The sequence below is a fragment of the Mesoplodon mirus genome (genome assembly GCF_964341445.2).
Source record: "Mesoplodon mirus genome assembly, chromosome: 15".
Taxonomy (NCBI): domain Eukaryota; kingdom Metazoa; phylum Chordata; class Mammalia; order Artiodactyla; family Ziphiidae; genus Mesoplodon; species Mesoplodon mirus.
Window position 1 is genome coordinate 5,762,436 of NC_138991.1, and position 142,282 is coordinate 5,904,717.

A 142,282-nucleotide genomic window follows, 5' to 3' on the forward strand; every position below is an offset into this window, starting at 1 on the left:
ACTCTGGGCAGATCCCTGAATAGCTTCATGATGGGGACTGGTCACCGGAAAGACTGGATCTTGATGAGAAGCTTGGGACTTTCAGCCCTACCCCCGCTCCCCATCTCAGGGGAAGGCTGAGGGGCTGGAGATTGAGTTAATAGTTGATCATGCTTATGTGATGAAACTTCCATAAAAAACCCTGAATGATGATATTCAGGGAGCTTCTGTGTTAGCGAACACATCCACACGCTGGGAGGATGGAGCAGTCCAACTCCACAGGGACAGAAGCTCCTTTATCATAAACCAGCAAATGTAAGTAGTCCTTGAGTTCTGTGAACAGTTGTAGCAAATTACTGAACCTGAGGAGAGGGGTCATGGGAACCCCCAGCTTATAGCTGGCTGGTCAGAAGTGCAGGAGGTCCAGGACTTGTGTTTGATATCTAATGTGAGGTTAGTCTTTGGGGACTGAGCCCTTAACCTGTGGGGTCTCACTCCAGGTCGTTAGTGTCAGAATTGACTTGAATTGTAGGGTACGCAATTGGTATCCAGAGAGTTGGAGAGTTGGTTGGTGCAGGAAAAGACCCCCCACACACATTTGGTGTCAGGCGTGTTGGGAGTAGAAACAGAGCATATAGTTGGTGTCAGAAGTGGGATTTGTTAGAACAGCCCTGGCTCATGGAAACATGTGGCTTGAGAAGAGAGAGGATGAAAGGGTGGGGGATGAGGAACTTTTGCTTCCTGGGTGGCCACATGGTCCCCCATGGTGTGGAACAGCAGGAATGCTACAGTCAGTTACTAAAGATAAAAGTTGCTCATGGAACAGAGTTGGATCCAACTCCAAGGGAGTTGGTTCACTGGATGCATCAGGAAATGTAAACTAATAAGAAAAAAAGCAAAATATGTTCAATATAATGCTTTGGTTATTGTTGTCTGTAAGAGCTAAAATGAAATTAAAAGAAAATGCTCGGTTGGACCTTGATGCAAGACAAAGCTCAGATTTCAGTCAGTCTGCGCTTGGCTACCACCCTCAAAGCCACCCATAAAAGGAAAAGTTATGTGGGGACCACAGAGAGTACCCCCAAGGCCTCTAGTCACCAAGAAAGTAGTCTATGTGAGAGGAGGGAAGAGTCAAGAAACTTTTGAAACCAAGGGGGATAGTGTGAAGGAGTTGCCTCATTTTGTGGATCAGTGTCATCAGATTCCTGAAGAACCTTAACTAAAATGAATTTTGAAAGTGATTAACTCAGGGGCAGTACCCTTAGTTTGTAACACTGCAGGTAGAAGAGGCTCTTCTGATGGGTGGTCTGGGTGCTGGTATTGGAGGAGGCCAGGGTGGCTGGGACATCTGGAATGGAGCAAGAGCAGTAAGGGCAGCCAGAAAGGCAGAGCAGCTATGAACTGTGGCCTGGGCTTCTGGAGGAGGCCAGGGCCACCATCCAGGCAGAGGTGACGGTGGCCTGGGTCTGGGTGCAGGCGTGAGAAGTGGGTGGAGTCGGAATATACCTTGAAGCTAGAGGGGGCAGCACCTGCTGATAGACTAGGTGTGTGAGAGAGAAAGAGAAAGCTGTTGTTTTTGTTATTCCAAGTCCACAGCTAATAGCTTGCAGAGAGAGGACTAGAGGTCCAGGCTCTTGATATTGGTCCAATGTTGTCCACCGTTCATTCATTTCACAAGCATTGATGGAGTGCTTGCTGTGTGCCTGTGCCTGGCGCCGAGGCAGACCTGCTCTGCTCACATACAGCTTACATTCTCGAGGGGAAGGCAGACTCCAAGTCCCAAGTGTCTAATGGCTACTATAATCACGTGGATGTAGAGAGGTGGGGGGTGCCCCAGGAATACAGGGGGGACCTCATTACCCCAGGCTTCCCTGGACCTGCAGAAGGACAAAGCTGGACCAGAAAGATAGCCAGCGTCTCCTGACCTCTTCCGAGGGGCTGGGGAGTATGCAGGGCAGCCTGCATCCGGGATCTCATTTTAATCTTGGTAAGAACCCTAGGAGAAAGGAATTATTTTTATGCCCCTTTTATGAGAAAACCCAGGGTTCAGGGGAGCAGGGGCAGGTAGCTCAAGGTCACACAGCTGGCCGGGCCGAGACTCAAATCTCGAGATTTGGATCCTAAGTTTCACCGTCTTCTCTGTTCAGCGTTCTCTGATATCAGCCCCTTCCCATGACTTCTTGGAGCAAAAGGGAAGTGATTAATAAATCAATATGTCACATAATAAGCATGGTTTACCTCCAGACAGTCCCCTGTGATAGAAGCAGGTGTGTTTTTTTGGGAGGGGGTGAGCGTGAGGGAAACTTGATGAAAGTCCAGAATTTTCCCCACAAAGTCCACATGACCTTTAATTACTTACAGATTTAATAGAATATCATTCCACATGATTTATTCCACTGGAAGATTGATTAGTAATATAACTTGAATTGTATTCCATTTCCCCATGCAATTTAAGATGATTTAGTGCCAAATAAAGACTAACCTCAAAGCCCTTGCTTCAAAGAGCAGCAGTCCCCTTTCCTGTTCGAATGCATCTGGGAGGGAGAAATTGTGCCTCCCCACCGCCCCAGTCAGAAAGCAATTCCATCTCTCCTAACCTTTAACTAAGTGACGATCCGGGTCCTTGCAATCTTGGCCGTGGGTCTGGGTCACTGTCTCTCAGCCCAGGGTTTCTCAGCCTCGGTACTGTGGACATTTGGGTCCGTTCCTTCTCTGCTGTGGGCCTGTCCTGTACACTGTAGGCCGGTGAGCAGCATCCCTGGCCTCTACCCACCAGATGCCAGGAGCACCCCCTGCAGTTGTGAATAACTAAAAATGTCCCCAGACATTGACACCTGTCCCCTGGGGGCAGAATCTTCACCCCTGGCTGAGAACGACTGATCCAGACTTCACTGATGTGGGGAGAGCCCAAGTATGTTCTTTAGAAAAGAACAAATGAGCACAATTAAATCTCACTTGCACATGTATAATTAAAAGAGGGGAAACTTTCTCAGAGGGATAAATCACACCTTTTGTTTCTTGTCTCTCTGGTCCCTGTTGTTACCTAGACACAGCATCCTTCAGGTCCACCTGGGAGACCCTCAGAGGACACTCAGGTGGACCTCAGGTTTTAACAGGGGTGTTGAGCAGGCAGCACGTTGTGACCTGTGAGTGGCTGGTACATTTCAGTCTGTTTCTTCCCCTCTATGTCAGATCCTGCAGGAACCAAAGGGACCCCGAGGCCTCCACATGAAAGCACAGTGGTCAGAACGTGGCTCCCCCAATGCAGGCTGAGTTCTCGGGCCAGGGAAACACATGTTGCACTTAGTACGTTGACTCTACCAGCTCCTGGGTTTTCAGCTTTTGGGAACCCCTGTCCCTCTGGGATGATATCTGATGTTACTGTGTGTATGTGTGTGTGTGCGTGTGCACGCATGTTTGAGTCTCTAACACACTGCAGACACTAATTATGGAAATTTGTGGGACAGTCCGCCTCACACCAGCCCCCTTCCCTTTTCCATTTTAGACAACAAATAAAACAGCCCTGTTCTCCTTTGCGGCAGGACCACCAAGGCTGAGCAAAGGGCCGCCAGCCCCTCCCAACGGTTCCCTGGTACTCTGCCGCACTTGGCTCTTTCAAGGACGGCTCAATGAGTGGCCTTGTTGAGACTTCCACTAAGGCCCGGCCTAGAAGGGACCATTAAAAACAGTTTAATCAGAACAAAAGAAGTTCTGTTCTTATTGTCCCCCTGGTTGCAGTTTGGATGCAGCAGCTGAAAATCTATCTGCACTAAAGCCACAAATCCGGATCCAGCCATGCCTCCTAGTTCGCCCTCCACAGAGATTTCTGGATGGATCTTTGGAGCAGATAATTTACAACGAAAGCAAAATGCAAGGAGAAGCCTTTTTATTTGGCACAACTGTTTCCTATTAAAAGCCTTCGAAAGCCCCTGGTAACTGGAGTGCTCCTTTTCCTGCCCAAGCTCAAGGTGATCATATTTATGCGTACAGGGCACCTTAAAAGAATTCCTGGCTTGGATGCCCATCCTGTCTGCGAGGAACAGTGTGGAAGCTGATGTGAAAAAGTATACAGAGGCAGAGGCATGTGAAAGGGAGTGTCTTTGGGTTGATTTTAAATGCCTGCCCTGGAAGCTTTGTGGTCAGTGATTTTCTGCTGCTGAGAAGTTCCAAACAGGTAGGGGCATTTGTGGTGAGCGTCCTGAACCGTCCGGAAACAGGGAGAATTGCCCCGAAGTGGATCTGCTTGTGTGTCGTGAGGGGATGGGAATTTTTGTGGCCGGCTTTCTGGGACACAAAAGAAGCTCAGTGCTGCCTATTCTTTGGAATAGGCCATTTAAAAGAGGTTATTTTTAAATTTTTGGTTTTCTAAAATTCGTTTTTAATTCTATTTTTTTCTCTATTGGCAAAGATGAAATTCCTAGGGAGACGAGGTTCAGAAGCTCATCTTATTTGACCTCGGGTTTCCTCGTCCAGATTTTTCCAGAATGGTCAGCTCGTGGGGTTGTGGGCTCCTTTTGCTGTGCAGGGCCTAATGCAGCTCAGAACCATTTTCATCCCAGCTCATGAGTAGCTCTGAACAAAAGGAGTCAAAGGAACAAGTCTTACTGTTTGGGCCTCAACTTGGGGGAAAATGTGTCTGTTAAGGCCCGAGGAGGACCCTCCAGTGCAGACATCAAAGAACTAGCCAGAAAGCGACACGGGAACGGCTGGGTGGAAGCATTTCTGTGTGATGTAGAATAAAAGCCCCAAAGGGAATTCAATGCCAGGTGGATGTCACTTATGTTTCTCTCCTGGTGCCCAGCAGCCCCAGAGTCCAGGCCCCTGTCGTTCTTTATCCCCCGTGGAATTCCTAAGTGCCCATCTGGGGCAGTGAGGGTTATGAGGCTGTCATGAGACCACTACTTGTGATTAGTCACCATTTCTTTTTTTTTTATATAAATTTATTCATTGCATTTATTTATTATTTTTGGCCGCATTGGGTCTTTGTTGCTGCACGCGGGGGCTACTCTTTGTTGCGGTGCGCGGGCTTCTCATTGTGGTGGCTTCTTTTGTTGTGGAGCACGGGCTCTAGGTGCGTGGGCTTCAGTAGTTGTGGCACGCAGGCTGAGTAGTTGTGGCTCGCGGGCTCTAGAGCGCAGGCTCATTAGTTGTGGCACATGGGCTTTGTTGCTCCGCGGCATGTGGGATCTTCCTGGACCAGGGCTCAAACCCCTGTCCCCTGCACTGGCAGGCGGATTCTTAACCACTGTGCCACCAGGGAAGCCCTAGTCACCATTTCTTTTTTTAAAAATTATTATTTATTTTATCTATTTATTTTTGGCTGCGTTGGGTCTTTGTTGCTGTGCATGGGCTTTCTCTAGTTGTGGCAAGCAGGGGCTACTCTTCATTGTGGTGTGCGGGCTTCTCATTGCAGTGGCTTCTCTTGTTGCGGAGCATGGGCTCTAGGCACGCGGGCTTCAGTAGTTTTGGCATGAGGGCTCAGTAGTTGTGGCTCACAGGCTCTAGAGTGCAGGCTCAGTAGTTGTGGTGCACGGGTTTATTTGCTCCGCGGCATATGGAATCTTCCCGGGCCAGGGATCGAACCTGTGTCCCCTGCATTGGCAAGCAGATTCTTAACCACTGTGCCACCAGGGAAGTCCCTTAGTCACCATTTCTTAGGTAATTAGCATATGATGGGCACTTCCCATGGATTTTCTCGCTGACTCTTCCTGGCAACATGGGGGAGATAAATGAGAGAAATAAGTCTCCCCATTTTACAGATGGGAGAATGGAGACTCGGAAAGCCTCAGTAAACTGTGCAGGCTCCCACGGTGAGCAGGTGGAAGGTTCTGATCAGCAGGCCTGGGTGGGCTTGAGGTTCTGCTCCCAGTGATGCCAGTGCTACTGGCCCACCAACCACACGTTGAGAATCAAGGATTTAATTCAGGAGCTGGTCAACGTTTTCTGTAAAGTGTGGTTTACAGATTGCAAATATTTTTGGCTCTGCAGAGCATATGGTCTCTGTCCCAGCTATTCAACTCTGCGGTGTAGCATGAAAACAGCCATAGATAATATGTAAACAACTGGCGTAACTGTGTTCCAGTACAACTTTATTAACTAAAATAGGTGACTGAATGTGGCCTGTGGGCCATAGTTTGCTGACCCCTGACCTAGTCCCTAGACTGGATGCACAGTCTGCACCTCACAGAGATGTAGGGAGGCTGAAATGAGTTAGGCCCGTGACGTTCTGAGGCAGATGCTGCTGGTTGCTGGCCCTGTATCCCTTCTCCCCTCTTTCCTTTCTACCAGAACCAACATGATGCCAGTTAAAAATACCCGCTGATTAGCCTCTGTTGCAGCTAAGGATGGCTGTGTGGCCCTGCGATGGCTGATGAGACGTGAGGATGAGATATGTTGCTATCAGGAAAGGCTGTTGTTTCCCTTTGTCCCCCTCCTTCTTCTGTTCATCCTGCCTGGAAGGCTGATGTGATGGCTGGAGCTGGGCAACCGGGAGGACACTGAAACCATGAGGAAGCAAACCACAGGCTTCGGACAGCAGGGCAGGAAGCTTAAGAAGAGGAAGGTACTTGTGGTGTTTTCTGAGAAGCTACATCCACCTTGGACTTCCTACCTGTACACTTCCAGTACGGGAAAAAACACACCCTCTTTTGGTCAAGCCATTATGGGCAGGTTTCTGTTAATACAGCCACTCACATACAATCCTACCAGTCCAGTTCTGGATGCATAGTGAGTATTTAATAAGTGATTGATATTCAGTGTTGGTAATGTCAGAAGTGAAATCTTTGACCTCTTGGGCATCTTGAATGATGGGTAGGGTGGTAAGGTGGCATGTTTTGTCATGGTATCAATTTTAATGCCTTTTTTCCCCTTTAATTCAGTGAGCAGTTAGGAGGTTGGGTAAAGAAGTGGAAAGAGCAATGCCTTTGTATTTTTCATGCTGTCATCATTGTGCCTCTTTCTCTCCTTTCCCCAAAGACACAGTTGACCTCTGTCTGAATCATCCCTGTGCCCCTGGGTACTGGTACCTGCAACTCACCCACCACATGCTTGTAGAGGCTTGGGGGTGGAGACTTCTTGCCCAATATGATGGTTAATTTTTTTTTTTTTTTTTTTTTGCAGTACGCGGGCCTCTCACTGTTGTGGCCTCTCCTGTTGTGGAGCACAGGCTCCGGATGCCCAGGCTCAGCGGCCATGGCTCACGGGCCCAGCCGCTCCGCAGCATGTGGGATCTTCCCGGACCAGGGCACGAACCCGTGTCCCCTGCATCGGCAGGCGGACTCTCAACCACTGTGCCACCAGGGAAGCCCATGATGGTTAATTTTAAGTGTCAACTTGACTGGGCTAAAAGATACCCAGACAGCTGGTTAAACATTATTTCTGGGTGTGTCTGTAAGAGTGTTTCTGGAAGAGATTAGTATTTGAGTTGGTCAGCTGAGTAGAGATGATCAGCCTCACCAGTGGGGGTGGGCATCATCCGATCCATTGAGGGTCTGAATAGAGTGAAATATGGTGGAAGTGCCAATTCAGTCTGTCTGCCTGAGCTGGGAAGTCCATCTCCTGCCCTTGGACATCCTCACTCCTGGTTCTCAGGCCTTCAGACTCGGACTGAATTACATCACCAGGGTTCCTGTTTCTTTAGCTTTCAGAGGGTAGATTGTGGGACTTTTTTTTTTTTTTTTTTTTTTTTTTTTTTGCGGTACGCAGGCCTCTCACCGTTGTGGCCTCTCCCGCTGTGGAGCACAGGCTCTGGACACGCAGGCTCAGCGGCCATGGCTCACAGGCCCAGCCGCTCCGCGGCATGTGGGATCTTCCCGGATCGGGGCACGAACCCGTGTCCCCTGCATCGGTAGGCGGACTCTCAACCACTGCACCACCGGGGAAGCCCACTGTGGGACTTTTTGACCTCCATCATTGCATGAGCCAATTCCTACAATAAATATCGATAAATATTGGTTCTGTTTCTCTGGAGAACCCTGAATAATACACTCCCATGGCATCACTGTTGTTTGTCCATCCAGCAGTCCCTCTCCACCTGCTTCTTACAACAGCAGAGGAGCTAAGCCTCGTACTTATTTTCCCAGCCTCCCTTGCAGCCAGGTGTGGACTTGTGACCTGCTCTGACCAATGGGATGAAAGGGAGGTCCACTGGGGACTTCTGGGAAAATCTTCAGTCCCAATAAAAAGAGAGAGGGGCAGAGGAGAGGTTCCCATGCCCAATCCCTTCTATCTTTGGCGCAGGTTGTGTGAGGGCATAATACCTGGATCTGTGGCAGCCATTTGTGACCTTGAGGTAACAAGTCAGAGAAAGAAAAGCCAACCCAGTGAGGAGGGCAGAGAAGGGAGATGGAGACAGCCTGAGTCCTTGGTGACTCTGTTGAATTTCTGAGCCAATTCTAAAACCATTTTCCTCCTTACCTCTTGTTCTTCGAGATTATATAGTAGCTGTATCATTTAAGACAGCAGCCAGGGTTTCCCTACAGCCAAACGCATCCCAAACACATCACCTTCTATGCAGTACCTTTTTAAGTTTAGTAAGCAGAGCTCTTCACAGGGTCCCTCACCCCCTAACCTCTTCTTCCTCCCTGTTCCCCACCTTAGTCCATGGCACCGCCCTTTACCTGGTAATTCAGGCCAAAAACCTTGACATCCTCCTTAATGTCTCTTTCCCCCATGCCCTACATCCAGTCCATCTGGAAATCCTGTTGATCTGTCTTCAAAAGGAATCCAGAATCCAATCAGTTCAACATTCTTACAGACTTAGTGACTTAAAATAACACATCTTTATTATCTTTTAGTTTCTGTGGGTCAGGAGTCTCTGTTAGCCTAGCTGGGTCCTTTGCGGGACTGCAGTAAAGGTATTGGCCAGGGCTGGGTTCTCATCTGAAGGCTCAACTGTGGAAAGACCTGCTTCCAAGTTTATGTGGTTGTTGACAGGACACAGTTCCTTGCTGACCGTTAGCCAAAGACCAACTTTGTTCCCTAATGCTCCAGCCACAGAGACCTCTGGCTGCCTTAAACACATAAGCATGTCTTTCTTCAGGGCCCTTGCACTTTCTGTTCCCTTGACCTAGAATGCTTTTCCACAGGGATGTGAGCAGCTCCCTCCCCACTGCCTTCAGCAGGCTCTGGTCAGACACATGTCCTCCAGGAGGGTTTACCCGACTACTGTAGCTAAAGTAGCACTCTTGTCTCTCTCTGAACCCACGCTCTGCCTTACTGGGTCTTCTGTCTGACAGCCCCATTAGGATAGAAGCTCAACAAATCAGGCATTGTATTTGGTCCTTGTTGTTCACCCTGTACCCACCATTCTCAGCAGAGTGCCTGCTGGGCACATAGTTAGGCTCCATAAATATTTATTGCATGCAAACAGGCTGAACCTCTAGAAGGATGAACCCTTGCTCTTGAAGAAGAGGAAGAAAAGAGTTTAAGGTGCAAGGTAGGAGCAAAGACAGGGAAAAGCTAACCAACACACAAGCAAAAACCACTGGCAAATGACATCCACCCCTAATTAGCATCTCCGACCACGTGCCAGGCACTGTCATCAGAGCTCAAGGCAGGTGGGCTCTGCCGTTTTAGTGAGGGAGGTGGACAAGAGACCAGGAGCTGCACTGAAACGAGGTGAGTTAGGCTGTGGCAGAAAAAGTGCAGGGGCTCTGCATCTCCTCTGTCAAGCAGGTATTTATTGAGTACTGACTGTGCAGGGTCCCGAGTTAGACACAGAAAGTATAAAACAACGGTATCCAGTGTGCCTCTGGGACCTCAGAAAGCAATGGGCACGAGGCGTCCGCTCCTAACGTTCGGCCAGCAGTCAAGCAGGGCTGCAATTTGGAGGATGGAGAGACCACGTGGCAGTGATAATTCTGGTTCCCCAGGGTGTCTGTCTGTCTGCAAAACCCCAGCTCAGCTGGATGCTTGACCAGAAAGGGGATTCTTTTTTTTCTTTTGCGGTACGCAGGCCTCTCGCTGTTGTGACCTCTCCCGTTGCAGAGCACAGGCTCCAGATGCGCAGGCTCAGCGGCCATGGCTCACGGGCCTAGCCACTCCGCGGCATGTGGGATCTTCCCGGACTGGGGCACGAACCCGCGTCCCCTGCGTCGGCAGGCGGACTCTCAACCACTGCACCAGAGAAGCCCAAGAAAGGGGATTCTTTGATCAAAGGTGGTGCTGGTATCTGCTGTTTCATTTTCACCCACCTGGTATCCCTTCTCCGCTTTTTCTAGTGACGGCATCCCCTTATTTTGGAGGAACTGCTCCTGCCCCACAGCAGGCATGGGTCTCTGGTGAGGCTTTCAGTGCCTTGATCCCCACCCTGACCCACGGACAGTCAGGTGACCCAAGTCAGGAAATCCAGGTGCTCCACTAACTGGTCCACGAGGTGAGCCAAGATCTGGACATCCTCTCCTGGAAGTGGATCCCCCCCCCCGCCCCCAGGGTCACCAGCTAACACTGTACGGTGGCTGAGACCCCCTGCCATGCAAAGAAAGCTTGTCTGTGGTAGGAAAAAATGAACATTCAGACAGATGCTGAATCAAAAGAGACAGAGAGAAACTAAGCCACAGAGAAGAAAGCACGGTAAGCCCCAGTACAGCCCAGACAGAGCTCCCTCTTAGCGGCACCACTTGGATTGGGCTGATACCACTGGGACTTGATAGACCCCCTGACTTACTGTAACAGCTCAGGGAAACTCTGCACTTTAAGTAAAGACCGAGGAGGCCCACAGTGAAGAAACCTGTTTATCTTTCTTGAGCTCATCATTTCTTAAACTCACTTGACCAGAAATTCCTTTTTCCACAGGACACGTGCGGACATTTTGATGACCAGGGAGAAAGAGACGGCGCATTCCAGGTGATGAGACAACAGAGGTGTGGAGGTAATATTTGCAACATACAAACTCATCTGGGCAATGGGGCTTTGAGGTAGCTTCTTGAAGCCAGAAGTAGGGAATTATCTAAATCCCCCCCAAACCTTCCTGCCTCTTGTAGGGTTCACTTCCTGAGTGAAGAGATCTGTGTCCACATGGGACCATTTTTACAAGATGACTTCTCTGAGTCACATTCCGTTGTTTTATCTATAAAAATTCTGCCTCGGAGACAGACCAGCTTTTTAAACACAGGATGGTTTTATCTCCTTGGCCTGTTTATTGCTTAATGCCAAGAAGGCTTTCTGAAGACACAGATGCCTTGAACTAACCTCCAAGCGAGGGGGACTCAGTGTGGTCACACTCAAAGGATTTATTTTTCCTCTTTCAAAAATGGAAATGAAAGAACCGAAAGTCTGTAAATTAAATTTTCTGGTTATAATGATGCTTTTGAACCACTGTAAATCATCCTTTTGTTTCTCGGGTTCCCACCTCCCAGCCCCAGCAAATTCCCACAAGGCATTTGGGAATCAAAGAATATTACCCCATAAAAACAAAATCAGGGCCATAGTGCCAGAGACATGGAGGGACATGGGAGCCACAGATTACGGTGGGGATGGGGGTGGCTGGAGGCATCAGCAGCTTCTGCCCTTCGCCGGAGTCTAAAGAAAACATGTCAGACCCAGTGTCTAAACAGCAGCTGCAGGAAAAGGTCTGGCTCTGAGGTGACTGCAATCTTTGTAACCACTTTGATGTCTGGGAACATCACGCTTCCTGGCCTTGCAACCACAGATCGCTAACTGGGAACACGGTCTTCAGACGCGGCTGGGCAGGGTCTGGCTGGTGAGGATGCTGAGCTTCAGACCAGGAGAAATGGATGAGCACCCAGCAACACCGAGTCTGAACTCTGCTTGGGGACAGAGGCCCAGGCTGGTTTGGGCTGAGTTCTCTTGGCTCTAAGAATTAGGCATCCGTTTAAGTCAACCCAGGGAATATGTTGGTATCGTAAAGACACTCGTGTCCAGGGATCTGGGCACAGGGAACCATCAGACCCCAGGAAAAACTGGAGTTAGAAGTTATTTCTGGAGTTAAGCAGCCCAGATGCTCTTGAGATTCACCTCAGGGCCTTTGCACTGGCTGTTGCCGCTACCAGGAGCAACTATTCCCTGTTTGTCACATGCCTGACTTCTTCTCAGACATCTGCTTTCCAGACAGGTCTACCCCTCTTATTTCCCTCAGCCTCTCTCTTGTCTCTGTTTTCCTTTTCGGAACTTCTCACTCACTCGTTTCTCGTCTGTCCCCCCCAACTAGAGTATAAGAAATTTTGAATGTCTTTCCACAGCTGCTACCTCAGGGCCTGTATAGAGACTGCCACATGGTAGAAACTAAATACATATATGCGAATGAATCATGAATAAATAAAATCTCAGGGCTGCCAGGTACAGTCACTCAGGGTGTACACTGCACAAGTCCAGAGGTCACCACTCTCAGACAAGGATGGGAATGGTGATCCAAGGGAATGTAGTGCACAACCTGTACCTCTGGACATGGAGGCCCTGAGCTCCTTTGCAATGCCGGCTTGCTCACAGCCCATCATGGCTTTGTTCACTTCACTTTCTACCTCCTGACCTGGACTCACTCCCATTTTCTCATGATAAGCCTCATTTTTCTGGAATTTTCTACTTGAATACTCGAGAGTGAATCTGATAAGCCTGGCTAGTGTCTTGTTCTAAGCCATGTCATTGATCACTCTGGCCAGCATGGAATGGTGGCCCTTAGGTGGCCTCCTCTAGCCTAATCATCTCTGGCTAGAGAAGGGACAGGGTTGCCTGTGGTGGGCACTCGGGGTCATGCAGGTACTTCACACAACATCCCAGCCAGGTGGTACTGTTATTAAACCTGTTTTACAGGTGAGGAAATGGGCTCAGAGCCTGATATCGGGCCACCTGAGCTCATGTTTGATTTTATTGCTTTGTGGTAGTGAAACCCTGGGAAAACTGCTTACTCTCTCTGAACCTCAGTTTCCTCATCTGTAAAAAGGCCTGATTTCAGAATACTGATTTCCAAAGTGCTATGACGATTAAATGTGGTCACGCAGATAAAGTGCCTGGAAACCTAGACTATTTAGCTATTGTTGATAAGAATGTCTGTAAGTCTGTTTTCCTTCCATCTGACACGGAAGTGCTTTACACTCTTGTCTGCAGTGCTGCTGGGGGCGGGCAGCTTGTACACACTCAGAACATTGGGTAAAAATGGGAAAAGTTGGCTTTTAGGGTTTGTGTCTCCAGGACTCAGTTGTCTGGGGGCACGAGCCCTTGGATGAGAAAAGGAAACCGCACTCGAATACTTGAACATGTGGCTTTTCTAATCTGTAGGTACTGTTGAGGTTGTTTTGTCACCTGACCTCCCCTGTGATGCTGGGCTATAAGGTGACATTAGGGATGGTGCCTTGGGGACAGGGTACCAGCGACAATCCCAGCTCCTGATTCTGAGTCAGGCAGTGTTCCTGACAGAAACCAAGAATTGCTCTCAGCAAGTACATTCATTTACTCAGCAATTATTTGTGAGTGTCAACTATATACAAGACACTCTTCTGGGCTCTAGTGGACAAATCAGACCAAAATCTGCACCCACATTCCAGTGGGGGAGAGAAACAATAAACATGTGACTATATAATATTTCTGGTGGTGGTAAGTGTTATAGAGAAAAAGCATTGAGAGGAGGAGAGGAAGGCAGGAGTGGGGAGAGGTTGATTCTGGTAGGGTGGGCGGGGAAGGCTTCAATGACATTTGAGCAGAGACTTTTTAAAAATATTTTTTCCATTTCTGTAATTTTATTTTAATTAAATTAAATTAATTAATTTATTTTTTTGTCCGCGTTGGGTCTTCGCCGCTACGTGCGGGCTTTCTCTAGTTGCGGCGAGTGGGAGCTACTCTTCGTCGCGCTGCGCGGGCTTCTCATTGCGGTGGCTTCTCTTTGTTGCGGAGCATGGGTTCTAGGCCTGCGGGCTTCAGTAGTTGCAGCACGTGGGCTCAGTAGTTGTGGTGCACTGGCTCAGCTGCTCTGTGGCATGTGGGATCCTCCCAGACCAGGGCTCGAACCTGTGTCCCCTGCATTAGCAGGCGGATTCTTAACCACTGCACCACAAGGGAAGTCCCTTGAGCAGAGACTTGAAGGAGGTGAAAGATGGAGCCGTGTGGATATTGGCAGATGAGCCTTCCAGGCAGATGGTGCAGCAAGTGCAAAGGCCCTGAGGTGGGCAATTTACTACAAGGCAGAACCTAGGACACAACTGATGCTTCTTGCTTTACCCAGAAGAGCCCCTTAGTGTAGAATTGGCAGATATAAAATACGAAATGTCCAGTTAGATTTGAATTTCAGATACACAATGACTAAGTTTTAGTATAAGTATGTCCCACACAGTTTGGGACATATTTATATTTTAAAATTAATCATGTGTATCTGAAATTCAAATCTAACTGGGTGACCTATATTTTTAGTTGCTAAATCTGGCAACCTTACTCAGCGGTCCGTCATTGTGTGAGCTATGGAAATAAAAGTTGTGGGCTGGCTCTATGGAGAGGTATGGCTGGAAGAAATAAGGGAGTCAGAATCAGGCTGCCCGGGATTTGAATGCTGGCTTTGGCCTTCACTAGCCATGTGGTCTTGGCCAAGGTCTTTGACGTCGGTGTCTCCATATCTTCATCTGTGAAATGGGAGACGCGGCATCTAATTTCAGGGCCATTCGAAGATTCAAGATAATCTGTAATAGGAATTCCCTGGCGGTCCAGTGGTTAAGACTCGGTGCTGCCACGGCAGGGGGCGCAGGTTCGTTCACTGGTCGGGGAACTAAGATCCAGCATGAAGTGCTGCGTGGCCAAAAAAAAGAGAGATAATCTGTAATGTGCTCAATTCATGTCATTAATGTAACTCTCATTAATCTTCGCATCGTGTGATAGATGAGCTGAAATCTGTTAATCTTCCCTAATTATCTTTTTACATGAGTCAGGACTAACCTGTTTAGAGTGAGGCTGTGCCTAGGGGGGGAGATAACAAAGATAAAACCCAAAGTAGAACACAGAATAATTAAAAAAAAGGGGGGGGGTCAGAAAGAGAGTGAGGGAGGGAAGAGAAGGAAGAAAAAACAGGGATGGAGAGAAGCATGGTGCAGGGCAGTGAAGAGCTCCCAGGACCCTGGAGGCCAGGAGCCCCAGTTCGAATCCCAGCTCTGCCCTGACTTGCTGTAGGGTTTTCAGCGCCACAGTTTTCTTCTGGGTCTCAATTTCTCTACCTTCAGGATGAAGGAAGTGAACCACACACTGGGAGGACTTTGGTTGTAACTTACTGGAAACTCAATATACGATGGCTTAAACTATCAAACATCTTTTTCAATAAGCAAAGAAATAAACTTCCAGCATAAGTATGTCCCGAATAACACATAGGACATACTTAAACTAAAAATTATTCCTTTTTTATCTGAAATACAAATTTAACTGGGCATCCTATATTTTTATTTGCTAAGTATAGCAACCCTAGACCCCCTTCTTGCTCTATTGAACCGGAGAAGTTCTGTTTCTGTTTTCTGTGTTGCGCATCTGTGAAAAGCTTCTTGACCAAAAGTTTCAGCTGCTGAAAAAAAGAGAAGGTCTGTAAGCTTTAGATCAGCATGATTTCCATGGCCCCTCCCAGCTCCCTGAGGCTGTATTCTGCAGGGTTCATAGCTGTGGGCAACAGAAACCATCTGGGGCTAACTGGTGCAGAAAAAGTGCTCACCAAAGGATCTTGAGAGGCTTACAGGAGGCCCAGAAAGGCCAGGGAACCAGGCTTGGGGGCTCTGCAGCTGGGAAGATGGCCCCCAAATGCTCTGCAGGATAATAGCTTCTGGGGTGGATGCCTCTGACTGGCTGAGACTTGGTCACATGCCAATGCTTTGTCTGCAAAGCAGGCTGGGACAGTGCATGTCAGGGTGTTCAGCTCCTATTTGGGGATGGGGGGCAGGGGCTGCTTCCCAAGATGGGGAATTCCCAAACATAAGAAAAGGTTCAGGGACTTCCCTGGTGGCTCAGTGGTTAAGAATCCGCCTGCCAATGCAGGGAACACAGGTCCGAGCCCTGGTCCGGGAAGATCCCACATGCCACAGAGCAACTAAGCCCGTGCGCCCCAACTACTGAGCCTGCGCTCTAGAGCCCGTGAGCCACAACTACTGAGCCCACGCACCACAACTACTGAGCCCACGCACCACAACTACTGAAGCCCATGCGCCTAGAGCCCGTGTTCCACAACAAGAGAAGCCACCGCAATGAGAAGCCCGCGCACCAAAACAAAGAGTAGCCCCCGCTCACTGCAACTAGAGAAAGCCCGTGTGCAGCAAAAAAAGACCCAACACAGACAAAAATAAATAAAAATCTTTTTTAAAAAGGGTTCAGATGTAGCTGGTAGGAGGGAGGTGCTTGGAAGCAACAATGACCAACACTCTTGCTCCTAAAGAAAGAATTCTGAGTTTTGATGTTTCTGGGTGAATTTTCTGACCTGGGCGGGAGGGTGAGTTTATCAGAAAATCAGTTAGAGCAGGAGTGCCAGCGGGAAGCGGACTCTGGAGAGGGTGAGGGTCTGACTTTGCCTGGAGGCGAGGGAGTGGCAGGTTCTGTCTTTCCCGCCTCTCACTCAGTGTTGCTGGAACAGTGAATTAAATGGAGCTGCTTAGAAATGCCCCAGCCTTGGTGGTCCTTTGGCTTGGGGCAAGGGGAAGGCTGGGTTAGTCCTTCAAATCCAGCAGAGCCCTTTATAAGGCCAGAAGCGAACTGGGTTCCTGAATCAGACTGGTAGATGGGTTTTCTTTGGTCTAACAGTTCAGAAACAAATGGAATTAGTTGCTAACAAATGCACATTGAGAGTTTTCACATATAAACCCAAACTTCCAGCTTCTCTTAAAAATTAGGACTCTCTGGTAACATTGGGATCAAATTCCTGGACGGCATCACCCGTGGTAATGTGGTTTCCAGTTCACCTGGGTCCCCACCCCTCCCCTGTTGTATCTAGGCCCCGGGTCCCTCGCCACCTGTCAGCATGTCTGTGCTCATGGTCCCCTTTAGAGGAAAGTTAGTTGTAACTTCAGACATGTACAGCCTTGCCCCTCAGTGTAGAATCCTCAGACCAGGAGCATCGGTCCACCCTGGGGACTGGGTCAAAGTGCAGAATCTCAGGCACCCCTGGGACTGGCCGTGTGGGAATCTGCATTTTGACAGCTCCCCGGGGGTGTGTGTACAGTCCGGATGGAGAAGTGTGGCTTTAGGATCAAGCAGGGGGGAAAAGATCATGAAACCACCATACGGTGAGGAGTCTGGGCTGTGTAGACGGATGTGGCTTTGGATGAGGTTTCCGTCGTAGATGAGCTGTGTGACTCTGGGCAAGGCGCTCTCGGAGTCTCGATCTCCTTCCCGCGGTCTGAGAAGCAGAATAGGCCCCTCTGTGCTGGAGGGTGACATGAGCTAAGGCAGCACTGGGCTTAGCAGGTGCCTGGCAGAAGGGAAAGCCCTGGACTTGTCAGCAGCTCTTATTCATGTCTGGGAGGGAGGAAAGGGCTCCCTCTAAAGCCGAACTGAGAATTGTTAAGTTCTCAAAACCAAATCAGATTTCCTCCAATCGAGGAAGAACTAACAGCCATGCTAGTAATAAACAAAACCGCAGCTTCGGGCTCCCCTGGTGGCGCAGTGGTTGGGAGTCCGCCTGCCGATGCAGGGGACGCGGGTTCGTGCCCCGGTCCGGGAAGATCCCACATGCCGCGGAGCGGCTGGGCCCGTGAGCCATGGCCGCTGAGCCTGCGCGTCTGGAGCCTGTGCTCCGCAACGGGAGAGGCCACAACAGTGAGAGGCCCGCGTATCGCAAAAAAAAAAAAAAAAAAAAACGCAGCTTCCCACTAGCTGTTTGGGAGACCCTGGAAAGCCCTCCTTGGGCATCAGCTTTCTCTGGAGGCGTGTGTGTGTGTGTGTGTGTGTCTTCGTTGCCTGTGTTTTCCATTTGGAGCGGTGGCTACTGCCACGTGTATTTAAGACTGATTAAAAACTGTTTAGTATCTTACTCCTCTGTTTAAAAAATTGTGCAGAGAAAGTCCCAGCATGAGCAAGCATGAGTTTATCTCCAGTGCAATGAGAGATCTGCATGGAAAGCAACATTGAATTATAGGTGTGCTAAAATCATTTCCTCTCTCGGGTAGATCTCTTTGCACACAAGGATTTTAAAGCCTGTGCATGAGAAGGCTCTCGGCCCCTATTCCCTACTGGGGTCTGAGGCCGAGGTCATCAGGCCTTGGCTAGGTGGGTGGACAGAGGGAGCAGCCCTCAGGCTCCCTTGGCTGTGTAGGGCGCCCCCAGGGAGCCCTCAGGCCTGCTACGCTTCCTCCAGGGCAGATGGTATAAGAGTTCTGCCCATGAAGATGAGGTCCCTATCTCCCGCTGAATGTGCGTGTCAGCAGAATTCTTTTCTTCTTTTTATTGCTTTGGAGACATATGCTGACTTGGTCAAAATCGCTTCAGCAAGATGTGACTGATGATGTATGAAATGAAAACTGCTTACCCAGTGCTGGGAGGCCGGCGAGTGAGGGCTGTGGACACTCGGCCAGGCCGGCCAGACACAATAACACCCCTCACATTTCCAGGCCATCTTTCATCTGGGAGAAGCTGGCCCTGGGGTGGAGCAGATTGGGGAGATCGGGTTACGGCCCAGGAGTCCAGTGCTGGGTGCCCCGGCTTGGGGAACCACAGCTGGGGTCGGGTGGCTGGGGGCTGTCTGCTGGGGAAATGAGATAGGCCCCAGGGAAGTTCCTGGGCCCCGGATGGCATGGGGCGGGGGGTGGGGGGTGGGAGCTGGGGGACAATGAGACGGATCGGAATGCGGAATGCGGGGATCCCCCTTTCATCTCTGATCCCTTCTCCCTCTCTGCCCTGCTCTCTCCTGCTCTCCCGCCCCTGCCCCTGCCCTGGATCTCTCCTAGTCAGGATACATTTGCTTTCCTCTGTCTGGCCAAAAAGCAGACCATCATGAAAAGTTGTGTTGTTATTTTTAAGCTTAGGAGGCTTTCCTGTTAACATATTTTCCTTTTCATCCAGATGGTAACTAACACCTATCAAATGCTTGCTTTCTCTGTGTCCCAGGCACCGTGCAAAGTCCTTTACATGAGTTGAATTAACTTCTGAATCCTCCCAGCAACCCTAGGAAACAGGTGCTATTTGTCCCCCCATTATACAGATGGGGGAACTGAGGCACAGAGAGGTTAAGTCCCTGGTACATGGCTGCAAGTGGCAGGGCTGAGGTGTGAACACAGGCTGCCAGCTCCCACCCAAGTCTTTCTCTAAACAATCTCGAAGCCTTTGCTGGTGGCCTCTGCTCTCAAACCAGCATCTGATGTGCTTCCAGGCAGATATTCTTGTTTGCATGAGTGCATTCATTCATTCAGCAATCAAGCAAGCATTCAGTGGGGGCCTGGTTCAGTCTGCGGGACTCCTTTAAGGGAGGAAGCAGGGAAAATAAAGAGCCCCCCTACCCCCGGCATGAATCACAGGAAAAATAAGGTTAAATAGGGCGTGGTGGGAGTTCAGAGGGAACCTGGTCTCTTCCGGGTCTCAGATATGGAAAGCATATCGTCTCCATCTCGCAGGGGGAAAGATGGCATACCAGAGCAAGGGGGGCGGGGTGAGGGCTCCACGAGATGCCTTAGCCTGGTGCCTGCACAGTCAGGCACACTCTTTAGGTATTGGCCGTGCTTACTGCTCTTCATTCAACAGGTACTTATTGAGTGCCTGCTGTGTGCCAGGCTCAGGTGAGATGCACGGAGGGTAAACCATAATCCTTGCTTCAGGGCCTTCCCTGAAGGGAAGGGCCTTCAGGGGGAACAGCGCAGACGCCGGCCAATCAGTTGTTTTCAGATGTAGACTGGTAGCACCAATACCTGTGGCCTCCACCCCCAGCCTCACTTGCTTGTTAAAATCCCCCCCCCCACCCAAGAGATTTGACAGTGGATTAAAAAGCAGAAAAGGCTGCTGCAGAGGAGTAGTCTTTCAGACTGGAAGCAAGTAACCTCCTTCATCTCAGCTGGCATTGGAGGTGGCATAGCAGTTGCAGTGGCTTTGCCCCCGGAAGGCCAGCCCCGGGGGCACAGGCAGCCCTGGGGAACAGAGCCTGGCGGCCGTTCCTCGCTCTGCAGGGCCTGTGCTGCGCTTGCTGCTCTCCCTGCCTGGGAGGCCTCTCCCTGGCAAAGCCGTGTCTTCCTCATCCTTCCAGGACTCAGGTCAATGGCATCTCCGCCAGGAGATCCCCTGCCCACCTCCCTCCACCCCTCCCTGTTCATTCACTCCTTCACTCTATCACAGGCCGACGTGATCTGGGTGGCATACGCTCTGGTGGACGCTGGACCAGCCAGTGCCCCTCTGACTGCCTCAGCAGGTCCCTGTGTTGGTTCTCACCCTCCACAGTGCCCACCCAGGGCTCTCCCCCTCGACCCTCCTGCGCGCCCCGCTTGGCCTGGCTCCAGCAGATGAGCGTACTGCATCCTGCCTGAGAGAACCGATGGCTGAGCGTGGCCTCCCCTCCCACCCCTAAACCATGTATCAGCTTCCCGCTTTGTCTCCCCTGGCCTGAAAGCCAGCTTCGTGGTGGAGGCCACTGGGTGAGCTCACTCTCTCCTGTCCCCTCCAGCCCAGCACTGTGCTGGCACTGGGATGGGCCACATAATTTGCAGGGCCCAGTGCAAAATGAAAGCGGGGACCCTTTATTCGTAGATCATGAAGAGCGGCAATGTGGCAATAGCAGAGCATTAAGCCAGGTGTGAGCGTGGGGGCCTGGGCACCTACCGGATCACATCACATGCCCGTGGAGCCCACCCTGCGTGACACCCAGGAAGTGCTCAACAAACCTTTGTTGAAGGAAGGCGTCAGTGGAAGAAGGCAGGTGGAGGGGGCTTTCACAGTGCCTTGATTGACAGGTGGGCAGAGGCCCAGCCCTGGGCCAGGGGGCCCAGGACCTGCTCCACCTCACAGCCTGGAGCCTGTGTAACAGGGCCAGGATGTGATTGAAATGGCTAGGACCCACAGCCTTGCATTTCTCTTCTCCTCACCTGGCCTCTGGCCTCTCCTGTCTCCACCCATGTGGACCCTCAGGCTGCCATCTTGTCCAGAAGCCCCCAAAAGGCTGCATGGCAGAACCACCTATGCTGCAGAAAACTCCAGAAGATCAGGTTCCTCTTTACCAGCCCTGGAGCTTCTGCCTCCCCCAAGTGAGGCTTAGCCAGACCCCTCCCCACAAAGGACACCCCTGTGCCCAAAGTCAGCCCTTCACCCTTTATCCCAAAGTCCCTCTGGTCACCCTTCATCTAGCCCATCATCTGGCAACCACTGGTTTGTGAGTTTGCCTCCTTGGGGCAGGAAAGGGAGGAGGCAAGATTGAACTTGATCATGGTCCTCACTGCCACTCTGAGTCAAGTGTTATTTTGCTCCCAGTTTTACAATGAAACGGAGGCTCTGAAGAGCAGTAGTTTACTCAAGGTCCCATAGCAGGTTCTGAGTTGTTTGGGGCGCCTGTGTGCCATGCCCAGTGTGAGCTGGGCCCCAAGTGGGCAGCTCAGTGTCATTCGTGGGATGAATGAATGAGGGGAGGGAAGAAAGGAGGCCAGGAGCATCTGGTGAGGTCTCAGGCACAGACACTCAGAGGTGAACTGGATGCAAGGCCAGCTGTGCGCTCCTCAGGTGTGGCCAGGCAGGGGCTGGTGGAGAAGGTCAGACAGTGACCGGGGGACTTCCCTGGTGGTCCAGTGGGTAAGACTCCACGCTCCCAATGCAGGGGGCCCGGGTTTGATCCCTGATCAGAGAACTAGATTCCGCATCTGCGTGCATACTGCAACTGAGAGTTCGCATGCCGCAACTAAGAAGTCTGCACACCACAACTAAAGATCCCGCGTGCTGCGACTAAGACCCAGCGCAACCAAAATAAATAGATAAATTTAAAAATAAATAAATATTTTTTAAAAAAAAGGCAGTGCCAGGCTGGGATATCTGGTCTCAGGCTGAGGAGTGGTTGGGCCCCCAAGGAAGGGAGGTAGGGAGGAATTCTCCAGCTCACACAATTTCAGTCATTCAACAAATAATGACTGTGCAGCCACAGTGGCTACCAGGCCCTGGGCTCAAGGACATCTGAGGGAGTCCCACTTCAGCCCCCAGGGAGCTCTGTTTCCAGTGGGAAGGCAAGGCAACAAAGAAGGCACGAATAACTCAGTAATTCCAGACGGTGGGAGGAGGAGTTAGGGAAAAAAGAACAGGTGTGCGCGGGTATGAGGAGGGGAAGGGACCTTATCTCCGATGGTCTGGGAGGAAGTGGCACCTGAGTGGCACCTGGTGGTGGAGGCTTGGCCAGATGGCAGGGGTGGGGAGGGAGACTGGGAGGGGAGACAGCTCCAGGCAGAAGGGCTGGCAAGTGCAGGAACAGGCTGGCCACAAGTTCGGGGAGGGATCCGCGTGTCTGGAGTAAGGGGGGGGGGGGCAAAAGGCGAGAGGGGCTCGGGTGCCACCTCCGCCAGGAAGCCTTCTCGTGTCGCCGCGCTTCCTCCACATTCCCCCAGCTTGTTCTACCGCAGCGCAAATCCCATGGGTGCCGCTCAGGCCTCCTTCCCTGTCCGGACTACGAGTGCGGAGAAAGCAGGGCCGGCTCGGATTCCTCTCTCCGCATCCCCGCGGCGCCCGGCCCGGCGCTGGGCACCCTGTGGGCACTGGGTAAATATTTGCAGAGCGCACTAGAAGGAATGAATGAACCCATTGGGCGCCGCTGGGGGGAGGGCGGGGCCGAGGGCAGGTGGGAGGCCGCCGACGCGGGAGGGGCCCTCGGAAGCCCGTCCTCCTCCTCCCCCTCCTCCTCCTCCTCCCAGGCCCCAGCGCGTACCACTCTGGGGCTCCCGAGGCGGCCTCTCGTGCGATCAAGGGCGCGCAGGGCTGGGAGAGCGACCTGGGGCCCTTCTTCTGGGCGCCGGAGTTCGGAAGAGGGTGGGTCCCCGCCGCCCCAGAGCAAGAGCGCGAGAGGAGCCGAAGGAAGGAGCGCCCGCTCTCCCGCCGCCTCGCTGCCACCCCGGCGCTCGCTCTCCCGGCTCCTAGGTTTGCTGGCTGCTCCTCCCACCCGCGCCCGCCTCTTTGCTCGCGCTCGCGCTCGCTCGAGCCGGTTTCCGAGCCCCGCGGTGCGCCCGGACGAGTGCGGGGCGAGGGGCCCCGGGGCCAGCGCCGAGCCGGGGGCGGGGGTCCGGGCAGAGCGCAGCCGGCCGGGGAGGGGCCATGTCCGGCGCGGGCGCAGAGGGGCCCGTCTACAGCAAGTGACCGAGCGGCGTGGACGGCCGCCTGCCCCGCTCCGTCACCTGGGGCGGCGCGGGCCCCGGTGCCGGGTGCCCGGAGCCCGGGTCGCGCGTAGAGCCGGCGCGATGCACGTGCGCTCGCTGCGCGCCGCGGCGCCCCACAGCTTCGTGGCGCTCTGGGCGCCCCTGTTCCTGCTGCGCTCCGCCCTGGCCGACTTCAGCCTGGACAACGAGGTGCACTCGAGCTTCATCCACCGGCGCCTCCGCAGCCAGGAGCGGCGGGAGATGCAGCGCGAGATCCTCTCCATCTTGGGCTTGCCCCATCGCCCGCGTCCCCACCTCCAGGGCAAGCACAACTCGGCGCCCATGTTCATGCTGGACCTGTACAATGCCATGGCGGTGGAGGAGGGCGGCGGGCCCGACGGCCAGGGCTTCTCCTACCCCTACAAGGCCGTCTTCAGTACCCAAGGCCCCCCTCTGGCCAGCCTGCAAGACAGCCACTTTCTCACCGACGCCGACATGGTCATGAGCTTCGTCAACCTCGGTGAGTGAAGGAGGGAGGGAGGGGTGCGCGTCTTGGCCAGGAGTCGCTTTGGGACAGGGAGGGCGCCGCTTCTTACATCCAGCCCGCCCATCTTTCCACTCCCGGTAGTTTTCAAAACGGCAGTGCCTGGCCGAGGGTCTCCCACCCGCCTGCCTTAGTGGACCCCAAGCTGCGCGCGCCCCAGGTAGGGCGAGCCGGGCTCATCTGGCCTGTGGGAGTTCGGGGGAAGTAAGGACCGGTCTGAAGCCCTCTCTGGGTTAAGTCGGCGACTGCACCTCTGGGGCGGGAGGCGCCGGGCGGGCCGCGGCTCAGTTCAAAGCGCGGGGCTCGGTCATGTGAGCTGTGCCCGTACGGCTGGGCCCGCGCTACCTGGATTTAAAGGGCCCTGCTCCGCGAAGCTGACTTCCCGCCCTTTCTGAGCCCCTCTCTGCCCTGCCTGGCCCTGGCATCGCGGGCGTTGCACTCCCTTCCCCGCCCTGGCAAGCCCTACCTGTCCCCTCGCGGTGCGCCCGCCGTAGCGTGCTGCGCGCCCCGAGCGCCTCGGGGCTCCTTTCCTGACCACTGGGCGCCCCTCTCCCTCTCAGCTCTCCTGGCTGGAGCTGGGGAAAAAACGTTGCCATTGCGACCTTTCTATTTTAAATATTTAATGATAGGTCCCGGACTGGCAGAATCCATTTTCAGCGTTTATCACGTGTGGCGCGCAAACCACGGCTTCTGGCTATTGGGTGGCGAGGGATCTCCCAGCAGACGCCGCCGGGGGAGGCTAGGGGACCCGGCTTCCGACTGGAGCCGCGACGGCCCCGGGGATCGGAGGCTGGCGCTGCGGCGGGGGTGGTGCTCTCGCTCCATCTGTGCACATTCACCAGACTTGCTCAGACTAACCCCCGACTGCGCGCTATAGGGCTCATGATCAAATATTTGGTTTCTGAGATAACACGCCCCGATAGCGCTGTTTCCCGAGCCGCTTTCATTCTACAAGTGTCACTTGCTGCGAAAATACGAACGAAGTCAAGACAGCAAACTCACGCCCACCGGCGCTGTGTCAACAGGGAAATAATGATCCTGAAGCCCCCCGCGGGGCACCTGGGGCGTGGATGGAGGGCGCCGGGAAGCGCGACTCAACCTTAATGCTTCCCGCGCTAGATAAGGTCCCTGGAGTCCCCGGGACTCCATTGTCTGTCCTTAATAATAGCCCAAAATCAAATAGTGAAACGAGCTTCAGCGAGCAAGGGGTGGGAGGTTTAGATGCCAAAATGACTTCAAGAAAGTTTAAATTATACTAGGCAGCCTGTTAGAATGAGACAGCTCCATATGTCCTGATTTAGAACAATCTCCAAGATGTATGGGGTGGAAAAAAGCAAGGTGCAGATCAGTGAGGTTACATACGTGCTTGTATATCATGCTCTCCCACTGGAGGAAGACGCCGTGGATTGGAAATAGATTTTATGGGGGAGGGCCGAACTGGGGCTGGGGCCTTAGGGATTTGGGAGCTGCGGCCTGATTTGTCATTGTCTGCAGTTTGGTGTATGATTTTTTTTTCAATGTGTATTTGTGACCTCTACTAGAAGCTAAAGAAAAACCCCAAATACGTACATACAAATAAATTAATTAAAGCAGAGCTCTGTATCCACCCTGAAGCCAGGGGTTAACCAGGGCCCTTTCTCTGGCTGGGGATTTATGGTATCTTCTGTTCTGCTGGATACCTGTGACTCCCAGTGAATGCCAGCAGGTCCCAGTGGCGGCCTTCAGAGCCTGGCTGAGGTCATTAAAGAGGTATTTGTAAGCCCTGCTTCTGTGGAGGGCTCTGCAAATGCAGTGCAGAAAGCACCCTGCTGCTTATGGACCAACCGCGTGGCCAGACACGGGCTCCTCCCATGCCAGATAAGGACCAGGTTGCCAACTGGGCACCTCTGGGAAGCTTGGGGCAGGGCTGTTTGCTGCCCCTTGGTAGAGGGGAGCAAGCTGGGACTTGTTTGGGAAGACCACAGCTGGGTGGTTTTCCTCCTCTGGCTGTACGCACACCTTTCAACCCGTTAGTCCCATTTCTTTCATCTTGAAAGGACAAAGACCGGCTTGTCTGAGCCTCTTAATCAGTCAGGCTGGCTTTGGGCTTTGTGGGACAGTCCTGACTTTCTCAGGTCTTGCTTTCTGGAGCATCACTCCAAATTAGATGGCAGAGTGGCTTTTAACAGAGTGCACTGACCTTGTTTTCTTTCTTTCTCAGTCCCTAAAACTTTCTCGGTAATTAGTTGGGTGAAGACCTGGACCGCAGTTGAGCAAGACTCTTCCTGTAGATGTTTCTAAGGTTGCCCTTTAATTTCTGCCCGGCAGCAGCATGGGAATAAACCGCCTGTCCCTTCCGTTTTGTGGGGTTCTGGGATTTTTGCCACAGGAGGGGCTGGGGGGTAACAGTGGGGTTGGAGGGGGCATGTAGGAGACCTGCTTGCAAGCTGAGAAAAAGCACACGATTTTTCCTTGGATTGCAGATCATACTGACCTGTAACATACAAAGTTTTCTAAAGATGCGTTTAGTCTCACACTTTACCAAGAGTGAGAGAAACGTCGTTTGTTCACATGCAGCGATTACTTGTTACCTTGCAGGGGACCTGGGGGAGACCTTGAAGGGAGACTGACTTTCTCCACCACCCTCTCCTCCCCTCAAAGCCCCCTCCTCCTTCCACCACCCCCTCCTCCCTCATTGCATACCGCTGCTGTCCTGCAGTGCTCTGGGGGACTTCGGCCTGAAGTCTGAAGGCTTTTGCAGAGCTGGTGCGTGCGTTTATTCTTCCGTCTGCAGCCAAACTGGTTTTTGTTCCTCTAGGTCGTTCTCCTCAGAATTCAAGCTTTTGGCCAGGCTGAGTGGGATCTAAACTAGAGAGGGAACTAGAGGAGAATTTATGACAAAACCAGGTGCTGAGAATGAGGACCTCAGACCGCACCTTGTGACAAAGACCAGCCTGTACAATAAAGCCCCTGTAATGCTAGCTGAGCTGCCGGAGGGAGACTTACATCTTCCCAGGCTGGGCCTCTTAAGTTCAATGGCGAGATTTGTAAACTGGTTTGGATTAACAAGCCCCCAACTCCTCTGTGCCGACTTAAGTTTGGAATTCAAAACAGGCTACCCTCTCTTCAACTGTCCCCAGGCAATGTGAGTTCTGCAGACTGAATCCCCAAGATAGCTGCCCTCCCCCCTTTGTTTCTTTGGAGAAATCCAGCAGCTCCTTTTGGGATCTTCTAAAGAAGCCCCTGGCACTGGGGGTGTGCGATACACATTTATCTCTGGTCCAGGTTCCGAAGGCACCAAATTTGTTTAATCTTTGAAGCTAAATTAAAAAAAGGGGAAGTGGGAAACCTATCCTTATTGGGTTCAGTGTCTAAAAGTGGCTTTTGTTAATGTAGCCGAGGAGTGGGGGAGAAAGCCGTTCAGGTTTACTTTTATTTTATACCATCTGGCGATCCTTTTTGTTGACAAGTGTTTGGCATTAAGATCTCTCCTCTTGCCCCTTCAGAACAGGCCCTACCACTGTAGAGTATTAGAAAAAGATTCTGTTACAGTTTAAAAATTTCCTTCAGGGAGTGCTTGCCGGGGGAGCACAGGCTGCAGGCGCTCGCAGCTGTAACCTGGCTTGTGTTAAAATTTGGAAGGGGCTGCCCCACATTCCAGCACTGGAGTGCCGGCCCTCACTGGTGAGCAGCCAGAGGTTAATATAGATGTCACACAGCCTTCCCTCCTTCTTTCTTTCTTTCTCTCCTTCTGCAGAGTGTCTTCGCTCTAAGAGTGCACCAACAGCTGTGTTTTAAGTAACCCTTTCAACGTCGCTTCTTTTAAACCTCATTTTCCTGCTTATATAAATCAGAGATCTTCTCCCCTCTCCCCCCAAGGATATATGTGACCCAGGTTTGAACTTTGGGGGGGTCTTTGTATTTCCCTTCTGGAATCAGAGCAGGTTAAGGCCGAAGCCTGGATGCCAGCTCGCGTGGCCAGTTTTGGTGTTTATTCCAGAGTTGTCACTTGGTTGTGGGGCGGCCCTTGAAGGGGTAAGGAGGGAGGAGGCCTAGGGAAGCGAAGTGGGGGGGCTTCTCTGAACGCACAGAGAGAGGAAACAGCTTCTGAGATGCAGCTCCTGCGAGCTTCGGGTCCGGGTCGGGGCCTTCCGTAGCGTCGTAGCCTGTCAAGCCTCTGCCGGGATAAACACAGCTGGCCCGCGAACCCTTGACCACCAGCGTGCCTGCGATGTGAGCGAATATCACATGTCCACTGAGCTCGGAGATGATGATGACTTCATTCCAGGGAGAGCCTCATCTGAGTTGATTGATCACCCCTATCACTTTAATATCTTTTTTTCCCCCTATTGGGTAAGGTCATATTTGGCCCATTGCAAGAATCAGAGTGTCCTAACACTCCCCCAGTCTCCACCCTTCCCCAGCCTGCCCATCCATTTCACCAGCTGACTGTTTTGAATGGAGAGCCCTTTGCACCAAGTGGCTGGCCACGTTCATTCTTTGGCGATCACTCTTCAGACCTAGCTGGGGGCTGTCGGCACGGCTGCTTTTTGGCCGGCCTCTGCTTTAATGCACTCTGGCAGTGTCACCGGGGTTAGGGCACAGGCAGGGATGTGTGGGACCTGTCACGTTATTGTCAGAAGGAATGCACGGATTAGCCTGTAAAACGTGGCGGTGGGAGAGCGCTGCAGCTGTGTACACTTATTATAAAAGATTTAAGTCCCACTGGTAAAATCAATACGTTGAATTGCATGACCCTCTGCTTTTAATTAGTTTAAGTCAAATGCGCCGGTGCCATTTTGCCTCCTCTCGCCTTCGTGGGGTGAGGAAACACCAATATTTACATAGAAACTGTTAATTTGTGGTAAAAATGATAACACATTTAGCTTTGCACACCCAAAGTGCTCCGACTTGATGGATCCCGGATCAATGTGGAGTCGTGGGGTGATGTCACCTGGGCGAGGGGGCAGGGTGGCCACATCAGTGATGTTTGTCGCCTGGACCCAGGATGTGGCCGCAGGTGCCTGTACCGGTGGGTGCAGTGCGTGAAGAGGCTGGTCTTTCAAGAAGCTAGCCGACTCTGTCTTTGCAAGCCAGATATGTTGCGATTCACCCCCATGATGTAAAATCTTTTAAGTGTTCTTACAGAATTGTGAAGCGAAGCGGCAGTTGCCTTTCTGGTTGTTTTGCGTCTGTTCTCCCAGCATGCTGGGTCCTTTGTACTGGGCAGCTCAAGGCACAGTACTTTATTTATTCCAGAGCTTCAGATGCTTTTCTTTCCAATTCCTGAAACAGTTTATAGAGGAAGGGGGGTGCTTTCACTGCAAATGATCCCATGTACAACCACAGCTATTATGTGAACCGTTCGGTATTAGCTGTGTGTTCAGCTGCACTTGAAATCTGGGTTTTGCAGCAAATGGCATTTGACAAATAATATTTGACAAAAAATGTGACTTGGTATTTCTTAATATGGAACAGATATTTCCCAGTTAACCTTCTGCGGGGAAAAATTGCTCTAACCCGATGTGAAATGGCCGTGCCGATGAATACCAGGGCTGCCGCTGTGTGATTCCCCCGCTCTCCGAAGTGGAGTGTTTATGATTTGGGGGCATATTAGCAGTGCATGAAGCTTGACACTTACTTATGTGAAACTCAGAGTAGCATGTGCGATGCCGTCCTTTCAAGATTTGTGTCGGGAGGCATTGCTGGGAGCCGAGAAAAGCCTTTGCTGATCCGCGTGGAGTGGATTGAATTAATGACAACTCCAAGAGCACCAGTTTTAGGGTAAATTGCTTTATTGTTTTGGAGCCAGGGTGCTTATAATCCGGTTCCTGTACAAACATGTTTAACGTGTGTTAATGCATTTGCAAACCAGGGCCTCTCAGCACAACCCTGCTTTTCATTAATTGATGTCGGTAGCATGGTACAGTATTTCAAAGAGCTGGCCAAGTATAAACTGTGTTTCCAATTTCCTTCCTTTCCTGTGTTTGGAATGCCAATGTTAATTTGTTCCCATGCAGGAGCAGGGGCTGCCAACTGCGGCTTTCTATAAAGGGCTTCACGGTGAAGGCTTCCAGCCCTCGCTGATGCTTGGGGCTGCCTGGCCAAGTTTCCTGACACTTTGCAGCTAATTCTGGGTGATATATGGAGTGGGGGGTTGGGGGGCTTCACTGCCGTGTAACGGAAGTTCTCGGTGACAGCAGAGGGTGTGACTTGGCAAGAGAGAACAGAATGGCATCCACACTGATTCTCTTTAGACACAGCTTCAGCCCATGTGTCTGTTTCCACTATGGTTGCCTATTAGCTGTGTGACCTTGAGCAAGTTACTTAACGTCTCTGAGTTTGTTTCTTCGTTTTAGAAATCTGGTTAAGTATCCCCTCCTCCACAGACCCTCACGAAGACAAAATCATATCTCTCGTGGGTAGAGTCGGGCACCAAGTAGGTGCACAATTAATGGTAAACCTTGCTTGTATTTTGATGGCCAGATCACTATTCACTTTGGTATAAGAGTCCAAATTTCCATTTTTAAGTACTTGATCTTAAAGTACCAAGATTAAGCCACCCATGTCGTTTTAGAGATGTGAAGAAAAGGGCCCCAAAGATGTATATCTTTGTATATATGTGTATCCCCCCGCACCCAACGACACATGCATTTTCCTCCTCTTCAGAGATCAGTGAAATTTGAGCACACCGAACTTGTTTGAGGATAAGTAGAGTCTAATGCTGACTTTCTCTCGATTTTAAGCATCTATGGCTATTTAAAAACTTTCCTACTAGGGAACCTAAAACTTGTATGAAGGGTGTACAGGAACTGTCTACTATCCTTACAACTTCTCTCTGAATCGAAAATTATTCCAAAATAAAAACTTTTAATTTCAAAAACTCGCATTACTGACATATCTCTTCCCACCCCTTCCTGGAAGGTGGTCAAAGTACAAATTGTCTTTTCCTTCAAGGGAGTGACAAGCCCAAGCATTCATTAACAGACCAGCACAACTTCCCCACTTTTTATGGGAGCAGGTGCAAGACTGCCCCCCCCCCCCCGCTCTCCCAGCTGGGTTTGGGATAACAAAGTCCCAAGTGGATTCAGTGCCTTTAGAAGCCTCTGGAGACCAGAGGATGGTGAAGGTCTCCGGGTCCTGAGTCTCGGGGTGGGCTTTCTCACACAAGGTTTCCCATAAATTCCCTTCAGCTCTTTCTGTACCGTTAGAAAACTCTGACTTAGCGAGTATTAAGGTTCCCACATCTTTGAGGTCACGTGTTATTCTTTCACATCTTTATCTCCCAGAGTAGCTTTCAAGTTTCACTCTTTTGTTGTCTGGCTTAATTAAATTTGGCTGTGAATAAAAACCTGCACTGTTTCCAAAATTGCGGACTTGCATGTTTTTAAACATTGGAGTTAAGCCTGTACCGTCTTGTAATGCCAGCCTCTCTCTTGCCTTCATGTAGTTTGAAGAAAAAAAAAGAATCCAAGCAGTTAGCATGACCATCCACCTAGAATGGTCCCAGTGCTCATCTGCCCGGCAATTTAACAATGCACTCACAGGCAGGCGGGTTATTCTGTGGTTTCGATGGCTTGTGTTTTGGCCTTTGATAAAGGACTTTTTCTTGACTATTTTCTCAGACATTCTCCCCGTCCCGTTCTAGCACTGCCTTGCAGAATTCTCATGGCACAGAAGGTACTCAGACATTGGCAGCTTGCGTGCGTGAAAGGGGTGAGGATGTTACACGGCATCGTCTTCAAGTGTTTTTTGTTTTGTTTTTGTTTTGTTTTGTTTTTTTATTTTGCGGTACGCGGGCCTCTCACTGTTGTGGCCTCTCCCGTTGCGGAGCACAGGCTCCGGACGCGCAGGCTCGGCGGCCATGGCTCACGGGCCCAGCCGCGTCGCGGCATGTGGGCTCTTCCCGGACCGGGGCACGAACCCGTGTCCCCTGCATTGGCAGGCAGACTCTCAACCACTGCGCCACCAGGGAAGCCCCTTCAAGTGTTTTTTGATCTTGCATCCCTGCTAGGAAATCTTTGAGTACACACCCTAAACAGAAATAGATCGTAGAACTACTCCTGTTCTAGGATGGTGTGCACTTTATAAAACAAAGACTAAAATAGAAATTTAAGTAGCAGGCACTAAAGATAAAAAAATACAAAATTCTAATGTTCATTAATACACATTTTAGCTCATGCATCATTAGTAATTAATGCAAAGATTATAAGTTTAATTCATTAGCAAGACAAATGTAATTTTGCTATCCCTAAGATTTTCAGTGTGATGGAATTTGATCTTTCACAGCTCATGGTTCAACAGTTTGGGGTCAGCGAGCTAAAGGTCTGGTCCTAAATTCTGATTATTTTGATCCTTCGTCTAGTCAGCATCAAGAGTTCACAAAGAACCCCACAATCTCGGTAGCTTGAAACCACAGAGCTTTTTTGTTGTTTTGTTATGGCTGCATCGTGGGTTGGCAGGGGGCTCTGCACATTGGCCGGGCGGGAGGGTGTTCAGATCTCCAGGCCGATGGAGCTGCCGCCCTCTTGAATGTCACCAGTTACGGTCCCAAAGGGAAAGACAGTGTGGCTTGTGCACGGGCTTTTCATCTTTCCAGCAGGAAGCTACACGGGCGCTTCTGCCTGCACTTTATTGGTCACAGCCTATCACATGGTCAGACCTGACCCAAGGTGGCAGGAGATGACAGTCCCACCCCAAGCTTGGAAAGGGGAGCACCAGAAAGAGCCTGGGAAGTGGCATTCGTGACGACCACACTGTCGTTGGCAAAGGCTCTCTCACCGGGTAAAACGATGGAAATAGAACAGGTGAATTGTTGGCTGCATTACTGAAAACAAGGTCTGTGTTTTTCAATCTCATCCATCAGTTATGCAGAGATGTTTGTTGAAGCTCAGCCAGTAAATTCCCATCTTCCCTGACGTCCATCAGGTCTTGAAATTCACTTAGTTGCGATTATAATATTTCCCGCCCCATGTCCCAGTGGATCCCTCTTGCCTCCCCTAAGTGCTTGCACCCCATTTTGGAGACCAGTGTTTCTAGAATCTTCCTGATCACTGAGGTATTCACGTGGTTCAACAAGAATAACCACTTCTCTCCATTGCCACTTGTAAAATGACTCGCCTCTTTAGGACTTGTCTTTCAGCAAAAGCACACGTCAGCTGCACTCGGGTTCACTACCCAGAGCATTAAGGAGCCTGACTCTGGTCCCAGCTCAAGAGGCTCTTGCCCTCGCCGGTGTGTTTGTCTGGGCTGTGCAGGTGACTGTCTTGTCATGAAGTCTTGATTTTTCTTCCTGGGCTTCAGAGGCACTTCCTCGTCCAGGCAGGATCTTGCAAGGCTGAACCTAGAAACTGAATTCAGAGACTCCTTCATTATCTAAATGCATCACTGAAGTAAATCACAGTGATAACGTGGGAGGGTTGTGATCTTTCTGTAGCACTAATGGATTTATAACAGCCTCCCTTATCAGGCTCCTTATTTAATTCTCTCAGGTTCTGCAAAGCAAGTCGTATCATTCCCATTTTAAAGAGGAAGGGACTGAAGGGCCCCGAACTTGCAGAGCTAGGAAGTGGTGGGGTTGGCATTTGAAACCAGGTTTGCTGAATGTAAACCCATTCACTCCTCCTCCTGGCCCCGTGGAGGTGCGTGAATGGGGGAGACGGGGCACAAGGGCAGTGGTGATGAGACCACCAGAACAGCCTCCAAGCCCTTGACCTTGACCTTGTGGTTCTGTGCTCTGAAGAGGAAGACAAAGGTAAGCCGCTCACGCCTTCCCCTTCATTATCCCTCCTGCTTGTGGAGACTCCCCTCTGCTCTGTCTCTGTGGCTTAAGAATTATCGACGGGCAAAGGGCCCCGAGTGCCCATGTACTGGGGCTCCTGCAGGCACCCCACACCCACTTGATGGGAAAATTCCAGAGGCAGCTAGGGACTGGTATTTTAATAGCGATACCTCAAGACGCTGTATCGAAAAGATCATGGAGGTGGTTTTTACCATATGTACTGGAATAAATATTGCATATTGTTTGTAATAGCATCAAGTCACCACCAGCCTAAATGTCCATGAGCAGGGGATTGGAGAAATAAATTTGTAATAAATTTATTTATAAAGGTGTAAGAAACCAGAAGGGGATGCAAGAATTTCTTTTTTATGTATCAACTTAGACTCAAACAGAATGTCAAGAGGGAGAAAGCCAGTTGTAGGAGGATGTTTAGGGTGTAAGCGTTTGTCGTTGTGTCAAAACAGACACACACAAGAGCACCAGATAATACTGTGTATCGTTTGTGGGCTCATATATGTGTGGTAACACTATAGAAACACGGCGGTAAGACTCACACCAACCGCCTTTGGGGAGGGAGGCAATGGATGGGATTGGGGAGAAATTTTAAATAAATTCCAACTGTTCTGGTCAAGTTTCCTTTATTTTAATAATAAGAAACCATTCGGAAGTGCAGTGTGATATCCTGGACTGGATCTTGGAACAGGACAAGGGCAATAGTGGAAAAACTGGTGCAATCTGAAAAAAATCAGGAGTCTGGTTAACAGTAACCCATCGATATTAAATTCTTATTTTTGACACGTGTCCCACGGTTATGGAAGATGTGAACCTTGGGGGAAGCTGGGTGAGGGTCCACGGGAACTTTATACTGTCTTTGCAACTTTTCTATAAAGTTATTCTAAAATAAAAAGTTTATGGGAAAAACAGGAAGCAACCGTGATATTAACTCCCGCAAATTCTTAGTTGTGGGTACCTGGATATTAGTTACATTTTCCTCTGCATTCTTCTTTGTAATTACATTTTTCCAAGCACCAATGAATCAGAAATCTCTCCTACTGGAGACAAGAGAGTCTTGGCCGGAAGCTCAGCCCTGAGGTGACTCTTGGTGGTGTGGCCCCAGGGAGCCCGTCTTAGAGTGTATTCAGGGTATCACGCCCCAAAGGCCAATAACTCATCAATCCACAGACCCACTAACATGACGGGGCCTCAGCCAGCAAATGAAAACGCCACGCGGCAGTGTCCCGAGACCTTTAAAACTCTCCCTGCCTCGGTTCACGAGATACCCCATGTAAGGCAGTCCTCCGTTTATAAGCAAGAAAGAGAGGGTAGGGGGTCGTTTTAGGTCTTTCTGTTTTCCTCTTGGCCCTGAACTTTGTGAAATGTCCCCCCACCCTCTTCCCCCTTCTCAGGTTCCATTTTCTGACTCACTTGACCTAACATTTGTTGAGGGAGAAGCCCTTAAAAATGGTAGTGGGGCCTCAGAACCTTCCAGGGCTAGTAAACATTTATAGGGTAGAGGCACTCGTTGGTCATTTCCTTTAGGAGGAAACAGTAAATGAAGCCACTTGCCTTATACCTGCTCAAACCCGGAGCTCCTAATTGTCTTAATATTCGGGGGTGGGGAGGGTGCGGGGGGATGGGAGAGGAGATCCAGAAACCTCTGGGTCTCATGTGCCTCAAACACCCTAGGAACTTGGAAGTGGCCTTTTCAGGTAGGTGTAGAGCAGGGTTTCCCACCTGCAGCACTGTTGACATTTTCAGCCCGACTCTTCTCTGCAGGGGGCGCATCCTGGCGCTGTAGAATGTTGAGGAGCATCCCTGAGCTCCACGCATGAGTGGCCAGGAGTGGTCTCCAGTTTGACAACCACAGTGTCTCCAGACATAGCCAGATGTGCCCTGAGGGGCAAAGGAGCCCCCGGTGGAGAACCACTGGTTTAGGGTAACTTTCCTCCAACTTGGAAATTTGACTTGGGAGCCTTTGCTTCAAACCCGTTGGCCCATGGCCATGAGCGGGGAAAGCGGCATTTTCGGATGGATGGATCTTTTTCCGGTTGAAAGGAAGACAGAGTGCAATCAAAACGTGAGCCCTCTCCTGGGGACCCAGCTCTGCCTGGATTTGAAACAGCCTGGACATGAAAAGGAGGTCAAATCTCTCAAGAGCAGGCATTGTCTCCCAGGAACCCAAATATTTTTACAGCACCTTTTGCCCGATGATACTAAAAACGTATTAAACACACACGTAGAACTGGTCTCTCTTTATTTCCCTCCGCCAGCTTCTCAGGAGGTAATAGGGCAGACCTCTCTCTTACCTTGTTCCCCTCCAGCAGGTAACTTGCCGCGGGGAGGGGCGGTGAGCAAGGAAGCTGCATTTTCCATTTCTCACAGCAGCTCAGAGCTACAATAAATAAAGCAGGGAGACCCGCTGATTTTTGTGCAGACTGTGAGCCAGAATGGCTTTTACATTTTTCAAAAAGGGTGATAAAAGAAGAATATTCCATGATGTGAAAATGAGATGAAATTCAGACTCCGGTGTCTATAAAGCTTTATCGGAACTCGTTTTGTTTGCGTCTTGTCTGTGGCTGCTTTCATGCTCCATCCACGGAGTTGAGTGGCTGCAGCAGAGACGGTGCGGTCTCCAAAGCCTAGAATATTCATTGTCTGACCTGCTATAGAAGTTTGCTGACTCCTGCTTTAGACTGCCTGTACCCTCTACCTGGGGAAGGGTAAGTAGTAAAAAAGTCTGAGTTTTATCTGACGCCTCTGTCCACTGCAGACGTCCAGTGACACATAGACAACCCTCTCTCTTCCCGGATGTCGGAGGGCCTCCCCTGAGTTTGAACAAACTCTTAGTTAAACAGATTGCACCTCTGAAGACTTCCTGGCATCTTTCCTGTGGGTCGTGCATCACAAATTCCCACCAAAGTGATCAGGTAGACTGCACAGCTTTTCCTAAATTTACTTCATCCCAGCAGCCCCGTCCCATGTTCTCTTTTTAAAAAAATTGTCCTAAAACATCTCAGGTGGTAGTTAAGACTGGCTCTGGGGTCGGACCTGAGTCTAAATCCCATCTCTGCTACTTGTTAGCTCTGTGACCTTGGGCAGGTTATGAAACTCTGGGTCCCCATTTCCTCCTCTGGGTTCGTGTTGGCGCCTGCCCCCTGGGCTGCTGTGAGGATCCGTCCCCCCCGCGGTGGCGGGAGAAGAGCTGAGCATGGTGCCCACGTGGCAGCTGGTGCCCCATATGTAACGTTAGTGGCCGGCAGCAATGCTGTCACTTGCCTGGCCCAAACTCGGACCCCTCTGGGGGTGGCCTGCCTGTGCAGGTCCTCCGTGCACTCCCCCTGGCATGTAGGGCAGTGGGATGCACCGCCTGGCACCTTCTGGGGATGGGAGCGGTGTGGGCACGTGTCCCACCAACTGAGCGCTGTGGGATTTGGGTCAGGGTGGTCCTCCCTTAGCCAGGATGCCCCGTGATGAAGCTGGAAGCTGGCCTCTGTTGACTGGGCACGAGGCAAACCAGGAAGCTGGTTTTGTTATTATGAGTCCTGTTATACTAGAAAGTTACCTCTTGCTGATTATAATCTGTGTTTATCCATGCAGAGGTTTAAGGAAACTCCAGATCCTCAGGACTAGCCCTCCGTATGTCCGCCAGCTTAGGGCACAGACAACCCCTCAGATTTAGACACTTGTCTATAGGCTGGCCTACTCTTTAAAAAAATGAATAATAAAAATTTCACAGTAAAATTGTACCCTTTTCTCTCTCTCTTTTTTTTTTTTTTTCCTGAACTCTGTTTATGTCAGACTTAGTAGCATTTCCTGTGCCCGACATGTTTTGATATGGGCAACTGACCTCCACCTGAAGTGAGGACCCATCCATGCCGGTCATTCTTCAGATAGCACGATTTCCACATTTATTCTTATGTGTGAGGAAACTGGGGCTCAGGAGTGACAAGTCATTTGCCCAGCTTTGGGGACAGCAGGTCTGTCTGGCTTTGAGTCCCAGGTCACTGGTGTGTGACCTCATGCAGGTGACTGAGGGCGTTCAAGTGCTCTGGGACCCCACTTCTGTCTCAGTCAGCTTGGGCTCCCACAACAAAACACCATTTCCTGGGTAGCTGAAACATCAGACGTTTATTTCTCATAGTTTTGGAGGCCGGAAGTCCGAGATCAGGGCGCGTGCGTGGCTGGGTTCTGTTCTCTCTGGCTTGCAGACGGCTGCCCTCTTGCTGTGTCCTCACATGATGGGGAGAGGGCTCAAGGCTCTTCCTCTTTTTATAAGGGCACTAATCCCATCCCTTCATGACCTCATCTACACCTGATCACCTCCCAAAGGCCCCACCTCCTAATACCATCCTGTTGGAGGTTAGGGTTCAACACATGAATTTGGGGGACCCAATTTAGTTCATAGCAGTTCCCCTCTCATATGGTGTGGCTTAGGGCCCAGGGCAGCTGGGATTAAATGGGATGATGGTAGCCATCTCTCAGTAAACAGGGGCTGCCCCTGGTACTGCCTCTGGAGCCCAGTCTGGCTGCAGAATCTCTTTTAGGTCCTTCTGTAAACATGGCTATGGCCTGATGTTCTGATTCGTCCTCACTGGGGGCGCCTGTAAGTTCTTCTCCAGGTCCAACTTGGGTCCTCACATTTAAGACCCTGCATTTTCCTAAGTAGCTTCACGTTTGAAAAATCGTATTTATATTATTTATTCAACTCCCATGATAGATTTTGACGAGGCCTGGACATTTTAAGAACAGTGTGATGCTGCATTTGCCCCTTTGTGGGGGCAGTGGGTCAGACAGAAATTGAGCAGAGTGAAAATTACCCTTGGAATCCCTTAGGAAGCTGCCATGTTGGAGATAGACACACTCTAAGTCCCTGCTGCTGGTTTTTCTTCCAGCATTGGGGTAGTTTGCCACTTCTTCCATGGCCCATGAGATGAAACAGTTGGCTTAAGTTTAGTGCCATATTATACCAAAATACCTTTAATATATATATATATATATATTTATTTATTTATTTATTTATTTTTTGGCTGCATTGAGTCTTGGTTGCAGCACATGGGATCTTTCGTTGGGGCTCACGGGCTTCTCTCTAGTTGTGGCTCATGGGCTTAGTTGCCCTGCGGCACGCGGGCTCTTAGTTCCCCGATCAGGGATCAAACCCGCATCCCCTGTAGTGGAAGGTGGATTCTTAACCACTGGACCGCCAGGGAAGTCCCCGAAAATACTTATTTTTAAACACTAGCACCACTCTCATGAACAGGAAGTGCTGTAAGATATATACCTCCCAAAGCCTGCTCCTTGTTTCCGTGGAGAGGAATGATGTCTCATTTAGGACTTGTTCTAAGTCACAGTATACCTGCCTAACAGTGGCTTCAGCATTAAAAACATGTCAGTATCTCCCATAACAGCAAGTCTTCTGCGAAGTGATTCCAAGTTTGGGGTAGCAGCTCAGTAATATCATCCAGGTATCCATGAGCTTTCCCCCTTGCCTTCACCATCCTCAAATGCCTTATGTCTGTTACCTCATGGTTACAGGATGGCTGCTACAGCCCCAGACATCACATCTTCATATAATCTCACGTTCAAGGCAAGAGAAAGGGAAAGGGTCCAAAGGGCTCTCCTTGCTTATCTGTCTCCTGGCTTCCTAGACATTCCCTAGAAGACTTCTCTGTAAGTCCCCTGGCCCAAACTGGTTCACAAGGCCAGATCTTGCTACAAGGAAGGATGGAAGGGAATGAAACTGGCTTCTGGCCCACACAGTAGGAGGGAAAGCGTGGGGAAGGAAAGTGCATTGGAAGTGTCCGTTATGTAGCCACATTCAAATAATCTAAGTTGTTTCTCTCTCCCTCTTTGTCGTTGTTGCCGATGCAGTGTATAGGTGGATTTACAGAAGTTATTTGCACATGTGATTTGACTCAACTCTTCACTATGCCCAGATAAATGGGGACCCTAAGCTGGTTTCCAAAGTCTCCAAATAATAGCGTGCCGCCGTGAATATATGCAGAAGTTGGGTTGCTTGTTGGCATTAATTCAACAGACCCTCTGCAGCCCATGGAGAAACTTCAGTTTCTCTTTAAACTCGAACCTGTGAGTAGGTATACCTCTCGCCCTGACTTTGAAGACTGCGTGGGATTCTGGCCAACAGCCAGTTGCCTGCTGAAAACTATCTTTATTTTATCACCATCTCCTTAGACAAGTGGCAAAACTTCTTGCAAATGATCTGAAAAGGTCAGAATCATTGTCCCATGGAAGAAAACAGAGGCCAGGTTGGGCTTGGTCTGAGTTCTGCTTGTGGGACAGGTGGCTCCTGTTTCCCTCTGGGTAGAGGATGAACAGATCAAGATACTCAAGGCATGTTAAGAATTTGTGTCTTTGTTGGTAAGCCGAGGGTGGAGAGCTACTTGGACAGAAGCCCTGCTATCCTGGTAGAACCTTGTTTGTACCCTGAAAGCCTGTAAGACCTTTTTCCAATAAGTGGGTTCTGGGCACATGGGTTACTTCTGCTTGTTTCCAAGAGAGACCGATGTGAGAGGGCCTGGGTATATCCCTAGGTCCACTGGTTGGAAGAGATGATCAGTGGAAAAGGAGGTAGAAGGTGTTTTCAGGTGTTGTTTCTGTGCAGTGTGTGTTTGGTGTGAACAAAATTATATGTAACAGAATTTTTTGGTTGCAGGCAAGAAAATATATTCAAACTAGTTTAAGGAGAATAAATAGGAAATCGATGCATCCCCAAGACCTGGGAAAGGACATAACAGCAACTAGAATGTCCTTAGAGAGTCCAGGGGTTATTCTCTCCATGTCCCTCACTGAATAGCTTCCCTCTGACCTCTCTGCCCCACTGGATTCCTCTGCTACCCTGCCTATTGGGACAAAGATGGCCACCCACAGCAACTTGTAGTCACAGCTCTCTGGCTAGCCACATACTTGCCTTACAAGCTTCCCTAGCAGGATGGAATAGACATGGGATGGTGTTCTAACCAGTGAGGCACCAGAGGAAATCTGCTGGGAGTAGAAAGGGACGGGAGATGGTTCTGAAAAATATTTTGCTTCCTGATGAGTGACAGATGAACAAACAGAACAGTCTATCCTTTTCTCCCTTTTCTTACCTTGAATGTGGTTCTGTGAAGATGTGATATTTGGAGCTGTGGCAGCCATCTTGTGACCATTAGGCAACAAGCTTAAGGACTGAACATCAATGTGCAGGCGATGGCAGAGCAAAAAGACAGAAGAAACTTGAGTTCTTGATGACTTGGTTGAGCTACTGCACCCAAATAAAATTCCTCGGGAGGGACTCTTAGCTTGAATTACATGTTCACTCATGAATCGGTTGGGTCTAGAAGGTAGATCATGCTACATAAATAAGGTTTCTGAGAGTCAGCCTTTGGCCCCTTGTGGCTGGGTTGGGGAGTTGGGGGTGTGTATACGATCTAATTATCGCTAAGTTAGCCATAAAAATAATAATAATCTTTGTAGCTAACATTTGTGAGGGGCTTCCTATGTGCTAAGTACCCTTTATCCTCTTTACCTATATTACTAATTTAATTCTCATAACAGCTGTTTCGGGTGGGAGCTATTACTATCCTCCTTATTTTATTTTATTTTGTTTTTGTGGTACGCGTGCCTCTCACTGTTGTGGCCTCTCCCGTTGTGGAGCACAGGCTCCGCGGCCATGGCTCACGGGCCCAGCTGCTCCGCGGAATGTGGGATCTTCCCGGACCGGGGCACGAACCCACGTCCCCTGCATCAGCAGGCGGACTCTCAACCACTGCGCCACCAGGGAAGCCCCTCTTCTTATTTTAGAGATGGGAAAACTGAGCACAGAGAAGTAAGTAGCTGGCCCAGAAAGTGTATTTGAATTTGGAGGTCCAGTTACTGAGCCCTCCCTCTTAAACTTGATCCCGAGCTGCTCCTCAGGCTTGAAGGATGGGTTTGGAGCAGGTGAATAAACAGCCTTGCTAACGGGAGGGTCATAGGTCAGGGCAGTAGGATGCCACATACACGTTTCCCAATTAGGTGCTTTAGGCATAATATCCCATTTCTTTGATTATTGATGCTTCTGAAACCAAGATGTCTTAAAATTGATAAAGGTGTTAGTATCTTTTCCCCAAACAGCTGGTATAAAATTGTACCTCTTACCATAGGGGGACTATGGTGACAGATACTTCTTGAGTACAACTGGAGATGGATAAAGCCAGCCAATACGTATTGTTAATAAAACTGTTTATTGAAGTTTAACTTGTGTACAGAACAGTGCACGAATCTAGAACAGTTAGGAATTTCCACAAAGTGAACACACCCAGGTACCAGTGCCCAGAACAAAAAACAGAACGTGACCAGCTACCAGAAGCCCCCTCACAGCCTCACCCAAGGACGACTGCCATCCTGTCTTCTAACGCCATAGACTAGTGTTGCCTGTTTTAAAACTTTATCCATTTAATTGTACAAGTGTTCCCTTAAATCACTACCAATCATTTCCAATTATTTGGAAAGATGACCCCATTTAGACCTGTTTCACGTAAACCAGAGGAGACTCACTTTGGAAATCTGTTTGCCGCTCTGCCGGTTACATTCAACAGAGAATCCAAACTGTAATTTCAGAACCATTGTTTGGTTTGACCTCGGATTCTCCTTCACTTACCAGAAATAGGTTCAAGGGACAAAAATGCAGTTTTAAGGGTGTTTTGATAGTTCAGCTTGGGAAGTCAAGTTCAGTTTGTTGCAATATGAGCGTGAAATGAATGAGGGTCTTGAAGTTTGCTGGTTTCCACCAAACGTCCCCCTGCAAGCCCCCGGGGCGGCTTCTGAGCATCTCCTTACAGTCCTATTTGCAGAAGTGGACGCTGATGCCTCTGTGATGAGTGTTTTGCTCCAAGTATGGGGTTTAGAGAAGACTCTTATTGTGAAAGGGAGATGGGAGTCCAGCATGAAGGAAACGCAGAACAATCTCTTCCTTAGCTGCACCTGCACTGCTCTAGCCTAATGAGTTTAGGTTGATGGAACCCAGACCTCAGGAAGGATTATAAATTCTCATTTGATTTGATTTGCTTCTAAAATACCTTAAACCAGCTGTGCCTGCCCAGCTGACCCAGGAGTCTCTGGCTGCTTTGGGGGAAGGTCTGAGCAGGCACCCTCATGTCCTGGGGAGGGGCGCGTGGGCTGCCGCACCGCCTCTCCCACCCCCCGCCGCTCCCGGGGCCTCCTCTGGCCTGGCACTTGTCCTTGTCATGTCCCATGATCGCTGGCCTCTGTCTTCTTGAATTCTCATGATGGCCCCATAACTGGGGACCTCTTCATGTCCCCATTTTATTGAAGGGGAAGCTAAGCCTCCCAGAGATGGGTTAACTTGTCCTGAGTCATTGCTGGTGATTGGCAGAGTCCGAGTCTGAACCCAGGCCATAGGGCCCCATCTCAACCCCAATTCTCTGCTGCTTCTAGAGCTGAGTGAGACCGAGAGGGGCTTTTCTGCCCTCCTAAGGGAACCCGGGGGGAAAGTTTCCAAAGATTGTTCACTGAGATACTTGAGAACCTGCCAAGTGCCAGGCAAGTGAGTATGGTGGATGGAACAGTGGAGAACAACAAAATAATCAGAGCTGACATTGTTCAAGACTTTTCTGCACACCAAGGACTCCACGGACGGGCTCTATTCTGGCGGTTCTCAAAGTGGGGTCCCTGGACCGGCGGCATCGGCATCTCCTGACAACCTGTTAGAAGTGCAAGTTCTTGGGCCCCACCCCAGATCTCCCATGTTACAAGTACTGGGAGTCGGTCCAGTGGTCTGTGGTTTTTTTTTTTTTTTTTTTTAATTTAATTAATTAATTTATTTATTTATGGCTGTGTTGACTCTTCGTTTCTGTGCGAGGGCTTTCTCTAGTTGCGGCAAGTGGGGGCCACTCCTCATCGCGGTGCGCAGGCCTCTGACTATCGCGGCCTTTCTTGTTGCGGAGCACAGGCTCCAGACGCGCAGGCTCAGTAATTGTGGCTCACGGGGCCCAGTTGCTCCGCGGCATGTGGGATCTTCCCAGACCAGGGCTCGAACCCGTGTCCCCTGCATTGGCAGGCAGATTCTCAACCACTGCGCCACCAGGGAAGCCCTGGTCTGTGTTTTAACAGGCTCCCCGGTGATTCTGGAACACGCCAGAGCTTGAGGATCCCTGGTCTGTTTTAATCCTACACCAACCCAGTGAAGTCAGTGTTATTCTCATCATCCTCGCATTTGACGGATGAGGAGTAACTTGCCCAAGCGCCCCGTGGGTGGCAGGGCCGGGGCTCCCCCGCCAGCCTGGCTCCACGTTCAAGCCTCTTAGGTTCTGTACCTGCCTTCTCTCAGGTCTTACTGTGGGAGTTAAAACCTAGAAAAGAAGATGATTAATAAACAGGTCAACGGGCCAACCAGTCACTTCCTTAAGCCCTAGGAAAGAAATGAATGGGGAGGGGCGGCTGGGAGGGAGTTGAACGGCCCGGCTCAGCAGAGGGGAAGGGGTCTCGGGGCCGGGTGGGCCTGAAGCAGAGCCCTTGAACTTGCTGGGTCTGATGATTACCCAGCCTGATGTCACTCAGCAAGTGACAAACTCCCAGGTGGCCCTGTGACTGGGGCAGGGGTCGTCATTCCTGTTTTACAGATGGAACCGAGAGCCCAGGGGCCACCAGCGTCCGTCGCAGGCCTCTCCCACAGCTCCGGGATTAAGTTCTCCCTACTTCCATGGAATTTCTCACACTGGGAACCTGTTTTTGAGGAAGAACCTCCCCGTCTCTCTGAGAACACGTATTTGGACCCTGGTTTGTGATAAGCTCTTTATGTCGTCATGCTGCTATCAGAAACCAGTGCGCTGATGCTACAGCCCAGCGCTGTCCAATAGCACGTTCCCTGATGATGGAAATGTTCTGTATCTGCCGTCCAGTACAGGCGCCCCTGGGCACATTTAAACTGATGACATGGAAATAAATGTAAACACTGCCACACCGGCCACATTTCAAGTGCTCAGTAGACACATGCGGTTAGTGGCTGCCCTACTGGACCGTGCAGATGCAGAATTCAAAGTTTAGGTCAAACTACATATAGGTCAAAATTGGTGGAAATTTCACAACTTTTTATGGTACAACCTAACAGAAGTGAAAGGCAACTTCAGACCAGTTAAATCCATTCCTTTGTTACTGAGGGAAGAACTGAGGCCCACGGAGCTCGGGGTCCCACCCAGCCGATTGAGAGCCCAGGTGGGACCGAAACCGCCTGGCTCTCATGCGGCTTGTGTGTCTGTTAGCTCCCGGATTCTCAACTCAGCGTGGTTGACAGTTGAGGCTGGACCACCCCCTGTAGTCGGGGGCTGTCCTGTGCACTGTAGGATGTTTAGCAGTGTCCTGGCCGTTACCCACCAGACGCCAGTAGCACATGCTCCCTAAGCTGTGACAAACAAAAAGGAATGCAGGCATTGCCCAAGAGCCCCTGGGGAGGGGAGGGGAGGACAAAAGTGCCCCTGGCTAAGAATCACTAGTTTAGCTGAAATAGTAACTAGTTTCCTTTCTTTCCCCTCATTTTCAATTAGCTAAGGATGGGGTGGGGACCCAGAGGTCCCGCTCTGGGGAGACGGGGTACCCCTGGGTGAAGGATGGCTGCCTCGATTTATGGCGGAAAGGTTGATGTAAGCTCACAGCCTGTTTTTCTTTTCAGCTCTACCAGCGTCTGGGGCTTTTTAGGCAAACAACTGGCTTTGGCCCTAGAGATAATTAAACCCATCTTTTCTCCGACTCCCCGCCCCATCCCCTAAACCCTTTGGTCCATTCAATTCACAATGATAACATTGTTCCGGCAACAGCGCACACATGTTGACGCCGGGGTGTTTAATCTCGAGGGGCAGCAATTCTCCGCTCCGCCCCCTCCACATCTGCGCGGCTGCCACGCTTATGACAAAGCGCCTGGCCGCCAGCGGGCTCGCCTGCGCACCCGCGGCTCGGGACGCGGCCCCCTGCGTCTAACAAGGAGGCAGTGTCTCCGAAGACCCTCTCGGAGCGCCCGGCGCTGGGGCTCCAGGTGGTCTTGCTGGCAGCCAAAGCATTTGGTGGAAAGTTCGAGAGTTGAAGCGGCAGTTCAGGGGAGACAATGCGGCTTGTGTGCCCTCTGTCGGGCGGGGCCCCGCCCCCTGATTTGGGGGGCTGGGTAGGGAGGATGGGGAGACGGGTTAAGGCTACACCACCTTCAAGCAGTCAGCCTCCCTCCGGGTGACTCTAACACCAGCAGGAGCAGCATTTACAAACCAGAGGGGGACCTGAGTGGGATGCAGAGTCCTCGCTCTCTTGAGTTTAGCTTTTTTTTTTTTTTTTTTTTTTGCGGTACGTGGGCCTCTCACTGTTGTGGCCTCTCCCGTTGCGGAGCACAGGCTCCAGACGTGCAGGCTCAGCGGCCATGGCTCACGGGCCCAGCCGCTCCGAGGCATGTGGGATCTTTCCCAGACAGGGGCACGAACCCGTATCCCCTGCATCGGCAGGCGGACTCTCAAACCACTGCGCCACCAGGGAAGCCCTGGGTTTAGCTTTTAAAGAGATTAATGTTGTGACTGCGTCGTGTGTGCTGAGAGCTTGGTGTATACTTCAGGGATGTCTTTATTTAATCGTCTCCATGGCTAAGAGGTTGGCGGTGGCTCCCGGCATGAGGGAGAGAGTGTGGCCAAGTGGTGAAGCATTCAGACCAGCTGTGTGGCCGTGGGCAAGTGACTTGACCTCTCTGAGCCTCAGTGTCCTCATCTGTAGAATGGACACAATGTACGTGCTTACTTCTGAGTGGGGGTTTTATAAGGATTCGAGGAAATGATGTGTGTGTGACACATGTGATGTGGTATCCAGGCCAGTGGGAGGGCTTTGATTATGGTACCCGTCCTCCTCATATCGTTAGGATGGCTGCTATCAAAACAAAACAAATCGTCAGAAAATAACAAGTGTTGGGGTGAGAGAATGTGGACCAGTTGGAACTTCTGTGTGCTGTTGGTGGGAATGTAAAGTGGTACAGCCTCCATGGAAAACAGTATGATAAGTCCTCAAAAAATTAAAAGTAGAAGTACCATATGATCCAGGAATTCCATTTCTGGGCATATATCCAAAAGGATGGAAAGCAGGGTTTCAAAGAGAGATTTGCACACCCATATCTGTAACTGCATTATTCACAAGAGCCAAAAGGTGGAAGCAGGCCAAGTGCTCCCTGACAGATGACTGCATAAACAAAACGTTAGGGTATCCACACAATAGAATATTATTCAGCCTTGAAAATGAAACAAATTCTGAAGCATGCTACAACATAGATGAACCTGGAAGACATTGGGCACAGTGAAAGAAGCCAGCCACAAAAGGATGAATACTGTGTGATTCCACTGTACGAGGTACAGAGAGCTGTCAAAGTCATAGAGACCAAAAGTAGACTGGTGGATGCCAGGGGATGGGGTGGGTGCAGAATGGGGAGGTGTGTAATGGGGCCAGAGTTTCAGTTTTGCGAGAATAGAAGAGTTCTGCGTATTGCTCGCACAGCCACGTGAATGGGCTGAACGCGACCGAACTGTACACCTTAAAATGGTTAAGATGGCAGATTTTATGTTGTGTGTATTTTTACCACAATTAAAAATAAAAATTTTAAAACGGTGGCTGTTACCTAGCTCAGGGGTTGGGTAGGTGACAGAGGTGCAATCCAAGTGAGCTTTTATCCACCTCTCACCTCTAGCAGGTCCACAGAGGGCTCTTTCCCCCAGAGCGGGCGGTCAAGAAATACTTGTAGAATGAATACAGTGGGGGTGAGGAGACACCGAAATATGTTCTTGGCAGTGTTTATCATGTTAGACTTTGATGCAGTTTTCCTCTTCTCTCTGTTTAGGACCGTCTCCCTTCTTCTGTAAGAGCAGCACAGTGTATCAACGCTCATGTTATTAAGAGAACATTATCCTGTTAGGGTCATCGGTATGTCTCTTCAGTTCTCTAGGACGCCCAATTTATGGCATGCCTCTGGCGGCTTTTTCAAGCTCCTTAATCTTGCCGTGTAAATCTTGGAACGAATGAAGAGCCATCATCAAATTTCACGTCCCTGGAGCTGCAGAGCCATAAATCGCCGAGCGGCAGCAGCCTTGGTAACGTCAGCTCCAGTGCATTCTGGCGTGTGCCAGAACCTTCTGGATGAATTGTATCCCCGTAGGACAGGACGGAGCCTGGGGTGAAAGTTTCAGAGTGAAATCAGGGTGGGCGGATGCTGGGCCACAGGATCCTAAGAAGTCAAGGGTCTTTGAAAACTCAGCTCTCGTTTCTGGTTATATTTTGGACTTTGGTCGGTTCTCAGAGCCTCGTGAAAGGCGTTCAGGGGTCTGCTCCCAGCCCATAACTGGAGCTCGTGGTCCAGTCTGAGCTCAGGGAAACGGGACGCTGAGTCAAGAGCAGACTTCTAATGCTGGACTTGCAGTTTTTACTTGGAAAGTGTCACTTTGCTTATAAAATAGTTAGTCCTCTCTCATAGTTTGGCGGCATCTTTTGGGGACAGTGAGAGGACCGCAGAGTCTGGAAAGTTAACTAAGCTTTTTCTAAAAACCATGAAATTTTGGAAGGAACAGCTAGCTGGGCCATTAACTTGCTACTATTTGTCAGGCCTTCCTAGCCGTGGACGGGAGACCGGCTCAAGAAGGGAATGAAGGCAGCTTTGTGCGGGCTGACAGTCCCCCCTCCACGATGCAAATGTCTGTCCTCTGCAACTGGCCATGGTCTTGCTCTTTTTGCCTTTTCTGCACGGCTGTCTCCACCATTACCCCTTCCTGGGGTCTCTAAGCAGCCGACGATCAAATCCCGTGCGCGGTCTCCCCATCCCTGTTATCTGACTCTGGCTACCATCTGGTCATCTTATCTTGCCTGTGTCTCTGGTCCTGTTCCTTCCCCTGGACCGAGGTCTTGCGGTGGTCGTGTTTTCCATCTCCCACCACAGCCCCCAAGTAGTGGTCCGAGGCGGTGCTCATCTTTCTCATTGGATGTGCATTTTTCCCACAAGACTAGATGCATACGTGCAATTCACCAGCCCCCAACTGGACATTCAACTGCCCAGTCAAATTTCCCACTTGGATTTCCCACAGGTCACCTCAGGTTCAGCTTTCTGCATCCACACGTGTTTTCTTGCCTCCTCCTTCACCTGTGGAGTTCTTCCTCCTGTGCTTATATCCACCACTGGCATCATTATTGCCCACGAGGCATTCCTAGCCAGCACTGGGGAGCCCTTCTCGATTTCCCTTCTTCAAACTGCTTTTGCCCTTGACCAGTCTTTGACTTCTGTCCATCCCCAGTCCTGCTTCAAGGTGTTTCCCCAATAGAATTGTGGTCACCAAAAGGAAGGATGTTCATTGTAGCCCGCTTTGTAAGAGTCCCAAACTGGAAACTCCCCAAATGCCCATAGAAAAATCAGCAGTGGCCTATTCATACAATGGGGTCCAATACGGCAGTGGAAATGAGTGAATGACCGCTCCGCATAGCCACAGAGGGTGCGCGCGGACGCAGTGAAGTGAAGGAAGCACAGGCAGAAGGGGAAGCCCCAGGCAGGCACAGTGAGTCTGTGGTGTTGGGTGTTCGGATGATGGTCACCTTTGGGGTTGACACGGGGCTGGTGTTGGGGAGGGGCCCGGGGGGCTGTCTTTGGTGCTAGTAACGAATGTGCCGTGTCCTGCTCTGGGTGCGTTTGCATTGAGAAATTTCACCAGACTTCCTGAACACGTAGGATCTGTGTGCTTTACTGCGTGCATGTTATCAATAAAATAGTTGACTTAAAGACTAGTAGAGGATGATGCGAAGTAATATATTGAATCCAATGGACGAATGGAGCCCTACTAAGCCTCAGGCTGGGCGGGGTGCTGGAGGCACACGATCGAGACGTCATTGCCCCTGTTCCCAGAGCTCGGTCAGGGGGTCATCTTATGCTTGGAAATTATCCACGTCTGAAGAAAGCAGCTTTCACGGCACATGGTCACCTGGACATCCCCACTGTTACCTGGGTGTGTCTCCTGCCCATCCATTTCTGGGTGTGTATATAATTGGGCTCGATTGTTTTGCTCAGAACTGCCTTGGTTGCAAAGGACAGCAACCTGACTCTAATTAGCTTACACGGGACTTGTCTGAAGGGTCTCCACGTGACTCACAAATTAGAAGAGCTGAAACCTCAGACTTAGGAAGGATGGGAACACCAGGCCAGGGGGTCGAGCCTGGAAGGCTTATTCCCCCTTAATTCTGAGCTCTGTCCTGCTTGCCTGGAGTCTTCTTTCTCACCGGCCAGCTTTCTCTGCGCGGCGGTGGTGTGTGGCTGCCCAGGGTGCCACATTACATCCTTAGGGTTTAAGGCAGAGAAAACAAACAGGGCTCTTTCCCACCAGGTGCCAGTAAAAATAAAAGCAATCTTGTGTTTGGCCCAGCTTGGGGCTTGTTCCCTCCCATCCCTCAACTCTGGAGAAGTAGGTCATGGGACAAGATGGCAGCTCCCTTGGGACCATTTGGCTTGACTGCAAGAGCCACAATGAAGCTCTCCAAGAGGAAGAGATGGCGTGAACGTGGCACCTACTGTGACGTCACAGTGAGCTGTGCCTCAGCACGGAATGAACCCTTAGGGAGCAGGAGAAATATTGCATCTTCTATAGCTCTTTTCTCATGTGTATAAGAATTTATTGTATTCATTTTTCTTTGTGTATTATCATGTATGCACATCAGTATGTGTATATCGGGGGGCATACCCCTAATTTTTAGGGTGTTAAATACAGTTCTATAAAGCATGGCTCTGGAAACCTCCACCTAGGTACCCTTTATTTATTTTATTTTTAATTTTATTTATTTTTGGCTGCATTGGGTCTTCGTTGCTGCTCCGGGCTTTCTCTAGTTGTGGAAAGCAGGGGCTGCTCTTCGTTGCGGTCTGCAGGCTTCTCATTGCTGCAGAGCACAGGCTCTAGGTGCGCGGGCTTCAGTAGTTGCAGCACGTGGGCTCAGTTGTTGTGGCTCACGGGCTTAGTTGGTCCACGGCATGTGGGGTCTTCCCAGACCAGGGCTCGAACCCGGGTCCCCTGCACTGGCAGGCGGATTCTTAACCACTGCGCCACCAGGGAAGCCCCACTTAGGTACCCTTTAAATGCCTGCTGCCCTCTGCGAGTCTGCATGGCAAGCTGCCTTTGGTTATCGTAATCCACTTGTGCAGAGGACCCTAACTTAGTGACGGACACACTTGTACATATCGTGTGACTGTAAATGGGAGGAGAAACCCTAGGTGCTGAGAGGAGGCAAACGCTCTTGGGTGATGCTTGGGGATCAGGCTTGACCTGTATGTGGGGCAGAGGTCTTGCCTGACATGTCAGAGGGTCATGAGAGGGGATACCCAGGTCAGTGGCCTCCTGTTCCACCTGCCTCTACCCTTTATTGGCACCCTCCAGCCCAAAATTTGCCCTCCCAGGGCCAGCTTTGGGGTTATTATTTCAGGCTTTTGTAAAAGAAGGACACCAGAATCGGCTTTGGGGACAGTCTTGTGAAGCTGGTTACTGTCAGGATGGTTTTTCTGGAATCTATTTTCTTTGGACTTAGCTTTTTTTTTTTTTTTTGCGGTACACGGGCCTCTCACTGTTGTGGCCTCTCCCATTGCGGAGCACAGGCTCCGGATGCGCAGGCTCAGCGGCCATGGCTCACGGGCCCAGCCGCTCCGCGGCATGTGGGATCTTCCCGGACCGGGGCACGAACCTGTGTCCCCTGCATCGGCAGGCGGACTCTCAACCACTGTGCCACCAGGGAAGCCCTGGACTTAGCTTTTGGTCTCAGAGGTTTGGACTTTTTTAATCTTTTGGAGATGAAAGTCCTTTGTTCATTCCTGTGAATTCTCTCAGTCAGTGGTGTTCTAGAATATAAAGGGCAGTGGGAGAAAAAGCTGGTTTCCTAGGTTCTGGGTTTCCTTAGGTTGCTTTCCTTAATGGGCTCAGGGAGATATCACTCTAGACATTTATTTTAAAACTCGAGTCTGGGGTTATCAACTACAGTAATGTAACAACAAAGTAACAACAACAAAGTGTGAAGACAGTTTTCTCCCTAAAATACATGCATGTTTCCATCTGCTTTAGTGGTGACTGTTATGCCATCTTGAGACTGAAATGGTGTAGATTCCACACGGTGGAGCGGTTTCCATATAAAATGGAAACCTTGGGAAGAGGAGATTTGGGATTTGCTTTGAACTTTGAATGAGTTGCTGCTCTTCTTTTAAAAAATGACTGTTTTTTCTTTGACAAATCACAAGATTATGTAGGTTTCAGGAAGAACAGAATAATGACATGGTTCATGCCTCTCATTGTCTTAAAATGATTAATGAAAGAAATTCACTTAGGAAGCCATGCCAAAGAGCCTGTAAATGTTTGCAAGAAATTTAGTTGGACACTTTATCCATTTATCTTTTTTTAAAAAAGAAACCTTTTAACCCTGATATCTTAACTGTCTTAGCAGTTAAGGTACGTTTTATCTTACACAGTTAAAAAAAGTTACATATACACCTGCTGCAACAAACTATATTTGTGATTATATATCAGTGTTTTCTTTCTTCATTGCCTGTGACTTTAGTGATTGTACCTGTGTTGATGTCATGCTTATCCAAACATTTCTTTTCTGTTCGATCTATTGTAATTTTTTTCAAATAAAGTTATCATAGCTGAACTATGTAAATACCCACACGCACATATTATTTTTTCTGTACTGACTGTCACTCTTACAGCTCATTGTTTGAGAGGCCCTATAAAAATGACCAATGCAAATTACTTCCCATTTGCCAGGCACTGTTGTAAGCGCCGCCTCCTGTGATCTTCCCTATGAGAAGGGACCAGTGTTATGTCCCTGGAGGAAGGGGACACGCACAGAGGTTAAGTAACTGGGCCAAGACCACAAGCGGCGCTCAGCTGAGGTCTGAACTCAGGCCACCCGGCTCCAGGGAGTGTAAAGGTCAAGAGTGGGGTTTCGGAGCTCAGGCACTCACCTAACTTGTGGCCTTGGGCAAGTTACCTTTCCTCCCTGAGCTTCAGTTTCCTCATCTGTCAAATAGGGCTCAATCCTGCCTCGCCTGGATCCATCACGTGATGACCAAGAGTGCTCAATGCGAGAACCGTCACGGAGCACGTGCCTTTTTGCACTTCTGGGTTCTTCAGCCATCTTCACTTGTAAATCGGGGGTCCACTGTCCCATTCTCTGCTTGGGTTGGTGGCTGTTGTTGCCAGTAGGAGCTGTGGTGAGGCATGGTCTGTCCCTGCGCTGGGAGCAGGGGGACCGGGGTCTGTTGGGGTCTCGCTGAGTCCCAGGCACTGTGCCCAAGGCTCCTGTGCACAGTGGCACGAAGCAGGCTTGCTCGCTGAATATTGAAGCATCACACACCTCAGGGGTTCTTTCTGGCCTTTGGGGGTTTGGCTCCGCTGAGGGAGAAGGGAAGACGGTTGGAAATGGAGACTGTGTCTGTGTAGTCTGTCAGCGTGGGGGGCCACTCCTGATATTCCTTAGCTGCATGTCAACTCCTGTAAATGGAAATATCTAAGGGGATGTTTCAAGGAGTGGCCAGAAGGATGGGGTGGGGTGGGCGGGAGACAGCTAAGTGTTCACAGTGAAGGGCACTGCAGAAAGGCAAGGTTTGCCGGGGCTGGAAGAGCCATGTGTTGGCTGCTGCTCCCTGGAGGTCCAGCAAAATGGTGACCATAGGGTGTCCTTTCCATTTGGTTGTGGGTGGTCTCTGGTGACCTTGGCTTGGGTGGGGTGCTGGGGCTGGGGGCGACGCGGCTGAGTGCACTGCGAGCGAGCTCAGGGGTGGGGGGTCAGGGGTGCACCCTCCGGCTGCTCGCTGGGGCGCAGGGATTCTCTCCAGGAGCTGTCACCTCCCCTCAGCCCCCCACCCAGAGTCCCCTGCAGAAAAGTACCCGAGGAGAACAGGAGTTATCCCCAGACCGTGCCCGCGTCTTTGACAGGACAGACTTGTCTTCTTCCATCGCCCCCACCCCCCGTACATACAAGTGCTCGGGCGTGTTAGCACACATGCACAGCTCCGCTCTGGGTGTGCCCGCCCCCCGGCGGCACGGGTGCCTGGCTGTGCACAGCAGCACTGCTCTCAGAGCCCCAAACTGGAAACTACCCAAATGCCCGTGTCCTGTAGGATGGATCCGAGAACAGGGCTGTCGTTGAACTGTGGAATATTATGCAGCAACGCGGAGGCATGAACGTCCACAGCAATGTGGACGAATCGCACAGACGCCGTTGAGGGAAAGAAGCCTGGCACAGAAGAATAGATACTGTATTATCCCCTGTTTAAAATGTTCAGAAACAAGCAGAACTAACCTCTGGTTTGAGAAGCTGGGGGGAGAGGAAGGGGGCACTGGTGATGTTCTGTTTCTTGATCTGGGAGAAGGTCCCACGGTGGATTCACTGTGACGGTTCACTGAACTGCACCCCTGTGGTTGTGCACGTACAACACGTATGTTGTAATGCAGTGAAAACGTTCTGACAGACACGCAAAGGAACTCCCCTTGCTGAGCTGTCAGCGCTGCCACTGAGATGTGTGGTTAAGGCCTCGGGGTGGGTGGGACCTCGGTTTGAGCCCCAGCTCCCCGACCCTGGGAGGCCACACCACGCCTCTTGGGTCTCAGGTGCACCCCTCCCCCTACCAACGCGGCATTGGGCTCACCTCCTAGGGTGACATGAGGGCTGAATGAGCTAGAAGGGTGACCAAGACTGGCCCGGGTCATTTCCCTAGTGACAGAGGCCCCCTTGCCCTGGGGTCCCCTCCCGAGGCTCACTTGATCCCCAGTGGGTGGCACTTCGTAGAGGCTGCCGCAGTAGACCCAGCCTCCTCATCTTCTCCATAAATCAAAGTGGAAATGCCCTGGGCCAGTCATATTATGAAGGTTTAAAACAGATTTTTGGTTTTTTAAAGGGCCTTTGGGCTGCCAGTGCTGTCAACCTCCTTCCTCAAAGGCATTCACGCATTCACGTCCTGCTTGTACCTGGGGCAGCCCTAACCCACCCAGCCTGAGGGCTTTCAAGCTCAGAAAGCTGAAGCTCGCTGGTCATGTTTCTCCTCCCTTCTGGCCAAGCTGGTTGCACTCTCCCTCCCTGTCTCTCTGGTTCCCCACCCCCGAGGCAGCAAGTGGAGATTGGGCTGTATTTCCCAGGAAATGAAGGGTATCTGCAGATGCTGCAGGCCCGCCTGGGCTTGGCCATCCTGCATCTTTGCAACACAGATGATGCTCACCTTCTTGCTGCTCCATGTTAGTCCAAAGGATGCATGATCCTTGGGAACCAGGGGCCCACTCCCACAAGCATTGTTCTTGGACTTATTCCCATCTTGGTGTTCGCCGTCTATGAAGTGGACATAATGGCTTAGTCTAGTATCACTGCTGGCATAAGGGAGAAGAGCTTGGTCCCTTTACCTTGTTTTGTCCTGAAGTCCTTTTCCAGACCCCCCACTCTCCCTGCCAAGACGCTGCCATTCACCTCTTTTTCTGCTTTTTGTCTAAGGCTGTGCTTGTAAACCCTGGCTGCTATTAGAGACAACTGGGGTGCTTTAAAAAGTACAGGTTTCTGGGCCCCCTCCCCAAAGATAATGATTCATTCGGTTCCGAGAGGGGCAGGGTGCTGGAGCCCACTTTGTGCCCGTCTGCCCACCACTGTCCTCAGTGACTTCACTTTGGTAGCTTGAAATCTTCCAAGATGAAAATTGGCAAACACCACAGATCGGGTCCTAGAGAGCCAGTTATTAAACATTTACCAGCCCCCACTGGGCTAGGGCATCAATGTTTTCTCAAAGTTCCCACGGTGATTCCCACATGCAGCCAGGGCTGAGCACCACTGGCCTAAGGTAACCCATGACAGGCATAGTAAGGTTGCTGTTTACACTGTAGCTCACAGCTATCCATCCCTTCCAGTGGTTAAGCTATATATATGACTTAGATCACTTAACTCTCACAACAACCCATGAAGGAGGATTATTATTCCCATTTTTCAGATAAGGAAACTGAGGTCCGGATAGCTTACCTGGCACTTGTCCAAGCCCACCCAGCTAGGTAGTGGCTGAGTCTGGATTTGAGCCCAGGCCTGAGTCCCCGGAACCCAAGCCTGTCCAGGGCCTCTGGGATGACTTGGTCGGTACCCCACTCTCCCCAGCAAGTTGATGCAGAGTTCATTGTTCTTATTGTCCAAGGTGACCATGGGGTCTGAGCCTGTGACCTGTAGTCTGCTGCAGAGCAGCCTGGAACGGGCAGTCATCACCAGGGGTCACCGGCTCTGGGCAAGTCTCCATCGAGCTTAGGCAAGATGCTTGGGCTCTGAGCTGGGAGAGTGAACCCCAGTCACTAATGAGCTTTTGGTGCCGATGTGTGTTTTCTCCCCTTTCCAGTGGAACACGACAAAGAGTTCTTCCACCCACGCTACCACCACCGGGAGTTCCGGTTTGATCTTTCCAAGATCCCAGAAGGGGAAGCGGTGACTGCAGCCGAATTCCGGATCTACAAGGACCACATCCGGGAACACTTCAGTAACGAGACGTTCCGGATCAGCGTTTACCAGGTGCTGCAGGAACACTTGGGCAGGTGGGTGCTGTACTGGTGCCTGGGAGAGGTCCTGAGCTTCTTCAGCTACAGAGGAGCTGGTGGCTAGAGGATGCGACCAGACTGGTCATGACCGCTCCCCCCGTGGAGCACCAGCCACGTGCCCTGGATGGAGTATCTTTTTTTAGAGATGGTGTATGGTGTATGTCTCCACCTCTTAAAACTATCACCGTCAGCAGATCGAGTTAGGAATAGGGAACAGCCAGGTGAGCCTGGGATTGGGTGGCCCCCGCGGGTAATTATGGGTTGTCTGGGTCAGCCTGTGTTTGGAGGGAATGAGGAAGAGGAGAAGCGTTTCTGACGGTCTGCCTCTCTCCCATCCATCACTGAAACCCAGCATGTGATGTCAGGCCACCAGTGAAAGTGGCCATTTGTAATAAAATGCTAGGGGATAAAAATCCCCAAATCAAAAATAAACAGGCAGAGAACTCTCAGCCTTCCAGGAATCTTGAGGTCAGGAACCAAAAGCTTGTGTTGAAGGACTTTAATTTCTTGAGACCCTTCCATTTCGTTTCAAAGTCCTCTGAGAGGTGAGAAGGCTAAGAGAATGGGCTGGAACTTCTAACAGGGACATCCTGCAGTCCCGAGGTGGTGCTGCCTGGTGGCTGGGTTTTTGGACATCGCGGGCTGTCGGACTTTTACTGCCACCGGCACCGCCTGCCACTCCTCATAACGGAAGAAAGGTGGCGTGGACGCCCCCTTCGGCTGGGCTGTCCTAGCGTCTTCAGCGGGAAAGGGGACCTCGTAGCACATTTGGGGACATAGTGACTCTCAGCACCTGGCTTGGCAAGCACTGTCATTTGGAAGGTCATCTTAAATACTAAGAAAACCAAGCTTTTCTTGAGAGTTTCCAGTGTTTTGCCTTCGTTAACTGCCTCTGCCCCCAGTTTCTTGCGTTGTCTCAAATCAGCAAATATATGTGTGCATTTAAATCTTTTCACAAATGGTATCTCGTCATAGAGTCTCTCCTGCACCTACTTCTATCACTAAACCTTGACCATCTTGACAGTAAACCTTGACCATCCTTCCATGTCCCTTCCCAGGGGGCATCCTTGTTCTTTTCACCACCACACGTCTCCAATCGTGTGGGTTGTGCTCTAAGGTACTTAGCCAGTTTCCTGCGGGCACAAGGTGGATTCTTAATTTTTCCGAATTATAGACGGTGTGGGTGGGGCGTATAACACGTGTGCTTGTCTATCAGTCGGATATAGTTCTAGAAATAGAATTGTGGGGTCCGGGGGCACATACATTGGTGACTCTGATAGATTTTGCTGAACTGCTCCCTTCGGAGGTTATGTCAATTTATACTTCTGCTAGCCACAGAGAGGGGGCCTGTGGCCCCATGTGCTCCCCAGCAGGGGCTCTTGTTGGACTGTTTTGATCTTTGTCTGATGGGTGACACGTGGCATCTCAGTGTGGATTAAATTTGCATTTTAGAGCCCCCGCTGGAATGCATTGCCCTGTACTGCTCCCCTGCTAGAGAGGATGGCAGACCCTCCCTGAGGGGATGGTACCTTTCTGGAATGTGGGTGTGGCTCGGAAGTGGGGGCGGGCAGCAGACAGCCTTGGCAATCACCTCCGAATCTTACTAAAGGCACTCAGGTGCCCCACTTCACCCTGGTGGGCTGGACCCTGGTCCCCAGACCCAATTTCAATAAGAAGCATTGAGTTCAGTCCACCAGGGTAACATATGTTTGCTCTGTACTCTGACAGATCCCCCGAGACTCTTGAACAAGAGCACATGTTTGACTTTTTTCTCGTGAAGGTTGACTAACTGGGGGCGAGGCAGGTACCCAGAGGCTATTTGTCAGTAGCACTCGATCGGTCCACTTGTGCAAAAGCCAAGCCCTGCTCACACCCCAGGGCCTCCTGGCAGGCTCCCCAAACCCGCCTCAGAAACCTCCATCCAGAGGTTTAACCTCAGGAATGTAGCTGCCCCGATGGGCTTTGGCTGAGCAGGACAGGAACGGTTGGCTGGTGTCACCTGTGCAGCTCTTCCCCCAAGTTCTCCACGCAGGAAGGCATTCGCCCTCCCTGGCCGGTGGTCTCTGGGGTCAGCTGGGATGCTGCTGATGTGGGCCCCTCCCTCACGTGCGTGGGAGCTTGCTTCGTGTCTGGAGCATCCTCAGGCCCCGCCCTTGATGCGAGGGGCACCCCACCCCTCGGCCCCACGCCTGCTGTGCGTGCCCGCTCCACTCCACGCACTGGGAAGAGCAGTGGAGACCCAGTAGCGGGCGAGACGGGCGTGGCATGCACGTGCCTCCCTCGCGGGGCTGGTGGGCTGCGCAGAGGCCGCTGCATTTGGAGAGACCCGTGGGAGCCTAGCCATTTGCTTATGCAACCACTGCTGCTAAACCGCTGGGATAAACCAGCCCGGCTCACGGGTGCAGGGACCTCGTCTCAACTCTGTGTGAGGGGTGTACCGGTTTCCTGCCCTCACGAAGCACCACACACTGGGTGGCTTGAAACAATAGAAATGTGCTCTCTGACAGTGCTGGGGGCCGGAAGTCTGAAATCAGGGTGTCAGCGGGGCTGTGCTCCTTCTGAAATTTGCAGGGGAGGTTCCTTCCTGCCTCTTCCAGCTTCTGGTGCTGGCCGTCGATTGCGTTCCTGGCGCTCAGCTGCGCCGCTCCCATCTCCACCTCCGTTGTCACACGGCTCTGGCATCCTCTCTGTGTGCCTCTCTCCTCTTCTGATAAGGAGACCAGTCATCTTGGCTTAGGGGCCGCCCTGTTCCAGCATGACTTTTTATTACTTAACTAATTATATTCATAAAGACCCTATTTCCAAATTAGGTCACATTCAGAGACACCAGGGGTAGGACTTGAGCGCATCTTTCTAGGAGATACAATTCCATCCATAATAGGGGGTGAAGACGGGCAGTCAACAAATAAGCAAATAAATAGGCCCACTGGCCAGATAAGGTGACTGGTGGTCCTTGACGGCCTGTTGAGCTGGGGATATTGGAAGGACTAGAAGGAACGGAAATGAGGTGCGGGGAGAGTATCTCAGGGGAGCCGCAAGGGCCACCGTCCTAAGGTGGAGACAAGCATGTTTGTTAGAAGGACAGAAGGGAGATGATGATGCTGGGGCAGGTGTGAGCCACTGCGTCCTCACTTAGAAGAAACACAAGCCTTTGGCTTCCCTAGCGCCTGCCGGCAGCCCCTCAACCTCCTGCCTGTGTCAACCTTCTGACTTCGTGGGCACTGGTCCCGTAACAGTTTGAAGTGGTTGCCTCCTCGGCCCTGCCTTAGCTCCATGGGGTGGATCCAGAGGCCCTGGGAGGGGAGAAGGCCTGAGTCACTGCGGTTGGAAGAGGGACAGGCGGGACAGGACAGCTGTCAGTGGCTCTGTGGCCGGCGTGGCAGGTTGCCCCGAAGAGCAGCTTGGCCACAGGCCATCTCTGGGGACGCTCAGGCCAGCGTTGGGAATTCCTGCCTCAGGGGGCTTTGGGCTTTGCTGGGAGACCGAGTCTCCCCTCAGCAAATGTTTGAGTACCTGCTGTGCTGGGCGATGGTGGACGTGACCAGACCCCAGTCTGAGCCCTCGAGGAGGTCACATTCAAAGAGAGGAGGAGACGCAGGAGGACATGGCAGGTGCAAAGTATAAAGCAGAGCAGAGAGTGGACCGAGAGGCAGCGGGAGGGCAGGAAGGGGCTGCTTGCTTTAGATTTCTAAACTTCCTATCTATACTTTATTTATTTATTTATTTATTTATTTATTTATTTTTGGCTGCGCCGGGTCTCCGTTGCTGTGCGAGGGCTTTCTCTAGTTTGCTCCGCAGCATGTGGGATCTTCCTGGACCAGGGCCCAACCCATGTCCCCTGCCTTGGCAGGCGGATTCTTAACCACTGCGCCACCAGGGAAGTCCCCTATCTATACGTGAAAGGAGGAAGCAAGGCCCTCATTCTCCAAGAGTTAAAAGGTTGACATTTTTTCCAAAAAATTACTGATTTTTTTTTCTGGGTAGGTTCTGTTTTTGAATCCAAAAGCAAAATGATCCTATTATGTTATTCCCCAGGTGGGATAACCCAGCTTTTAAGAGTGTAGATTCGCATCCCAACATTATGTACCAGTGTGACCTTGGGAAGTAGTAACCCCTCAGAGCCTCAGTTTCCTCCTCTATACAATGGGGATAATAACTGAATCTACCTCCCAGGGCTGTGGTGAGGATAAAGGGAATTAACATACTTACTTAGAACATAGTAAGCTCTCAATAAAGGTTTACCAGCATTAGAATCATCACCATCACTGCCACCATCACCACCATCCTCACCATCACCACCACCATCACGGGGAATGCAGAGACCTGCTTAGGAAAATGAAGGGCTCCAGGTCTGGGTGGTGGTACTGCCTTTGCCCTCTATGATAAATCCCTTAATTTCGCCGTTTCTGATGGGGGTGGAGGCCTAAGCTTGCTTGGAGGTGGAGTGCTTGTTTGCATTTCCACAGCCTGGGCCACACATCCTCTTCAAGCAGAAGGCCTTTGGCTCATCTGACCCCGAGAGGAGTCCTGATCCCGCCCCCGCCGCCCTGCTGTGTGGCCCCCTGCTCCCTCTGCTAAGGGAGCCGTGGCCTCCCTGACACCGACCGCCCAGCTGCACAGAGCTCGGAGCTGGGACATCTGGCGAGCCTCTGCCTGAGCTCCAGGAAAGCCCTGGGCGTGCCGGGGCTTAGCTGGCTTTGGGTCGGCCTCAGCATCACTCCCCCTGTGGCAGCCACTTTCCACAGACTCCTCTTGATCTCTTGGAATCCAGATTAAATTCCGATAACGAGCCGAGCTGGAGGCCTTCCACGGCCTTTGGGCTCCACTTGCAGCTGGAGAGGCCGCCCTTGGCCGGCTGTGGGGTGAGCGGGGGCCGAGAGGCAGGTCTGGGGATGGTGGCCTTGGCTCCAGTGGCCTTGCTGGGGAGGGTGGGGGGCGGCGAAGGGATTGGAGTCTTGCCCTCCTTTTCGGAACCCTGGGTTAGGGGCTGGCCAGTCGAGGCTCGGCTTCCAGGAGCTGGTCCCACTTCTGTCCCCCTTGGCTCTAACTCCGGTTCCAGCTCAAGATGAGGCTGTTTGAGGTGGGCGTCCTGCAAGCTAACGGGCTTCATTTGTGGAACTCAGGCTGGGCGTTTTCCAGCCTCACCCCGCCCCGGCCCTCTCCTCGCAGGTCCACGCTTTCTCCCTATAGGGCTGCCCCACCGCTAGGGGGTCCAGCTGGTCAGTGAGACACCCTGGGGCCCGCGGGCCAGCAGAACCCACTTGCAGGGAGTCAGTCACTGCCAAGGTCAAGATGAAGTTGACAGCTGGATAAAAACTGTCCCTCGATCTGTCTCAGGGACCTTGGCTGCCAGGAGGGTGACCTCAGAGTGGTCTCTGGGGCCAAGATTGGATCAGCCGTAGCCTGAGTCACTCTGAGGGAGAGGGAGCTGTCCCTGTGACGGGCCGGAGTGGGAGGGGGGCTGAGGGGCTGATCGCCAGTTCCCTTCACCCCAAGTCAGCCGCGGGCATTGAGGAGGGTGGAGGCCAGCGCTGTGCCCGTGCTGCCCACGTGGGGACCTTGTAACCTGCAGCCCCGCCAGCAGCCCCGCCCCAGGGCTCCCAGCTCCCTGCACAGAGGAGGTGCCACGGGTCTCCTCAGCCAGTGTCCCCACCCTCCAGGAACTTGCACGCCAGCTGCAGCTCCTGCCTTCCCTCGAGAAGGAAGCTTCATCCAGACCTTCCCTGACCCAAGCCCAGGGCCATCCTCGCCCTTTAAAAGCTCAGCTCAGTGACACGGCTCCTCCGGCATCAGATGAAAACGCAGGTTCCAAGTCAGGTGGCTGGGTTGCAGCCTGAGCTTCTGTGTTTCTGACAAGCTCCCAGGGGATGCGATGCACAGAAGCGGGTGAGAAGGTGCCGGGTGGACAGGGCCTCCCATTGTGGGGACATTGTGGTCCCCATGCCCCAGGGTGGCCTCAGGGCGGCAGGTCATTGGACCCTTCCCAAGTCTTTGTCGCATCAGATAAAGGTGAAGGACTTGGTAACGAGACTGCTTTTTTTTTTTTAATAGATTTATTTATTTTATTTAGTTATTTTTGGCTGTGTCGGGTCTTCGTTGCTGTGCGCGGGCTTTCTCTAGCTGTGGCGAGTGGGGGCCGCTCCTTGTTGCGGTGCACGGGCTTCTCACTGCGGCGGCTTCTCTAGTTGCAGAGCACGGGTTCTAGGCGCGCAGGCTCAGTAGTTGTGGCACACGGGCTTAGTTGCTCCGCAGCATGTGGGATCTTCCCGGACCAGGGCTCGAACCCATGTCCCCTGTGAAGGCTTGATATCCCCATTTTACAGGTGTAGAGACCGGCTCAGAGGGGAATTAACTTACCTGAGATCTCACAGCTCAAATGGGGCAGAGGCGGGACTTAGCCTCAGGTCTCTTAGACTCCAGGGCTCGTGTTCCTGGCCATGGCAGCACCCTGGTGCTTCTTGCTTGTACGGATTTCCTTCCCTGGAGAAAACAGGCTCAAACAGGGCGACTGTGAGTCCCCAGCTGTGGTCCTCACCCTTGGCTGTGCATTAGAATCACCTGGGGGGCGCTTTTCCGACTCTGGCTACATCAGGGTCTGGGGTGTGGCTGGGCCTCAGTATTTTCTGAACTCCCGGGTGATTCTCTGTGTAGCCAGGTCTGAGAACAGGTGGCTGAGCTCTCTCTTCTCCCTCCCCTGTGGGCCGTCTTACGCACCCAGGAGAGAGAAGGGGAGAGGTTTCTTCTAGCCCAGGCCCCCAAGCTCCTCCTGTCTTGGTCTCTCCAAGAACACTGTTTTTCTCCCATTGGACTGAGCCCCAGGTGTGGTCCAGGCCCTGATTTACAGTCTCAGTGGCACAGGGAAGGGGAAGGCTGAGGGTGGAGGTCCTGCGGGCTCTGGTTCTGAAGGCTTCCGGAATCTCCTGGAGCCTTCCTGCTGCCACGGAAGGCCTACGTGCCCGGTTCCACGTCTCCTGGCTTTCACCTTGCATCACTACACCTCCGCCCCAGGGCGTGAGCTCTGGTTTTGAGCTGCTTTCTCGGGAGTTTCTGGTTCCGCTCCGCAGAGGGCAAGGAGGGAGCACTGGCTGCCCAGGCACGGCCGGAATGTCCTGGAAGGTCCAGGGAGGGCAGCTTGGTCCAGGGCACCCAGGCACTTCTGGCTGCCTTCCCCCAGGCCCCCTCCAAATCCCATCACAGAGCGGCTTCAGCAGGACCCAGGGCCCCTTGGGATCCACTCAGGTGTCCAACAGGCTCACTCTGGAAAAAGCCTGCATCCAGCGGGCCCCCCGCTGAGCAGATGGCAATCTGCTGTGTCCAGCCCGTGTCATGCCAGTCAAATCACAGTTGGGTTGCCCTGCTCGGCAGCCCGGGACCAAATGTCCACATGTCCGTTGGTTTCCTATCCTGCGGGCTAAGGCCACCGTGGGCCTTGTTGCTTTTTAAAATCTTGGTGCCTTTTGTTTCCTTCCGTAATTCATCCCCAAATTGGCTTCGCAGGGAAGATATGAGCGGTGGTCAGGGAGTCAGTGGTGACAGACTCTGTGCGTCAAGTGCTTGCAAGTTGCACGCACGCTAAGTCCTCACGACGACCTTGAGACGTCTATATTCTCCCGTTCTGTGGATGTGGTCATTGGGGCACAGAGAGGTCAAATGACCCTCCAGGGTCCCACCCTCCCTGCAATTCAAAACCAGGCACTAAGTAAAATTTTGGGTGCTGGGGCCCCACCCCCAGAATTCTGATGTAACGGGTCCCAGTATTGCCTTGACAATGGGTTTGTTTTTGGTTTTTTTTTTAGATTTTTATTATTTGTGTGTGTGTGTGTGTGTGTGTGTGTGTGTGTGTGTGTGTGTGTGTGTGGTACGCGGGCCTCTCACTGTTGTGGCCTCTCCCGTTGCGGAGCACAGGCTCCGGATGCCCAGGCTCAGCGGCCATGGCTCACGGGCCCAGCCGCTCCGCGGCATGTGGGATCCTCCTGGACCAGGGCACGAATCCGTGTCCCCTGCATCGGCAGGAGGACTCTCAACCACTGCGCCACCAGGGAAGCCCGACACTGGGTTTTTTTAAAGTCCCCAGAGTGGACTTAACCCCTGTCCTTTCCTGCTCCTTTGAGGATCTGCGGGACCTTGCAGGAGTTGTGTCATCCATTCAGCGCGGGTGGAGACTCTTGCCCTGCATCCCCTCCCGGGAGTGCGTGAGATGTGGATGATGCTGGTGAGTGCCAGTGTGGGATTCCCCAAGGTGAGCGGATGGCAGCCTAGATGCCTCTTTGGGAGAGGAGATTACAAGTGATGACGCTGGGGAGCCTTTATGAGGACCTTCTTCTGTGTCTGCCCTGTTCCCATCATTCCATATGGATTTAATGCTTAATGACCGTGAAGGTCAAGGAGACCAAATGTCCCGTGAGTCAGTCCCCTTAGAGACCCGCCTTGTAGAAAGGGCCGCTTCTTTACATCTTGTCCACTTGGCAGATGCCTTCGTATTCACGATGTAATATACACGCTCCCATGTGGATAACAGTTCTCTGCACTGAGAGAAGAGTTGGCTGCCTTTGCTGACGGTGACGATGACAAAGCTGATTGTTCAGAGCACTCAGTATGCAGCACTCTGTCCTTCCCATCACAACCCCCTGAGGGAGGTACCATCACCCACCCCATTTTACAGACAAGGAAACTGAGGCACAGTAGCAGGTTAGGGTTAAGGAAAGGAAGTTTGCATCTGTCCCCAGTCGCATCTGGTTTTCCTCCTTGGCTGGTGGATACACATTTCCTTTTCCCTTCATGGCAATCCTAGGAATCGGGTAATAGGAGGGAAACGTATTTTCTGCACAGGGAAACTGAGGCCGAGAAGATGGAAGACCTGCCCCGCTTGCCCCAGTGATGCTGTGTGGACAGCTGGTAAAGACCAGGGGCTTTGGAGGCAATTGGATTTGCCTCCCACTCCACCACTTGGAAGCTGCGTGAGCTTGGGTGGGTTGTGGTCCCCCCATGAGCCTCATCGGGCTTTTCCGCAAAGGTCTGAGTGGGAGCCATGGTGACTGTGATGGTGGCCCAGCAGCAGGGCCAGAGATGAACTCTCCATGAGGGCAGGCGTCCGGTGTGTTTTGCTCACTGTTGTATCCTTAGTACCCGGAACCTGGCATATAGTAGGTGCTCAGCAAAACACGTGTACATGAAGGATCTGCCCTTCTAGCCGTGGGCTTCCTGACTTGACAGACTGTGGCTGTGTCTTGCACAGAGGAGTTCCAGCACCAAGCACAGGGGCTGGTACGAGCCCGTGTGAAACAGGTCCCTGCTGGCCGGGGGAGCGCCGGCCCTCCTCTCACACTTCCCACACCTCCCACCTTGGGCCCAGCAAGCCTTCCAATGTGTTCTCTCCTCCACAGCTGAAACCCGAGAACGCCTCGTTCGCAACCTTTCCTCAGCGTCTGAGCCCAATTTCCAAAAAGTGAAAATTGCCCGTAATTATAATACTTTTCAATCCCAGGGAAGTTTCCCTGTGATGATTATAATTATATTATTTTGAGCTTGTGTGCCAGTGGGTACCCAAGGGTGGATTGGTTCTCGTCTGCAAGTAGGGGACATGTCAGCGTGTGTGCCATGGCCCTGGATTCCCTACACTGGAATGAATTTTGGAAGAATGGGCTTCAGTATTGGGGGCTGGCTGTATAACTTGATCCCGGCGCTTTAATTCCAAAAGCACTTCATACTTGGACCTCTGCTCGTCCATAGGAGTCTATTTTTCCAAATGTATTAACATCTGTGTTTCATATCAGGGCCCGTAATTGCTTTAGCCTTTTTGGCAGGAGACAGAGAGAATTAATATTTTTCAGTTTGGTCATGAGTAGTGGGTCATCTGTAGCTGGGAAGAAAAGTGCCTGCTCAGATGTGAACTCAGTAAGGATGGGAAATGCAGGCTCACCGGGAAAGGGACGTTTTAAAGGAGTCAACCATGGTTAAGGAAGCCCTTGGTTATTTCAAGTTCAAGCTGGAGGTCAGCATCTGGGTAAATGCTCAAGGTTCTTCCAGACACTGGTCCTTCCTTTGTCTTCCTATTGCCAGCCCCCAGCAGCACCATTTTCTTCTTTTCTCCACAATGTCCAAGGCTTTGCCTTCTGTCACTCCAAAAATGGAGGAAGGAAAGCTGACGCCTGGCCTGCAGTCCAGCGAGCATGCCACCACACCCACTCAGGGACCCAGGGCAGGCATCACTAATGGATCACAGAGCTCCTTCCTGCCTACCCGGGCCTTGGCCTGAATCCTCAGTACAGCTCCGCTAGCTGAGGCAGCTGCTGCTAGTTGAGTGAAGCTGCCATCGAGTGAAGCCTGCTGGCCACCGGTCTCAGGTCAGGCTTCCCTGAAGTCAGACCCTGAGATGAAGACTGTGTGAAAGTGAACGATTAGAAAACGTTTCCAGAAAAAGCAGGTGCATGGGGAAGTGGGCCTGGAAAGACAGGCATCCAGGCAAGGGGATGGTGCTGGGCAGAGCCCCACGGAAGGTGACTTTGGCTCCCTCGTCCTGTAGAGACTTCTGGAGGTGAGTCGTACCCCTCCCCCCACTCACGGGTCAAGAAGCTGAAATGCTTCTATCTCCTCATCCGCCAGTGCTGTTTGAGGCAGCTTTCTCAACCTGGCATCACGGACATTTGGGGCTGCCCTGTGCGCTATAGGGTGTTTAGCGTCCTCCCTGGCCTCCACTCGTGAGATGGCACTGCCAGGGTGTGACAACCCAAAATGTCTCCAGATGTTGTCACATGTCTCCTGCGGGACCCCTGGGTAGGGGGAGGGGCACTTCCACCCTGGATGTTCACAGGTGAAGGGGTGCTGGCGCCTGGGAGGGAAAGCCCCCGGGAGCCGGGGAACCCAGGCAGAAGCATCTGAGATGCTGCGCTTGTGGATAAGCCGGAGGGGGTGCTGCTGGCCCTGACCCAGGCTTGAGTGGGGAGCCCCTCCCCACCCTGTCTCCTTCCTGCCTCCCATTCACCTTGCTCACTGCTATCCTCCCCCTAAAGCCCCACTAAGCTCCAGCCACGTACCTGCTCACGCGCGTCCATCGGCCCCATGGTCTGGGATGGGAGGGCCCAAGCTGAGCTGTTGTCGGGACCCCTGGGACCACGTTTAAAGAGAAAATACAGATTCGTGTGTTTAACCCCAGCCAATCTGGTGTAGGGACCAAAAGTCTTTGTTAGTATTATTCTTTTTTAAAAAGTTTTTTTGAGAGCAGTTTCAAGTTCACAGCAAAATTGAAGGGAAGGTACAGAGATTTCCCCTGTAGCCCCCATCCCCACACGAGCACGGCCGCCCCATCGTCCACATCCCACACGAGATGGTACGTTTGTCACAACTGAGGAACCTCCATTGACACATCATTATCACCCAGGGCCCCTAGTTTACATCAGGATTGACTCTTGCTGTACATTTTATGGCTTTGGACAAACGTGTATGGCATGTGTCCATCATCACAGTATCTTTGTGTAGAGCATTTTCACTGCCCTAAAAACCCTCCGTGCTCTGCCTGTTCCTCCTTCCCCTCCCCCCAACCCCTGGCAACCACTGATCTTCTTACCGTCTCCATAAACTTGCTTTTTGCAGAATGTCATACAGTTAGAATCATACAGTATGTAATTATTATTATTAATTGTTAAAAAGCAGCTCCCAGGACTGGTCACATACTTTGTGAGACCCAGTGCAAAACGGAAACGTGGGACTACTTGTTAAAAATGCATTAAAGCGGACTTCCCTGGTGGTCCAGTGGTTAAGACTCTGCGCTCCCACTGCAGGGGGCGCCGGGTTCGATCCCTGGTCGGGGTAGGATCCCACATGCCATGCAGCGCGGCCAAAGAAAAAAAATGCATTAAGGATTTCAAGGCAGTGACTGCAGGGCATTAAACCAAGCACGGAGACCTCGTATGTGTGGGCCCCTGGGTGATTTCCCAGGTCACATGCCCATGAGGCTGGCCCTGCAAGCGACCTGGGTATAAATATCTGTTGCTGTCTATACACATATGAATGCTTCTCATCTGTGCCTTGAAAGTCCAGTGCTTTAGTCCAGGGATGCACACCTTCCACAGTCCAGCTCCAGCCTCACCTCCAGCTGCTGCCTGTATACACACACACACAGAGACACACAGATACACATGCAGACGTATACACACACAGAGACACACAGGCACACAGAGATACACAGGCATGCAACACACACAGATACATATACAGACATATACACACACAGAGAGACACACAGGCACGCAACACACAGAGATACACATAAAGACGTATACACACACAGACAGGCACACAACACACAGAGATACACATACAGACGTATACACACACAGGCACACAACACACACACACACACACGACCTGTGGTCCAGCCAGCTTGGCTCTCGCACACACCCCTTTTCTCCAGAGATACCTTGTTTTCTGGCCTCTGCTTTCCCCCAGCTGGTCTCCCTTCCCTGTCTCTTCAGTCCTCTCTCACTCTAGTTTAATCCCTCCACACCCCTGGAAACCAGAGTTTAGAAAAATATAATTTACTTTTTATTACTAGATCTTACTTTTCAGAATGGGTTTAGATTCACAGAAACATTGACTAGATGGCACACAGAGCTCCCATACGCGCTGTACCCGGGCTCCCCTGTTAACCTCTTACATTAGTTTGGTGCATTTGCTATAGTTAAGGAACCCATGTTGATGCATTATTATTATGAAGTGAAGTCAATAATTGACCCAGATTTTCTTGGTTTTTACCCAGTGTCTTTCTTCTGCTCCAGGACCCCATCCAGGACATCACATGACATTTAGTCATCACGTCTCCTTGGGCACATCTTGCCTGTGGGTTTCTTAGGCTCTGCTTGTTTCTGATGACCTTGACAGTCAACCAGCTTTTCTTTTTTTTAATAAATAAATTTATTTATTTATTTTTGTCTGCATTGGGTCTTCGTTGCTGCGCGCAGGTTTTCTCTAGTTGCGGCAAGCGGGGGCTATTCTTCGTTGCAGTGCGCGGGCTTCTCATTGCGGTGGCTTCTCTTGCTGCAGAGCATGGGCTCTAGGTGCGCGGGCTTCTGTAGTTGTGGCTCTCGGGCTTCAGTCGTTGTGGTGCACAGGCTTAGTTGCTCCGCAGCATGTGGGATCTTCCCCGACCAGGGCTCGAACCTGTGTGCCCTGCATTGGCAGGTGGATTCTTAACCACTGCACCACCAGGGAAGCCCCTCAACCAGCTTTTGACAGAGCGTTTGTACATAATCCTCTCCCACTGTTGCTTCGTCTGTCTCAATCTTACCTCTTTCAAACTCCAACTCATATCCCTCCCACATCCTCTGAACCTGGACGCAGGTGGTCAGGATTGCTGGGTCCTCAGCCTGGTGCGCCCTGTGGCCTCTGGGGCTCTCGACCATTGCACACCACCCCCTTCTGGTGCCTGGCACAAAGCCTGTGGTTTCCCTTCTTAACGGAAACTAGATTATGAGACCCTTTTAGGGGGTGGATTTTAAATTTGTTTGGCTCTTCCTCAGAACCTAGTTAGGGGCTCTTTAAAGATAACACTTGGTGGCTTCCCTGGTGGCGCAGTGGTTGAGAGTCCGCCTGCTGATGCAGGGGACACGGGTTCGTGCCCCAGTCCGGGAAGATCCCACATGCCGCGGAGCGGCTGGGCCCGTGAGCCACAACTACTGAGCCTGCGCGTCTGGAGCCTGTGCTCCGCAACGGGAGAGGCCACGACAGTGAGAGGCCCACGTACCGCAAAAAAAATAAAAATAAAATAATAATAATAATAATAATAAAGATGACACTTGGGTCCAAAAGCAGACTTCTTATTTCCCCTTGATGTGAGGTTAGGGATTTGGGCTCAACCTTTGGCTCCAGGGTTGGGCCTGTAGGCTGCGGAAGTGTAGGAGTGCTGGTCTGTGAGCCAGGTTTTCGAGCAGGACTGAGCGTTAGAATGAGCAGCCTGCAAGGGAGTCTGTCACTGTCAGAGGGAAGGAAATGGGGTTCTCCTTGGACAGCGCTTTCCATCAGAGCCCTGCATTGTCAGGCATTACACGTGCAGCAGATCGGGGTGCATCCCCGTGACCCTGAATTCCTAGGAGAAGAATCTGTGAGGCCCATGGTCTTGATTCCTGGGCTGGAAGAGGGACCGCCCACCGGCTTCCCCTTCAGCGCTGGGTCATCTCTCCCAGGTCCCACCCCTACCGGCCATTGTGGGAGGGGGGGGTCCCTGCAATTTCTCCTGCAGCCCATGTCTGGCCTCCAAGAGTGGGCGACTGCTGCCGTGTTGGCCTCGCCCGCTGTGACCTGGGACAGGGCTTCCGTCCCTCCTCACTGCAATGGCTGACTGGCGCCGCACGCGAGATGCTTCCGCTCAGCACCGGCCTCTCCTGCCCAGGACTTTCTCTGCCCCAGGAGTGTGTGCAGCTCACTGCAGGGTCAAAGCCCCTCACCTTCTATCGCAGGTGGATATATAGCCCAGCCTCCTCGCACCCAGGAAGCACCACGCTGAGCTATGTTCATGCAGCGCCCCGGGGGCCCAGCGGGTGTGAGCCCCAGATGCCCACAGCTCCGTGTTTTGGCCCCTTTCCATCCCTGCCTCACTTCCCGCCCCACTGCAGGTGGTTCCTGGGGTCACTTCTCAGACGAACCACTTGCATTCAAGTCCTTGACTCAGGATCTGCTCCTGGGGGGCCCCAGAATATGAGAGAGGATGAGAGAGTGTGCACCTGGTAGGCCGTCGAGGGTCCAGCGTAAGGCAGCTGTGGCACCTGGCACAGCAGGTGTGTCCTCAGCCTTGCCTCTTCCCGCCGCCACTCCACGGTCTCAGACACCCCCTCCCTCCTCTGCATCGAGGATCTGGCCTTTGTTTTCAAAAACTTTGACTGTGGTGCTCACGACACTTGCTTCTGTCTGCAGACTCCACTGCTGAGTTCATTTCCTTTCTCCCTTGTCTGCCTGGTTCACTTAACTTTTCTTTGTCTGGGTTTGGAATCTTAAAACAGCCTGTGGTTGTTTAAAAAAAAAAAGTAGGAAAGATGACACAGCACAAAAACTGGGTTTGTGTTGGTGTGTTTATTCCTTGAGTGTGCGTGAAAGAGGCTGCATTTACCTTGTGCTATTTCGGTCCGGAGCTGGAGGCTGGAGGAAATGGGGCAACCGGGGAAAGTCTTGAAGAATGAGTCTCCCATCCTCGGCGTCTCGGCCGCCCACCTCCACAATGCCAGATGCAGGCAGCTGCCCAGCCACGTGGGATTTCCCACCTCAGAGCTCCGTGGTGCTCCCCACAAGGCCTGGTTGTTCTGGGGCGACCCCGGGGGCCTTTATGTTTCACCTCCGAGCACTGAAATCTCCAGCGCGGCTCACTTCTCATCGTTTGGTTTCTGTATGGATCCCACCCAGGGTGAGCAGGATGCCAGGTCTCCAGGGTTCTGGAAATTCTGCAGCCCAAACCTTGGGCTCTTCAGTAAGGAGAAGCAACAGTTGGGTCCCAAAGTAAACTTGAGATGGACTTTCTTCCCAGCCGCAGCCCCCTGCCTGTCTGTGTCCTCTTGGTTTCTCCTGACAGGTGCAGACCAAGGAGCTGACCTTGACAGAGTGCTGAAGGGCACAGAAACGGAGGAGGTGAAGCCCAGGCAGCCGGGCAGCCTCCAGCTGGGGGTTGGCTGGGGGAGGTTTGGCCACCCTGTGATTACCTAGCCAGGACCTGTGGAAGGTGGGGAGCGTGGAGGTGCCTGGGGACGGACCAGTGTGTGTGACCAGGCAGCCTAGTGCCCGTGACCTGGGAGGGGGCTCCCGGTGGGTACAGGGTGGATGGTGGGCCGAGGCCCAGGGCACTGGAGGCAAATCCATCTCTGGAAGCACCTGAGTCATTAGAAAAAACATTCATTCTTCCTTTTTAATAACACAAACTACGGAGGGTGATATCAGAAAACCTCGTTGGCTGATAGAAACTCCAAAGATACCAGCACATGCATTCAGAGGTCTTCTATTTGAGACCTACTATGTGCTACGGTGTTTGCTAGGTGCTGGGGCTCCGACGGAGGTGAGCAAAGTAGGACTGGTTCTGGCCGATAAGGAGCTTAAAATGTGTTGGGGAAAGAGGAAAAGCCAAAGAGCCATATGAACACATTTAAACTCTAGCCTGAGCGCTGGAAAGGAGAGACTGCGAGGATGTATAACAAGGCCGTACCCATCAGGGTGCCAGGGGAAGCTTCCCTGAGGAGCTGCAGGATGCCCAGGTACGGCAGAGGCGAAAGGATAGGGAACAGTCTTCCAGGCAGTGGGAACAGCATGTACCAAGGCCTGGAGTGGGCCAGAGTCTGGTATAGATGGCAGCCTGAAAGGAGGCTGGAGTGGCTGGCCCTGGGGGGCAGGTGGAAGGACAGTGGAGTGAGAGGAGGTGTCGGGGAGGGAGGGGGGCCAGACCACCCAGAGCCTGTAGGGAGGGTGACTAAATGCCCCCATGTGCCCACCTGGAATTAATAGTGCCTCCTTCCTCTCCCCAGAGTTTCCCCGTTTGGACCGGCAGTTACATCATCTCCCTTATCATGGAACACATTAGTGAATTTTGGCTTTTTTGTCCTAAGACCTAATAAAGGGTTTGGGGCAGGGCAGTTAGCTGTTCAGAATCGGGGTTCTGACAGCCTAGCCGGCTGCTGGGGACAGAGGGAGTGGGGGAGGAGGAGGGTGGAAGGAAGGCTCTGAGGTTCCTCCAGGTGGCCGCTCTCCCTCCACCCCGGGAGCATTTGTCAGCTTCCCTGAGCCTCAGTCTCCCACCTGTGCAAGGGGACGACAGCACCGGCCTGCCTCTCAGGTATCGTAGGGTTTGGCGGGCCGTCTCCATGCCAGACCTGTTCTATGATCATTGCATCTCGAACGAGAGTGAGAACGGTGTGGTTGTGAGTGAATCTGCTGCACCCCGGAGCCTTCAGCCTTGAGTCTCCAGCTCTGTGCTGGCATCTCGACTGTACCATCCCAGCTGATGCTTCCTTAGAACAGTCCTCATTGGTATCCCCTCATTACAAACAAAAGAACCTGAAGGACAGAGGTTGGCTTACCCTGGGTCACTCCACAGGGATTTGATTTCAGCTTTCCTAGGACCCAAAGCCTTGTGTCGTAATGCATACATCCCTGACCCCCCCAGAGTGTGACCCAAGGACCACCCTGGCGACTTCATCACAAAGAGGATCCTGGGCTCCACTTAGACCTCCTGACTGTTTCCTCCTGCTGGTAGCTGCATCCCATTTTTAGGTCCAGACTTCATCCCTTTCCCCTCCTGCCCCCGTGATCTGCTTTCACACACAAGTTTGAGAGCCTCTGCAATCACACTCCACGGTTAGAGGAGACACTTCTTTGCAGCAGGATTTCTCAGAACCTTTAAAGAGCGAATGTGCATTATGAAATCTCTTAAGAAGCAGTGATCACGTGGTGCTTCCTGATCTTACTTGAATACAGAGCCTTTGTGATTTTCAGCCCTGTCATTTTCCCCCCTTGGACATCTTATTCATGGGAGGCCGGTTTTTTTTTTTAATTAATTAATTTATTTATTTTTGCCTGTGTTGGGTCTTTGTTGCTGCACGTGGGCTTTCTCTAGTTGTGGCGAGCGGGGGCTACTCTTCGTTGTGATGCACGGGCTTCTCATTGCGGTGGCTTCTCTTGTTGTGGAGCACGGGCTCTAGGCGCGCGGGCTTCTGTAGTTGTTCTGTGCGGGCTCAGTAGTTGTGGCTCGCGGGTTCTAGACTGCAGGCTCAGTAGTTGTGGCGCACGGGCTTCGTTGCTCCGCGGCATGTGGCATCTCCCCGACCAGGGCTCGAACCCGTGTCCCCTGCATTGGCAGGCAGATTCTTAACCACTGCGCCACCAGGGAAGCCCGGGAAGCAATTTTTGAGACCTTGATAAACTCCAAATCCTTCCTCTTGCAGACGGCCAGATTGAGACCCAGGCCTTAACGGCTGCTGATTTGCTCCCTGACTCCAGTGACACAGGCCTCTTGGACCCTGGGCAGGGGTGTTCTTGACCCTTCTGTGAATGCCCAGGTGGAGGATAGGGAAGGGAAGACAGGAGGGAGAGACAGACAGACAGACAGACAGATGGTCCTGGGGCAGGGAAGCTGTGGGCTGGTGACTCGTGCTCTGGCTGCGGGAGGAGAATATTGTGCTTCTTTGTGTATTTTTCCACCTTTCTCCCCCAGATGACTTAATTTTAGTCTTCCTGGATAGGCACAGCCTTAAAAAAAAAAAAAAAAGTGTTTAAAAAAAGCCTTGGACCTCTCTGACTTCATCTTCCCACCCCGGGGACACCAGGGACTGGTGTCTGGGTGACTTGGAAGAAGGTGGGGCATTCCCTGAAGCCCCAGGTGGGGTTCCGGGACCTGGGCTGGGTCCTCCCTGACCTTGGAGCCTCATGACAGCCACGCCCCACTTCCTCTGCCGGCTCCTTTGATCTCCTTCCCGGCTTCCCTGCAGGGCTGGTGTTTGCAGGCTGGGCTGTCTCCAGGTGCACAGCGGGCTGCTGGCTTCCCAGCCTGACTCAGCCTTAGCAGCGCCATGACTGCCCCGCTCCGTGACATCATGTTAGCCTGGGAAAGCTCTGGCTTCTCCATCACTCGCTGCCTTCTGAGGAATGTTCTCGAGGCCCAGAAGCGGTTTACAACATGCAGGAGTTTTCAAATAAAATGTCCAGCCATGCAGTTTGCCAAAGAGCCACAGGGTGAGGGTCAGAGCAGGGGTGAGGGAGAGTTTGCCCAAAGCCAGTCATTTCCACTCCCTGGTTAAAACTCTTCCCAGCCTCCCAGTTCTCCCAGCATCTGAACCTTCCCGTGGCCAGGACCCCCTGCAGCTCCGTGCCGCCGCACGCCTCTGTGCTCACCACGTACCTGCACCCCCTCCACGGTAGCCTCTCTCATGAGGCTTTGCGTATGCTGTTCCCTCTGCTGGAATGCCCTTCCTCCCCTCTTGGCTGCATCGGCCTTGCTCACCCCTCTGGCCTCCCTCAGGAGACACTTCCCAAGGAATGTCCCCCCTGGACAGCCTCACCCCCCCACCAAATCCAGTGCTTTCCTTGGTCTTGTTCACCCAGAGGGCACTTCCCCTCCTCCATTCCACTTAGTCAGGGTTTACTTGTCCTCACTATGGGACACACTCATGGCCCATGGACTCAGAGCTCCGTCTGTGGCTGCCTTTGTACCTCTGGTTCCCAGCAGAACTCCTGAGACATAGGAGGTGTTCAGAGTGTGTTTCAGGAGGGAAATTCTTACGTTCTTCTGGCTGCTGTAACAAATCACCGCAAACTTAGTAGCTTAACACAAATCTGTTAGCTTTTAGTTCTGGAGGTCAGAAGTCTGAAATGGGTCTCGCTGGGCTAAGAGGGAGATGTCCCCAGGGCTACCTTCCTTCTGCAGACTGGGCGGAGAATCTGTTTCCTTGACTTTTCCGGCTTTTAGAGGCACCTGAATCCCTCGGCTGGCGGCCCCCGCCAGCAGTCACATCACTCGGCCCTCTGCTCTGTCCGACATCTCCTTCTCTGACCCTCCCGTCATCTTCTTTCACTTATAAAGACCCTTGTAATTACACGGGGCCCACCTGGATAATCCAGGGTCATCTCCCATCTCAAAAATCCTTGATTTAACCCCTTTTGTCATGTAATCCACAGGTGCTGGGGATTAGACGTGGATGTCTTTGAGGGGGGTATCATGCCGCACACCACGTAATCTCAAGTTCTTCTCCCTTTTTCTGATGGCGTTGGGGGGAATGTGGGGCCAGCCACATTCTCTCTTGGATCCTCTCCACCTCCTCTAACCTCAGGGAGGGATTCTTGGCTGGGGGCACCGATGTGAAGAAGGGGCCCACATGCTTCATGTCACTTCCGGTCGGGGGCCGGCCGGTCACTAGCTGAGGATGCTGTCTTAACTTCCCTGCAGCTCAGTTGCCTCATCTATGAAGTAGGGGCTGTAATTATGTCTACCTGGTTGGAAGAGGAATGATCAGGTGACAGAATGTCCCTCAAGGGCTTGGCGCACAGTGGGTGCCCAGGATACAGAGCTGCGGTGCTGATGCCCCATGCCACCAGCGAGGCCTCCTGGAGAGACCTTGGGTGACTCCGAATGTGGCCCTTCCGAACCCCAGCCTGCGTCTGCACCCTGTCAGTGATGGGCTGTGTCTGAGGGATCCCAGAGGGAGTCAAGCTGGGTCTCGGCCTCCATCACACTGGCCTAGACTGAGGCCCAGGACTGGGTTCTAATTCCCATGCAGCCACCAGCAGCCTGTGCACCAGACTCTGGTCTTCCGGCCTGAAAATTAAGGCATCTGGAGTCGATTTCCAAGGTCCTTTTTGGCTGTGAGGACCCTGCACTGCTGGGCCCCACTGGCAGGTGGAAGGCGGTGTCCTTCCTACAGCGCTATGGGGTCAGGGGGAAGGAGAGTGAAGCTGGGTCCTGAGACTGGACAGGGACAGTCCCAGGTGACCAGGCAACGGGCACTGGGTGACCCCGTTGGAATCTGTCTCCCATGGGTCCTACTCCTGCCTGGAAAACCCCAGGGGCCAGAGGAACCCCCAGGCTTCCAATCTCAGTCCCGGGGCTGTTTCCCTGGGAGCTGAGTGTATGCAAAGCATTAACAATGTCTCTGAGGCCCTGGTCGGAGCAGGTGGCGTCTCTGCGTGGGGCTCTTACTACTCTGGGAGAGGCTCGTGGGCGAAGGCCCTTGAGATCACAGTCTCTAAATAGTCTCTAAGGAGCCAGAGGGCAAAAAAAAAAAAAGGACTTTCCACCTTCCCACGTTGGAGATTTTAAAATACCCACTTTTCCGTTGTGGTCGGACTTTCCAGGGGAAGGTGGGCTGAGATGCTGGAAACTAGGTCAGGTGATGGTGTGGGCTTCCTCCTGCTTCCCCCATGGGTTAGATTTCGGCCGCTCTCATGGTACCCCTGGGAGGAGGAGCCCGCAAGCCCCAGCAGCACTGTGTCCCCAGGCCGGTGGTTAAATATTAACACCCCTTCTGCCACGGAGTTGGGGGTCACTGGCGGTTCACGCCTCGCGGAGAGCAGGGCTTTGGGGGAGGCTGGGTTTCAGGAGGGGCGAAGTCTGCCTTCTGGGTCTCCTGCTGTTTCTTTCATCGGAAGCAGCATGAGTAGGGGGAAGACCAGGTTTTTCCCCAGCCTGTGTGAGCCTGGAGGAACGGGCAGGACTGTCCCCAGTAAAACATGGAAACAATGTGGACCTCGTACTATCTCACTTCTTTCAGAAATAGATTGTGCTTGCTGACTTGTGACAACATTGATGTGTGTGTGTAGAGGCGAGAAACAGCCTCAGGGGGGATTGTTGCTGCGACTTCAGAGTATATGCATCTAGGCTTTCCACGCATAGGTGTGTTAACCTTAAAAAAAATTGTTAGCATCATGACACTGTGCTCTACATTTTGGGCTTATTCACTCTTAAAATATAGCTTTATTGGGATATATTCCACATACCATCCATTTCAATCTTGTAAAGTGTGTTATTCATTGGTCTTTAGTATATTCAGAGCTGTGCTATTTAAGGTTACCCTGTTTAATCTTAGATGATATTCACCACCCCAAAGGAAACTCCATACGCATTAGCAGCCAGCCTCCCCTCATTTTTCCCCATCCTCGGCTATTGGCAGCTACTAATCTCTTCAGTCTCCGTGGATTTGCTTCTTCTGGACATTTCATATAAATGGAATCACACAATATGTGGTCCTTTGTGTCTGACTTCTTTTACTTAACATAATGATTTCAAAGTTCGCCCGTGTCATAGCATGTGTCAGTGCTTCATTCCTTTTCACTGCCAATTAGTATTCCATGGTATGGGCTTACCATGTTTTGTTTATCTGTTCATCATGTGATGAATATATGAGTTGTTTCCATTTTTGGGGGGCTCTTATGAGTAATGCTGCTATGAACATTCATGTATAGGATTTTCATTTCCCTTGGGTAGTAAAATTATTGGGTCATATGGTAACTCTATGTTTTACCTCTTAAAAAACTGCCGTTGTGGTGGGCTTCCCTGGTGGCACAGTGGTTGAGAGTCCGCCTGCCGATGCAGGGGACACGGGTTCGTGCCCCGGTGGTCCTGTGAGCCATGGCCGCTGAGCCTGCGCATCCGGAGCATGTGCTCTGCAACGGGAGAGGCCACAGCAGTGAGAGGCCCGCGTACCGCCAAAAAAAAACAAACAAAAAAACTGCTGTTCTATTTTCCAAATTCACTGCACCATTTCACATTCCCACCAGCAGTGTCTGAAGGTTCCAGTTCTTCCACATCCTGGCTAACACTTGCTATTGTCTGTGTTTCTGGTTTTAGCTATCCTGCTGGCTGTGAAGTACTAACTTACTGTAGTTCTGATTTGCATTTCCCTAGTGGCTAATCATGTTGACCCTCTGTTCATATGTTCACTGGCCATTTGTATATCTTTAAAGAAATGTCTGTTCAAATTGGTCTTATCCATCTTTGGAATCAATAACATGCTAGCTTTACAATACAGGTTCTTCCTTTGCCCTCTTCCATTTTCTTGACCAATTTGTATAAGAAGGAATTATCTCTTTTTAAAAAAATTTATTTATTTATGTATATATTTTATTTTTGGCTGCATTGGGTCTTCATTTCTGCACGCGGGCTTTCTCTAGTTGCGGTGAGCGAGGGCTACTCTTTGATGTGGTGCACGGGCTTCTCACTGCGGTGGCTTCTCTTGTTGTGGAGCACGGGCTCTAGGTGCGCGGGCTTCAGTAGTTGTGGCACACAGGCTCAGTAGTTGTGGCTCGAGCGTTCTAGAGCGCAGGCTCAGTAGTTGTGGTGCATGGGCTTCGTTGCTCTGCGGCATGTGGGATCTTCCCGGACCAGGGCTTGAACCTGTGTCCCCCGCATTGGCAGGCGGATTCTTAACCACTGCGCCACCAGGGAAGTCCAGAAGGAATTATCTCTTGATAATATGGTAAAAATACAGTATAAAACCATCTGGGTGTGGGGAAAGGCCTTTTATTTCAATTTGTTAGTGCATATTGGGTGACTCAAATTTTCTATTTCCTTTTTTTTTTAACCAATCTTAGCGTATTGTATTTTCCCAGAAATTTGCATACTACACATCCTGTTTTATGACACCTTTTTACTTAATACCATGTTTCCCTCTTGTCAAGAAGTATGGATTTATATGGTCCTTTGACACAGCTGTGTAGCGCTTGGATACACCCTCTGTTTTTACCCGTCCCTCTGAGTAGATGGTTTGTTTTTGGTTTTTCTGTTCTAAACAGTGTGACTGTTGTTTGGGTTCTATCTCTGTGGTGAACAAACCACCTACAATGCAGTGACTAAAACAACAATCATTTAATTGCTCAGGAATTTGGGCAGGGCTCAGCTGGGCAGTTTTTCTACTCTTGGTAGCGTCTGCTGTAGTCCCTGATGAAGCTGAGAGCTCGGCTGGGGCTGGAGCACCCTGGACGGCATGTCTGCTGAGGGCTGGCTTGGCTTGTCTCTCTCTCCCCTCACAGACCCCCTCCTCCGCAGCCTGTGCCCCTTCCCCTTCCATGTCATCTCTCCCGCAGAAGAGTCAGAGTTGCCGGTGCAGTGGGCAGCAGAAGCAGATCTGCTAAGCCTCTTCTGTCTTCCTCCTGGACATGGCAGGGCCTCCCTGCCACTGAGTCCACAACAAGTCAGGTGGTCAGCACAGATGTCAGAGGTGGAGCAGACCTCTCTGATTTATGAGACAGCTGCATGTGGGGAGGGAGAGGAGGAATTGTTGACGGCCATATTTGCAGAAAGTCTCCCGACTGCGAACGTTCGGAGACACTTGTCTGATGAGTGTTGGCGTCCAAGGCGAACGTTGTTTGAATGGATATGTGGTCAGTTGTTCCATGGCTCTTGGGCAGTCATGTAATGGCTGGGACCAAGATAGATAAAGTTCCCATCCCAGAATTTCCTACCGTCCAACAGGGAGTGTACACCGGCACTTACATGACTTGTAGTAACTATAGCGATGCTCCAGGAGCCTTGGGAGTTTGTCACTAGGCTAGTCTTCAGTCGGCTTCCCCAGCTGCTGAAGAAGAGGGCATTCTCTCCATTTTACAGAGGAGGAAAGTGAGGCTCTGGAATGAGCAAGCTTGCCCTACTTACCTTCTCTATTCCCTGCTACCTGGACGTCATCCCCCCTCTAGTATTTTCTCTACTCCACACAATGTTGTGACAATAACACGCATCGTGCAGCATTGAACAATTTCCTGGGTCTCTTGTCCCTTGGCCAGAGGGTGAGTTAAGGAGGTGATGGGGTTTAAGTACCAAGTCCTCAGGTCACGCTTCCGGCGCTGTATCCTGGTTCTGTCACTTAGAAGGTTTATCCATGTGGGCAGTGGGCTTCCCCTCTCTGAACCTCACTTCCCTCATCTATAAAATGGGAACAATAACCTGACTGTTGGAGACCAGGGAGCTGGTGCATGGAAAGTACCTAGAGTCTTAGCAGTGGGAAAGGGGAAGGAGTGCATTTACGTCCCCCGGGGCTCCCACCCTAAGCCGTTCTGTCTGCTGTCACCTGGGCTCGTCAGGGAGGCCAGTACGTTCATGGTAAATAGAAACATCACAAAGGGCTTGTTGGTTCCTCCCAGCTGTAAGAACCATTGTGTTCGAATAAGATGCTGGAGGTGGCAGCGAGACATTCCCACTTTCCCAGCCGTCCGTCTGGATGCGGCTGCTGGGTAATTGCTCCCTTGTCCCGTTCACGCGGCCAACCTGGGGCTGGGCTTTCCGTCTCAAAGCAGAGTCTGTGTTAGCATCTCACTCCTCCCGCCTCGACAGGGCTTTCCTGTCCCGATGCCTTCCACGAAGGTTCGGCTCTTCCCAGCAAGCCTGGAACGACCTGCGAACTAGGGCTCAGGAGAGGGAGTCCACACACGCACGCATGTTGATTCACGATGAGTCAACGCTTGCCTGTAACATCTGGCCCTCGGTGTCCCGGCTGTAATAAGAGAACGTGTAGTACCATTTGGCAAGGCGTTCACTGTTCAAAGGCCCAATTCCAGTCCCTAAGTTGCTATTCATTGTTTTACTGTCCATCAGGGCCTATCCAGATATCTGGTCACATTTTCTGGCAAGTAATTTTCCAGCGAAGTTGCCACCCAGGTCTGTGACTTCTGTGCTGTGGTGTAGAGGCTTCCTACCGGGGCCCTGGGAGCCTGAGCGAGTGAGGGAATTGTTTTGATTCGGAGTGGTGCTTCTTCTCTCATCTGTTAATTATCAGGAGCAGCGAACTGGTTCGTTGACAGTCTTGGAAATCTCCATAGCCAGGAAAGCCATCAAGGCAGATTGGAGATAAAGACAGTGGAAATTCTTGTTTGGAAGTTTAAAATCTGTGTGGACGTCCCCCCAAGTCAGTTCTGAAACTACCTCTGAAAAGGCACTGGGAAGAATTAGAAGTAAACGGGTCATGAAAGATTGTCTCGTTATTTTAATTCAGTTTGGCCATGAAAGTCAAACACTGTCCTCAAAATATTCTGTGGCTCTAAAAAGACGTCCTTGCCCCTCTGATCTCTCTGTATTACAGAGGCAGCAGGTGTCCTACAGTCACAAGGGACTGCGGTTTGGCTGGTCAAGAGACAATGCGCTGTCTTGTAGTGTGGCTCCGTTCTGCTGGCCGTAAGATCAGAAGTCGTATCTCGTTCCCATGCGTGGCATAAAGTAATTCAGCATTTTCTGAATTGGGTTCTGGCGATTACTGAGTATCCCTTAAAAAGTGGGATTTTGGGGGGCGTGAGGTGGGGATAACCCCTGTTTCCATCTTGTGGTCCTGGTGATGTTGTCCATCACAGTGGAGTGCCCAGCCCTCCCGTGGCCAAGGGTGGGGCAGGGGCTTGACGAGGCCAACTCGATCCTCCGCCCTCAGACTTTTGGATGGATAGAGTCAAAGAGGGAAATACAGCTCAAATTCATTCCCTGACTCCCAGAAACTGTGCCTTGATGAGACAGCCCTCCACCCTCACACCTGTCTTGGCTCCTGTCTGCTTCTGAGCCTGGTTCACCAACCTGTGTAGACTTCTCTGAGTGACCTGTTAATCTCCCAGTGCATTTCCCCTGGGTTCCGAGTGAAAGTAAATTTGAGACACTGAGTAACATTACCAATTTGTTTTCTGCATGCATGCTTTCTCTGAGTCTTATACATTTTAATATGCTTGGTAAATGTCTAATGTGTTATGATGCCACAGAGACCTCACAAACTTGGAGGTCTGCAGACCACACAGGAAAGATGAAGAGGGTGGCCAGCACTAGTTTTTAGGAGAGAGAGCAGGGGATGGGGTCAATAGGGAGACTGTGCCTCATCTCAAGGAGCGGGTATCTGCCACTCGCTTCGGCCGAGGGCTTAGTGAGTTATATACAATGGGTTTAATGCGCCAAAGGCTCTGAAATGATGACAGCTACACTTGAGCAAGGCAACGTCCAGAAGACCGTCTCTTCTTGTAAGGTTGCAAGCCTCACGGGGGGCCGGTGGGGTCCCAGTCCCGCCTCAGCTGTGTGCTAGCAGTATACCCCTGCGCAAACAGCTTTGCCTTTCTGAGCCTCAGTTCTGAGACCTGCACAGTGGTACAGTTAATGTCACCCACCTCAGACAGTTATTGTAGGAACTCAGTGACACGATCTGGGGAGGCGGTTCAACCCAGGGCTTGGCAGGTGGTAAGCACTCAATCAGTAGTTGGTCCATCTGATAAGGTGTGAGCAGAGAAAATTCACCTCAATTCCCAGGAAAATTAGATGCCTCCAGGTACCATAGAGACTGTCAGTACCCTGGGGCAGGACCTGGTTGGGTGCTGGTCATCATTGTACCCACAGCCTGGTACAGTGTAGGAGCTCAAGTATCCTCACTGACTATCGAAGGACTCAAAATATTTAAACTTTGAATCCTTATCATTAAAAGTGCAAAAGAGACATTAAGATATCTTACATACTAGAATTCTACTACCTAGGAATGTAAAAATCCAGCCAGCCAGCCATCTGTCCATCCATCTTCCATCCATCCATCCATCCATCTTCCATCCATCCATCAACCTTCCATCCATCTTCCATCCATCCATCCATCCATATTCTATCTATCCATCCATCCATCCATCTTCCATCCATTCATCCTCCATACACTACAAGGTCAATTGTGGTTTTACCCATTTTGCTACTACAAATCTGAGGAAGAGAGAATTAAAGGACTCCCTCTATTAATGATGTCAGTCTGCATGGGGGTCCACCTCCTAAGACTTGCTGGGTCATGAAGAAGTTGCATAGTGTGGAAATGAGGAGCGTCTGCCCTGGTGCTCAGCTGCCTGGGCTCAAACCCCCAGGCTAGCAACTTCCTGGCTAAATGGCCTTGGGCATGTCATGGTTTTACCATGGATTCATCGGAGATGGTAGTACTCCCACAACTTAGGGTTGTGAGAACTGAACGAGAATGTGCGTACCACACTGGGGATGGCGTCTGGCAAGTGGTGAATAAGCCAATGAAACAGGACTTCTGTTTCCTGAAACTTCCGGCATCATGGGGGCTGTGTAGCTGCTGCCTTCCTGTACTCTGTCTCGTTGGCATCCCCCCTAATGGGTCTGAAGGGCGCATCTGTCTCGTAGCAGCTCCCTGTCTCCTGCACGTATCTCTTTACACCTCTTCCGCACTCCGTCTCCCCACCATGGCTGCTACCTGGGGATCTCCATGGCTGGATCTTGGTCTGATGAACCCACTTTGGGGGGACTGGCAGACTTCCTGCCAGCTCCCCTGCCTCACAAGGTCCTCCTGTCCATCAGTGGCTGGCTGGCTGACGGGGGGACCGAACCATGACCTGCTGACCCGGAGCCTGCGTCTCTCTCCTCTCTTGCAGGGAGTCGGACCTGTTTCTGCTTGACAGCCGCACCCTCTGGGCCTCGGAGGAGGGCTGGCTGGTGTTCGACATCACGGCCACCAGCAACCACTGGGTGGTCAACCCACGGCACAACCTGGGCCTGCAGCTCTCGGTGGAGACTCTGGATGGTAAGCCCCCGCCACCACCCCAGCTCGTGCTGGTGCGGCCCGCAGCCGTGGACCCGAGGAGGATCTCGGCAGTCCACGTGCTGGTCTCCATCAGGACCAGGCTTCCCCTGCCCCCTCCCCCATCAGTACTTACTGTCCAGCTTTTTCTTTTTTTTTTTTTTTTTTTTTTTGCGGTACGCGGGCCTCTCACTGTTGTGGCCTCTCCTGTTGCAGAGCACAGGCTCCGGACGCACAGGCTCAGCGGCCACGGCTCACGGGCCCAGCCGCTCCGCGGCATGTGGGATCTTCCCGGACTGGGGCCCGAACCCACGTCCCCTGCATCGGCAGGCGGACTCTCAACCACTGTGCCACCAGGGAAGCCCACTGTCCAGCTTTTTGATCCAAAATGAAAGCAGTCCCTACCCCTTTTGCATAAGATGATTACACAGTTGGCCAGGGCTGGGTTGGGTGAGGCCTCGTTGCTCACAGCAGCATGGGTGGCCTCCCCCTGTTCGAAATGCAGACTCTCTGGCCCATCCCAGGCCTGCGGCATCAGAACCTGCACTTTAGCTCAGCCTCCGATGATGCCCGAACATAGAACGTGCTGATGCAGGCTCCTCAAACTCAGGGCACAGGACATTCTGGGGTGTCCTGGGCATTGTTGGATGTTTAACAGTATCCCCGGCCTCTACCCACTAGATAGATAGATAGCCTCTTCCACTTGTGACACCCCAAAAATGTCTCCAGATGTTGCCAAGTGTCCCATGCGGGGCACAGTTGCCCCAGTTAAGGACCACCGCACTGACACGAGGCATTAACCCTCTTCTAAGAGACTGAATGTGGTGCTGAGTCCCAGATACTTGGAGAATGCGCTGTCCACCCTCCTTCCCTCCCTCCCTACCCCAGCCCCTCCTCCAGCCCCTCCCCCGCACCCCACGCCCATCTTTTCTTTTTTTTTCTTTTCTTTTTTTTTTGTGGTACACGGGCCTCTCACTGCTGTGGCCTCTCCCATTGTGGAGCACAGGCTCCGGACGCGCAGGCTCAGCGGCCATGGCTCACGGGCCCAGCCGCTCCGCGGCATGTGGGATCTTCCTGGACCGGGGCACGAACCTGCGTCCCCTGCATCGGCAGGCGGACTCTCAACCACTGCGCCACCAGGGAAGCCCCCATCTTTTCTGAGAAGGGCAGACAGGAAATCACGTGCGGGACTAGGGTGGGCCCGGCTGTGCCGATTTCTCCTTCCCCAAAGCGTATTTCTTATTAAGTGGGGATGCCTTTAGGGTGGGTAACTCTTCCTTACACCAGTTTACAAAAGAATTATTTTAGAATAGGTAATACATGTGCCTGGCTCAAAATTCAAAAGTTACAGCCGTGTGCAACAGTGAGTAGTTTCCCTCTGACCTCCTTCCTCCAGCTGCTGAGTTCCACCTCCCAGCGGCAGCTATCTCCACATTATTGGGTGTCTTTCTGTTCAGAGATGCCTTCTGGGTATCAAAGCAATTACATATAGATTCTGCTTTCCTTTTTTTTTTTTTCCTCCCACAAATACTATCATAGTATACACAGTGTTCTTCGCTTTGCTTTTTTCACCGGACAACGTATCTCAGAGGTTGGTCTTTTTTCCGCTGTTAAAGAGCTTCCTTAGTCTTTAGAGGCTGTTGTGGTTTCGTGTACATGTGGAGTGGATGCAGCTCTGCCACTCACTCACTGTGTGACTTTTTGGACAACTTCGCTAACGTCCCAGAGCCTCCACTCCTCATCTCCAACCCTTGGGTAATAAGAGAGCCTGGGTTATTGGGTTGTTCTGAGAATGAGTGAGTTAATACAGGAAGAGTTTTAAACATAATGCCCTAAGGTACAAAGGAATTCCCCGGGACTCTTGTGAAAATGCAGATTCTGTTTCAGCAGGTCTGGGACGGATGGGAGGCTGTGGTCCAAACAGCCCCCAAGTGATGCAGAGGCTGCTGGTCCCTGGACAGTGCTTTGAGTAGTGAGGGCTGAGAACAGGACCCGGCTCATAATACCCATGCCCTAAGTGAGAGGAGGAGTTGTCGTTGTCGTTTTACTACCACCAAGAGTAACTCATCCAGTCCACCCGGGATGGACATCGAGGGTTTTTCCATCTTCCGCTCCCATAAACAGGGCTGCAGTGGAGAACCTCAGCGCACGTGTCCTTGGACACTTGAGTAGGTGTAGGTCTAGGAACAATTCCTGAAAGTGGCATGTCTGTAGTTTTTTTTTTTTTAATATTTTATTTATTTGTTTAGGCAGCACACAGGATCTTTTAGGTGCGGCATGCAGGCTCTTCGTTATGGCACGTGTGTGGGATCTAATTCCCTGACCAGGGATCGAACCCGGGCCCCCTGCTTTGGGAGCATGGAGTCTTACCCACTGGACCCCCAGGGAAGTTCCTGTTGGTAGTTTTGATCGGTATTGCCAATTTACCCTCCGGAGGGGTCTTTCCATTTGTGCCCCCACTGGCAATGCATGAAGGCACCCGTGTCCCCTTCTTTGTCGGGACAACCTCTCCAATGTACCTGTCTTTGCTAATCCGATAGGTGATGCGTGGGATCTTGTAGTTTTGCTTTGCTTTTCTCTCCTCTGTGCGAGGCTGAGCCCTTTCTCAAATACGCCGTTTGCAGTTTCCTCCCTGGGAACCTCTGTCTCCTCTGCCCATTGTTCACATAGGGTGTCGGTCTTTTTCTGCTTTATATTTTAGGGACATTTTGCCCTTTGTGATTTGAGCTGCAAATATTGTTCAGCTTTTAGTTCTTCTTTTTACTGTGGTTAATGCTGGGTTTGGCCAAGTGGATTTGGAAAACGTAAATAAATTTTATAATTTTTTCCCCGGAATTATCCGCCTAAGGTCACGTGCTGTGTGGGAAGGGGCCACAGAGTTTAGGACCACACTTGTCTTCTTTCCAGTCTGGTCTTCTTTCTACTGATGGCCTCCCCCAGGCTCCCCACCCCTGCAAACCTTCCCCTTTCCATGCCCCTGACATTTTATAGTGGGGTCCTAGAAGATGCTGGAGTTTCCCCTTGCTCTGTACTGGGTTGGCAAACTATGCACGGTGGACCAAATTCAGCCTCCGGACTGTTTTGGGGTGCCTGTGAGCTAAGGATAGTTTTCAAAATTTTAAATGGCTAAGAAAAATTTTAAAAAGAGGAATATTTTGTGATACATAGAATTATAGGAAATTCACATTTTGGTGTCCATAAATAAAGTTTTATTAGTACACAGTCACACTTACTGGTTTATGTATCACCTGGTCCTGCTTTTGTGCTGCAGCAGCAGAGTTGAGTAGTTGTAACAGAGACGCTATGGCCCACAAAGCTGAAAATATTATTTTCAGAAATACTATTTACAGAAGGAGTTTGCAACCCCTGCTCTATACCAGAATTTCTCAAACTGTGTTCCGTGAAGAGTCACGATCAGTTAAGTGCAAGAAATGCTAGGTTGGATAAACTAAACAGGATTCACTGCAGGACTTATCAGAGCCTTTATTTTGCTGATGTCCATCGTGAATCTCCTGATAGGGTATACAGCATAGAAGAATTCCAAACTTATTTGGCGATAGAATCATTCAACTCTTGTTTGTCCTTAAAAGCCCCTGTGGAACATAGTGGAGATGAGGCACAAATGAGGCTAAGGGAGACTTGATTGACCTCTTCAGAGTGACCATTTCCCTGAACCTGTGGGTATTGGCTTGACCTGCCAACTTGATCCAATGGGTCATGTGCTCCTTTATCCTGCCTGCCCTTCTGGCTCAGGGTGGCACAGGTTTGGTTTTTCTCTTAAGTGACACTCAACCCAGGCCTGCCATCCCCTTTCTCCCCCACAGTCAGGGTCTTTGTCCCCCTTTTGCCTCTAGCGTCTGCTCCCCCCAACCTGTGGCTGAGGCTTAGTGTTTATTGACGTGGCACAGCCTGATGGTTACATGGGCTTGGGCTCAGGAGCTGGCCAGACTCCCCAGGTTCAAGTCCCAGCTCTGCTGTTTCTAGCCACATGACGCAGGGTGAGTCACTTAATGTCCCTCATCTGGAAAATGGGGTGAATAATAGTTTCCACCTCCCAGGGTGGTTGCAAAGGATTAGATGAGCTCATGCGAGTGAAGAGCTTAATTGCTTAACATGTGGTAGCTGCTAAGCACAAAGTAAGTGCTTTCTGCCATTGTCTCGTGTGATCCTCACCATTACCAGCGGGGTAGATGCTATCATTAACATCCCCGAGGGACAGGTGACGAAACTGGGGCCCCTGAGAGGTGCTGAGGCCTGGGGACCCCTCTCCACCCGGGGGGAGCGTAGCCTAGTGGCCGCAAGATGCTGCCTAGAGCCAGGGTAAGGATTAGACGCCATGCCCTGACTTGATGCCCTATCTCCTCCCCTCCTAAATGGGGCCCTGGGGGCTGGGCATGGATGCTGCCGCCCTGAGACCCGGCTTGTCCAGGTGCTGTGCACGCTGACGCAACAAGTTCCGTCTGGTTGCCTGGGTCAGGGAAGGACCACCCACCCAGACCGACAGGGAGGAGGAAAGTAGTCAATGGCCAACTGGGCGTATGAGTTTTTGCATCTTTTGGGGGATGAGATAAGAAGCAAGTGAACCCAGCATTTCTGAGACCACAGGCTCCTGCCTGGGAAATCGTTTCCCTCCATGGTGTTTCTCCCACGTGTTGTCCATCACAGTCCCCCCGGGTGGCACACTGAGCATACAGATTCCCGGGCTCCACCCCCAGACCCACTGATGGCGATTCCCCAAGGATGGGCCCAAGAATCTGCCTTTTCTCACAGGCTCCTTCTAACTTGGGGTCCGGCCCAGTGATAACACTCTGCCCCATGTTTTGGGGTACCCTGTTTATAAGATGGTGCCTGGGCTGGCCAACTCCATTCAGGTCTAAACCTGGGTCAGAACCTTTTCACATTGGATGCCTACACAGGTGAAAGACCAGCAGGGCCTGCTGGGGAGTCCATGGATTCTGGGGTGCATTTGATGGGCAGGCTGATGCACACGTACTGTGTGCCAGCCCTGCGTTGCCTGTAGGGGCAGCCTGGCCCCTGCCCTGGGACCACCTACTAGCATTATCATAAACTCCGACAGCACCTGGAGAAGACAGGGTTTCAGGGCGTGGCACCCGTGCCCAGCTCCCAGTGCCCCGTCTGGGAGGGGAGGGGATGGGGCACTGAGTCAGGGTACAGCATCTTGCAGCCACTGGGCACCTGCCAGAATATGCAGCCAGGTCACCTCCGGGGCCTCAGTTTCCCCACCCATACAATGGGCATGTTGATGATAGTAATTCAGACCAGCTTGCTTAGTGAGGCACAGACGTCACAGACCCTCTTTCCTGCTGTTTGGTGCGGCGTGAGGTGAGCCCCGGCTCACCGGGTCTCACGTGCTGCCTGAGACCACCCAGGAAGCGCGTGTCTGTTCCCTCTTCCTCCAGCTGCGGCCCTCCTGTTGTTCACCCCTCGGAGTGGAGCAGGGCGGCGCAGCTGAGGCCTCTGCCAGCCAGCGAGCCTGTGTGGGGAGAAGCCCGTAAACTCCCCGGGCACCTGGGGCTCGTCAGGAGCCCAGTAGGGAGGCTCGTCTCAGCTCCGAGGACAGGACGCCGCGGGAAGGAGGGCTGGCGTCTGCTGTCTTTCCTTGTACAGAGGACAAGAGGAGAGGCAGCCCCTCCACCTCCCAAGCCACACGGGCTGCGCCCCCCTGAACCCCCAGATCAGTGGGAGAGGGAAGAGGCACCTGAGCAGAGGGGACCTGACACTAGTGTGGAGGGCTCGCCAGCTGGCAAGGGGGCTGCGTAGGCGGTGCCGGGAGAGCTGCACCCTTGCTGCTGGCCAGGCTCCGTGCTCAGTTCCGGTCTGGGACCAGAGTGGGGACATTCTGGCGGCTCCTGCACCGACTCCAGTGCCCGGTAGCTTGATGCTCCGCGGGGCGGCCTCGTGTGATCTGGGACGGCTGGTCCAGCCTCCTGATGCCTTGTCCCTTCATCTGTTCCTCGGGCATAATTATGGCTGGGAGGAAGAAAAGAGTGAATTCATGTAAAAATGCTGAGCCCTGGGCCGGCACCCTGTCCATGCTCGTGAGTGTTAGATATTGTTATTGCTGTTATCGATGTGTTTAATTCTCACAATGACCCTTCCCAGGTAGCACGTTTGTGATGGCCAGCATCTTACAGGTGAGGAGACAGAGGCCGAGAAGGCCCAGCAACTTGACTAAAGTCACTCTGCTCCCAGGGTAGACCTGGGCTTCGCTGCAGGTTCTCAGTCCAGACTTGCTCGTTGCTGGAAAGCCTTTTGAGGCATGGGGTCACCAGCGGCCACACCTTGAGGGGCAGTGCGTAATTAACAGGCCCCTGCTGGGTGCACGGCTGGGCCACCCAGACAGAGAGCCTGGGACCCTATAGCATCCCGGTTTCTGCCTGGCTCTTCTCTCCACATCCCCTTTCCTGGGAAGAGAGTTTGAAAAAGGACCCGGAAGACGGTGGGCTTCCCACAGGGCTAACTGGAGGAGCCAGCGTCACAGAAGTGGCCAGGGGGTCCTCCTTGCATTCAAAAATGTTAAAACTTGGTTTATGACCATCTTGGTATAACGATGAATATAATCCTGGCTGGATAAAAAATGAAAACATTTTCTCCAACACTAAAAAGTTCATGTATTTTCTTCTGATTTTAAGAGACGTTATAACGTTTTCCCAGGCCACTAAAAGTGCTGTGGGTCTGGCCGCGGTGCCTGACAGATCCCAGCCTGCAGAGCAATGCTGAGCCCTCCCAGCCCCAGCACCTGGTGGTCAGAACCGGTTTCCTACAGTCAAGAGCCTTTTGCCCATGTTGAAAGCACATTTATTCACTCAACAAACATTTGTGTGGAGCTATGATGGACCCAGGACTGTTGCAGGCACCGGGGCTACAGCTTGGATAGGACGAGGCTTTTGCTCACATTCTCATAGGAGGAGGCAGACGGTGAAGGGACCATATGCTGAAGGTCAGGGACGAGACCGTGAAGACAAGTTCTGAGATTCCAAGGACGGCTCCGGAGGGCTTCCCACACACGGTGTTCTGGTGCCGCTGCCCGTCCCAAAGCGGCGGGGAGGGGAAGACTGCTTTGGGCTGGAGACTCCATCATCTTTGCAGATACAGAAGCACCTAGTCCTTTGTTCCCAAGGCGAGGACTCCAACATCTTGTCCTCGTTGAGAGGGTCCTCCTCCTCTCCCTTGTCCACAGGAGAAATCACTTGACGGCTCAGGAGGCCCGTGGTGTCCATCAGCCCTGGCTCTCCGATCCAAGAAGACGACCCAGGAGGCCTCAGTTCCCCCCTCACACTCCCTCGCTGGGGGCCCCCAGTGGCTGCTCGACATCCCCGGAGCTCCAAGACCAGGAGGGCCCCTTCCTCTCCCTCCAGACAGGGCTCACACAGGCACATCCTGGACGTCTGCATGCAAAGAGGGCCTCGGGCTTCTCTCTGGGGCCCGCGAGAGCGCATATCCCTGTTCTTGATCATCCCAGATGGGATCAAATGGGATTGTGAGGCATTTAAAGGATTGAGGGCGTATGCCGTGCAAGTGTGATGCTGGTGGCGGCAGCTGAAGACGGGACCCGGGAGCGAGCCTTCGCCCACGGAGGCTGCGGAGACTAAGCCCCATAAAGCCGAGGCCGGTGAGCGATCCCGCCCACGGCGCAGCTGGCTCCCAGGTGCCTTCGCCCTCGCGATTGCTTCACATCCTGTTCGTCCAGAAGCGGAAGCAAGAGAGCGAAGAAGAGGCCTTGGTGACCCAGAGGCTGGGATGGGACCTTCCAGGGCCGGTGGGCAGTGGCGGCTGCGGTGGCCTTGGGTAACTGGGCCAGGCGGATGTCACAAGTATTAACTGCGTTCTCACTTGTCACTCAGGCCTTGGTCCATCAGGAGAAGTGGCTGGAATTAATGCGTTTTGCCCAGTTAAGGAGGAACATTCTTATGCTGTGGGCCTCCTAGGGATATCCGATGGCTCTAGCCCTGGAAAACAGAGAAACCACAAGAAAACCAAGATGCCACCCTCCCTGTGGGCGAGTTACATCCCTCCTTCCCTAAGAGGCCCCATTTGTGCTCCCTGCCTGCTCCGGGGCTCTTCTGGACTGGGCATGCTCTTTCTGCCTGGGCCACCCAGGCCTGCCAGTGGTGGCCTGATGCACTGGCTCGACCCTGTCCTCAGCTCAACTTCCCAGAGTCCTGTATCCACACCCCTGCCCACCTGGTTCGCCTCTGGGAAGGACCTCCCCTCAGAGCCTCAGTGGATCCTTCCTACCCCATAGGCTGCCCACATCCATGCCTGGGCAATCTCTCCTTTCTGCATTTCCATCCACCTTCCCTCAGCAAAGCTTTGGGGGTCAAGTTCGTAGCCTCAAGCCAGCTTTCCCCGTCTGTAAATGTGGGGCCAGTAGTCCTGCCCGAGAGCAGTGCAGGGGGTGGGCTTTGCACAGTGCCTGTTACAGAGCACACACTCAATAATCTTCGCTGTGAACCAACAATGGGCAGAACCCTCTCTGCAAGGAATACTTTCACTGGCAAATAATAGACAGTAAAGGCATCTTATCTCATTGGGACATTTTATGGTTTTCTTTACAAGTCTAGAATTCAGTGGATCTGGGGTTGGTTAGAGCAGAGGTCAGCAAACTCTTTCTCTAAAGTGCCAGACAGTAAATGTTTTAGCTTCGCGGGTCCACACAGAAACCTGTATGGGAACGTCTGTCATGATGTTCATGCTTACGCACACTGGAAGCAGCCTGGGTGTCCTTCAGCAGTTGACTGGGTCACCAGACTTTGTGCAGCCACACTGTGGACCGTGAAACATGCAGCACCGCGAGTGAATCTCAAAGACACGCGGGTTGAAATAAGCCGACGAAAAAGAGTGCGTCCATGTATATGAAATGCCTAGAAAATGCAAAGCTGTAGGGATTAGAACAGGTCAGTCGTTGAGAGTCTGGGAGTCGAGGAGGGGGTGACTGAGAAAACAGGGTTTCTCCCCCTCGGCACTGTTGGCGTGCTGTGCGTGTGTGTTGGGACGGGGTGCGTCCTGTGCACTGTAGGATGTTTAGCAGCATCTCTGGCCTCCACTCGCTTGATGGCAGAGGCGCCCCTGCCCCAAGTTGTGAAAACCAAAAATGTCTCCAGACGTTGCCAGTGTCCGCTGGGTGGGGACGGGCTCACCCCTGGTTGGATGCACTGAGGTAAAGCAGCACGAGGGAGTTCTTTGGGATGCAGGAGCTGCTCTGTATCCTGAGAGAAGTGGTGCTAACATGAACCTATACACGCATCAAAACGGACAGATCTGGATACCAAATAAAAGTCAATTTTACTAGACGTTAATTTGAAAACTAAAATTTAAGAAAAGCCAGGGCTTCCCTGGTGGCGCAGTGGTTGAGAGTCCGCCTGCCAATGCAGGGGACATAGGTTCATGCCCCGGTCTGGGAAGATCCCACATGCCGCGGAGAGGCTGGGCCCGTGAGCCATGGCCACTGAGCCTGCATGTCCGGAGCCTGTGCTCCGCAACGGGAGAGGCCACAACAGTGAGAGGCCCGCGTATCGCTTAAAAAAAAAAAAAAAAGAAAAGCCAAAAAACAGGAACAGAAGCAAAACACTCACTCTGCTAGAGGCGAGCCATGAATCCTAAGGATGAAGAAATCAGCAGAGTTGTTACCTACTTGTTGGGTGGGCCGGAGACCCCATCATGGTTGCTACAGTATAGCCAGGTCAGTGACCATCATAGGCCAGGAAAGGCTTTCTATCCTGACTTAAGGAGTACCTCTTGGCAGGTAAAATACAGATGCACGCTTAAATTTGAATTTCAGATAAACAACAAATAATTGCTTAATATAAGTGTGTCCCACGTATTGCAAACGTTATTCATTTATCTGAAATTCAAACTTAACTGGGCATCCTGTATTTTTATTTGCAAAATCGGATAATCCCATCCTTGGGCAAATCTTCAGGGTTTTTTTAAACCTATTAATCCTTGTCTAGAATAGAAATCTTTTTCGAAGATACAGACCTATGTTAAAATATTACGTGTATCTTTTCTTGCTGCCTAGATTAATGAATTCACCCACCTCAGTCCCTCTGCCTAGTACGTTTGGCCTGGCTCCCTATTCAGTGTGGCTTGCTCTGGAGATTTAAATACAAATAATCAAAACAAATACTTGCAAGTGCTAAGTGAAGCCTTTATATTGTAACAGCATAAAATGAAAAGGAATTCCTCTCTCAGCTAACCCACACATCCTCTCCCCCAGTGTAACCTTTCTCTGCCCTTTGTGGGAGTATTAAGACAGAAATAAACTTTATGTAGATACATATCCACATAGGTTGGTATATGCCTCAAATTTCTTTTCTCCCATGTGGAATCACACTGTATCATGTTCTGCTCCTCACTTGGCAGCCCTTCCTCCTGTCAGTCCCACGAGAGCCTGGACCTGTCTTGTCCCCGTGGTAGCCCCCAGGGCGCAGAGCTTTGCTGGGCTCGGGGCATGTGAGCCAGGAATATTTGTAAGTAGATGAGTGAATTGTTTAGGTGGCTGGTTGGTATTTCATGCCTGTGCCCCCTCATTTAATTATCCTGTCTTAATAAAGCACCACATTGTCTGTGGGTTGCGCAGCGAAAAACTTGACCACGGTTAACTTATCTTTGCATGTCTGTGCTGCCTGGCTTACTTTAGGAAGGGTTTATGTAACACCTGGCTCTCGACCTGGGACGTTTTGCCTCCCAGGGACACTTGGCAAGGTCGGGAAACATTTTGGGGATGCATTTTTGGGAGCAGCCAGGGATGCTGCTGCACAGCCTACAGTGCCCACCACGGCACCCCAGAGGATCATCAGTCCAAACGCCCGGTGCCAGGTGGAGAGGCCGGCTGTGTTTGCGATCGCCTGCTTGGTGAACGTGCTTTGGGCCCCATCTTAGACTCTCACCTGTGCAGGGACGGTGGGTGAAGGGGACCATCCCTGCCCTGAGTTGCTGAGCTTTTGGAGGAAGACAACGTGTGTGCAGGGCCCCAAGAGGCCGCCCTGAGCGTTACGGCGGTCCAGAGGAGGACGTGGTGGGAGGGGGCTGGTTTCTGGACCTCCACGCGGCTTCCTCTCTCCCCACCCTATCTGTTCGCCGCACACCAGCCCCAGTGGTCCTCTCATCACAGAACTCTGGCCACGTCCCCCTGCCAGACCTAGAACATGATCCGAGGCCCCACACGACCCGGCCCCTGACCGGTCCCCCCTTGCCCCTGAGCACATCTCCCTCTCTGGTCAGCTCCTGGGGGCTGTCACCCTGTTCGCTGCTGTACCCGCACCTGGCACGGTGCCTGGCACACAGAGGGGGCTTCATGAATCGTTGTTGACTGAACTGCTAAATGAATAAACAAGTTGTTTGTTCAAGCCTGGGACGGAAGAGGGTGAGGCAAAGGGATTTCCAGATGCGAGGCCCCTCTGCGGCCGCAAGAGACGAGATCAACATGTGTTCCATTGACGAGGAAAGATGCCCACAGTACCTTGCCCCCAACCCAGGTTTATGTGAATCAGCAGGGACACACATCCCAGTTATGAGGAATTGCACACGTGTTTCCGTGTGTCTATACGTGCGTGACGGGACGGGTGTGTGACCCGCACAGGACCCTGTACTCGGACCCCATGCTTGGTTTGATGCTCTGCTGACTCCGTCTTGCGATTTTTAATAACATTAGGTCAAGAGGTCCTGCATTTCCACTTTGCGCCGGGACCCGCAGATTCTGCAGCCAGTCCCGGTGCCCGGGGATGGCTGGGAGGTCAGTCCATCTTCTAGAACCCCAAATGGGCTGTGAGCAGCAGGGCCCACTTTCTTCTCTGCACTTTGCTCCGGTTGCAGACACCAGGTGGAGTTTTTATAACCCTCCCACCCCAAGAGGAAGCCGGGGGCACGAACTCAGGTCAGGGACCTTCATTCCACGTTCTTCCAAATGACCGTGGTCGCATAGTTGACCTTTCAAGGAATACCAGGGAGGTGAAGACCAGCCTGGGAGAAAGCTGTCTCCTCTCCACCTCCAGGTGGCTCTTTGAGATGTGGTCCTGGGCCAGGGGAGCCTCCGAGTTAACATGCAGCTCCCACCCTGTGTTGGGGAACCTTGACCCCTTTTTAGCACATGGGGCAGCCCAGGACACACTGGTGTGAAGCTGAGAACTCAGACTTTGGCTTCCAGCAGAACAGGGTTCGAATACTGGCTCCACCGCTGACCCGCTGCAAGGCCTTTATCGCGGGAGCCTTGTTCCTCTTTGAAAAGTGACATCACGATGTCTGCCCCATGGGGCCGCGGAGAGGGTTGGCCGGGCTGTGAGCTCTCGGTCCACTGTTGGCACAGGAGATGTTTGTTCATTTAGTAAATGGTCATCAGGAGCCCAAGAGTGCCGGGCGCTATGACGGACATCCTTATACTGTTTATTAACAAACACTATCCCCCGGGGTGTGGTTGATGGGTCATTCCTACTCCTGTTTTTTTTGTAATTTATGTACTTCAAAAGTTAAGATATAATTCACATACATGGAATTCACCATCTTAAAGTGTACCATCTAGTGCTTTTTTTTTTTTTTTTTTGCAGTATGTGGGCCTCTCACTGTTGTGGCCTCTCCCATTGCGGAGCACAGGCTCCAGACACGCAGGCTCAGCGGCCATGGCTCACGGGCCCAGCCGCTCCGCGGCATGTGGGATCTTCCCAGACGGGGGCACAAACCCGTGTCCCCTGCATCGGCAGGTGGACTCTCAACCACTGCGCCACCAGGGAAGCCCCCGTCTAGTGCTTTTTAGTACATTTGCCTTGTTGTGCAGCCATCCCGCTATCCGATGCCAGAATATTTCCATCATCCCCAGAAGAGACTTCCTAGCCATTAGCACTCACCCCATTCCCTTCCTTCTCCTGGGCCCTGGCAACCACTAATCTACTTTCTGTTTCTATGGATTTACCTATTCTGGAAATCATACAACATGGGATGTTTTGTGACTGGTTTCTTTCACGTAGCATAATGCTTTCAAAGTTCATACATGTTGTAACATGGATCCATACTTCATGTCTTTTTATGGAGAATAATATTCCATCGTATGGATACACCATGTTTTGTTTATCCACTCATTAGCTAATGGTCACTTGGGTTGTTTCTACGTTCTGGCTATTATGAATAATGCTGCTGTGAACACTCGTGAACCTATGTTTTTAGTTCTCTTGGGTATGTACTTAGGGATGGAATTGCTGGGTCGAATGAGAGCTCTCCATTTAACTCTTTGAGGAATTGCCAAACTGTTTTCCAAAATATCTGTGGCATTTTTATAACCCCATCAACAGTGTAATAGGGTTCCACTCTCTCCACATCCTCACCAATACTTGTCTTTTGTCTGCCTTTATTTTAGCCATTTTAGTGGGAGCGAAGTGATATTTCACTATAGTTTTCCATATCCCTGTTTTTTGTTGAAGGTGAATGTCTGCTGTGGTGACAGTCAGTTTTACCTTGAAAGCTTTCACCTTTTCTCATACTTGGTGATAGAAGGGGAATGATCCATACCTACCCTGTGAGTGCCTCCTCTCTACCAGGCCCAAGATGGCTTGCTACCCTGTTCCCCAGTTCTCCAGCCTCTAAAAAAGGGGCAAGGACAACCCTAAAATGGCAACTCGGACTGAACAATCAAAGGGGTTTATTCGTTTGGCTGGCTGGGGCAAGAATTCAGCTTCAGGAATGGTGTGATCCAGTGGCTCAGTGATACCACCAGAGGTCACGTGTCTGTTTGTCTCTCTGCTCTTCCTTCCAGCAGGTCAGCTCCATGTGGAAATGTGGTCTACTCGTGGTTGCCAGATGGTAGCTGTTTCTGGGACTCTCTCCATCCCTCCTCCCTCAATCCTGTCCAGGGAAAGAGAGGGCTGCTCTGGACTTGGAAACTTCCAGGATACCTGTGCTCCATTCATTGACTAAATTGGGTCATGTGCCCATTCCTGAACCAGTCGCTGTAGCTGGAGGGTTGGTTGCCACGTATAAGACCGCAGGTCCTGCCCTCTGTGGCCAGGCTGGAGTCACTCTAAGGCACAGCTGCCTAAATAAAAATTGGGTTGGGTAGGAAGAAAAAGAGGGCATGGGTAAGACAAATGGCATCATCCCTATTTCACAGATGAGGAAATGGAGGCCCCAGCACGTGACTTCCCCTCTCTCAGCCCACACAGGCTGGTCGGCGGCAGATGTGGGTTTCAACCCCTGAAGACCCTCTTCTTTCCTTTCTGACTGCCCATTTCTCAGCTGAGGCTGTACATCCCTGGACATGGCTGTCCTGACAGTGGCCAGAGCGAGCCAGACACCCTCCCTCAGATGCACAGCGACTGCCCACAGTGCTTGGATTTACTGGATCTGGAACAGCATCAGGTTTTCAGGGAGGCATTTTTATTTTGCCCTAAAAGCCTTCCAGGGGGGACACAATTCCTAAGGGCTCGGCTTTAATGGTTTCTTTTATAGAATCATTCAAATTATAGATGGGTGAACTCGAGGAAACCCCGCTAAAGAATGCAGGAAAGCCGGCATTAAAAGGGACTAAGGTAAAGAAAGTAGTGGTGAGTGGAAGAGCTCACTCTTTTAAACATTTGTTGTTAAACAACCAGAGTGAACCCCCTGATGCTGATCTGGTCCTTGGGAGGCTGGGTTCGGGACATCTGGCCTGTCTGGAGGGCTTCAGGTGAAGCTGATTCCAGATGTGGATGGGCCCAGGGCCTTCAGAAGCACTGCTTTCGCTGACCTCTGACTCTTCTCACCCAGCTTGCAGGCACCATATTTGTTGTGGTTAAGCAGCCTCACCGGGGTTCAGATTCAGCTTCCTTGCTTCCAAGCTGGGTGTCCTTGGGCAAAGTTATTCAGCCTCTCTGAGCTGTTTTGTCATGAGTGAGATGGGCTTTCTTTGTCCTCTTGCTTTACCTTCCTTTGGAATACTTATCACCACCAGATGTGATGCTAAGTATATACTGGCCAATGGTCTCATCATTCCCGGAGCTGGTAGCCTGTTCTAGGCCCCCGTCACACTCGACCTGCCCGCAGAGCACAGGACGCTATGACTGCTTCATCCGCCTTCTTCCCCAGAACCCAGAGCCCCATATCCTCTCGGCATCCCCCTTCCTCCTGTTCAAGCTTCTTCCAGAACCTTCCCCGCCGGGCACTTGTGCACAGCCTCTGCTGCATTCCCCAGATCTCTCAGGTGGAGACAGGGCATCTGGGCTCAGTCCTCACGCTGCTTGTCCAGCTACACACTCTCCCCGGGGTGCATGCGTCCAGTTTCCACTCCGGCCTGGACCTCTGCCCTTAGCTGGTGGTTAGTGAGCACTTCCGGCGTGCAGAGCTCTGCTGGGAGGAGCATCTGTGTGTTGAGTGGCAGAGGTGGGGCGTGAACCCAGGAAGGCGGGCCCTGGGCCAGAGCGCGTCTTGGCTCCTAGGCTGTCTCTCCCCCTGGATCAGGAGCCAGGCCCGGGCTGGGATGTCCTGCTGTCCCCTGCCCGTTTTCCTCGTGCGTCCGGTGGGGATTTCAGACAGGAGCTGCTCAGTCACTGTCTTGTCCTCTTCCCTCCACTTCCCAGGTCTTCTCCCCACCCCTACCCCCCGCCCGGGTTTCCCCACCTCCTGAAGGGTACATGGGGCCTCCCTATACATTTTTATCACAATTTCCTGTGAATCCGTAGTTATTCCAAAACAAGACAGTGAAAATAAAATAAATTCTAAAGATGGACTTAAAAACGAACGATCGAGGGTCTGAGGGTTTCCGGCCGCCTCTGCCCTCACTGACCCCCGTCCAGTCCCTGTCACGTCTTCCTGCGCTATTCCGTCGCCTCTGCCCGGACTCGCACTTCCAGCCTCGCCCCCTGCAGTTCCGTCTCCAGCAGTGGCCTGGGTTGGTCTTTTACAAACAATTCCAGCTGCCCACTCCTCAGCTGAACACCCCGTGGTTTCCACTTCATGCAGACAGGGTGTGTGTCCTGGGACTTAAAGCAGCAGAGCTTTATTCGGTCACAGTCAGGAGGCTGCAAGTCCAAAACCAAGGTGTCCTGGGCCACATTCCTTCCAAAGGCGCAAGGGGAGAGTCCTTCCTGGCCTCTTCCAGCTTCTGGTGGCCGTCGGTGTTCCTTGGGCTCTGTCTTCACACGGCTGCCGTGTGTGTGTGTGTGTGTGTGTGTGTGCATCTCCGTGTCTTCACGTGACCTTCTAAGGACACCCGTCATTGGATTAGGAACCACCTTAATCCAGTATGATCTTAACTAATTTCATCTACAAAGATGCTATTTTCAAATAAGGTCACATCCTGAGGTTCTGGGTGGACATGAACTTGCGGGCGTAAACGGAATGAAGGTAAAGGGCTTGCTGATGCCCCCAGGACCCCGCGTTGCTTCTGCCCCCTGCTGTGCCCACCACTTTTCCCCTGAACTCCCCCGGCCCTCTCACCCTTAGTCTCTGCTCCAAGAGGAGGCCAGTTTTCTCACTGCCCCCCGCCACCTCCGGGCCTTTGCCTTTGCAGTGCCCCCTTCCCTGACATCCATGTGGCTCCCTCCCTCGCTGTTACCCACCTCTCTGCTCAAGAGGTCCCTCCGTGAAGAAGGTGGCAGTCAGTGGGGCTGCTTGTGACTGTTCCCACCTCCCTGGGCACCAAGCGGGACTGACCCCACCCTTTGAATATAGGTGGATCACATGACCTGATTTGGCCAATGAGATGCGAGTGGAACTTCCACCCGCTGGAGTCCTTCTGCAGACCTCAGCGTCCTACCCCTCCCCTGCTCCGTTTGTCTCCACACACGTATCACCACGGGCTCCCTGCCCTGCGTGTTTCCTGGCCGCCTTCCCCACCAGTGGGCGCACCCAGGGGCCAGGGAGTTTTCTCTCTGTGGTTCCCACTGTGTTCCAAACTCCTAAAGCAACCTGGCGTAGGGTCAGAGCTGAGGCCACACTTGCGATGGACGAGGGGTGGGCACGCGGATGGATCGTGAGCCTCGGATGAAACGGCGTCTGTGCGGCCCTTCCCACTAATCGTCTCTCCTGTAACCGCTCCTCTGTGCATTTGACTCCTTCCTGTCTAGGGCAGAGCATCAACCCCAAGTTGGCAGGCCTGATCGGGCGGCAGGGGCCCCAAAACAAGCAGCCCTTCATGGTGGCCTTCTTCAAGGCCACCGAGGTCCACCTCCGCAGCACCCGTTCCACGGGGGGCAAGCAGCGCAGCCAGAACCGCTCCAAGACACCCAAGAACCAGGAAGCCCTGCGGGTGGCCAACGTCGCAGGTACGCCTCAGGGCGGGAGGGTTAACACATGAACACCCGCTCCCACCCCGAGGAGCCCACAGGGGGCCCCCAGTGGGACCCCAGCTGGGGTGGGACTCAGAATCCACGCATGTGCTTGACAGATGGTTCTGGAACCAAGGCAGCAGGAAGCACAACCCACAGAATCCCTTCCTCCCCAGAGCTCACCATCTTCAGGGTATAAATTGTGTCATAAATTCATTTCGAAATGCAAGTAGCAAAACATGAGTATAACAGGATGCCAGTCATGTAAATTTCTAAGCGGACAAAACAATAGCTACAGATAAATGGAGGGAAGACTTCACACCAGCCTCCGGAGGGAGGGAGGCTGCTGCCCGGGGAGTGGGGAGGAGGAAAAGGGCGGAGTTTGCTGCGTCTTTAATTTTATCTCTTCTAGTGAAAAGCATTTGAAACTCATGGCACATTTTAACACCTGTTGAATATGGCTGGTACGATTTTCCCGTGGAGCCGTCCCGGCTCTGGGCTCATCGTGAGCTGGGAGAGGCCTGGGGCTGGTCGGAGGAAGCGTGGAAGGGAGACATGGGGGTGTGTAGAAGGGAGATGGCGAGGTGGGAAAGGGGCCGCCACCCGCAAATTCACTTATATTGTCAATGGCTTCTCCTGCCTTACCTGGACAGTTTTGAAATTTCTGTTCATTTTCCTTTTCGAGGAAAAAGAAAATTACAGTTACTGTGGTCGGTGACGTTTTCAAGAGCCGGGCATCCTGCTGGGTGGATTCTAGTGGGTACGTGTGGCTTCAGAGTTTGTGTGCAGAGATTTTGAATCTAAAAGAATCTTTAGATTCTTTTCTGGCAGGTGCATCCATTCTTTTTTAGGCTGCTGCTCAAAGGGAATCTGTGATCCCCCAAATTAAAACCCAACTGAATCTCTTCATTTGTATGAGGAGCCTCCTCTGCGCTGGGCTCTTGGCGGCTGGGATTCACCAGTGAAAGCCCAGCTGTGGTGCAGAGATGATTCAGGATGGGCAGGAGGCTGCCATCATCCACAGCCACACTGACACCAGGCCCGGGAGTTGGAACGTGGTGACGAGGGACTCTTGAGGGCGTGGTTCAGAGAAGGGCGTGGTTCAGAGAAGACTTGCCAGCTGAGAGCTCCGAGGCGAGCTGGTGCCCCAGGGGCCAGGCCGGGTGGGCTGGAGGCCAGCGCTGCAGGCAGTGGGACCTGCAGGTGGAGGGAGTTTTCGTGGCAGCTCTGGGAGGGAGGGTGGAGGGGGGCAGACCATGTGGCTGGGCTGGGGAGTGAGCACAGTCAAGTGTCCTCTCGGGAGCCACATCTTGAGTTTGAATTTCATCCAAAGCAAATTTGGAAGCCTTTGCGGAGTTTCCAGCTATGATTCGGGGTGGGGTTGATAAGAAGCTCATGCTGGCTGCTCTGAGGATGGTGGGGAGCAGGGTGGGGCACTCAGGGAGGGTTGGAATAGGAAGATTTGTGAGAGGCTTTTCTCTATCCATCAGGCAGGAAGAGCTAGCAAACGTCATCCCCGCAGAGACTCCCAGGGTTCGGAGGTCTGTCAGGTGTGACGGTCTAACCGAGGTAGTGAAAGGGAGGGACTGGTCTCAGAATCTTAAAATTAGACACTCAGCTTCCCCCACTGCATCCTCACCAGACCCCCATCAGTCTCCACTTACGTAACCCCACAGGACGGAGCTCTCACTATCTCACGTGGCAGCTGTTCTACCTTGCCTGGGATCTACTTCCTTGCTCTGGATTTCTACTTCCTGGCCCTGTTGGAAGTTCACCTAAACCCTGCCTGGAAGTTTAATTTTAAAAGAATACCAAAGCCTGGGCCCCACTGCAGGCTTAGTAAACCGGAATCTCTGAGTGTGTGTTTGTACACACATGCCCGGTTGAAGTGCTTTGCCTCCTGTGATGAGCTGGGAATCCTGCTGCAGGGCCACACGAGTAGAATCCTCTCTCCCGTGGCAGCCCTTGTGTGCTGCAGAGACACGTCCTGCAGGCCAGCCCCACCCCTCAAAGGCCTTCAACTGCTCTTCAGACCGTGCGGTTTGGGGTGAGAAACTGGGTCCCTCGCCTCCCTTCCACTTGCTTCTCATCCACGACTGGACCCAACTCCCTAGCCATTAGCCATTTTCACCCGATGACCCATGGGGGTGGGAGCTGAGTCCCAGCGCCGGTTGTGACTTGTCAGCTGCTCTGGCCGGGCTTGTGGAGGTGAATGAGCAGCAGCCTCTCCACTCCTGCCTGCCTGCCTGCTGCGGCCTGGGATGGATGGGCAGGGCAGGAGGGACAGGGGGCCTAGGATTCTACTTCTTGAGCATCTCTTTTCTCCCCTTTCCTCGTCTTTCTGCTAATAAGAGGTCAGAGTGAAATAGGAGTTCCAACCACTTCTTCCTGGAGCAGCCACATTCCAAGGAGGCCTGAAGGACCCAGGTGTCTGAGGTCCCTGATGGCAGGGCCAGGGCCCACCCCATGCTGATATGCCCACAACTAGCTTCATGAGCTGCTCTTGCCCGTGGTCTGTTGGGCCTTGGGCTTCAACATGAAGCCGCGTATCATTGCTTTGTTTGCAGACAGGGTTGGGAAAAGTGGCAGTAAGGTCCCTACTCACCCTTTCTCTGCTCATGGCAGACATTGCTAATCAATCCTGGCACATTCTTCTCACTGAGCCCACACAGAGCTTCAGATCCTTCTTTACTCAGGGCAACAAACAGCCAGCAGTGTTGGCCCTCCACGCACAGCTTCTTTGCCCCATCCCTGACCTAGGCTAACGTGCTCAGACCTTTGTCTTGTTCAGGTTGCTTCACACAACATCACTGGGCTGAGGGCTGCTCCCCTCCTCTCCCCTCTACCTTCTGCTTCCCTACAGGGAAGGAGGGGAAGAAGCCTTGTGGGGTTGCCGCCTGGGGCCACAGGCATGGCCACAGCCGTGGAGGCCTTCCTGGATTTCCGCTCAGTGTCTGTGCCTTCCCTATGGCACAGTGAATGGTCCAGGAGGTTCTTGGGCTCGCCTCTGATGGTTCCCTTGACCTTGACCTTCGTATATCAGTGACCACCTGGCCCTCCAGCAGCCCTACTATCCCTGCAGCTGGTTTTCTCTATCTCAAGGCCCTCAGGCTAGGTCCCAAAGTGGGGAAGGGGGTGCCCAGGACTCCGCATTCCTGCTCCACCCTCCCTAACCTCCCCACCCCCCAGCCGTGGAGCTCAATCCAGCGAAGCAGACCTCCCCCCTCCACGCTGCCGGCCGCTGACCCCAGCGCTGCCTCCTCATTCCTGGAAGGCTCTAGTGCCTGCTACCCGTCCCTCTGCCAACCGCCACTCCTGTCCTGGTCCTTGCCGACATCCTAACCCTCCTCTCCATCCCGCTCCGTCCTCATCCTGGAATCTCCTCCCTTGGATTCCTCCCTGGCCCGCCCTCTCACTTCCTTTGGTTCTTACAGGAACATCACTTCCTCGGAAGGCCTCGGTTAGCGCCCATGGCACAGACCCCTCAGCCCGCCCTTCCTGTCCCCCTCTCCTCCCTTGGTTCCTCCACGTGCTCATCTAGATGGAATGTCATTGGCATTTCCTCATTTGGTCATTATCTGCCTCTCTCGCTGGAAGATAAGCCCCTCAGCGGCAGGGCTTTGTTTTGTTCACACTTGTATCTCCACTGCCCAAAACAGCATCTGCAAACCTGTAGACGTGAACAATTTGTATGAATGAATGAATGAAGGACATACCAGGCACCAAGGTAATGAGGGCCCGAGATACCCGAAGGTGGGTGCTCCCTCCCCCGAGTCTGTGCCCCCCTCACTGAGATCCTCTCACTGGTTCTGAGCGTCTCCTAGGAGCCAGGATCCCTCCTAGAAAGACACATGCAATTCTGTCATAACCAATTGTGTCCTTTCCTCATTGGTTTGTACATTTTAAAAAATTGCTGTTCTGAACTCTAGATATAAAGATACATGTACAATTGGGGATATTCAAAAAAGCTGATAGGAAGCCCCTGGGAAGTTTTTGGCGGAGGAGGGACAGGTCGTGGTTAAGAAAAAGAAATGAATCCCTCTAGCTTCTGGGTTCAGGGAAGGTTTTGCAGTAGCAGGTGTGTGTGTGTGTGTGTGTGTGTGTCAGAGAGAGACAGGGACAGAGAGAGACATAGACACAGAGAGAGAGATAGAGAAACAGACTTCTACATGTTTACAAGGGCTCAATTCCTAACCCAAAGTTCCTACAAACTTTACATACTTCTGGAAAACCCCAGTGCATCATTTTCGTTCCTCAGAGAAACCTCAGTATTGTGCTTTCCTGGAAGGTCAGGGGGACTTGACTGTTGGCCCTCTCATTTCTTCTCGATGGTGGGGCTTTGTCCCAGGCCCTGTCCGTGTCTCCTTCTGCCTGCTCCACGGGGCTGAGCATCGTGAGGCGGGCGGGCCTCACAAGGTGAGGTTGAGTGGAAGCAGCCCCTCTGAGCAGGCTCTTGCAGCCACTGTGTGGGATGTGGATGGAGATGGACTCCCACACGGAATCCACGCAGATGTCAGCATCCAAACAAGAGAAAACAGTGTCCACAGAAAGATCCAGAGAGAGCTGAGAGCTAAGACTGCGTAAGAGAGACGGGGGCATTGGTACCTCCCTCACAGAGGTCGTTTGCTGGGGATGGAAATGAGTTTTGAGGCTACAGGTGCTTGAACGGCTTCTGTGTCAGGAAGGTCACCCTCCAGCTTTCAGAGTTTGCTTGGGATCACACCACTGTCTTAGACTGAGGAAACTCTAATCTGTGTGTATTTCCTTTTCCTCTCCCCGGTGCCGCTCCTCAGAAAACAGCAGCAGCGACCAGAGGCAGGCCTGTAAGAAGCACGAGCTGTACGTCAGCTTCCGGGACCTGGGCTGGCAGGTAAGGGCGGCGGTGGCTGGATCGGCCCTGCATGTGTGAGGCCTCTAGTGTGGGCTCCCCCGGTGGTGGGGCTGGGTCCCACATGTGCAGTGAGCCGTGTTTCTCATCTCTTGAGACTCCGGTATCGCGTCCTAACTAGAGGCTCCAGGGATGCCCCATGAAACCCAAGAGCAGAAACACGGTTGAGACTCAAGCTAGAACCAGAAACCCAAACGATGTGGACTCTGAACCTCATTCTCCATGTGAACCCCATTTCCATCCTGCACTGGCTGCTTCTCTCAGACGTGGCCTAGTCCGTGTGCTGGAATCCAGCTGCCTGGAGGGCGGGCTTCCACCCTCTGCCCTGTCTGCTCTTCCCTCCCTCGTCTGTGATTCCAATTCCCAGAGAAGGTGCTGATTGGCCCAGCTCGGGTCAGGTGCCTGTTCCTGAACCAATCAGCTGTTTCAGGGCTGGGGTCATGTCCTAGGACTGTGGCTGCCCCTCTGGAATCATTTGACTGGAGCAGGGCAAAGGGCAGGGGATGAACCCTAGAAAAGGAGCATCTCAACTACTTAGGAGTATCTATGACATTCTGGGCCCTTTTCTGGGCACTAGAGGTACGGCCCTGGGCGTAGCAATGTGCCTGCCCTCATGGAGCCCAGATATCCCCGGACAGGGTGTTGTCATAAGACCATGAGGGCCGCTGGTTTTGTTGTTCTCCCTTCACTGGGCTTGCAGTTCAGTGGGAGGGTCCAGATTCTTCCCAGGGCATCATGTCCTCAGATACACCCCCAGGGCACTTGTACACACAGCTGGCTTGGAGTCCTCCTGTGACTTTGTCCTCACTCTTATGACAACATCCGTGGTCTAAGAGGTGCCAGGCCGTGCTTACGTTCTCGTGCTGGAACAGAGCCCCCAAATGCACTTGAGTCCCTGAGGGGTTTATGTATTGCTAGCACAACATTCCTGTGCCAACCCGACCACGTGCGTCCTTGACTGAGTCGCACACGTGTACCAGGCACTGTGCTGGGTCGGCTATACTGTCATCTCTCTCCTGGGTGGGTGAAGTGAGGCCTGGAGGCTGTGTTTAAAGCAAACCGCCCGAGGGTTACCACCTAGTAGGGGTCAGGTTGATGCCACCCTAATCACCCCTCTCCGTGCCACCTTCCGATGAAGAGCAAGTGTTCATTCTGGGCTCAGCCCGGCCCCCGGTGGTCTTTCCCTCACTCTGCAGTCTGTTGGGACCATGAAAGGCTGCCTCTGTAGGAGCCCCAGCTGCACAGGAGGAGGTGGGCCGTGCCTTTGACCTCTGGGAGCTTCGGAGTGTGGCCCACAGGAGGAATGTTTCGGCCTAGAGGGCAGGACCCTGCGGCTCCCACTTTCCACGAGGTTCTGAGCCCGCCCCCGCCTCGTCCTCCGCTCTCTCCCGCAGGACTGGATCATAGCGCCCGAAGGCTACGCCGCCTACTACTGCGAGGGGGAGTGCGCCTTCCCTCTGAACTCCTACATGAACGCCACCAACCATGCCATCGTGCAGACACTGGTGAGTGGCCTGCGCGCCGGCCGGGGTGTGGGCAGCTGGGGGAGCAGGGCTGCCACATCCCGCCTCGTGCTCCTCCGAGCTGGGGCCACAGCAGGTCTCTGGCCAAGACCACGTCATGGCTTTCAGGAGCCCAGGGCACTTTTGCTTTCGTGGGCCCTACCTCCATAAAACAAGACTAAAAATGATATTTAATAACATGCATTATAATCTTCGTGTATGTCTTCAACCCTAGAGTGCATTTACTTCTCCTAATTTTAAAAGCAGTTAGAACAGTTTCGTGGGCTTCTAAAGGTATCGTGGGTAAAGGTCGCTGTGCCTCACGGCAGTCGCCCTGGCCCTGCCTCTGTCAGGCGACCGTTGTTCCTGGTTGTCAGCATCCACATCCACAGGCCCTGCAACGTCTGGGCTTCCTCCAGGTTGAGGAGGCTTGAGGGCTCATCCCCTCCCACAGCTCGTGGCTTTGCCTCCTAGCCTTGAACTTTGTGGTTCAGCCATTCAAGGGTGTTTATTGAGCATCTACTACATGTAGACCCTGCGCTGGCAGCTGGGGACGCTGCAGGGAACAGCAAACAGGGAACATCACAGACGTGGTCCCTGCACTCAGAGCCTCATTTTCCAGGCAAGGAAACAGTCAAGTAAACAAATGCGGGAACTCCAGGGAGAGGGAAATGACAGGAAGATGGCAAACAGGATAATAGGATAGAGAGATGGGGGGTAGCTGTGGGGCTCTTTGAACTTTCACGGGGTCATTGGAGGATTCAGTGTGATGATGCAATTAAAGCTTCAGCGCAGAGGACACTCAATAGATGTTATTTTTACTACTTCACCAACAACAAGAGTGATACGAGTTAGAGACTTTGTTCTTTAGCTTAGAATCTGAGGTTCAGAGACGTTGGTTATCGTCCTCCTTGCTGTGAACATTATCTGGGCCTCCCCTGACAACTGGTCATCCTCTCTGGCTTGAATGCTTCTAGTGATGGAGAGCTCACTACCCAGGCCCATCTCCTCTGTACCGCGGGTCTGCTTGTTGCAGAGCTTTGTGCTTCTTTTGCTTAGTAACCTGCCTCCCTCTTCCCTGTCCCTGTCCCGTGTGTTACTTCTCGCTCCCCTGTTCCGTTTATTTGGATCAGGCTCTGCCCTTTGAGGGAAGGCCTCTTTTTTTAAGCACTGCTTTGCCAGGACCCCTGCTCCCACAGCAGTAAACTCTGAAGCCCTATTCAGGACTGAAGGTCTTCAGGCTGGAACTGAATAGTCACCCCAGCCTGTTCCTTGGCCTGAACTTGTCCCCCGTGCCAGCGCCCCCCTGTTCTGTCCTGCTCCGAGGACCAGAGTGACGAGGGTGTCTCCCAGGCTGCCAGGAGCACACCTCCCCCCTTCTTTGAGCCCTGCCTTCGTGGCCCACGGAGCAGAAGCCTGGCCGCCCTGTGACACCCTCTCCATCTGCAATTCACCAGAAAGCTCTAGGATCAGAATGAGCCCTTTGATTATTCTGAAACGAAGGTCATGTTTGAAAAGGAGGTGAATCCTTGCTTTCTAGAGAGTCCTAGTGAAATACAGAGGAAGTGAGCTAACATCTGGGATTCGCTTCAAGGGTGGAGGAGATGGGGGAAGGTTTAGATTTGTAAGGTTGGAGATTAAACATAAAAAACAGTTTAAAAAGCGCACTGACCTACGTGGGAGGTCATAGACTGGGGCTTGGGGGCAGAGGGTCATCCACAGGGTTTTCAGTTGGCCCACGTGGTGTGTTGGAAACCTGGAAGTTTCTCACAAAAACAAAACAGGACTGACAGCTGGCCTGTCCTGAGCACTCAACACATCTGATCGCACTGGCTTTGGGCAGCTTGTGTCCATCTCCCTTTGGTTTGCCCCAGTCCTCACTGTCCCCTATGGTCTGACTCCTGGCCCAGTTTGGTCCTCCGTGGCACTTGCGTGGCCCCTGCCGACGTTTGAATTTGTTTGTCCCCAAGCCCCACCACCTGTAAGGTGCGTAGGAGCCCACGAGCCAGAAGGAACAATAAACCTGGGCAACTGGCTGACTTCTTTCTTCATTCTTACATTCTGGACCTTCTCCTTTCTTGCCGACGTCCACCCAAGTGTTTGCCCAAATTCTTTTCCTCTCATTTTTATTGCTCAAGATGCAGAAGAGTCTAATATAGTCGACTCACACCATCCAATACAGTGACCACTTTTGTGTGGTGGCCCTTGAGTACTTGAAATGTATGGCTCTTGAGTACCTGAAACGTGGCCAGTCTGCATCGAGATGTTTTGCAACTACAAAATACACACTGGGTTTCGAAGACTTAGTATAAAAGAATGTAAAATATCTCATTAATGATGTCTTAGGCTAAGTATATGTGGAAATGATACTTTTTTGAGATCTGGGGTTAGAGTAAATATACTGTTTAAATTAATTTCACCTCTTTCTTTTTCACCTTTTAAAATGTAGCTACTAGAACATTTTAAATTACACATGTGGTTTGCATGATATTTTTCTTGGACAGGACAGGTCTGGTCCAGAGGTCAGCACCCTTTTTCTGGAAAGGGCCAGATAGTAAATATTTTCAACCTCGAGAGCTGAAAGTCTGTACTGTACCTTTTTACCATAGATGCTATGTAATGCAGAAGCAGAAGCAGCCACAGATGCTGTGTAGATGAATGGGCGTGGCCGTGTGCCAATAAAACTTTATTCATAAAAACAGGTGGTGGAGCAGGGATCGGCCTGCAGGCCGAGCCTCGTCTAGCCCAGTGGTTCTCCACTTGGGGTAGTTTTGCCTCCCAGGGGATATTTGACAATGTCTGGAGACATTTTTAGTTGTCACGGTGCGGGGGTGGGGTGGAGTGCCTCCGACTTCTAGTGAGTGTAGCCCAGGGATGCTGTCAAACATCCTGCCATGCACAGGACAGCCCCCCATCCTGGCCCCAAGTGTCTTCCTAGCCGTGTGCTGTATGACCCTCTATGCTTTGCTTCTCTCATCTGTGAATCAAGAATAACCCCAGAACTGAGTTAGTTACCCATCAAGCGCTTAGAACTGGGAGTGACGGGTGAGTGTCACCTGCGGGGACTTTTGTCCAAGCAGTACCTGTTCCTTTTAGAAATACTGAGGCCAGGGAGGAGTGACTCACCGGGTCTCACCACTGCCACCGTTTTGGTGTGTGTTCCAGGTGCACTTCATCAACCCGGAAACGGTGCCCAAGCCTTGCTGTGCTCCGACTCAGCTCAATGCCATTTCCGTGCTCTACTTTGATGACAGTTCCAACGTCATCCTGAAGAAATACAGAAACATGGTTGTCCGGGCCTGTGGTTGCCACTAGCCCCTCCTGGAAGTCAGACGCTTCGGGGCCACGTTTTTCCAGATCCTGGGCCTCGCACCGCCCAGCGTCTCCCACCACCTCGACGAGGAGCCCGCAGACCAGCTGCCTTTCGCGAGGCCTTCCCGTCCCCCTCTCCAACTGCAGCGCTGTAGGAGTGTTAAGGAATTTGAGAGGCAGATGGCTTTTGATCCGTTTTTCGTTGGCATCCTACAGACAAGATCCTACAAGCTGCTGCAGGCAAAACCTAACAGGGAAAACATATATCAAGAAAAATTGCCCCGATTGCTGGCTGTGAAGTCTCAGCTGTGCACCGACTCATTCCCAGGGGTAATGGTGACACCCTTCAGCCCGGCCACCAGCAGCGGGGGGAAGGGGCCGCGGCCAGGGGTGGGCACGTTCGTCTCTGTGCGAGAGGGAGACTGACGCGGAAGTCCCTGTAATAAATGTCACAATAAAACGAATGAATGAAAATGGTTAGGATGGTAGAGATATATTTTCCTAAACAATTTATCCCCATTTCTTGGTTTACTCTGATTTCATAAACAGAAGCTGTGGCCGGCGGAGGGAGGGGAGGCCCCCTCTCCGTGCCATTCCGGTTTCATTCTGAGGCTTGCCGAGGCCCACTGTTTACCTAAACTCACCCAGAAGCCAAGATTTGGCCAGCAGGGGAGAGGGGAGATTTTCTGCTTGGAGTTGACCTTGAAGAATAAATAGGTTCCATCATTCAGCCGAGTGCGTGGTGGCAGAAATTAAAACAGGCATGTGAAGCACCGGCAGACGCCTGGAATTGGTTTTCCAACACTCCCCATGGTAGGAAGTCAGTGAGGGTTGGCAGATGGAGGCGGACAGCTCAGGACAGAACTTGCAGCTTGATCCTGAGTTCCGGCCACCATAGCCCTACTTTCAGAAGCACGCTAGCCTTCAACAGGGGTGGGTGGGCAGGGGGACCGTCAGTCCCCCAAGCCAGCTCCTCCCTTGGTCATCGATAGCAGCGTCCTGGAGTCTGGGCTCTGATGAGGGCCTCCGTGGTCACCTCTTTTCGTTCGCAGACCCCTTTTTGAGGACTCTGCGCAAGAATCGGCCCCTTGAAGTAAGGGAAAGGTGACACAGTGGGAGGTCTGCTGGATGCAGGGTGTGCAGATGTGAATCTCAAACAGAATGCTCCAGAAGCTGTCGGGAGAGTGTCCTGACTCGAAGGTGCCATTTCTGACGTGGCTCTGGGCATGAGCCTCCCTTGCCTTAGCTGGTGGGTCCCCTAAATGGTGTGCATCCAGCCTCCAGCTGCAGTGCAGCCTTGGAGACGACCAGGCTCTCTGAGAACAAAGAACAGGGTTTTGCCAGTGAGGCCTGTGGCCCCTGGGATCTGGTCTAGTGGGAAACTGCTTCTCCATGTTGATTAAGTTGGTTCCTGGAAACACAGGGACCCTGCTTTCATTTTCTTTTATGTTTTCTTCTTCAGTAGCTTGGGCTGCAGCCTTCACTCTGCCTGGTCAGTGGGGAAGAGTCGGTGTTTTTGTTACATTTTGTTTTGTCTGTTGACAGATCTGGGGATTTTGCTGTGATTCCCTCTTGGTGCAAGTTATGTCACCACATAAACCCCAGCCGACATCTGGCTAGCATCATTTGTACACTGAAGCATGTAAATAGTTGTTACTAAACAAAGAAATTATTTATGTCCGTCTGAAGCTCATTTTAGACCCTCTCCGATCTCTTGTTCAGGACGATGAGCTTACTCGCTTCCCTCCAACCTGTTTATTTTCTTATTTAAGACTATTTATTAATGGTCAGACCGATGTACCTTCAGCCATTGCATAGAGCAGTCCTCAGAGAAAATGCTGTATAAATAGACAAAATAAAAAGGGTTCTGGTTTTGGGCCTGTGTATGTCTGTGTTGTTTTTTCTCTCAGCGCCTGGATATTGGAGTTCCCTTGGTGTGCTGAGAACTCTTTGCCTTGGCTTCCACCGTTAACACGCTGTTTATCATTCAGGCCCTGGGGAGAGAGGGACGCTCGTCAATATTTGATGCAGCTGTGTGGGGCTCCGGGCAGGAGAGATGGAACCAAACAACAAATGTGAATTTGGTAGGCTCAACTACAAAGATCCTTGATTGAATTACAGTGCAGCTGTCAGCAGCTGTTTCAAAGAGGCAGGGGGTAAATTAGCCGTGTTTACTGCTAACATAGTTGAAAGATTTAGTCATCCCAATAAAACAGAGGCACAAGAAAGAAAAAGAAATAGTAGTGGGGGTAGGGGGAGTGTACACCCAAAACTTTAAAGTGGCACAGACTGCGGAGCCAACACTGTCCAGTGCAGATTATTTCAGCAGCTTGGGGGCTGCTGCTGGCTCCCGGCTTGAGCCATAGATGGCCCACAGCGGGCCTGGGGAAGGTAGCCAGGGGCCCGCTGTGCATGCAGCAGCACGCAGCCGTGCAGCATGGAGCAGCGTCTTGGGTCCCTTTCCGCTTTGAAGCACACGCCGAGGTCACCCGATGGTTGTTAGGATCTGGGCCCATTCCCTGGCCGGCTGCTCGCTCTTGCCTTGTTGCCTCAAATGAAGCAGCCGCTTCTAACAAGTTCCAGCCCCTGTGATTTCCAAACCCTCCTGTCATTGTCCTGATGCGTGATCTAGCTTTTGTTCTGTTTCCAGGCTGAAGACCAGAGCTGCAAACCAGAGGGCCAGATGCAGCCTGCAGACGTATCTTATTCCTCCTGCATGGTTGAATTCGTTGCCAACACATTTTTGAAACTCAGAAGATTGGGGTGAAAAAAACCCTCAGATTCTGCCTTCCCTTGAGCAGTCTGCAGATCTGGCCACCCTGGGCCCCATTCCTGCATGGCAGCTCCCAGCTGGAGCCAGAGAGCAGTTGTTGCCACAGTCTCCACTGCTCCCTATTGTCTGTCTCATGAAGGTGCGAATGTCAGTTGCTGTTTTAAAACTTGTAGGTATTTATTGATTTGTACCCATGTCTCTATTAAGAGTAGGAAAGTAAAGGATGGACTGAAAGAGCCACGCACTCTGGGGGAAGAGGAGAAGCCTTTTGTTCATGTCTGGCTCACTTTCCCCTTTCCAGCTGGACCCCTGTAGGCAGGCATGTCTGTGGCTGCAGCACCGCAGGTGGCCTTTGGCCTTTGGCCTTTACCTGCCCTCTCCTGGTTCCCACCTCTCTCGCTCACTGTTACCTTGGAGCATTTTGCGTGGGTGCCTCTTCTCCCTGTCCCGCTCACAGAGCACCTCTGTCAGGGACCACGGCTCCCACCACTTGGTCTGACGTCATTGCTGGCCGTGCTGAGAGGGCCTGAAGAAGTGAAGGAATTTACTCAACGTCACCGGCTAATAATTGCTGGGGCTGGAACTGGGACCCAAAGCCTGGGCTGATCCCACGCTCCCCTGAGTTAGAGTCTCCTGGGTCTGCTCATGAAATGTGGGGATGCCCGGCCCCCAGCCCTTCCTCTCCAAACGACCTTCCCCAATTCCCTACGTCCATCCCTGAATCCATGCCAAGTTCCTGGACCACAGGCTCAGGCTTTTGGTCTCCCTCCTGCTTCCAAGCAGCTCGAGGGCCTTCATCTGTGAGTGTGTTTCCGAACTTGTAGCTTCCCACCTGGCTGGGCCCGCCAGCCCTGCCTGCTGTACAGTATAGCTTGCCTGACCTCTGATTTCTGCCTCATTGCTTGGTGACGGTAGTGTGTGGACCTTGCTGGGAGCCTGGGAGGGTCAGCAGTGGTCACTGGGGCCATCTGCTTGGAAAATTCTCACATGTACAATCTGAGTCCTTCTCTCTGTCCAGATCTTTTGGAGAAGCTGAGTGTATTAATTTCCTGAGGCTGCCATCACAAAGTACAAACTAGTGATTTAAAAAACTAGAAATTTATCCTCACAGTTCTGGAGGCTGTAAGTCCAAACTCAAGGTGTCATTGGGGCCATACTTCCTACAGATGCTTCAGGGGAGGGACCTTCCATGTCTCTTCCATCCTTTGGTGGCTGCTGGCAGCCTTGGCTTGTGGCTGCACCTCTCCAATCTCTGCCACTGCCTTCATATGGCTTCTCCATTTTTCTATGTCCTTCCTCTGCATGTCTCTTAAAAGGACACTTGTCCCTGGATTTAGGGTTCACCCAGATAATCCAGGATGATCTCCTCGCCTTGAGATCCTTAATTACATCCGCAAAGAAAGACCTTTTTTCCAAATAAGTTCACATTCCCAGGTACCAGGGATTAGGATGTGGACATATCTTTTGGGGCACCGCCATTCAGCCCACTCTCATGAAGCTACACATCCTGCTCCTGAGGCCTTGCCCCCGCTTTCCTGCTGCAGAGTTTGGGGACCTTGTAGAGCATTGTCGGCCCTCACAATGCCCCTGGCTGCCGTCCGTGCTGTTGTGTGAGCACTGCAGCTCCTTGTCTCATGCCACGACTAGAAAGGGGCTTGGAAGCCCAGCTCAGCTACCCCCCAATTCTGAGCCTTCACCAAGTTATGCTGCAGCCAGGTGCAGCACAGGGTGCCAGGCCGTGTCAGCTCTGGAGGAGTGGGCAGACCATAAACAAGGATGGCTGAACCACAGTGACCTTCGCAGGTGCAAAGGTGTCTCTGAGGGCTGCACAGGCTTCCTCTTTGGCCAGAAGCCTTCATTCATTCATTTGCTCATTCACTAGTTCCTTGTGCGTCCTCTGTGTGCCAGGCTGTGGGCGCCAGAGATACAGGAGCAAAGCATCCGCTCAGGGAAGCACATGTTCAAGGGCACAGGAAACAAGTAGTATCTGGTACCGCACCACGGCTGCGTGGGCTTCTTCCTCCATATAAAATAATACAGATTTTCCTTCATGATTGCGTTGGTATAGAGATGAATATTAACCAGGCTTCATCATATTTTTTTATCTTCTCATTTCAAAAGATATTAAAATATTTGTTGTGGGCTCCTAAAAGGACCGTGGTTCCCGAGCACGGTGTCTGCTGTGCCTGATGGACAAGCCGGCTAGGGGTGACCCATTTAGTGATGAGTGCTGGGAAGAAAGAGTGAGCCAGGGAAGGGTGGGTGGTGTCCGCAGAGAGGCTCTTGGAAAGCATGGTCAGGGAAGGGCTCTGAGTGGGGAGCGATAGGGGTCCCCATGGGGAAGAGCATTTCTGCCTGAAGGATTTGCACGTGCAAAGGCCCTGAGGTGGGACTTGCTTGCCAGGTTGGAGGAACAGCAAGGAAGCCCGCCCTTGTGGCCAGAGCAGAGTGAGTCAGGCAGGAACGAAGTCAGCGAGGCAAAGGCTTTGAGGGCCCCAGAGGGACTTTGCAGTGGGGTCAGAGGACGTGCTAAGAGCAGGAGAGGCCTTGATGGGAAGAGCTGGGGGGTGGGTAAGGGAATAAGGGAGGGCTTCAAGGAGGACGTGGCATTTTAGTCTTCCTGCCCCAGATGAGCCTTCCCCGTCTCCCATCTGCAGAGGCTGGAGGTGGGGTGAGCACTCAAACCCCTCTACCTGGTGTTTGGGATGGGAAGTGGCACCCGGTCAAGGTCACACACGGAGGCAGCTGAGAGCACGCTCGCTTCCCCTGGGAGAAGACCTCTGCCACCCTCTTACACATATTTATTTGAGATGGAGGTGAATCCTCGTGCCACAGAGGGAGCGCATGCTGGGCAAAGGGGCCTGGGATCAGCGCCAGCTCAAAGCCTAACTAACTTATTTTGTTAGCTGTGGGACCTTGGGCAACTTCCTACCCTCCCTCCCAGGACCCAGTCCTTCTCGGGGCCCCAGCCCTGCACTCAGGTTGGAGCCCGTCCACCCCTTCTAGGGATACTGACCGTGACCTAGACATGCTTCCCTGCTGCCTGTGGATCGGGTCCTCCTGGCTCAGACCCCTTCGAGACTCTGGCCCCAGCCTCTCTTGGTCTTAGATTTGAGGAAATACAAATAGAAGAGGAAAAACACAGAACTCTCCAAAGACTATGGATTTGCGACAGCTGTTGGGACAAAGACAAAGTGCACCTGGCCCAGGAAGACAGCGCTGCCTTCCCTGGCACTCAGTCCTTCCCACCACAGCTCTCTCCCAGCCACGGCTCTCTGGTGACGGAGGAGGTGGCCGAGTGGGGCAGGGTCTTAAGCCCCCCACTCTATGGAACGCAGGCCCTGGGCTGGCCCTACTTTAGTGCCGTGAGCACTGCAGTGTGGCCACAAGTCATGTCCCAGCATCAGCAGCCAGTGCTGTAAAATGGTGCCAGCTACCCATCCCCGCCGCCCCCCCCCCGCCACGAGGGCATGTGGCCTGGGCAGTCACCCGGGGCTCTGTGCTCCAGAAGGCCCTGCGTTTCCTCCAGGTCCTGAAGCTTCCGTAGCCAGTCCTGTGCCCAGTGGACAGAACAAGAACTTTGGTGTCAGGCCCAGGGTCCGATACGTCCTCTGCCGCATTCCCTGTTCAACAAGGACATGTGGGACATATACGGGCTGCGGACAGTGTTCTGGGCACCGAGGGTATGCTGTGAACGGGGGTGGGGGGATAAGGCCCCCCTCTCTTGGATAGCGCATGCGTGCAATGGCAAAGAGAGCTGGCGAGCAAATGCACGGTCAAGGGAGAGACCAGACGCTGGCCAGCACTGGGGGGAGGATTAGCACCAGCCGAAGAGATGTTAGCCAGGTGTGCGGTCCAAGTGTGCAGAAACCCCAGGTAGGAGGCCCTGAGCCCACGGAGCTGAGGACAGACCCCAGGGGAGAAAGCCAAGGCCAGCGGGAGACCTGTGATGGGAAGAGGCTAAGTGAGGGGGTTCTCAGCCTTGGCACCACCGGCGTTTGGGGCCGGGCATTCTCTGCCGTTGGGCCGTCCTGTGCATTGTAGACCACCACCCTCTAGCCTCCAGTAGCATCCCCCTCTTGTGACAACCACTAATGTCCCCAGATATTGCTAAATGTCCCCTGGGAGGCACAATCGCTCCCAGTTGAGAACCACCGAATTACGGAAACTGAAATCAAGCCAACGGAAGCCTGGGAGCTATGGGGAGATTTTGAGGGGTGGGGTCCACTTACTTAAGAACTCACAGCTGAGGAAGGGAAGGAAATGGGGTTGGAGCACCCACATCCGGCCTCCTAGAGACCCCCCCCCCGACCCCCCCAGTGATGTCCAGCCCCTGGATTGGCGCTCAGGAGTCTGACCTCTGGTGGTGTCTGCCTCTTGGGAAAGGCAACTGCAGGAGACAGTGACGGGGGAGGGAAGAGAGCTGGGTGTTTATTTTAGGGACAGTTGAGGGGAAACTCCTACAGCGAGCGGGGCCACTAAACAAAGGACCTTGTATGCCCCATTAAAGAATGAACTTGGAGCCTCTTATGAGCTGATTGACCTTGGGCACACTGCATAGCTCCTCAAGCCTCAGTTTTTTCTTCTATAAAGTGGGCACAACAATAATAACCTCTTAGGGTTGTTGGGAGCATTAAATGAGATGATGTAAGCAGAGCACACCTTGGCAGCCAGAGTGATGCTGTTAAACAAGAATTCTCTGCTCAAAGCCCCCCACGGGCTCCCACCCTGCTCAGAGTAAAAGAACCAAAAAGAACCTACAGGATCTGACCCTCGCCCCCGACCAAGTTCCCCGTTACCAGTGACCGCGGTAACAAACTACAGCCGTGCCTCATTTTCTATGGGGGATTGGGTCCAGGACCCCTCTCTGTATTTGCGTGTAACCTGCACACATCCTCCGTACACTTTAAATCATCTCTAGATTACTTAAAATACCTAATACAATGTACATGCTATCCGCATGCAGCAAGTTCAAGTTTTGCTTTTTGGAACTTTCTGGAATTTTTTTCTGACTATTTTTGATCTGTGGCTGGTTGAACCCATGGATACAGAGGGCTGAGTGTACCACAAACTTAGTGCCTTAAAGCAACACAAATTTATAGCTCTAGAGGTCTGAAGTCTAAAGAGGGCTGGCCCCTTCACCATCTCCAAGGCCCGCAGGGGAGCATCTTTAGGTTTCTTCACATCCCTCTGTCCAGCCCTCCTCCTCTGTCTTCCAGGGACCCTGTGGTTACATCGGGCTCCCCCACACAACCCAGGAAAATCTCCCCATCTCAACATCCTCAATCCCATCTGCAAAGTCCCTTTTGCAAGGCGGGACATAATAAAAAATAAATATTTGGTCTTTGGTCTCTGATTCCTGGCACAGAGCTGCTAGACGCCTTGGAATTTCCTGAGTGCTGGGAAGAATAGGAGTTTTAGGACTGTCTAGTTTTCATAACTAGCTCCTTTCAACCCTACCTGAGTTTATGCTAATGAGGTGACTCTTGACTGAGCCAAGAAACTCTGTGATTGGAGGGTCGAAACCTTCAGGCCCACCCCTGACCTGAAGGAGGGTTTGGAGAGCTTCCAGGTTGGTGACCGCATGGAGGTGAGGGACGGTGGCGGTTGGGAAGGCCTGGGGGCCGCGGGCTCCTTCTCCCACTGCACTTTTCCCTGAGCATCTCTTTCACATGGCCGATCCTGAGTTGTATCCTTTATAATAAACGGGTAATAGTAAGTAAAGCACCTTCTTGAGTTCTGTAAGCTGTTCTAGCAAATTATCAAACCTGAGGAGGGGTGTGTGGAAACCCCAAAAGTGCAGGTGACAACCTGGGATTTGCAATTGGTGCCTGAGCCCTTAAACTCAGGGTCTGTGCTAACTACAGGGGGATAGTGTCAGAACTGAATTGAATTGTAGGACACCCAGTTGGTATCCAGAGGTTTGGAGAACTGGTTGGTGTGGGGAGAAACCACCCCCCCCCGCCAATATTTGGTGTCAGAAGTGTTGTGAATGAAAATGGTTGATACAGACCAACGTACGTCACCTTCTGTAAGGTAACATTCGCAGGTTCCAGGGATTAGGACATGGCCATCTTTGGGGGGCCAGCATCAGCTTCCGTCACCCCACTCTACCGCCCCTCCCCTCACACACTCTGTTCCAGCTGCAGCACCCCCCTTGCTGGTCTCCACATCCCAGGTGTGCGCTCCTGCCTCAGGGCCTTTGCACTTGCTGGGCCCCCCAGCCAGGAATGCAGTTCCTCCAGATGGCTGCAGGCTGTTCCCTAAGCTCCGATCTTTTCCCCCAAGTCACCTCGTCAGAGCCTTCCTTTGCTGCCTGCTGGTGACTCCACCCCCACCGCACCCTCCCTGTCCTCTTCCTTGCTTGCTTTCCCTCCGTAAAGCTCATTGCCACCTGACAAACTGAATGTTTTTACTTATTTATGTGGCTGTTGTCTGTCTTGGTCTCCAGAGGACAAGGGATTTTGTCTGTTTTGGTCGCTGTGGTGTCCCCATGCCCAACCCAAGTCTTGGCGCACAGCGGGGCTTCCTTGACACGGTGTGATGAATAAATGCCTGTATTGCTATTAACAAGCCCGGAATCAGGAGACTTGGGCTCTGCTCCTGGTAGCTGAAGGGCCTTGGAGAAGGCTTTAACCCTGGCCCCCCGGGCCGCGCCCTTTCAGATCAAGGTTAGATCGGGGTGTCTGCTGGCTCCACCTGATTGGCCCCGTTGGCATCTGGGCAGCGTTTCGGGATCATCTGTGAGACGTTTTCTCAGGTGTACCCAGGAGTGTGCTTTAATGGAGCGGTGAAGTGACCCTCTGAGTTGCATCCCAAACCCTGTGGTCTTTTCTGCTTTTCCTGCTCTAGGAAAGGAAGGGGCTGGGGGAGTTTAGGAATGATGACTCTGGCCTGAGATCCATGTTCTCCCAAACTCGTATCATTATTTAATGGCACAAACAAGCCGCTGAGCAACAGACTGAATAATTCCTGAGAAAAGTTTGTGCGTGTGAGCTGGGATGGGGGTCTGGGATGGTGGCGGTGAAGGTGGAGGTCCGGCGGGAGGGGCGGGGTGGGGCGGGGAGACGTGGCCACCATTTGCTCAGAGGCCCACATCCTTGCCCTTGACCCTTGATGGTGCACATAGAACCTAATCACGTTATAGAAATGCTGGATAAAAATGGTTTCAGTTGCTAAAGCCAACAGAGAAACTGCATATCTGAGCTCTGACCCTTCCTAACCAAATCCAGATCCAGATCTCTCTATTTCAGGACATCTTAGCAGAAATCATCTTACCCTTTTTGTCCAGCCCAGAGTTGGGGAGCAACGGCTTTGCGCCTCCACCTGGCAACCCACTTGGCCTTGGGGTGGGTGGGCCGCCCAGAGGTGCTCTGAGGGGGATGGAGAGTCGCTCTGAGCAAATTCCTTCCCGGGTGTCTTTGGGGAGGATGATTTTCTGGCTCGGTTGCCTCTCCAGCTCTCCAAACAAGCACTGGTCTTTGTTCCATTCTTGTTTCGAGTGTTGATGAAGGGAAGGATGACAGATGACCCGGGCCTCCATCTCATCCTGTCCTTCTGAGTGGTCCCTAAAATAACACCATTAGTGGGCCAAGCGGAGGCTCCTTATCTTCAGAGGGGTCTGCTGATAACACCAAGTGGGGCTTCTCAGATGCCCTGGACTGAGACTGGGCGGCGGCCGTGGCCTTGATGCATTACAAGGGTCTTTGCTTCCCGGCAGCCTGGTGACATTCCAGGGGTATAAATAGTCCGGCAGGCTGGAGGCCTGTGTGCGTGGGCGTGATGGTGGCGGCACAGCCTGGCACGCCTGGTTCATGACACCCGCCGCGAGTCACATGTGTACGCAGACCTGCCGCTGCTCCTGCCCGTGTGTCCTCAGCCAGGTGGGGCCTGTGAGCAGTGGGGTGCGGGGCAGACTCATCTGGGCAGCATTTCTTCCCAGCCTTTGCCCAGCCGTGACCTTCCGTCCCCGCCATCGGCTTCGGGGTGGTTGTCTTCAGCGTCATTCCTTAAGCCTGCCTCTGGCCGCCTATGGCTCATCCTCAGAATGCTGCTTTGGCTAACATTGGTCATTCCTGATCAGAGATTTGGAAATAAAGAACAGCACACGGGAAAAGGTAACAAATGACCCATCCATCCAATGTTCTCCCCCTCACTGGATGTAAGCATGACGCACGTTCCACTCCTCTGTTCTGTGGACAGGTATCTGACTAGTCCGTTCAGCATCTAACACTCACAAAGGCTCCTTCAGCTCTGCCTCTGTGCCAGCCGCTGTTCCGGAAACGACATAGAGCAGGAGGAAGATGGACAGGATTCTGCTCTCCTGCACTCACAGGCTGGGAGGCGAGGCAGGCACGACACAATCAACCATCGGCACCAGACCGGCAAGTGACCATCCACCAGCCAGAGAAAGCAGCCCTGAGAGAGACAGTGACAGGGTCAGTAGAGAATTCACAGGGCTGTGGTGGTGCCAATGGCCACTTTGGGACAGGTTTTCAGAGGAGGCGACATTTCAGCTGAGACAGGATGCTGGGGAGCCACCATCAGCCTGGTCCCCACAGCCCTTAGATGCGGGAAACACGATCAAGATTATGTGACTGTAGTTACTTTCAGTTTTCTACTGAACTATGATATCTATGCAGGATGTGCAAAATGTGAACACAGAGTGACAGTTTCTGCACCTGGAATAAATCAAAAAATAGTATCATGGTCCCCAGAGTTGCCCTTCTAGTCATCACCCCGGCCCCCCAGAGTAACCACTGCATGCAACTCTCACTCCATAGGTTGGTTTTGCCTATTTTAGCAAGTTATACAAACAAAACAGTATAAGACTTACCCATCTTGCTGTGTTTAGTTGTAGTTTGTTTCCTCTTCATTGCTGTATAATATTCCATTATGTGAACATAGCAAATTTGTTTCTTCATTCTACTGTTGATGGGCATTTGGTAGTTTCTGTCTAATAAGAAAATGCTGCTGTGAACACTCTTGCATATGTCCATGCGTGTCTCTGCTGGGTTTCCTCCTAGGAATGGACTTGCGGAGCTGGGTCACAGGATCTGTGAAATGTCTGTTCTAGCTTATTCTTCCAGACTGCTTTCCAAGGTGATTGAAGCTACATCCTCACCAACATTTTTTTTTTTTCTTTTTTGGCTGCGTTGGGTCTTTGTTGCTACACACGGGCTTTCTCTAGTTGTGGCGAGCGGGGACTACTCTTCATTGCGGTGTGCAGGCTTCTCATTGCGGTGGCTTCTCTTGTTGTGGAACATGGGCTCTAGGTATGTGGGCTTCAGTAGTTGTGGCATGAGGGCTTAGTAGTTGTGGCTCATGGGCTTAGTTGCTCCATGGCATGTGGGATCTTCCCGGAACAGGGCTCGAACCTATGTCCCCTGCATTGGCAGGCGGATTCTTAACCCCTGCGCCACCAGGAAAGTCCCCATCCTTGCCTACATTTGATATATCTGGGTTTTTTTGTTTGTTTGTTTGTTTTCACTTTACGGATGCTGGTGAGCCATTCAATTGAATTTTGAGTTTGCTAGTTTGAATTAATTTTTTGAGGGGGATTCACAGTCACTCAAAAGTATTTAAGGGCAGGGGCAGGACCAGGGATGGAAAAGAGAAAAGATCTCTGCTAGCTGCTGCTTCGTGCACTGCAAACCTCCTGTGAGCCAGGAGCTGGCCTGGGCAATTGCACCCACTGTTCCAGTCCATGCTGTAAGGGAGGTACTGTGACGGCCCCTGCACTTTGGGGACCAGAGAAAAGGATTCTGGCCCAGAGACACTAAGCGACTTGCCACTGTCACACAGCTAAGGGCGGAGATTTGAACTCAGGCTTGTCCTGCTCCAAACCCTGCTCCCATTCCCGGCACTATTCCACCCGTGAAGGCACTCGCCCTGCCCAAGAAAGGGGAGACCAAGATGCTTCTACTCCCACAGGCCAAAGATTGTTTCTTGTTCCTTTTGGCGTCTGCCCCAAGCCTTGAATGTCACAAATGTGGGGGCCACCATGTGAGAACTTGAACCAGAATCCGGGGAGACAGCTTATTGCCCAAACCTGTATGTGGGTGAATTAAAACCAAAACAAGTGACCTCCTTGGTCATTTACCAGGCACAGCAGGAAGAGGGGACTTGGCAATGTCCTGCTCACTGACCAGTCTAGAGGAACAAACCCTATCATTCAGGCTAAAGAATTCACTTGCTCCATCAGTCCTGACCCATCGGGAAGCCTGGCAGCTCTGCCGGGAATGCTGCTCTCGCCAGGACAGCTGTGGGAAGGAGAGTGATTATTTATTTAGGATTTATAGATGCACTGCTTCCCAAAAACGTTTTGTGGGAGGCTTAACAAAAAACTTAAACACATGAAAAAATAGGAAGATTTAAAATAAAATTGGAGTAAGAGGGTTTTTTTAAAAAAACAATAAAGTTAACAGTGGTGGGCCCCTGGCATGGGATGACCACACAAATGTTCGAGGGGACACCTTGGGGAATCTGAGTGAGATGCTGACCCCGAGGAAGGCAGAGAAGAGAGACAGAAAAACTGGGCTCTTGCTAAGGTGACCAACCGTGCTGGTGTGCCTGGGACAGACAGCTTTCCCTGGAGTGTGGACATCCCTGTGCTAAAACTGAGATCGTCCCAAAGTGGGTTGAGTTGGCTGCTCTAGCCCTTGGTGACGTCACTTGAGCTGCTAAATCCAGCTGTGCTTGAAAGCTGAGCACGCTACCACCGCCCCTTGCTTTGCCGATGTATATACCAGTCAATTCCTCTTATTCCTCTTTTTACCCATAGAAAACGATCCTTTTGTTACTCATTAAGTTTAATTTCTCTTTGTGCAGAGGTAGATAAAGAGTTAAACTCTAACACAAGGTTTATAGTAAAGAGCAGCTGTGCTCTACCCGCCTCTTCAGCACTGGCTCCAACTCCCAGTGGGGAGTCACATCAATATTCATCATTTTGAAATTTATTGTCCTGGGTACTTGATGGGCACCTTAAATCTGGACATTAGTACCTTCTAGAAGAAACTACCTTTTCTTTCTACTCTTTTAGCTCTTTCTTCTCATATAAACCTCTGTATTTCTAAATAATATGCTCACCCTGTTCTTTCTTGATTTCCTATTTTAGACGTTAACCATTGACCTCTCATATGGAAAATGAGAATTGAAAACCTAACACCACTTCCATATATAGACTTCCCACATCCTCTTGATCTATTGATCCAAATGTTTGGCAAAATGAACATTTAGTGTTTATGTGATTCTGGCCTTGTAAATACTGTTTACCTCTACCCAGTGTAGTATGGTATGACATCATTTCCTTTCTGATACAACCTTTTGTTTTTCCTGGAGTTTATAATTGCCTTAAGAAAATAATCTGCTTAGTTTTCTTTGTATCCATCATGTGTCTTTCTCCAACCCTCCAAAAGAATTCTAAAACTTTTCTCAGCACAAACATATCAGGTAATCCATTGGGTGATTTTTGTTTGTTCGTTATTTTTCAGTTATTCCTCTTGGTTCCCAGTCAATGGCTTCCAGGCCTGCTGCAGCACTGGGACTTCCCCTCACAACATCCTGGGACTTGCCCTCACCTCCCTTCTGCGATGGGCCGCCAATTCCTGGATCCTGCACTTTCCTCCTTCATGGTTTATACTCCTGTGTGATTGAAACAGGTTCTCTAGGAGATGCCTGGTATGACATACAAGGGAGGCAACTTTTTTTTTTTTTTTTTTTTTGAGGTACGCGGGCCTCTTACTGTTCTGGCCTCTCCTGTTGTGGAGCACAGACTCCAGACACACAGGCTCAGCGGCCATGGCTCACGGGCCCAGCCACTCCACGGCATGTGGGATCCTCCCGGACTGGGGCACGAACCCGTGTCCCCTGCATCGGCAGGTGGACTCTCGACCACTGTGCCACCAGGGAAGCCCAAAGTGTCTTTTTTAATCTCCAATTTTCTGAAAAATTTTAATGCTATGATAATTTCTTTTTAAGGAAGTATAGTTGGAATTTGGGTCCCAGGATGGAGCCTCTAATTTTCTTATCTCTTACTTCTAGTTTTCCATCTCCATATTTTTATGTCAAGTTTTGGGGGTATTTCTTCACCTTTATTTCTCAATTATTCTACTGACACTCTTTTTACAGCTTTACAAGAGTGCATTCTTCCATCTCTGAAAAAAAATTTTTAGATAGCACTTTCTTCTTGTTTCACCCTTTCAATCTTTTCTCTCTGTGATAATATTAGCCATGTTTTTTGGTTTTTTCTTAGGCATGTTTCTTCTCTCTGCATTGTCTTTGTTTCCTTACGTTCTGTTGTTTTCTGCTTGTGTGTTGCGGTTTCTGGTTTTGATGTGGAGGTGGTCCCCGTGATGGGAGGAGCGTGAGGCTCACCATTTCTCACACTGACTTGCACTTAAGAATACCATTTTCACAACAGGGTTGCCCCTCTTTCTCTGTGCTGGCATCCCTGGTTTTGGAGTCTCAGGTTTAATCTCTGCAGGGTTGATCTCCCATCTCCTTCCAGAGAGGGGCTAGAATTAGGGAGCCTAATTTTCTGGGCCATGCTTCTTAGAGTTCAGCTTTTCTGCTGGCCTACGTGGGTCATCCCCATCCATTTGACTTCCATTTTCAAATATTTTGTGGGTGTCCTTCAACTGCTGTTGTCCTCTCGTCTATTCATATTGTTCTTTAGGTTTATACCTTTATTTAAAACTTCATCTGTGGGCTTCCCTGGTGGCACAGTGGCTAAGAATCCGCCTGCCAATGCAGGAGACACGGGTTCAAGCCCTGGTCCGGGAAGATCCCACATGCCGTGGAGCAACTAAGCAGCCCACGTGCCACAACTATTGAGCCCGCGCTCTAGAGCCCTCAAGCCACAACTACTGAAGCCTGCGTGCCTAGAGCCCATGCTCTGCAACAAGAGAAGCCTGCGCACCGCAACGAAGAGTAGCCCCTGCACACTACAACTAGAGAAAGCCCACGTGCAGTAACGGAGACCCAATGCAGCCAAAAATAAATAAATAAAATTAAAAAAAAAAACACCAAAAAACTTCATTTGTTAACCTTTTTAGCATGGTCTCTGGATGGAGCAAAGACAAACACACATGTTCAATTCCCTGGGTTCACCAGGAATAGGGTAACCAACTTATCCTGGTTTGTCCAGGAATTTCTTGGTTTTAAAACTGAAAGTCCTACTGAGTCACCTTGCTGTACAGCAGAGATTGTAAACCAACATTGTAAGTCAACTATACTTCAATAATAAAAATTTAAAACTAAATATCAATAAATAAAACTGAAAGTCCTGCATCTCAGGAAATTCCTGAGTCCTGGGAAAACTAATTTCTCCAGCTGTAGCTTCTGAGTCTCCTTTACCCCATCGATTGTCTGAACCCATCTGAGTTTGGTATTCCCTGAACAGCCACTGAAAGTGCCTTGGCTCATCCAGGGGGTGGTCCTCACAGCCTCAGAGAATGACGTGGACCGAATCACTCATGTTACAGACACTCACAAGTGTCTGGAAAAGTCCCTGTATTTCTGGAAACCCCAAAGATAAACGGCAGGCATGACTATCATTACTGAAATTGCCGGCTGCAGCGGAGACGTGCAGGTCTGGTGGCCGCCCGGAGGTGCAGCCCCCGCCTGCGCAACCTCTATAATTATGAGAGAGGATTTTAAATTGTTCCAGTCCAAACAAGACCTGGAAATGCAGAGAGCAGGCTGGTCGTTAGGGCTGGAGAGGAACAGTCTTCCTGGAAGAGCCTGGAAGGGCTTACTCACAACACAGGGCAGGGCTGGAGGTGATGTTCTCACCGTCTCTACAGCAACAGGGGTTGTAGATGGAAGGGGAGTCGGCGGATCTTCCTCAGCACCCCCAGTCTGTCCCCTGGGAACAGGCATACGGGAGGTGCCTTTTTGTTTGGTCGGTGCTACGCTATACTCCACCAACTAAGCATGCATTTGGATGAACTAGCATTTAAAATTAAAAGGCAAATATTTTTATGATGAGTGGAGCTTAGCAGTCATCCACACATTAGAGTAAGTTAATTTACACAAAGAGGGAGGGAAGCCCAGCACAAGGCAGACGCTAGAGGGCAGGTAGGAGGGTGGCTGGTGGAGCGTGCGGACCGAGGTGTGTGTCTTGATGGCGGATACCACTGTGGCTAAGTCCCAGTGCCACCCACTTATTGGCTGTATTATCTGGTCCCCCTGAGCCTCGGTTTCCTTATCTGAAAAATGGGTAGAATTATAGCATGTACCGCATAACGCTGGTGTGAAGATTAAAAAGAAAAATAAATACCATGTGCTTAGCATGTTATGATAGTTTGGAACACGATAAGTGCACAATGACTGCTGTTATTATTTTGCCGTTACTGTAATTATCAGGCTTATTTTGCCATTCTCGAGGGACGCACCTGACTCTGAAGGTGGGAATTAACAAATGGGGAACAAGCAAGGACTTGCTCAGCAGATCCTGGGGGAGGGCGGAGCCCGGCCAGTGTGGAAGCATGTCCACCAGCCTCCATCACTCAAGGCTCTGTAACAGCACAGGTGCTGTGGGGAGGTCCAGTCAGGCTTCATGGGTCCTGACCGTGGAGGAGAACGAGACCAGGGTATCACAGCAAGATTCCAACATCAAGGGGTCATGGAGAAAGCAATGTTCATTATCTCCATCACCTCTGGCCCAGAGATTTCTGATTATTTGAGCTTTTCTTACCCAAGATCCTTCTCTGGAAAGCATCATGGCACATCCCTGCATTCTTTCATTTGTCTAAAGAACAGGCAGCCCACTAGATTCCCAATTTTGTTTTTTTTTTAGGCCACGCTGTGTGGCACATGGGATCTTAGTTCCCTGGCCAGGGATCGAACCCATGCCCCCTGCTTTAGAAGCATGGATTCTTAACCACCGGACCGCCAGGGAAGTCCCCTGGACCCCCCAGTCTTAAAGAAACTCAAAGAGCCCACAGTCTCACAGGGAGGCTGACAAGTCCAAGGCAGTCACATCACCATCTGAGGAGCCCCTTAGTTCTTGCTGAAATGAGGGAGGGAATCAATGGGGGAGTGAGAGAATGAATGAATGAACTAAAATGCTAGTTGTGAGTGGCCTAAGTGCAGGTTTGGTGGAAACACAGGGCTGAAGGACCGGGACTGTCACAACTGCCAAGACTTCCCAAGCTGAATGAGTCCCTCCCTCTCCCCTTCCTGTGCCTCCTGCCTCGCCAATCCCTCTACCTCTAACTATTCTCCCACGTCTATTTCACAGAAGCCCAGGAAGAGGTTGGGCGCTCCATTTAGAGCAGGAAAAAAAGGAGAAAATGGAGCAAGCAAAATATATAATCCTCTTTAGTTGTGGTGGTTCTGGGATTCTTTGGTAAAAGAAGGAGCACTCAAATATTTATTGATTTGTGTCTCTGTCACAAATACCTGGAAAATAGTTTGAGGCATTGCTTAATGTTCCTTCTACCTTTCCTTCCTGCCTGGAACGTGGATGTGATGTCTGGACGCACAGCTGCCATCTTACAGCTATGAGGTGATCAACATGCTAACGAAGGGAGAACTGGGGAGAGATAGGGAGAGAATCAGAAGGTCAGAGATGGACATACACAAAAACTGGGGAAGAGAGAGGGAGAAAGAGAGAGAGAGGAGGAGATGGCCCCACCTAAGTCACCACAACGTTATTTGAATGGTGACTGCTCTGGGGAGTCCCCCATCTGGGCACCACTGTCCTCAGCCCTCTGTCATCTGCAGCCTGAACCAAGGCGAGAAAGCTGTTCACCTCCTGATAAGGTCGGAAAGCCGTCCCTGCCCTGGGGAGGGTCCAGAGAGTCCACATCCTGTGACCCACCAGAGCCTCAGTGGGAAGGAGGGATTCCTCCTGGTTGGTGTATTTATTCGGGACCTCTCCCTGGAGGACCTGGCAGCAGACGTGTTTTCCCAAAGGTGAAGAATAAATAAGGAGAACCCAGCAGGGGAGTAACGCAGGTCTGGCACACAGGCAGCCCATGTGTCCATGTGGGTGTGAGTGTGTGTGCGCATGCATGTGAGCACTGTGCTGTGATCGTCATCATAACAGACATTGTCCAGCCCTTTGGCATTTATGAAGCAGCTTTTAAATATAACATCCATACAAGTCACCCACTTAAAGTACACAATTTAGTATTTTTAGTATTGATATATTCACAGAGTTGTGCAATCACCACCACAATCCTAGAGACTGGTCAACCTGTGATTTGCATCCAGGCCCTCTGGGTCCAGAGCCCGTGCTCCTAACGTCTGCAGGGCATGGCCCCTCACGTCCCTTTGCTGCAGTGCTGAACCTGCTGACCAACGAGCCCGGGTTCTCAGTGCCGTCCTGGACCTGCCAACATCACTGCTGTCCCTTTTGCTGGCCTGGGCTCTGTGCCCGCAGACGGTGGTGGCTCTGTAGGGCCTGGGTTTTTATCGCCGTGCTGTACACTTCCTTGGCCCCATCCCACTCTGGCTGGGGCTCCTGCCACTTTGATGTGGTTCCTGTTTCCCGTCCTGCATCTGGCCTGCACATGGAGGGCCGGGCATCTGAGCTGGCCCACGCCCCCCCCCCCCATGTCCCCTCTGCTGCTTCTCCGAAGCTGTTCATGATCCCAGCATCTTCCAGATTCTGTCTTCCCACCTGGGGCTTTGCATCTGGAGGGGCTTGGGAATCAGAGCTTGGCAGCAGCTCCTGGGGAGATACAGGAAACCCTGGCACCTGCCTGCTTTCGGGGGAGAAGAACTACGGCTGCAGTGAAAAGCTGCAGGTGGGCAAAGAGCATTGCTTTGAACCCTCCGAGCATCCCTCCCTTTGCCCCAGATTCTCCCTCACTGCCCCCAGCCCGGCATCAGCCCAGTGGGGCGGCCAGCACCATCTTCCTACTGTGTGTTGCTAAATATTTTGAAAAGCACTTTGCAAAAGTGGGAGCAGGGTTGGGGAGGGGCATGAGTCTCTAGGGACAATACAGAGCCACACGTGCACCCACAGGCCACAGCCACCAGCCACGGGCCACGGTGAAGGAGCCCTGTGGGCATCAGTCAGTGGTGGCCTCCACGTGGATGCATTCTGGGGCTGAGTGTCTGGGTTTGAATCCAGTTCCTACTCTTAGGACTCTGTGACCATAGCCGGTGACAGAACCCCTCTGAGTCTTCAATTATGCATCTAAATCTGTTCGTGGTAGCGCTCTCCTAGCAGGGCTGCTTGAAAGATTAAGTTAAACAGTATACTCTAGTAGCACCCAGCATATAGTCAGCACTCAAAAACTGTAGCGTTAAGGGATGTGGGAACAGATGTATATGTATGACTGATTCACTTTGTTATAAAGCAGAAACTAATAAAAAAGAAAAAAAGAAAAAAAACTGTAGCATTACATACGAACTTCAAATAAATAGGGGCATCTGTGCTGATTTGTAACCTATTTTGTAAACTGAGCTCATGGAGTTTTCCATGCTAGTGGATATAGTTCTACAGCATGATTTTAAGCCGTGGTGGCTGAGAGCACAGGCTTTGCGACCAAGCTGTGTGATTGCAAATTCCAGCCTTGGCAGATGGGAGCTGGGTGACCTTGGACAAGTCACTTACCCTCTCTGTGCCTCAGTTTCCACATCTACGAATTCTATTGAAATGGGAATAAAAACACTACCCAGATCAAAGGATTGTTGTGAGAATTAAATTAATACATAGAAAATGCTTTGCCCAGTTTCTGGCATGAAATCAGCTCTTTGGACCAGTTGGATTTTTAAAAATTATTTCTCCATGGAATAGATATGCCTTTCATGTATTTAGTTTGACTTCTCATTAAGCAACTTGCCCAAGCTGGGATTTGAAGCCAAGACCTGTCTGTATGATACCAAAGCCCATCGAGCGAATCAAGGTGGAAGCCTAGAAGCTTTTGACATTGGGAAGGAGAGTCAAACGCATTGCATAGACACCTGAATTGCAAGGAAATGGTTTCTTGTTATAGAAAGAGGTCAGACTTGGCATCTGAGTTCAAGCCTGGCTCTACCTTTAGCCAGATGATCTCAGTTGAATCATGCCCTTCAATAAAATTAAAAAAAAAATCATGTCCTTTCTCTGAGCCTCAGCTTCCCTCTCTACAAAATGGAGGTAATGAAAGTATCTACTCATAAACCTATGAACCTGTGAATCAAATGCAGTAATGAATATAAAGGCAAAGAATAAATAAACCTCTCTGGCTTTAAGGTCACAAAGAGCTGGATTGGCTCCCAGACCAGCCTCTTCCTTGCTACTTACCAAGTCAGCCCACCTGTCCAAGCCTCAGTTCCCTTACCTAAAAAACGCGAGGGAAAACAACGATTTTCCTGAGACTCAAACGTAGGTCAGATGATGTGCTAACCCGGTATCTGATGCTGTTGGCTGAGGGTCACTGTCACTGTCGGCCAGACCTCAGGGGCTGCGGAGGGCATGAAAGCTTCCCAGGATGGCTCAGCTGAGGCCCTCAGAGTCCCCATCACTCTGGTCCCTGGGACGGCACAGCCCTTGGCTGCCGAGGCTCAGCCCCTCCCCCCAAGGTTAAACTGATTAAAGCTAAGCGCTGCTCTGTTGGGGTGTCATGCCATCACTGTGTTCACTGATGTTAAAAATAACCTGGAAAGTAAGAGCTGTTTAAAGCATGTGAACCATTAATCGTGTGGGTTTTTTAAAATATACTTGCTTTTAAAAATCATTTGGCATGTCACAAAGAACACACATTACTTTTATAATGAAATAAAATTAAATGAAGAGAATATAAAAGTTAACATAAATAAATGAGGGTTTGTGTCATATGATCTGTCTGCAATTTCTCCCAAGCCTCCTTTATGACCGGCAGGGGACACCAGTGGTTATGGCCTCATGGCCTGGATTCAAATCCCAGCCCTAACACTTACTACTGAGTGATCTTGGGCAAGTTTACACCGTGACTCAGATTTCTCATTTGTCAAGTGAGCTTAAAACTGTGTCTAACAGGGCTTCCCTGGTGGTGCAGTGATTAAGAATCCGCCTGTCAATGCAGGGGACATGGGTTTGAGCCCTGGCCCGGGAAGATCCCACATGCCACGGAGCAGCTAAGCCCGTGAGCCACAGCTACCGAGCCTGCGCTCTAGAGCCCGTGAGCCACAACTACTGAGCCCACGAGCCGCAACTACTGAAGTCCACGTGCCTAGAGCCCTGCTCCGTAACAAGAGAAGCCACCGCAATGAGAAGCCCGCACACCACAACGAAGAGTAGCCCCCGCTCGCCGCAACTAGAGAAAGCCTGCGCGCAGCAACGAAGACCCAATGCAGCCAAAAATAAATAAATAAAATAAGTAAATTTCTTTAAAAAAACTGTATCTAACATAGTGTTACCATATGACCCAGAAATTCCACTCCTACATAATATAACCAAGAGAACTGAAAGCAGGTGTTCAAACAAAAGCATGTACATGAGTGTTCATAGCAGCATTATTCACAAGAGCCAAAAAGGGAAAACAACCCAAGCACCCATCAACTGATGAATGGATAAACAAAATGTGGTATATCCGTACAATGGAATATTATTCAGTTGTAAAAATGAGGGAAGTATTGACACCTGCTACAACATGGATGAACCTTGAAGCTAAGACGCTAAGTGAAAGAAGCTAGACACAAAAGGCCACATAGTATGATCCCATTTGTAGGAATTGTCCAAAACCAGTGAATCCATAGAGGCAGAAACTAGATTAGTGGTTGTCAGGGGCTGGGGGAGGGGAAATAAGGAATAACTTCTTAAAGGGTATGAGGTCTCTTTTTGGAGCGATGAAGATGTCTGGTATTGGACAGTGGTGAGGGTTGCACAAAATCGTGGATGCATGAAAAGCCACTGAATTGCACATTTTAAAATGGTTAAAGTGCTGAATTTTGTTAAATGAACTTTACCTCAATAAAAAACAAAAATAATATCTACCCCCAAAGGGCTGAAACTGGCATGAAATAGCACCCCTGAAGCATTTGCACAGTGCCTGCCATATAACCAGAAGTAGCTGAACGTAGCTCGCTGGAAGTAAATGGTAAGACTCGTACAGTTCTAGAACCTTCCATTCTCACCAGCCAGCCTGAAAATCCTGCTCAAACAAGCCAACGATCTGTCCTGGGAAGCCGAACAGAAGCCCACTCCATGAACCCCTCCAATCCAGTTCACATGGCACCCGAGGATTAAAAGGAAATTAAGGCCAAACAGGGCAACTGCAGGGGAAGTAACCACAATAAAGGCGGACAACCTGGAACAGTGGTGTGTCCTCCTTCTTCATGAAGACCAGCTCAGGGAAAATAAAAGTCTTGTGCGTGGCATTTTCCCTCATCTAATGATAAACGTCATTAAACTATGTCCCGTAGAAAATATATACTCTGACAACTTGGGCTATATACTGTTTTTTTTTTTTTTTTTTTTTTTTTTTTTGCGGTTCGCGGGCCTCTCACTGTTGTGGCCTCTCCCGTTGGGGAGCACAGGCTCCGGACGCGCAGGCTCAGTGGCCATGGCTCACAGGCCCAGCCGCTCTGCGGCATGTGGGATCTTCGCGGACCGGGGCTCGAACCCGTGTCCCCCTGCATTGGCAGGTGGACTCTCAACGACTGCACCACCAGGGAATCCCTATACTGTTTTGAACAACATTGTAGTCAAGAGCACAGGCTTGGGAACCAGAATGCCTGGGGTCAAATCCTGCCTCCAAGGCAGAGGCTGTGAAGCCTCAGGCGAGTGGCTTAACCTCTCTGTGCCCCAGAGTCCTCTTCTGTACCTACCTGATCAGACGGTGGTGAGGATTACATGCGAAGTCGTCAGGCGTATGTCTGGCACAACATGAAGGCTCTATAAACGTTTGTTCTTACTAACGATATTATGATAGGATGGCTATTCATGAGAAAACAGTCCCCACATCTTAGCCAACAAAGTGTTAATTTCTGGGGGATCTTTAGGAATACAAGAGAGAGACAGTTTTCCAATCCTTCAGTCTGAGATTTGATTTCGTGATGTGAAATGGGGCATCACTAGGATCGAGCGGGGTTCTCAGCCCGGGCACTATTGACGTTTGGGGCTGAATCCTTCTTTGCTGTGGGGCTGATTGTGCCTGGCAGGATGCTAAGCAGCACCCCTGGCCTCCACCCCCTGCACGCCCACCCCCCCACCCCCATCCGTGACACCTAAAATGTCTCCAGACATTGTCACATGTCGTCTGGGGGCCAAGTCACCCTGGTTGAGAACCACTGCTATAGAAGGAAAAATAAGAACCAAGTGATGATTCTCACATGTTATCATGTTTTCTCTGCTTCTAGAGAAGTCTTGAGAAGCGCTATATTGGGGCAAGTTTGCAAAAATCACATTTTAGCGATAGAGACGTCTTAGCCCAGCGGAGGTGACAGACTGTTGAACCGAGAGTTAAAAAATCCAGCATCTGGGTCCTGCTTCCTCATCACCAGATGTGCGACTTGAGACGTGTATGTCTTGCTGCCCTCCCTCTGTTTCGTCACCTGTCACCTGCAGACAATAGCACGTGTTCAGTTCTTTCTCTGGATTTGTAGCCATCCGTGAGCAAGTGCTCCCCAAACTCAGTCACTTCACGATGTTTACCTGTACCCATAAAATAACCAAATTATTATTCAGCACTTTATATAAATCAACTGCACCCTCTCTTTTATTTTTATCATGTAAGTACCCACTTTAGTCTTGACTTAAGCAATTCATGATGTACTTGTTATATTTTTGCCAATACAGTTAAAAGCAAATACGTAAAATTTTAAAAGTCTGTGTCCTACCTAAAACCATCTCATCACCTGGGGTGTTCAGAGCAGCCTTTGTGAAACCTGGACATAAACTTGTACAGGTGAAAATTCTTTGCAATATAAAAATTTTATTTTATGGGACTTCCCTGGTGGTCCAGTGGTTAAGACTTCGCCTTCCAATGCAGGGGGGTGCGGGTTCGATCCCCGGTCGGGGAGCTAAGATCCCACCTGCCTCCTGGCCCAAAAACCAAAACATAAAACAGAAGTGATATTGTAACAAATTAAATAAAGACGTTTAAAAATGAATGAATAAATAAAAATAATAAAAATATTATTTTAAATGGAAGATATGACTTAATTCAAACCAATATGTGCTAACAGAATTGACTTGGAACATTTGAAATGAGAGCGGCTGCTTCCTGTTCTGCTTTGCGGCCATTCCTAGCTCCCACCGGGACGTGGAGCTCTGATAGGGTGTCTGTCCAGGGCTGGGACCGCCGTGACCCACCTTTCCCAGGCTTCACACCCCAGAAGCTCTCCGGTGGACAAGAGACTCACCCCACACAGGGGAGCTGAGCCAGCTTTGAAACCCTCTCTGATGCTCCCTGATCCTCTCCAGAAAACCTCTCATTTTTCTGGACGAGGACAGCAAATTTGATGAATCCGAGAAATTAAAGGGTCCCCAATTAAGCTCCCTCATGGTCGGAGGGAGGAAGAAGCACGAGAAGCGGGCTTGCTTGTCCAACGAGGCAGCTCCGTGTGTGCTCAGAGCCTCTTCTGCATCCCCCGCCGCCCCGCAGCTATGGCTTTTTCTAAACTTCCCCAGCCTTCCCTAAATCCCAACCTCCAACTCCCCAGAAGCAGGGAATGCTGTTGTACAAAGCAGACATGGGGAGTGCCCCTCCAATGGCCTGGACCTGGTCTCCCCGATTCCACTGCCCCCACTGGGGCGCACAGTCTCATCTCCAACGAGAGCTGGAGAGCTTTTCGAAAGGAAAATCAAATCTCACTACTCTCCATTTAGACTCCTCTAATGGAGCCTCCACACTCAGAACAGCAGCCGGGCTCTTGGCCTCCAGAGCTTTCCACATTGCTGTCCTTGTTTCTCCAGCCTCTTCTTCCACCACTCTGCTCCCTCGCTTGCTTCCAGCACCTTCCAGCGTCTTGCTGTAGCTTGAACACCCCCCCAAGCCTAGTCCTGCCTCAGGGCCTTTGCACGGGCTTCGGCCTCTGCTGGAACATTCTGCCCCTGAGTGTTTGCCTGGCTCATTCCATCCTCACATCATTCAGGGCTCAGCTCCAGTATCAGCTCCTCAGAGCGGCCTTCCCTGCCCATCAATCTTGATCCCTTTAGATCTCAGTCTGCTTGTTCTCTCATTAGCATCATCATGACCTAGAGGGTTGTTTTAAATAATTAATTTTTATTGTCATAGAGTTGATTTACAGTGTTGTGTTCGTTTCGTCTGAATGGCAAAGTGTATCAGTTATACATGTACATATATCCACTCTTTTTTAGATTCTATTCCCATATAGGCCATTACAGAGTATTGAGTGAGTTCCCCGTGCTATACAGTAGGTCCTTATTAGTTACCTATTTTATATATAGTCGTGTGTATGTGTCAATCCCAATCTCCCAATTTATCCTTCCCGCCCCTAGAGGTTTTATTATTATTATTATTATTATTATTTCTAAATCTACTTGTTTCCTTATTAGTTAAAGTAGATTTGTCCAGAGTATAAGATCCACAAAGGCAGGGACCTGGTCTGTTCCCCACTGTATCCCCTGTGCCCAGCCCAACCTCTTTGAGTGTTTTCAGAACGAATGAATGGAGTCCATTTTTCGGATGAAGAAACTGATTCCTGACTCTCCCCAAAGCTCTGAAGGAGTTTGCTCTGAGCTATAACCTGGGACCCCCTTTTTCCAGGGAGTCCCTGAGATTCTCCATTTGAACATTCGTGTCCCCCCATCATTCCAGCTCCCGCACCCTCTGTCTGGCTCTGATTACCGGTTGCTGCCACCCACCCGCAGACTAACAAACGTGGAACAGCTGTGCCGCAGGAAATCGCCTCCAACTCAACCCTGATGCTGCAGGGATGTCTTTCGTTAACGTAAATAGGCTTTTAACATTCATTTTTTTCTCTTTGTGCAAAATACCTGTCATTAATTCTGACTTGTGAGATCAAACGGTTAACAACGTGTTGATCCTAGCTTACTTTCAAGTGATGTATTGTATCATTTCAGAGAGTTATGGGAGGTCGATACTTTCTTTGACAAACACATCCCAGTCCACAAGAGAGGGCGAACCAGCGTCCTGGCCCCGGGGAAGGAAGCAATTAACAGCTCCATTCCGCGGGTTCCAAGCACCATTGCGTCATTCCTCCACATTTTATTTAACACTGGCTTTTTCTTTTGCGTTCTGTTTTTTTTTTTTTTTTTTTTTCTTTTTCAACCAAAGGAAATGAGCTTCTTTAATCCATCACCCTGAGCAGCATCAGAGGTAGAGTGGAAAATAAAACAGCTTCTTTGAGCATCATTGAGGCTTTCCCCCCCCCTCCCTGTTGACAAGGCCCTGCAGGGCTCTTTTGTGAATGGACTTTTCTTTCTTTCTCTTGTGGCCCTCTGTCTTCCCAAGGAGGACCCATGGCTTTTCAGCACTTTGAACTCCAAATATCAATAGTTTCAAGACAAGAACCCATACTCAATACCCCCAAAGTCCAAATGAGTATATAAGTCAGTGACATTGTCTAGGTATAAGACACTAGGGAGTGGTGGGGACTAGGGAAGAGTGCAGATCCCATGCCCAGCCTGAAGGGGCTGCCACCACTCAGAGACACACAAGGGCTATTTTGAGACCGTTTTTTAAGAGAACCTGGAAATCTGGATTTGTGTGTATGTGTGTGTGTGTGTGTGTGTGTGTGAAAACTTAAAAATACTACACAGGCCAAACAAAACCAGAGGGCCAAAGGCCACCAGTTTACAAGCCCTGCTCACTCTCTGACCAAACTTCTCAGGCGTGAGCGTGTTTGCTCTCCAGGTACAAGTCAGTCGTGAAGGATTTGGAAAAGCCCCCGGAGAAATGAGGTACATCCTCTGGGAAACTGAATTTTATTAGAAGTTTTTTTGGGGGGCGGGGTGCGATTTGTGGAATTACTGATAGACAATTAGGAACATTATTTTTATATGAAAACAGACTGAGCAATGTTATAGAGTAGAATATAAAAAACAACTCAACATTAAAAACCAGAACGTCAAAGAAATTTTGATTTTGCGGCAGGTAGATTTGGGAAGCCCCTCCAAGCCCCCACCTTACATGCTATTTTCTTCTACTGTCAGGAGCATTTTGATGGAAACATTGAGAAACTCAAGAAGCTTGGTTTGCTCATCTGAGGACTGGGTCTAATAACTGGACCTGCCTTTTGGGGTCACTTTGAGGAACCAGCAATAAAGCATATGATGTTTCTGGCCTCCCAAGTTGTCACCTACCTTCTAGCTGTCCCTCTAGGCGTGGCTGAGTCCCTTCACTGTCCCCACAGCAGCCACAGAGGACAAGCAGAGCAGGAGACGGTACTCGAAGCTTATCTTGGATTTGACCTTCTGTCCCCGTGAGAAATTTGTGAATTTTAAACGGCCTCAGAACAAACAGGGGCACGACCGCATCTCATGACCTTCGTAACAGGTTTCCAGTATTCCTGAACCTCGTCTCCTACTTCCAGCTCCCGCAATTTTCTCTTTCTCTTAGCTGTAGAGCCAGGTATTAGACACAACATCCCTTGGTTGCTTCCAATGCTCGGTGTGGGCTGACACACAGTAGGAACTCACTGAGATTTGGTGGAAAATAAAGCATGCCAAATTAGTTTCCCAATCAGGCCATCTGCTTTAGTGAAAATCATTTCTGGCAGAATTTTGATGAGATTCGAGTATGTTGAGTGATTTATGGAGCTGTTAAACATACACTAAATTAATCTTGATCTTTTTTTTTTTTTTTCCTGCGGCACGCGGGCCTCTCACTGCTGTGGCCTCTCCCGCCGCGGAGCACAGGCTCCGGATGCGCAGGCCCAGCGGCCATGGCTCACGGGCCCAGCCGCTCCGCGGCATGTGGGATCCTCCCAGACCAGGGCACGAACCCGCGTCCACTGACTCGGCAGGCAGACTTTCAACCACCGCGCCACCAGGGAAGCCCCAAGCTTGATCTTTTTTTTAAGGGTAGAGGTGGAGAAGTGACATCTTTCAGGGAAAAATAAAGTCTCGGAGCTAGGAATTGCAACCTGGGGCCTGACAAGGTCTAGAAAATGGCCACTGCTGTAACACGACCCTAGCCTGTCAATTTGAGTATATGATAGTTTTAATGTTCCCCAAATCTTGCAAAATGTGTATCCAATTAACCACTATTGAAGGGCCTTATTTATAAAATAATACTTTTGTGGTCAGGTTGCACTTTTTCCATTCATTTCTGGTACACGGGCTCGAGTTGCAGATTCCGCCTGTGATTAATAGACACAAACATCGGATTTCTGCTGGCATCCACGGTGCTGGGTGGAGTCTGGCTGGAGCAGATTTCCCTTCTCATTGCTGCCTCTCCTGCAAACCCCAGGGCTGAGGGAGGATTGTAAGAAGTGCTGGGTGGCAGGGGATGAGAACTCTAAGAGCAAAAGTCATTTTTCTTGGACAGGAGTGGGTACCAAAGCCGTGTGGTCCAGGCGGGTCCCTGACACATCCCGTTGGCTAATTGGAGGGGGAAGTCTGAAGAATTTTGTGGTATGTGGGAAATAGCTCCCTGGCCCACTCAAGGGTTTGGTTTCCTTTTATAAAGCCAATTTTATTCCTGTTAATGCTGTTAATAAATGCTTTTATAAAGCCAATTTTATTCCTGTTAATGTACTGTTCTCAAGCGTTTGTGGAATTACTTTAATGGAAGCAGAGTTCAGTAGGTGGGGGTTTAGAATTTGGAGCTGGTAAGAAAGTCAGTGACAGTTTGGTGCGGGGGTTGATAAGGTTTTGCTGCAAAGGGCCAGATAATAAACATTTTCAGCTTTGCAGGCCAGACCCTCTTGCATCTACTCAACCAGCCTTTGCAGCCCTGGAAAATATGTAAACAAATGGGTAAGGCTGTTCCAATAAAACTTTATTTACAAAAGCAGGTGGTGGGTTGGATTTGGCCCACAAGCCCTAGTTTGTCAACCGTGGTTTAGCTCAATGGGAACTGAGATGCATAAAATTGAAGCAAGCTGACCGCTTCACCCAGAGACTAAATAAATTCTCTGTCTATAATGAACGTGAATTTGAGTCTACTGTCTATCATGTGCAAGCACTGTAACTCTAACTTAATTTCTCTTTCAAGCCCCTTGTGCCGGGGGCAGAAACTTAATTTGAGGGATATGGGGTCTTCCTTTCCCTGCAGCATGGCTTACGGGGCCCGTCTAGCCCCAGGTGAGTGAGTGGTATCTGGCCCGGGCTGTCCCAAGTGCCCTGGGCACCTGCTGAGCCAGCCCCCTTCCTCAGTTCTCAACAGCTGCACCTGTGCCCTCTGCATCTTGAGAGTGAAGCCTCTCCAGGGGTCCTGGGTCCCTGGGCCACATCTAGCAGAGCGGCCCGAGGGCCCACAGCAAGGTTTCTTTGGATGCTGTGGGGTTTGGAGCTGAGGAAACTCTGTGAGGCTGCCAAGCGCACCAACAGATGTTGCCTGTGCAGCTGTCCCTGGTGTGTCTCAGGAGGACGCCAGAAGCTGGCCCGTTCCCTGGATCCTCTTCTACAAATGGGTGGCAGAGGCTTCCTGTGCTCTCGGATCCTCCAAGTAACAGAAGGTTCTCTCGCTCACCTCTACCTAACTTTGGGAGTCCTGGGGAAGGGGAGAGTGCAGACCGGTGTGTGACACACTCGTCTTTGTGTCAGTCAGCTACTGACACAATAACACCACATAACACACCATCCCTAAACTCAGTGGCTCATAGCTGGTTGAATGCGGCTCAGCTGCCCTTGGCTGGGATCTGCTGGGGTCTGCTTCAGGCTGAGGGTCTGCTGGGCTGGGTTACAGGACTCAGGCCGGGCTCACTCGGCTCCACGTGTGTTTGCTCTGGGGCCCAGACTGAAGGGATGGCAGCTGATCCTGGGGGTAGTCTTCTGGTGGGTCACCGGGGCATAAGAGCCAAGCCAAAGCATGCACGTGCTTTGAAGGCTGTTGCTTGTGACACATCCACTAATGTTCACTGGCTAAAGTGAGTCACATGGCGAAGTCCACAGTCAGCTGGGTGGGGAGGGATGCTCTGCCCATAGTGTGAAGGAGAGGGGAGTGATTGCTGCTGAACAATAATCCAAATGATCACAACCATCATGCATATCTGTTAGAAATGCTTTCATCAGCAAAGAACAGAACCCATCTCAACGTAGCTTAAATAATAGGTTTAGTAACCCCACTAATCGTGTGGAGATAGAAGCTTCCAGGATCGGTTTGGTGCCTTAACATTAGCAGTAGCCTCCGCCTGGGCCCGCCACCCCTGTGCTTGGTGCTGACTCAAGGTGGCAGTATGGCTGCCAAGCTTCCGCGTCAAGTATCCTTACAGGATGGCACTCCGAGCAGGAGAACAAGGCAAGCTCTCCTCCCTCACACCTTGCTCTTGTCAGGGAGGAAAACCTTTGCTCTCAATTCCATGCAGTCACGACTCCCCCTGCCTCCTGATGCCTTTGTCTCAGGTCTGCAATTACAGCGTCTCTGAGTAGAGAATAATTTGAGATGAGAAAGGAGACCAGGAATTGCATCAGCTTTTGTGTGTCATATAGCATTGTTGATGCCAAC

At 51.5% G+C, this 142,282-nt stretch overlaps 1 protein-coding gene across 1 annotated transcript; it reads left to right on the forward strand.

The window, feature by feature from the left end:
• Positions 1-22,769: 22,769 nt before the first annotated feature.
• BMP7 (bone morphogenetic protein 7) lies at positions 22,770-112,835 on the forward strand. The gene is made up of 7 exons (XM_082643371.1): positions 22,770-23,703; positions 55,863-56,055; positions 83,893-84,041; positions 101,090-101,287; positions 106,084-106,160; positions 107,573-107,683; positions 110,846-112,835. Exons 1-7 carry the CDS (start codon positions 23,286-23,288, stop codon positions 110,993-110,995), a joined length of 1,296 nt encoding a protein of 431 aa, XP_082499497.1. The 5' UTR covers positions 22,770-23,285; the 3' UTR covers positions 110,996-112,835.
• Positions 112,836-142,282: the final 29,447 nt, after the last annotated feature.

Coding starts and splice junctions, on each gene's coding strand:
- BMP7 (XM_082643371.1), top strand. CDS start 23,286: ATGCACGTGCGCTCGCTGCGCGCCGCGGCGCCCCACAGCTTCGTGGCG. Junction 56,056..83,892: donor CTGCAGGAACACTTGGGCAG/GTGGGTGCTGTA, acceptor CCTCTCTTGCAG/GGAGTCGGACCTGTTTCTGC. Junction 101,288..106,083: donor GCGGGTGGCCAACGTCGCAG/GTACGCCTCAGG, acceptor GCCGCTCCTCAG/AAAACAGCAGCAGCGACCAG.